At 45.3% G+C, this 144,179-nt stretch overlaps 2 protein-coding genes, 1 long non-coding RNA gene and 1 pseudogene across 3 annotated transcripts; all 4 read right to left on the bottom strand.

The window, feature by feature from the left end:
• Positions 1–8,746: 8,746 nt before the first annotated feature.
• Positions 8,747–9,337, bottom strand: LOC147639094 (chlorophyll a-b binding protein type 1 member F3, chloroplastic-like; annotated as a pseudogene).
• A 39,042-nt stretch (positions 9,338–48,379) lies between these two features.
• On the bottom strand, positions 48,380–137,480 carry ORG4 (OBP3-responsive protein 4 (ORG4)). The gene is given in 6 exon segments (XM_086787326.1): positions 48,380–48,762; positions 48,842–49,017; positions 111,187–111,221; positions 111,224–111,338; positions 111,423–111,693; positions 137,401–137,480. Coding segments are annotated over 6 exon segments (702 nt in total). The 5' UTR covers positions 137,409–137,480; the 3' UTR covers positions 48,380–48,665.
• Positions 56,419–68,959, bottom strand: LOC147639093 (uncharacterized). Its single transcript, XR_015264204.1, has 3 exons — positions 68,922–68,959; positions 64,974–68,125; positions 56,419–56,535 (listed from the first exon to the last, which is right to left on the bottom strand). It is a non-coding gene; the product is annotated as an uncharacterized LOC147639093 (long non-coding RNA).
• LOC147639092 (uncharacterized) lies at positions 78,240–79,178 on the bottom strand. The gene has a single exon (XM_086783653.1). It carries the CDS (start codon positions 79,176–79,178, stop codon positions 78,498–78,500), a length of 681 nt encoding a protein of 226 aa, XP_086639779.1. The 3' UTR covers positions 78,240–78,497.
• Positions 137,481–144,179: the final 6,699 nt, after the last annotated feature.

Here is a 144,179-nt window from a genome sequence, read left to right as displayed (position 1 = left end):
CCACCGTACCGGAAGCTCACCATTTTAATCGAACCGAGGCTGGTCAAGACCTCGGTCGACCTTGCTACGCGAGACGTCCTCCATTGACTCTCCGTCAGCAGTTGCAACTTTATCAGTTAGGTCTCCACGACCTTAATCACAAGATGGTCAAAATGCTTCCCCAGCATTCTTGACATAAAACAGCCATTTACAAACAGCATTTACAAACAGTTTACAAATACAGTTTCTATATTAACTCTCATTTTTCCACATTGTTCCTCATTAAACCACATTACTTATTCCACATTCCATTTATATGTGTACTCATCCAATCACCTCATTTTCCATCTCTTCACTTCAAATTCCTTCACATCACATATCATATATTCACATCCATATCCACATCCATACATCCACATCCATATCCACATTCACATCCATACATCCACATCTACATGCTTATCTCCATTTTCACATCTTCATTTATACATCCACATCCCATATCCACATTCATACATACACATCCATATCCACATCCATACATCCACATCCACATCCACATTCACATCCATACATCCACATCTACATGCTTACCTCCATTTTCACATCCTCATTTATACATCCTCATCCCATATCCACATTCATACATACACATCCATACATCCACATCTACATCCACATACATACATACATCCACATCCACATTCACATTCACATACATCCACATCCACATTCCCATACATCCACATCTATACATCCACATTCCACATTCACATCTATACATCCACATCTACATTCACATTCACATACATCCACATCCCCATTCCCATTCACATCTATACATCCACATCTACATCCACATACATACATACATCCACATCCACATTCCACATTCACATCTATACATCCACATCCATTCACATCTATACATCCACATCTACATCCACATTCACATCTATGCCTATATATCTTCATGCATATATCCATTTTCACGTTCATACATCCACACTCCATCTCCACATCCACACATCCACATACATACATCCATTTCCACATTCCCATTTATATAACCCCATATACCTTCACATCTAATCTTTTACATCACATCCATTCTCGCCCTATCACAACCCATATACATCTTATCCTATCACATACACTTCTTACCTCGTCCCCCCATACACATCTTAATTCATCTTATCACCTCCTAACTTATTTCATAAGCATCTTATCACCTCTTATCACACCTCTTATCACATCTCTTATCACCTCCTAACTTATTTCATAAGCATCTTATCACACCTCTTATCACATCTTATCACATCTCTTATCTATTTATAGAATACAAGAGAATTCTTACATTTGATATAAGATTTCTTTACACATTTATTTATGAATAAATTCTATTTAAGGAGATTAATACTTTCAAACTAAAAATCAATCTTTTATGCGTCTTCCTATGCATAAATTCATTTTTAATGAAAATGACACTTTTGAATTAAATTTTAATCTTTTATGCATTTTTCTATACATAAATTCAATTTAGATGAGAATGACACTTTTGAATTAAAAAAAATCAATCTTTTATGCATCTTCTTATGCATAAATTCAATTTGGTAGGAATTACACTTTTAGAATAAAAAAATTTCTCTTATGCATCTAAGTTAAGCATAAAATCCATTTATGAGGAAAATCACACTTTTAGTATAAAAAGAATATCTTTTATGCATACCTATATGCATGAAATTCAATTATGATAAAAGTCACACTTTTATAATAAAATAATCAACTTTTATGCATACCTCTATGCATGAAATCCAATATGATAAAAGTAACACTTTTGATATAAAAATTTTTCCATTATGCATACTTCTATGCATGAAATAAAAATGGTAAAAATAACACTTTTGATATAAAAATTTATCCATTATGCATACTTCTATGCATGAAATAAAAATGGTAAAAATAACACTTTTGATATAAAAATTTATCCATTATGCCTAATATTAAAATTCAATTTCTTCATGATTGTAATGAAATTCTTTCAATTCATCTAGGATGATAATTCCTAGAATATGGTAGGAAGTCCTCTTTTTATGCTTTGAATGAGATTATTTTATGCATAATTTTTATAAAAATTTTGCCATAGCTCCGCTGCTATGACTGATAAATCTCAATTTTTCTAAGGGATAATGCTTATCATTAAGAAAATAATTAAAATAATCTCTAATTGGATTATCAATCCATAATGGATTGAATCATTAATATACATAAACTAAAAGCATAAGAAAAAGCCATTAATTTGGCCTCAAGCATAGCTTAATCTTGGGTTAAGGAAAAGCTTTATGAAAAGCTTGATTTGGATTGAGAATGGGTCATGAGTATGACCATTTCTTGAGTTAGAGAGAGAATTTACATAAGAATCATTAGAATTTAAACATAAATGAAAATTAACTTCAATAGCATTTATTAAATCATGTAACTCTTCACTACTATTCAAACTTCAATAGCATTTAAAAAAAAAAACCATACCAATTAAACTTCTCAAGCTTGAGAGGGGTTGAGAAGAGAGAAACATTGAGAAATTATAGAAAGATCAATATTCACTAATTACCTTACAACTTGCTTGATTCTTTGTTCACGGTAGAGGCCCCCAACCAATCAATTGGTTAAGTATGTTGATGGAGCCACTAATGGGAATTGAAGAAAGAGGGAAGCTCCAAAAACTAGTGAATTATTAAATGAATTCACAGTTCTTGGCTTAGGTGGAGTAGAGTAACGATGCATAAACACTATATATTTTTCAACAAGGGGGAGGCTTCTATTTATAGGAAAAATTGAGCTCCTAACCAAACAAACTGATTCTAGAATTTTCTAAATCAGTTTGGTCAATATTTGACCATTTTTAGGTCAGTTAAGCTAACTTTTTGGAACTAGACTTAAATGAGGAGAGAGGAGAGATGAAATATCTCAATTTTTATGAGTTTAAAACTCATTCAAGCATGTGAAATATGCACCTCCTTTAAAGAACTCCCCTTCCTTACATATGTCATACTTTTAATATTGCTCATAATTTTTTTACTAATAAACCTTGTACATTTTCAACTCTTCATCTTATGTGAAATATGCGCTTCCTTTAAAGAACTCCCCTTCCTTACATATGTCATACTTTTAATATTGCTCATAATTTTTTTACTAATAAACCTTGTACATTTTCAACTCTTCATCTTATGTGAAATATGCACCTCCTTTAAAGAACTCCTCTTCCTTACATATGTCATACTTTTAATATTGCTCATAATTTTTTACTAATAAACCTTGTACATTTTCAACTCTTCATCTTATGTGAAATATGCACCTCCTTTAAAGAATTCCCCTTCCTTACATATGTCATATTTTTAATATTGCTCATAGTTTTTTACTAATAAACCTTGTACATTTTCAACTCTTCACCTCATGTGAGCATTTACTCATTTTTGGGTATTTTCTTTTTACAAGTTAGATTTATCTCCTCCCTACACATGGATTGATGCTATTGGTCCATAGGAACCTTAATTGGACCATAGTCTAAAGATTTCTGAAAATCTAGACCCTTAGGCTAAGGTTCTTTATAGCTATTTTCAATTAATTCCAATTGCACATTGGAAAATTCTTTTTGAATTTCTGTTTCAGGGGAACTCATCTGAATTAGAAGAGATATTTTTCTATCCAAAAATATTCAAAATCTGAATATTCTCTCTCTAGAATATTTTTCTCTCTCTAGGCTAAAACAGATAGAAACAAGGTCTTTATATTTCTGAAGAGGGATTGATTACAGGGAAAGATACTAGACATCAAAAAGGGGGTGGGGGAGGAATCTTACATTGTAGCTCTCCTTGCCTTCTACATGATTCACCCTTTGCATCCTAGTTGTTGCTCTATCATGATGCTTATACACATATTTATATAAATACTTAATTGCTATGATTGTGGAGCATACTTCAACGTTAATGTGTGCCTTGTATTTCATGGAAAGAAAAGGAGTAAATGGCACTATCCAAGGATTGTTACCATAGCCCCTTTTACTTTTGTGTGCTTGCCATCATCTTGATGCATGTAAATAAGATAGCCATCGTTATCCACTACAATAGATTGAGAGAAGGCGTGCAGATAATGACGACTGCATTTCCCATCAATCATGCAAGGAGAAATAGGATTTAGTGCACCACATGGGACATGAACATCACATTGTCTAATAATCTCATGCAATTCAAAAATCATTTCCCAATCAGGCATCTCTGCACATGCTAATAGATCGTAATATGACTAATCTTAGTTGCCTTAAATTCATATGCTGCTAAAATTAATAATATATGTGAGTGCAGTGAACCTCTCTTTTGAAACTCAATATCACACAAACATAACCAACCACTTTTCTAAACAAATTATCCTTCTTAATTGACCTCATGATTTCCTTATGTTTTTGATAAAACACATGGGTTGTCAGTTCCAGTTGATCATGCACACTCTACCCTGGAAGTAATTCTTCATATATTTTAGATCATTTTGGATTGCAAGTGAATGTAACGAATAGATCTTGATTACCCTTCTTCATTACAATTGTCATTGCATCCTGGTACAATTGATACATATATCATGGCCCCCTTGTAAAAGAAGATGGTAACACAACTCTATGTCTTATAGTGTTACTCGTCGGTGTGCGGTCCTTGCACCATCAGCTACATTAACCATGCTCTATAATCCTTGATACACTTCTGCACACAAAGTTGTTCAATTATTGCGTATCCATACCACCCTCGATTCCTCCATGCTACTATATGCATCAACAATGTACTGTTTTGCAATAATCTGGACCCATGTAGAAGGCAAGCATTGATATCGGGTCCGATTTGCAATAAATATGCATAATATTATCTTTGAGTAACACATTTTGTACTCTAAATCTCATGCCGTGATGCATGGATAGGAACACCAGCATACGGGATGCATATATGCCAACCATCCTCCCCTCATGGAAATAAAAGAACATATAAGAGTGACATGTATGATCGATGCAAATTAGATATTCTTCTCACAAACCAATCGCACAAAAAATTTGGATGTCTCGATAGCCAACATCGACATCATGTCCTTTCCCTGGCATAATAGCTGCTGCAACCTCGCTAACCATGGGTAGCACCAAGTATTGTCTAGAGGTAGAGAGGTTCGCAAATTATCATCTTCAAATCTACATGTGGATTGCTTCTCAATACTTCCCCAACATCTTGCAATGCATGGGCATATGGATTGCATGCATGCATCATCCTCTGCGACAATGCCAAAACACCAAGATCCAAACTAGGCATGCCATCCAAACGGTTTTGTAGTTCATGCTTTGTGTCATACACATATAGCTGTGCAAAACATGGCCTCTATTCTCGTCCTCCATTAGGCAATAAGGTTCCAAAACAATGATAAACATTGCCATGAGCTCGAAAGTCATATATACCTCTAGTGCCTAAAAACATTTCATCAATATAAACACCCAATGATACAAAAGCTGGGGCACTATTGTAAGCATGTATGTTATTTTTAAATAATTTACTTCCAAAATCATTGCCATGCAATAGAACTCTTAGAAACTCAGGTGGTTCCTCTAATGGTAACAATGACACATGCCCCACTTTATAGCAATGGCTTCCCACAATCTGACGTATAGTTTTGGTCTCATGTTTTCACAATTGAGCATGGCAAAAACTACAAAAGTGATTAAGAGATCCCATGGAGTGAAGAGTAGGAGTACAAAACACTAATGGGTACATAGCTAGATGCCCTATATCCTCTCTTAATGAAAATTGACAAAGAATAGAGAGGTATCCCCCTTTGCTTACACTAAACCCCTTCCACGTAACATCCATTCTCTTGTGACTAAATGGCAAGAAGCCCTGGTTACATCTAATTGAACCCTTCTACTTCTATTACATTCCTTTCTCTAGAAGTATCTTGGTGCACATTGCATTCTTGGTTAGCACATTCTTGTGTTCGATATTGCTCCCTTGAATGACCAATTGATGTGCTAATAAATTCCACCCTTGCTTCTATATTTTTAATTGGCTATTTTTTACGAAGTATTGTTATTTGTCTAGCAATATTATGACATGCTTTGTGTGTTATATTCAACTATCTTATCCGATCAACACGTGCTAAATGCAAAACATTGCTCATTTGCTTCGTTCAACTATCTTTTGTTTATAAGCACAACTAATTCTGAAAGTATTTGAGATCATCAAATCTCTCTATATTATGTTCTTGTCTCAAGTGACAATGTTATACAAAACTCTTATGTATCAAGCTAAGAAATTATATCATAATACTTTATGTAATCATGGGCCAAGTGCAAAAATCCAAAATACAGAAGTACAAAACACTAATGGGTACATAGCCGAGTGTCCTGTATCCTCTCGTAATGGAAAATGGCAAAGAATAGAGAGGTACAAAAAGCCAAAACAAATAAGTTTTTATATCATATCAGGTGTGAGGCATTGCAGCGAACATCATGAATTTGCAAGACCTCCAAGACTTGTAAATCCATATCCTGTAGCAGATTTTGAAATTCGAAATGGCGCAAAACTAGAAGCATTGATCCAAGAATAGATTTTGTTTGCAATCTTGTCAATATAAGAGAGACAAGGAAAACATTTTGATGCATCCAAAACAACAAGAGCTTCCCTGTGGGCAATGCAGTGAGCACTAATGAGGCATGGTACTTCTCTTTTGAGTTTGGCAACGAGTCCATCATGTCATCCAAGCATAGAGCTATCACCATCTGTAGTAGCTATTCCAATTAGTCGTTGCTTGTTAAGGCCAATTTGGGTCATCACTTCCATAATGGCATCAAATTTTGTTTGTGCAGTCCCATCAGAAACAACAATGAGCTTTCCAAACTCAATGTTGCGTACACCCATTCCTTTTGATGAAAGAAAAGAAATATAGATGATCAAGTGTTTCTCTAAAGCTCTATCAGTAGATTCATCTACCATTAAAGCATAAAAAGGACTCTCCAATAGTTCTTCAAGTTGTACTTTGTGAAGATATTGTGATATAGAGAATAAAAATTCCTTTCCAGCCATCATATTTGTGTAAGATGAGTAATCGTGTTGAAGAGGCATACCTTCCACCTTTAAAGTATAAGCTAGTTGGCACACCTTTTCAAACTTTCTGATTGCAAGATCTTCGTCACCTGTGAATTACATCAACTTCATGCAAGTGATCACCCTTTCTTTGTTTCTATCTTTAATTACCACAGCATGCTGTGGAAGTGTTGTCCCCTTTGTTTCATGATAGTTTCACATTGCAACCCATTTGTGCTCCCGTGATTGCATGTGCTTTCTTATTGCATCCCTCTTCATAGTCTTGCACCCTTGGCCAACACCCCATGGCCCCTTAACTCTAAACTTTTCACACCATTCACACTTCATAAATTCTCGTTCACCTTTAACAAGTCGAATGAGAAACGGATACTTTGATTTCCACTCTGTACAAAACTTTCTCCGCCTCACTTGTTTCTTCTTCTTACTTGTTGAGGGATCTTCATTATTGGTTGGCAAATCATCTTGGGGCATTCCCGAAAGGTCAAAGTCTTCAACGACTTCGTCTTCACTTGATTCACTCTCTGAGTCCTCATCAGACTCACTTTCGGAGCCAAATATATTGTGCAAGGTTTCTCCTCATTCTCTTTCTTTATCTTGCTTACTTTGAAGCACTTCAAGGAGACTACGTTGGCGGGCCATCTAATTAAAAACAATTTTCTATTATAGTACATTGTTTTGTATTTCATCTTAGCTTGAATTAATGTTAATCTCTTTCATTTTATAGACATTGATGTCATGCTACAACCATATAAATTATAGATTCAAAAGAAAGATAGGGACATGCATGAGAATCATGCATTTCTTTTAGCTATTCAGATGAGTGTAAATAAGCACCAAAGATGCATGAGAATCATGCATTTCTTTTAGCTATTCAGATGAGTGTAAATAAGCACCAAAGATGCATGAAAATAAGAATACAATGATTGTAAATAAAAGTTTTGGTACCTGGAATGTGAAGCTCGCAGTCGCTAACTTGAAATCCAAGATGGCACACAAGCAAGACGATGTAGGAAATTAGGGCTCTTGCGTTCTAAAACCATAGAAAGATTACGAAGTTAGACATGAACATGCATGAATTGATCTCAACAACTAGATACTCATAAACCTAAATATACACTTAACATGAAATAAACTTGATGTGATTATTACTATTAGATATTACCTAGTAAAAGACTAAGAACCAAGAAGCTTGAGGAGTTTAGATTACTTCAAATCATGTGAAAGCGTTGTGTTCAAAGTGGTAGAGATCTCTCATTATATAGCATGCTCATCAACCTTTGAAATACCCTTGGAAGTTCAAAGGTAGAGGTCTTTTGGTGGTCTAATTTCAGAGACTCTTGAGCCCTTTAATGCCCAATTTCAATTTATTTTAATGACAAAAAAAAACCATCACGCCTGAAGGGAGGAAGCAAACTTCTATGTCAAACAAAGAGAGAAAGAGGGAAAGGAAGGCATGCCTGACGATCGTGCATAGCTCCGGGGCTACTCGCAATCGTGTATAGCTCCTTGATGCTCCCGAGCTTGATGCAGGGGGCTGGCCGCCGCTGCTTGCAATCGTCCATAGCTGCTGGCAGTTGCTCTCGAGCCTCGCTTCTTGTCACGCATAGAGATACAAGCAATCGCGCGCGCTCTTTGCCTATTTAAACTTTGCAGGTGGGGTTGGCTAGATGGTCGGACAAGTTCTCAATGGGGCCTTTGCTAGTCACGATGGCCTGGACGAAGAAGCCAAACATGGAGAACATGGCCAGGCGCCCATTCTTCAGCTCCTTCACCTTCAACTCGGCGAAAGCGTCGGCAAGCCCCAGGGATCGAACTGGCCGCCCGGGTAGGTAGGGTCGCTCACATCGCCCAGGGGCCCCCTGGCTATGCGGTATCCCTCCACGGCGCCCATCAGCACCACTTGGCACGCCCAGATGGCCAAGATGCTCTGCGCGTGCACCAAGCTCGGGTTGCCCAAATAGTCAAGCCCGCCGTCGGCGAAGATCTGGGAGCCGGCCTTAAACCACACCGCCTCGCCGAACTTGACGACGTTCTTGGCCAGAAGCTCCGGAGTGACGCAACCCAGGGCGCCCAGCATTGCCCACCGCGCATGAATCACCTCCAGCTCCCGGTTCTTCGTGAACGTCTCCGGGTCCGCGGCGGTGTCCCACCCATAGTCTCCCAGGAACTCCCCCAGTGAGGTAGGACGGGGACGAACTGGGAGCAGGCGGCCCGCCCCGTACTTGAAACATACCTCAACACACAGCGTATTAGAGAGCCTCGATCGTAGCTAAATTCTTTTTGCCCTATGTATATTATGTTGGCCTTTTCATATTAGTCCTGCTCCAGCTTGTGTATAATATTTGGCCTTTCCATATTTATTATGTATTGTGTACTATATTATATATATTTACTATATTTTATATATTATATAGGATATATACCCCTGGTCACTTAGACCCCTAAGGCTAGGTGCCATTGGGCACTTCCCTTGTTTTTTCAAAGTGCCACGTTGGCACTTTTTACCAGAAAACGGAGGTGCCATTTGGCACTTGAAATTGTGAAAGGCTCTCGTATGGGTGCCAAATTTAAAGCCTGGATGTAGCCAATGTCTACCGAGGAGAGAGGAGAGGATGAGTACAAATATGAAATATGAAACGTCACCCATGCTGAATTTATGAGCCACCTTAGTTAGACCCACCCACTTCCTTTCATTAATTAAATTGGTTTTCTTTTTTCACTCATTGTAGCCCCTATTCGAGCACTTTGCCAATCTCATTTAATTAACTGGATTTTAAATAGACTGAGTGACGGAAACTATCTACATCAGTAAGTAAGTAAAGTGATTAGCCATCATTAAACGTCAGCATACAAATAGATTAAGTAAAGTCATTAGCCAAGGTCCAAATCTCTAGAGAGATTCACTAGGGTTTGAGAACGTACAAAGGTAGATGCTGTAGGGGCAGGTCTTGGAGGCGTCGCTGGGGCACTGGCTTGGAGCAGCGCAGTCGAGGCCGGATTTGAAGGAGTGACGGACATGCCCATGTTGAAGCCCGCAAGCGCGGAAAGGCCGTAGTTGTCCTGGGCGTCGGCGCCATCGACGGTGATGTCGAACTGGGTGACGCCGCTGGGCGGGCCGGTGTTGCAAACGTCGCAGCCTCCCGCAACGCGCCAAACGGTGGTGCCGTCCCAGGCGGGCGTGGCGGCTACATCCCAGCTGGCGCAGGGGCTCAGCGCACTCCGTTCATGGGGCTCCAGTATTTGGCACACACCGCCGTAGATCCACAGCTGTTGCTGATATGAAGGTTCACAGCGTCGACAGCAAAACCGCCTGCAAAACAGAAAACACCTCAAAAAATACTCGCCAAACAGTAAAACTCTTAAGAATACCCGAAAATGAAAAAGACGAAAAGGCAAAAGATCTTCGTCTGCCGGCGAGAGCACCTGGTTTATCTGATGGTGTTGTCGAGATCGTGTTGTGTAGGCTGCACTGCATGTTGCTTTATAGGCTGTAGCGGCATGTCGGCGAGAGCACCTAGCTGTAGCTTCGATGGTCCATTAGCTGATGCGTGCTTGAGCGTGAACCAACTAGTGGGTGTCTCGCGCTCCAGTCAAGATGTGACAGACCTTAGTGTAGTCAGTCTATCAAATTTTAAAGAATTATTCTTTATCCTTACTAATGTGAAAATGATAGGGAAGGGAAGTTCTCAATTAAGGTAGCCCTATTTGCAAGTTTCTTTATTTCTCTACTTGTGAGAACTTATTTAGTTCTATATAGTACTCCAAAGTGGGTGTTAGATAGCCTATCATCCACTAGCCGCATATCAACCATAATCTCACCAACCATACCAATGGCATAAGTGCGGAAGCTATCATCCAAGCGGGTCACATCAATGTCCGCCTCTGTAGCACTAGTTGAGCTTGAGATCTCAACACTCCTCCTTGAGCTCAACTCCACACATCAATGTCTGCCTCTGTAGCACTAGTTGAGCTTGAGATCTCAACACTCCTCCTTGAGCTCAACTCCACACACTACACTCCAAGTAAGCTCCTAAACCTATGGAGCTTCTCTATGCCCAATGTCTTCGTGAAGATTTCAACCACCTAAACCTCTATGCTGACATATACTAGATCTACATCACCTGCTAGAACCTTCTCTCCCACAAAGTGATATATCCACCACAGGCTCACCCATGTCACTAAGTAGCTTCTAAAACCAAGTACAAGCTGTCATAGTAGTATACCTGTACTCTTCCTCTGTAGTCAACAAGGCAACTATTGACTACTTCTTATTGTTCCAACTCACAGCAATACTTCCAAATGGGAACATAAACTATGGTAGATCTCTTGTTTGCAACACTACCATCCCAATCAAGATATGTGTACCCATGTAGTTGTATCTCTATATTAACCTCATAGAAAATTCCATAATCAACTGTGGAATTTATGTACCTGAGAATCCGTCTAGCCACATCCAAGTGTGGCTTCCTAGGAGCCGGCATAAATTGACTCACAAGTCCAACAACATAGCTCAAGTCTGGCATAGTAATGGTCATCTAGATCAAGCTACCTACTATACGCATGTACATAGTGGGGTCCTCCAAAAGCTCACCTTTATCTACAGAAAGCTTTGTAATCTACTCTAATGGCACTGAAATAGGCTTACAGCATGTCATACCATACTTGGACAACATGTCCAAGCCATACTGTCTACCATGAGGTGATCTCACCATCTTTATGTCCAAGAAGTATCGTAGCTCACCCAAATCCTTCATCTTAAAGCCTCCTAACATCATGTATGTCAGCATCACAATCACCACTAATAAATCAAGTCATCCACAAATGACTAATAGCATGATCCCTCTATCTATCTTTTTCACATAAAGTGAAAAATCTACATTGGTGGACATCTGAAATCCAATGGTAACAAGATACTCCTTGATCTTGTTTGACCTTGCTCTAGGTGCTTGCTTCAAGCCATACAAGGCTTTGCGTAACATACACACAAAATTTGGGTGTGCATCATTGCCATAACTTGGTGGCTACATCATGTACACTTCTTCTTTTGCAAATCATCACGTATACTTCTTCTTGAAAATCACCATGTAAGAAGGTATTATTTACGTCCATCTAATGTAAAGACCAACTCTCTACATCCATAGCAATGATAGCTCTCAAGGTTGCCATTCTTGCAACCGGGCTGAATGTCTCCTCATAGTCAATGCCATAAGTCTGCACATAGCCCTTGGCAACCAATCTTGCCTTATACCTGCTCATTGAACCATCAACATTATGCTTGACTTTATACAACCACTTACATCTAGCTGCCTTGTTTTACTTAAGTAAAGGCACTAACTCCCATGTTGCATTTACATCCAATGCTGCCATCTCCTCATTCATGGCATCTTCCCATTTCTTATTTCTAAGTGCCTACTCAAAACAAGTGGGCTCCAACTCTTATATTGCTTTAACCATGTAAGCATAATGATGGGTTATATATCTATCATATCTCAACCCGTTCAACGGGGTACCTAAACCTCTAAACCTATGTACATGTGGAACACTGCCAGGTGTCCTTAAAATATTCCTGATTCTCCTTACACCAGGAGTAACCCCACAAACGGAATGCCAAGCTCTTCATCAAGGATCTGCTTAGAGCCTCTAGAATCACCATCCACATATTAGTGACCTACTGACTAATCAAGAACAAAAGGTTGATCTACCTTTTCCTTCCCTTTGCATGATACATGAGTATCTACATCTATCCTTAACCTGGCTAACGATAAACTAACATTGGATCCACTACTAGAGGACTCTCCAAGTCCCCTAAGGACTTGTGGTTTTCACTCTACATGTGTGGCAGAATCAGCACTTCGTACATCTACATTGTATGTTGCCTTCACCTGCTGCTAGTGATACCAGCTACTCATCTCATCAAAGACAACAGCTCTGCTTACTTACATCTCACAAGTGGTAGGGTTATAACATCTGGTACCATGTTAAAAATCCTAATATGGGATTGATCATAGTGGTACACAAGATAGATTAAGCATGATCATGGTGGTAGGAAATAAAGATTAAGCATAAGCTATGGTGGGTTAAACCACACCAAAAACTCCATGAGAGAGAGAGAGCGAGAGAGAGAGAGAGAGAGAGAGAGAGAGTAGCACACTCAACACACAATATCTATTGCATATGTTGTTATGAACCATACAAATAAAAGTCTTCTAATATAGATAGCCATTGACCCAGTCTCCTTTACACATCATCATGCCATGTGGCAACTCCTTTTTCATATTCTTTTATGTGGCTCTCACCATTCACACAATATCTTATGTGGCATTCTTATCTTTTCGCAATATCTTGCACCTCCTAGTGGGTGTGTTCACACACAATATCTTGCACCTCTAGGATGTGTTCACCAAATAACCCAAGATTTAGTTTACAATGTACATTTCAACAACAAAGGAGAGGCAAGGAAAGGGTAGGCAAGAGAGGGAGGGCAGGGCGAGGCAGGGCAAGGTGGAAGGTTGGAGAGGGCAAGCATGGAGAAGGGCAGGAGAGGGAGGGCATGTAGTGTAAGGAAGGAGGTGAGGGTAGTCTAGAGAGGGAGGGAAGCATTGGAGAGGAGGGAAGGGCAGGAAGAGGGTAGGTAGGAGAGCTATGACTTATAGAGAAAAGAGAGGAGAGGAATGGGTTGGTAGGGTAAGGTAGGGTGGGAGAGAGGGCTAGCTGGGAGAGGGCGGGGTAGTCTCGAGAGAGATGGAATGGTGGGAGAGGAGGGAAGGGCAAGAAGAGGGTAGGTAGGAGAGTTATAATTTATAGAGAGTAGAAATGGCTTGGAAGGGTGGGGTGGGAGGTGAGGGTAGGGTAGGGTAGGGTAGGTGGGAGAAAGCAATCATAAGGGTGAGAGAGCAAGGGCAGGTAGAGTAGGGAAGGTGGTGAGGGTAGTCTAGAGAGGGAGGGAAGGGCAGGAGAGGAGGTGAGGGTAGTCTAAAGAGAGAGGGAAGGGTGGGAGAGGATGCAAGGGTAGTCTAGAGAGGGAGAGAAGGGCAAGTAGGAGAGCGATGGCTTATAAAGAGTGGAGAGAGGTGTGGCTTGCACAGTGGCTAGGGGAAGTGGACCACATGCTAGCAGTAGAGGTTGCACTTTCTGAGCACTATAAACGAAAAAGCTAGTGGGGTGATAGTGGTAGAAAAGGTGGTCAAGCAACACAACAAGAACTATGAGTGGATGTGAGGCATAACAAGAGCTACATGGGATGTTGCAAGGTAGTGGTAGTGGCCACAGACACGGGGGTGCAGGGAAAGAGAGAGGGAGAGAGATGGGTAGCTATGGCAGTGGGATCATGAGAGAGGAAGGGAAAGATAATGGAGAGGTGAGGGGATGGGTGTGGGTGTGGGAGGGGTGAGGGGATGGGTGTGGGTGTGGGAGGGGTGAGAGAGAGAGAGGGAGGGAGATAGAGATAGAGATAGAGGTGAGGGAGTAAGGTTGGGGTTAGGGAGTTAGTGGGGTGAGAGAGAGAGAGAGAGAGAGAGAGAGAGAGAAGTGAGGGGATAAGGTTAGGACTAGGGTGTTGGTGGATTGAGAGAGAGAGAGAGAGAGAGAGAGAGAGAGAAGTGAGGGGATAAGGTTAGGGCTAGGGTGTTGGTGGATTAAGAGGGGAGAGAGAGAGAGAGAGAGAGCAAGCGAGAGAAGGTGGTCTCGATAGGGTAGGAGAGAGAGGAGAGAGAGAGGGGGGTAAGCAAGAGAAGGTGGTTGGTAGGGTAGGAGAGAGAAGGAGAGCAAGAGAGAGAGAGAGAGGGGTGAGGAGGAGAAGATGGTGAGAAGTATATAGGGGGTGAGGGGGAGATATATATATAGAGAGAGAGAGAGGGGGGGAGGAAAAGAGAGAGAGAGAGAGAGAGAGAGAGAGAGAGAGAGAGAAAGATGGTGAGAGAGAGAGGGGTGAGGGGAGAGATAGAGAGAAAGAGGGGTGAGGGTAGAGATAAAGAGAGAGAGGGGTGAGGGGAGAAGAGAGAGGGGTGAGGGGAGAAGATGGTGAGAATATAGGGGAGAGGGTGAACTTGAGCCAAATCACCATACCAAATGTCAAAAATTGTACAAAAATCAATCCACAAGGTAGGGCTCATTAGTGAGCACCCTCAAATGCACCAAAGTGGCCAAAAACACGCATGTGAATGCCCAAAATACACCAAATGGCCAAAAGAATGCGCGTGAACGCCCAAAAAGAAACATAATCATGTGAACAAGCACTAAATAAAAGCACGAAATTGTTGACAGCTCCCCAATAAACCAAATGTTTTATGTGTGTGTGAAGCAGTTCAAAACCTCAAGAGAATGTAAAAGGGTAAAGAGGTTGGACAAAATAATATGAGGAAGTGTGGGCAAATGAGCTATGGTCCAAAGGAATGGGTTGGACAAAGTGGGAATGGTGTGAAAGATGGAAAGGTGTGAAAAGGGTTTCAAACCCTAATTTCGAGTTTAAAAGGGAAAAGAGAAAACCAATACATTCACTCTTCACTCTAGTGAACCAGATTTTTTTATCTTTTACTCTCTCCTTCTCCTTCCTTCAAACGCAAGCAGCCAATTTATGAGAGCTTAGAGAGCTCAATGATGGTGTTTGTTTTTTTTTTTCGTTGTTTTTCATTAAATGGTCTCTCTTGTGCAACTACATTGTTGCTCTCTCTCTGTGTTGGCACACTGTGTTGTAGCCCTCCTGCTGCCTGAAGTTACAACATAGCTGAGCTTCCCACTAGGCACTGAAAGAACAATGCGATGAGTTCTCAAAGGGTGAAACACCATATTGGGGAATATGGGAATTTTCCACAAGTTTGGGACACGTGGTCAAAAGTTTGGATTAACCATAACTTGAACACCACTAATCCAAAATGAGCGCTTTATAGCTCTTTAGATTCCATTTTTCAAGCGCTTTTCAACGATAGATCATATGATAGGGTTTTGAGAAACTTACAAACATGTTATCCATGTCCCCTTTTTTAAGTATTCAAAAATGGGAATTGGGAAATTCCCAAATTCACTAATATGGTGTTGTGATGAAGTGCTTGAGAATCTGCTTATGCTTCTGATGAAGTGCTTGATGACTTGCTTACGCTTCAGCTCTAAGAAAGGATACGCTGCCACCACTGAACACTTCGCTTCACCTAATTGCGTAAGAAATGATACGCTACCACCAAACGTCTGTTTTTTCTTAACCTACTTGCACAAGAAACAATACGATACCACCACTGAACGTTTCGCTTCAGCTGCTTGCGCAATAAACAATACGCTGCCACCAATGAATGTTTCGCTTCACCTGCTTGTGCTTCGGCTCAGGTCCACTTCTTTGAGACAGTCTCCAACCTATGAATCCTCCAATAGCTGAGGTCCGCTTTTTTGAGATAGTTCCCAACTTGTGAAACCTCCAGTAGGCCCAAAATGAGCTGATCCACAGCCAAATTGGTGTCCCCCATCTTCTTCTGCACAGTCTATGGCCTCCTTATTGAATGTTAACCTTGTGTTTAACGATACCATCAAACCAACATGCACCCACTCGCTTAATGACATTGGTCATGTCAGCTTGCCCCATTATAGAGCTGTGGGGATGGTAATTCTCAAGTTTTGGGAGGAGAGTCTGCCATGCATCAACAGTATCATTGGCCAATTGTGCTTTGTGCGAGCAAACTCTTAGCAAACTGCACTTAGATCACGTGTTCTTTGATCCTAAAAATGGATCATTCTCTTATGCGTAGAACGTTTGTTGTCAATGGCTCTTGAGAAAAATTGAGCATATGGCTGGCAATGTATGATCTTTTGAGCTATTAATTTGGCAAGAAACCCATGCTTAGACTGTTGATAGCTTGCGTGTAGCTATTTTTAGGTGTTTACTGGTACTATTTTTGAAATACAGTACTATTAGTTTTTTTTTTGGATTTGGTTGCGTTGACTGTGTGCTGATGCACTAACTAAAAGAAGATTAGTGCTGCTCAAACGTTGTTACTGTGCTTGGTGTGAGCTAAACCTTATTAAGGAATCCTAAAACCTTAAGAAAAATCTTAGATTCGGGTACTATTAAGCACTTAAATGACTGCCATATCCAAGCATTTCTACAAGGCTTTAATAAGCCTCATTGAGAGCCTGTAACACCATCTATCTGATGCATCTGCTTTTGGACAAAAGGAAGCCATTTAAGCTGAGCACGATAGATGTGTAGCCCTGATGTTGCCATCTGTTTGCTTGATTTTCTAGAGCTGCCCTTAACTACTATTCAGCACCTCTTTGCTTGCTTCCTGAGCCCCATAAGGCTACATGATGCTTTGTTCTTTTGCACTCCAATGGTGCTTGCTTCCTGAGCCCCATAAGGCTACATGATGCTTTGTTCTTTTGCACTCCAATGGTGCTCTTCAACCAGTCTAAGAGCCACAAATCTCAATGAAGAGACTATGGGTGAGCTTGTTGTTGGTATATTGTAAGCCAACTCATATGTGCTTTGTGTAGAGAGTAGGCTATCTCTTTTGTCTCACAAAGGAACTCTTCTTGTAGACTAGTACCTACTTGAGTTCAGTTTTGTATCACATCATTTGCATCTTACACTTGTTCTGTATTTATTGAAATTACTAGCACGAATCTTACATTGCCTTGTGCACAATGATGTTTTACAATTCTAGAAACTCAAGGCTCAATAATTCCAAGATCCAAGCTGTAAAATGTTTGTCTCCTCATCCAAACTGCACTATTTCTTACAGATCTTCACACTCAAGAAACCTTGTATGCAAGTTATAAGAACCATGTGGTGTATAGGGCACATTGGCTCACTCCAGTAGACTGGGTTCAATTTCCAGCAGGGCTATACTTGCAAACACAGCGTTATCCAACAAACTTTCTAAATTTCTAGACTCAAAATTGTAACACTTGTACACTTTTGCATCAACTAGTCATCAAAATGCTCTCTACATAATATTGATACCTAGATCTGTAATAGAACAGCATGGTATACTTTTCTTGATGTAAATGTACTAAAATGTTATAATCTAGAATATATTCTTGTAAACAATGTCTTCTCAACACTTTTCTTGCTGCCTTTACTTAATATATCAAGATTTATACTAATCTATGTAGATTTGTACTACTCCAATAGATTTGTAATATTTGACTAACTTTTCTTGCAAGAAAGTGACAAGACTAGAAAGATTTGACCAAGAATCACTTACTACTCTGTTTTTGCATCAAGATTTGATTTCAGCACAATAAACTTTGCATAATCTGTAAATTGCTTTATTGTGCACTGTAGATCTGCAAGAATTATACTCTACATTGTTCTTGAAAATATGCACCAATCCTTGAAAATCTGTATCCACTGCACATAAAATCTTAAAATCTGCACACTTTCTTGAAATTGTATCAAATTTTTGCACTCTTTCTTGAAAATGCACCAAATTTTTACACTGCAACCTAAAATCTGCACAGCAATCTGAAAACTCTGGAGGACAACAATCGTGATTTTCTGCACCACAATCTTCTTCTTATAATCTTTCTCCAAGAACTCAAAGATTTGGCAATCTAGGGTCTAATCTTGAAGAAATAAGGGTTTTAAGGATTGATATTTGAAATTGTAAGCTCTCTAATCAAGATAATGCAAGAAAATCATTCAAAATTGGTTGCTAAAATCTTTGCAAACCCTAATTTCAAAAATCAAGAAAATTACAAGAAGTTCAAGAAATCAAACAGTAAAGTGGATTAGGGTTCTGAGAAACGTGATTAATGCAAATTAAAAAATGATTAACACAAATTTCATTGCTAATCTTATCAAACCAAGAAATTAGCAAATCTGAAAACTATGTAAAAATCAATTCCGTGATGCCGGCGATCAAGACCAACTTCAAAACCTTGAAATCGGCCTTTATACATGGCTTTTCCAGACAAGGTGATCGATGGAGTACAATAATAAAACTCTATTCAATTGAGCGTCAACCAAATGAATCCATTAGAGACTTTATCCTTCGGATAAAACTCTTGGACTCACGTTGTAAGTCATGGAAAAAATTAAATGATATTCAATTGAGGAGATGTTTCATGATGGGCTTATAGAATAACAGCTTACACAACTTATCATTGTATCCAATCCGGAAACATTCGATCAATGTTGTAAAGAAGCAATACATTTAGATGACAACATGCTAGAAGATGATCATTCTATGAGGTGTTCCTCATCTAAACCAAGTAAAGCAATGGCAAAAGAAAGATCGATATCAGAATTGACATTTTCAAAATTTTATGCAGCCTTGCTTAAAACATTACAGCAGCAGACATCTATAAGACAGGATAAAAACCTTCAAAGCCACACATCCTCAATGCCTTTAAAAGTGAGGAGCGAAATGCCTTGTGTTAAATGCAATCAATACAACCATCCCAATCCTCATTGTGCATATACAAGGCACTTGTTCTTCTATATTGCATATATTGTAAAACCTTTGACCATGATAGTAAAAGTGTCCCACTTCATCCACAATGGACTCAAAATCTCCATCTTCCGTGCACCAAACAGAAATAGTCCAAAGGGTAGAAACTGCTCAGGAAGCAATTAATCAGACACTTCAATGTTTCTATTATCGTGGACCTCGCAAGGTGGTAGACTGCATAGTTTGGAATACTTCCATGCCCATAGTCACTGACACCTTGCAACCACCCAATGTGTGAATGATGGGGCATTGATCACATGTTCCAAGATTGCCCAAGAAGAGTTGCTTCAATGCAGCTTGCCTCACAAAATACAACTCTTAACATCTTAAGCGTACAAAACAGACAATTGTCCACGATGCCCTTGAATGTGCTTACCCTTGAATGTGCTTACACACTTACAAGCCAAGGCACAACAAAGAGTCAAAAAGAACGTAAAAGACAATACGTCAACATGGGTAGAAGAACATGTTTTAAAACAGAACCTAAAAGAGAAAACAAAACCTTTTAAAACCAAGAAAAACAAGGGACAATAAACTGTCAAAATCAAGGTCAAATTAAAAGACAAGGAAAAGAAGTCTGTAGAGGACATAAACACAAAAGAGCCAAAAGCTATATAGGATGCAGAAGCATCCACCTCAAAGACCACCACACAAACCTCAACACCCATATGTACGACACAGGATATAAAAACTCAAAAGAAAATTCGATCTCGTCGCATGGGTAAACATAATGAAAAACTGACAAACCAAGGAAAGTCAGAAAATGAAACAAGTTCTAGTACATCACTAAGTGAGGATGAAACAAGCTGTTACTCTTTGCTCAGTGCACTACATAGACCAATCAAGAAACTAGAACCCACCCAATGCCCCAAATGGATAATAATGATCACATGACATATGTAGAATGCAAAAAGCAAGCTCCAGAGAGCATGCTTAGCTTGGTTGAATGTCTTACAGGGTCACCGGTTGTGATTGATGAGCCTCATAATGCCAAACCTAAAACAAAAACCAAAATACAAAGCCTAGAGAAGTATCGCTTTCCCTTTTAAGAGGAAGACATACTCTCTTCAGAGAAGAGTCATTTGAAACAGACTGTACGAACTATAGGCTTGAGAAAGCACGCGAGGAATTCGATAATTCCCTTACAAGATTAAAACAGTCTCTCAAAACCTCATTTGGAGGAATGCTCTTCTCTCACGAGATAAAGCTAGCATCACATCAACACTTGCACCTTTAATGGCTCAACCTGAGTTATACATGGACATAATGAACTACATAAAATAGGAATGTCAGGATTCACAAGTTTCCAAATAGCCCTCATTAAGAATTGTCAGAGGACCAAGTGTGCCATTGTACGCATTGGGTACTCTTGAAAAAGCTGAGACGACCCAAATAGAGGATGAAAGTGAACGGGAATATAAAATAGACACATGATCTAAAGAAGCTGAAACAATAATCGAAACACCCATGGTTCCTTTGGAAGATTCTATCATGGTGTGGTTGGATTTTCCTACAAGCAATGATGACGCGCATTGATTAGCCCTCGAGCAAGTCATAACATCATGACAATAGACACTTAGGTGTCATTGGGACAACCTAAACTCACCCCGACAAGCAATAGTCTTGCAAAAGGATCCAATGAACAAAACATTGAAGTTCCAGGTTACTTTAGATACATTACTCAAACAATCGATGGCGATATGGAATTTACATTTCATGTTACCCTAGATTCCCTTGAGTATGATGTCATCATTGAGACAGACCTTGGATAAGTAAATCATTGTATTCACTAGATGAATCCATGCAAATAGTCACCTTGAACACTCTTGCGTGCAATGTACAATTGCTATTACGAGAGGAAGAAACCTTGCACAACAAGAGCCGGAACTTCCAACATATCTTACTGAAAAGATCTCGAGGATTCTGGTTGGATTGGAAATTGCGAATAAAATCACCACAGCTCAAGCACAACTTTATCCAACAAGAGAACACAATCTCATGACCCTCAATCTATGGGATTTATTAGGTCAACCAACACTCACAGCACATCCTGAAAGGATTAACTTTACATAAGACTTGAACATGCCATGTATGGGGTACTTTTAACATGCCATGTATGGGGTACTTTGAACATACAATGTATATTGAAGCTAACCCCCTCACTTGCAAGTTTTTTGTGGTTGAGTATGTGTTGGAAGTAGATTTAATCTTGGGGCATAAATGGAATGTTGTGCCCAAGCATCACTGTTCTTTGCCTAGCGATAGATTCATCCTGATGGTCAACGACAAGAAGTTGACAATACCATACTCCGAGGAAGAGGATCCAACTTTAATGGATATCTATGATGCTGAACACAAAAGGATACAAGCCTCTTTCACAAAATCCCCTCTACACAATGACCTACCATATGCGTCAACAACCAACTCCGATAAAGCCTCTACTCCTTCAACCCCATCCTCACCTATGAAGTTTCATGCCAAAACCTCACAATCAATAGCTATTCCTGAAGAAAGTCCCATAGCCTAACCATCTAACTCTAACAAGGAACTCAAAGAAAAGGCCTCATGACTGCTATGCATCTTCATCAAAAAACCTCACCTCATCATCGATAGCCATAGTGAGGTGTTTTTGTTTGAATCACCTAAAAAGTGCTCATAGTGACTTTATGACCATAAAAGTGTAGGTGGTTTAGGTAATTAAAAGCTATCTTCAATTCCTAAAAGAAAATTACCATAGGAAGTATACTCTCGTGTCACTGAAGATAAAAGACATAAAAACCAAGATGTAGGTACTTTTCAAAGTATGCTTAATGATGTTCTTCAACCAACCTCAATTATCTAGTTTGATTTTACTCAAACCCACAAACACTACCACAAAACTTCTCACTATCAAAGGTTATAGTGATGGTACACACTTCATTTTTACCATTTTTTGCTAAGTCTAATAATTTATGGTCTTTAATATAACCTTGTGTACAATACGTGCAAAGGGGACTTGATTATAATAAATTGCCAAGGGTACTAATATAATACTTATTTAATATCCTCAATATAAAATTGAGGGTATTATTCAAGGAAGAGGTCCAGGGATTTTATATTCACGTGATCACAAAATTTTTTTTGTTAATAACATGTGTGAACATGTTATTAACATGTTCACATGTTAACATGTTCACAAAAAAGCCGGTGGCAAGCGACCTGGTAACCGGGAAAAATCCCGCCGGGCTTTTGCTGTACCCCGGCGGGTCCCGGAGGGGTCGTCACATATCCCGGCGGGGTACATTTTTCTATATATATGGGCCCGGGGGGCCCTTTGGGATTTCATTGCTGACAGCATACACAGGTAATAAAAACTTGTGTGTGTGTGTGTGTGTGTGTGTATGTGGGTGTGTTCGTGCGGGCAGCCGCCCACTGTCGCAATGCGCGGCAGGATGTGGGTGGTCCCCCACACGAGGGATGTGTGTGTGGGTGAGTTCGTGCGGGCAGCCGCCCATTGTCGCAATGCGCAGCAGGATTTGGGTGGCCCACCACACGACTGGTGTGTGTGTGTAAGGCCATTCTTCAGAATGGTGCTTACCCTGGGGCACTTAGTCGGTAACGCGGCTAGTCTGTGTCCTATGGTAAGTATGGCACGCCGTAGCAGTACTAGTCGGTAACGCGGCAAGCATAGTATCGTTATGGCGATGTCACCTTCCCTTCCCTTCCCTTTGTCAAATGCGGACATATGGTCGGTAACGCGGCCAGTGTATGTTCGTATCTTATTGAAATTCCCATAGAATCGGGCGGCATTTTGTCGTTAACACGGCAAGTTGGTGTCGTCCGCTAGTGCATAAAATGTTTTTTGCATATTGCGGCATTTGATCGTTAACGCGGTCGAAAAAGTGTCGTAAATTTGCTTGCGTATTTCGGCATATGATCGTTAACGCGGTCGAATAAATGTCGTAAATTTGTTTGATTTGACTTGTATTGTTTTTATTGTGTTTGATCCATGCGATACTTGGTTGCTAACGCGGCATTAGTATTTCAAGGATCAAAGTTTACATCATATTGTCTAAACGTTTTATTTTATAATATCGTGATTCGTAACTCGAAAAATATGAATCTCTCTCTTCTTACCCCCCTCTCTCTCTCATGATACACTTCACAACTCTTTCTCTATCTCTCTCATGATTCACTTCACAACACGATAGATGTGTAGATAATGATTTTTTTTTATTTCTCTTAAAATATACATAATTTTTAATAATTTCTTTTTTCTCCCTCTATTTACTTAAAAATTAAAACAATACATTATTTTTCTCTTTAGGAACTCACAAAAACATTAAAAATGTCATTTAATGTTTCTTTTCTCTATCTGTCACAACTCTCTCTTCCTCTCCTCTCTCTCTCTCTCTCTCATGATACACTTCACAATTCTCTCTCTCTCTCTCTCGCAATGATACACTTCACAACTCTTTCTCTCTCTCTCTCTCATGATACGCTTCACATCTCTCTCTATCACGATAGGTATGTAGATGAGGAGTGCTTTAGGATTACAAAACATTATTTTTCTCTCTTTAGGAACTCACAAAACTATAAAAAATGTCATTTAATTTTTCCTCTCTCTATCTGTCACACCTCTCTCTCTTCCTTCCCCTCTCTCTCTCTCTCTCATTCGATAATGTATACACTTCGTAAGTAATAATGCGCTTGTTGCGGTTGTCTCACGTTCGATAATGTATTGCATGATGTTGAGTTCAGTAATATTGTTTGATATATTCTGTTTTTGATTGATCATTGATAAGTAATGATACACTTATTGCTGTTTTCTCACGTTTGATGATGTATTGGATGATGTTGAGTTCATTAAAATTATTTGATATTCCGTTTTTGTACGAACATTGACGATATTGATATACTTGTTGCTGTTCTCTCACGTTTGCTTGATGTTTATTTCAGTAATGTTTGATATTCTGTTTTTTTGTGTTTAGTGACATTTGCTAGATTTACGAAGACGATCAACATGCTTTCTCCCGAAGAGCGCAAAATTGTTCTGCGAGCAATTCGCGTTGAAGCGGTCATCACGGTATCACAATGTACTGATGATGTCGTCAAAAAGATCAACGAGTCTGAGATACTCATGCGAGATCTCATAGACCAAATATGGAAAAATGCACAGCGTCGGCTTCGAAGCGGAGGCAACGCTGAGCTGCTAGATAGACAGAAGATAGCAGATTTCAACCATCAGCACATAACACGAACCATTTTGGGGAGCATGCGAGTAGCGTGCAGTGATCTTAGAGATGCTGCCCCGCCTGAAGCCAACATGCAACGTCTACAGTTATGGGACGTTGTATGGAGCGAGCAAAGGGCCAAGAGCAAGCGCATGAAGGCGTTGGATGCAGAGTCCCTCCCCAAAAGAGTGCGAATTGCCCAGGACGTTGCTGCAACGTCCAGTCAGGCAGATGCAAGTGGTACAGGTGTCATTAATCGTACCATCTACAATTCTATGTGCACACATCTTATTGGCATCCCGCACGAAGCTCTTCACGAAGGACGAACAATTGGCTCCGGTGTGTTTGGAACAGTAAAAGAGTATGCAATTAAAGGTATATCATTTTTACCGGAGCACATCACTTTTTGCAGAAAGCACTACAAAGGAGAAGGCAGCGCGAAGTTCGAGAGCTTCCAAGCAGAGCAGGGTATGCAAGTGCTACATCCATCGATTGTCCGATGCATTGCCTTTACAAAAGAGGCTCCTTGGATCACAATTTTCCCGTACTATAATGGCGGCGCTCTTGGTGATACTCTTCTGAAGGTTCCCTTCAGATTCAGTGAGTTCACCAGAGCCATTTTTCGTTTGGATCGAGGATGGAGACAACCCCCGCCTGATAATATCCCTTTAGGTCATCTAGAACTTTCAAAAATAAAAGAGGTAGTAATAAATATGCCACATATTATGCATGCCCTGGTGGAAGGTGTAGCGGCAGCACATATGGCAGGTATTGTACATACCGACCTACATCCTTTTAATGTAGTGTTGATTACATAGGTATTATCGATTGGGGGTTGCTGCTGAGAGCGCCCAAAAAACGGGTGTCTCTCAATTTTGTTTTTGAAGCAGACAAGAACCCGGAGAAGGTGGCACAGGCAGTCTCCTACGCAGACAGAGAGCGAAATAAACGGCCGTGGATAGCCCCAGAGCTTTATGATCCATTTTTGGCAGATGCATACACTCCTGCATCTGACGTTTTTGCCTTGGGATATTTATTACAAACTTTATATGACTTCTGGAAGAAAGTGCAAGAGTTGTGGATGGATAATAGTTCCCATGACAAAGTTACCATGGATACTATTATTCATAGAGTCAAAAATTGGATGTTCCTGCCTAATCGCGATGAGCGAAAATCAATTTTGCAAGTAGTTGAATTTTTTAGATCACTAAATACTGACCCTACGAGGGCACAACGTCCTCTTGTAGAGCTATCGGTGGCATTCACCCCAACTTTGTAATAATACAGTACCAAGGGATTAAGTTTCAGGAATGGCATTTTGTTTCTCTCTTCAAAATTTGATGTGTCCAATGTTTCAAAATTTTGTTTCTCTCTTCATTGAGTCTTTGCAACATCTCTCTCCTCCTGTGGTGTTTAAGTTTATGTTTCCTCTTCAAAATTCGATGTGCGAGCATTGTTTGAAGTGTTTTTGGAGTCAAGTGGATACTTCTCATCGAGTCTTTGCAATACATATCTCCTCTCGTGGTGTTTGACTTTAAGATTTTGAGAGTAATGGTCAATTTATCTTACGTTGATCTTTACAGTTCATTAAAATCCTAAAGTCATTTACGTTCATGCAGATATGGAGCAGGCGCAAGCGAACGAGCATCACGAGTTAGCCAAGAAGGCATACGAGCGAATGAAGGCCCTATCACATGGCCTGACAGCCCGCGAAGCGACAAGAACAGCATGCAGGTTATCGAAATGGACAAATCCAACTTATGCCCAGTGGAAAGACATAAACAAACGCGTAACTACAGAGATGATAAAGGAAATATGGCCATGTCCAGATGGCGAAATTAAGAAGGGAAGATGGAAGATTTCTCGGTGCACCCACAACGATATCAAAACTAATGCCGAGCGCATTTTCTTGGAGGTGTACGGACGTCCTCTCCATAACGCCGACGCTCCACTGTATTTTGCTAAAATGTTATATGCTTAATTTATCTTACAAACTCCAGTGGACTTCGCCTCCAGAGAGGCCACTGTCAACACCCACGACATTCGTGAAGAGACAGTGACATTTACAAGAGAAGAACTTGCACTCATGGTGGAGGGCGCTGGACTGGAGTTAAACCAGGTTAAAGAAAGCTTAGGGGCCCAGTTAGCAGAGAAGGAGAAAGAAGCTGACCGATTAACTCAAGCGTCAACTCCTCCCCTGGCCAATAGAGGGATTCAAGAGCAGCTAACAAAGATCAGCCAGGATGTACAGAGCATCTCTTCACGTATTGCTCCTGTGCGCTAAGGAAACCACATCTCTCATTTTTTGATACATCCTGATCTTGTGGGAGTTTCTGCTGAGGCTACAAGTTCCTCCACCCCCCAATGTCCTGTATGTTACAAAGTATTCGATGGGTGGAGCGGCCAGTATATACTACCATGTGGACACTACTACCACTTAATATGTTTAGTGAGACAAATGCAAAATACTTCTACATGTGCATTGTGCAGTGTCCCAATAAATCAAGGTATTTATACAGTGTTTGGCATGGCTAGCGAATATAAACCACCAGGACCTTTAGATGCAACTCCAAGTGCAATTCGTAATTTATTTCAAGATGAGAGTTAAGAAAAACAAATCCTACTTTTGTATTGATAATTTCTTCAAATATGATCATTTGTACAAGTACTTTTTATTAAATTAATGAAGTGACTTCTTCCTCTATGTCAATATCTTGCTCCAAAATTCTTTCACCGTTTACTCTCTCGTCTGCTAAATTAAGCTCATCTAAGTCAATGTCTAAATTGTCTTCTATCTCAAGGGTGGTGCACAACGTACGTCCAACATCAAAGTTCTCGTCTACTACATCATCACAATTGTACATCCATCTGGGCATATCTTCTTCATACTCTTCGCTTTCAATGTCTCGCAAGATCTTTTCATTGCAGTACATGTACACAAGTTTATCTGCTCGATCTGCAAGAAGTCGATTGCGAATAGTACTATGAATATATTTATACATGCTCCAGTTCCTTTCTGAGCCTGAGTTTGAAGAGCACTGACTTAGAACCTTCATCGCAAGGTTGCGCAATAAAGCATAATGCTCACCACCATTCATCATCCACCACTTCCATGCAGGTTGCTCTTTAGCCATTTGTTGAACAAGGGAGTTGGAAAATAAACCTTCTTTCAACCGAAATGAGGTCATCTCCTTTATGCACTGTACACGATCATCATCATTATTATAGAAAGTGTTTACCACTTTATAAAAATCTTGCACCACCTCAACGTTGGACATCAAATCCATATTCCAATATTCAGGATCTAACATGTAAGCAGCACTGTGCAGTGGCGAGTGCGCTCCAATCCATCTAGCATGAAAGTACTTCAACAGAACTTTTCTTTGTCTACTGGAGAATGGTACACGCCATTGCTTTTCCACCACTGAATGCTCTAATTTCTTAGGACACTCCAAACTCCGCTGGACAGTCCACCATTGCATCCATGCTTTTCCGAGATTAGGCGCTCTTTGATCAAGACTTCGTACAGCATACATAACAGGCATCATTACATGGTATGCATCCATCACACTGTTCCACCAACTTCTTCTCGTAAGCGCTCCCTTCAAGACTTTGATTTTCTCTTTCACTTTTTCAAGTTGAGTGTTCTCCCAGTCATGAAATGCCATGCATGTAAATGTTTCACAAACTGCATCTTTATTTCTAAGAAGAGACTCAAAAGTGTAAAAGTGAGTGCAAAACCTAGTCTCCGCTGGAAGCTTTAACATAACTGACATGCGAGGTCGAAACATATCTAAAACTCTCTGTCTCTTGAGCATGAATTTCACAAGCTGGCGAGCAGTGTCAACGATCGAGGCAAACCATTTGGTATCATCAGATTTATACCAATCTTTTAATACAAGATTCAAACTATGAGTATTACATCCTACCGGAAAAATATGTGGATATTGTCGCTGTAGGATTCTCGATGCATTTTTGCAATTTTTTGCATTGTCCATGACGACTTGGACTACATTCTTGGCACCCACTTCCTCTATCACAGAGCTAATGACTTGAGCAATGTAAGCCCCAGTTTTGATTGAACCAGCTGAATCCACGGCACGGATGAAAGTCTCACCTCTAGGTGAAATAACCATTACATTAATTAATGGTTTTCTTTGCACATTAGACCATCCATCACTTACTATACTACATCCAGAAAGCTCTATATTGCTAAGAATTATTCTTTGTACACGTTCTTTTACTGACGCATAACATTTCTCTAATAGATCATTTCGCATAGCATGGTACATAGGCGGTGAAAACCCTGGTCCAAACTCACCAATTTTCTTCCATGCTCTCTTCCAATGGTCACTGTCCACCATCATCATAGCACTCCCAGAAAAGTAAATCGCTTCAGCGAGGACGAGTTGTGCATCATCGAGTCGACCTTGACGTAGGCTTTCTTGCAATGAAGTTTGACGCATGGGTATATTTCCTACGTCAAAGTTTCGCTTGCAAGAAGATGCACTGGGTAGATTACTTTCTGGTTGCACATTGCCGTTCGGGGTACAAGTAGGCGATGTAGCGGGAGTTTGATGATTAGAACAACAGTGTTCTTGCTGCCTTGATACATTAACGGTAGGAGTGTCATGTTTTCTTGAATCTTTCTTTTGAATTTCTTCTCTTATGCGTTTGGCCACTATAGGTGCAGAGGGGTGGGTACATGACTTTTTCTTCGGTCCGCCTAAAAAGTGTTCTCTTAGTCGAGGAGCCCCACCTGATTTTACTGCATGGCATAGCTTGCACTCCCAATCTATGAATCGATCACCAACGTTAATTGCATATTGCCACTCTATCCCAGGTGCCTTTTTTTTCCTGCTATTTGAAATTTGGACTCTATTGGAGGTATCACTGGATCCAACATTGTCCTCCATCTCAACAGATAACCTATTCAACCAAGCGTATAACAATGAATACACAAATGAAAAAACAACAAATCACTCACGTATAACAAAACATACATTAGCAAACAAATTACTTCGAAACTATCTTGACAAATACAAAAGATCATCACATAACACAAAACTACTTCAAACTATCTTGCAAGGTCTTACTACAAAACTACTTCGAAACTATCATGCACATTGCACTCCCAATGAAGGATGCCTTTTGTACCCAATTAAGGATACTTTACACAATCAAAGATCTATACTTGCCCAATACTCTAGTATAGGACAATAGACCTTCTTTAACATTCACAAAAAAAATCAAAGATCTATGCTTGCCCAATACTCTAGTATAGGACAATAGACCCTTGTCTACTCTAAACTATATCAAGTATCAAGAACCAATACAAGCCCCTAAGCAGGACTCTTGGCTCCATCAAACCATTCATAAAGCAGAATGAGGTAGATTACGTACGTGGCTCAAATGCAAAGCTGAATGACTCCAAATTTGTCCCTAAATCTCCGCAAGTATTAGCTACGAACCACACCCTGCCCCCAGTTCAAAGAACTAAGGACGAGTGGCTCAATAGCCTTAGGAGTGCCTACAAGGAAAGACGACAGCCCCTAAAATAAGGACGTTCTTCCCAAGAGGACACTTCTAGCAACTCGAGAGCTCTACAAGTACTTTGAGGAGAGATATCACGCCCCCAAAACAAGGACTATCTTCCCAAAAGTTGTACGATGGGTGTCGGGCAGTGTTTATATACAGAATAGTACCCCGCCGGCATTTCTTCTTTTTCCCGGCGGGCCCGCCGGTCTTTTATTTTTCCCGGCGGGCCCGCCGGGCTTTTAGCTTTCCCGGCGGGCCCGTCGGGAAACCTACATATCCCGGCGGGCCCGCCGGGAAAGGTAAAAGCCCGGAGGTGTTACTGGAGTAGTGGGTTCCGGCAGGTCATTTCTCAGGTCATGTGAATATACATTGTGATCACAAGTTTTAATATGTTAACACTAGGTTTTGTTAACGTGATCACGAAATTGTGAAGACGTTAATGAAATCCCTGAAGAGGTCACCTAGGGATATGCAAGATAACACCACATAAGGGGTTTTGATTTTCATGGACTTACAAAAACATTTACATCCGTAAGAAGGTTTTAATTCAAAATAAAAAAATACTCCAACTTTGTTCAAAAAGAGGTGCTTTTCTTACTTACCATTTTAAATAAGTGGTGTATCTAATTTGTGAATACTCCATCTTTGTTTTTAAAGAGATACTTTTCTTACTTACCATTTCGTATAAGTGGTTTACATAGTGGTGTATTTAAATTGTAAAATTTCATCGATAAGGGGTTTTAAAAATGTCTTTTTTACACATCCAATATACATGGTTTTCATGTATATTGCATGTAATATACATGAAAAGCATGTATATTACATGCAATATACATGGATTTACTTTCTAAGTTTGTAATATGCATGGTTTTCATGTAGTGACTCCTTGACGGAGTATTGATGGTTATATTAAGTTGATTTTTTCTTGAGGGCCTCGATATGAAAGTTCATTTGCAAGGGTAATACGAATGACAATAATGAGACTAGCATATACATTGCAAGCAAAAATGGGATAAACTAAGCTTCTTGTAGCTTATAGCATTTTATACAAACTATTTCAATTATAGAGTTAATAGTTAGAGTTGTTAATCATAAGAAGTAGACAAATATACTCTCATACATAAATCAATTGAGTTTTGGGGGGTTACCTAGGAATACGTAGGACATCATGTAAATTCAATATTAAAGGTTAATGTTTTCTTTTAAAAATAGAAAATGTTTTCTTTTAAAGTTGGATAGAAAATGAAAACAAAAATTGCTCCAAAAGGGGGTAATTTTAGTATCTTTAAATTCAAGAAAGATGTGTAAATAAAATTAATAGATAAGGATATTTAGTACCCCTTTAAGTTTAGAAAAGATGTGTAATTACAGAATTAATAAATAAGGATCTTTAGTAACCCTTTAAATTTAGAGAAGATGTGTAAATAAAATTACAAAATAAACACTAGTTTGGTAGCTCAACGGGACATAAAACACCTTTTTTAAGGATTGGGAAAATGTTCCTATTGAATGAGAACATAACCACTTCTAATTTCTTTGTATTGGTGAACTCTATAGATGTGTATAGGAAAATTATAGTTTCTTGTAAGAAACATTTTTTTACTATCCTTAGACTACCACCAACCAAGTATAGCATTTTGACTTAGGAAAGGCCTTGATATCCGACATGATACTTAAAAAAAATATACAGAAACCCTTTTTTTAATTGACTCGCTACTAATGTATAAATCAAAATATGGTTTGGTTTTAGACAAGAAAATTTATATGAACTCACTAAAAAACATTCATGACACATGTTCTCAACTTTTACACCCAAATAGGTCGACTACATTACCTTATTGATTGCAAACCAATAATAGCATAATATAAGGTAAATGAAAATAACAACTTTATAAGAAACACGAGAATTGAATTGCTTGTTAAGAACCTTGAAATCACAAAACTTTTTAGATTCAAATTTTAATCTTTTGATGAAATTACAATGATGTTTGGCTACTTAGCAAAATTGCAAATATCCATATCCATATATATTTCTCATAGCTTAAAACTACCATAAGAAATTATCAAAAAACACTATAATAAATCCTAAAATAATTCAACTAAAATGTTTATCATACACACTGTCACAACTATATACCATTGAATGGTTGAATGCCATTTAAATAGACCCCAATAAACATAGCTAGACATTTTGCATTAATAGATCTAATTTCATAAGAAATTAGCCCCAATCGTTTTTGATGAGATCATCCTCCTCATCATCACAAATGTTTCGTAAGAAATCATCCCCAACAATGTTTGATGAGATCATCCTCCTCATCACACAAAAGTTTCATAAAAAAACTAGCCCCAATCATGTTCGATGAGATTATCCTCCTCATCACAAAAGTTTTAGAAATCAATCACGGTAGCATCAAAACCATAAATATAGACTAAATTGTAAAGCATGTCATATGTCTAAAGCATGCCATGTGTCATGCTAAAATAACTAGATAAAGCCCATGAAAATATATGTCAATTAAATCAAACCCAATCAAATATTTTAGAGGTCTCCACTTCATATGAGAATAAATCCCAAAACATGATAGTTGAGAACCTACAACGCATAACAAAACAATGTACATTTAATCCATCATTGAAAGAAACTCAACCCATTAATGATCCTTCACTTGCTTGATAAGTTTATCCCATCAAATCTCCTACCGATGTAGATAGAGAAACCTAAATTTTTCATAATTCTAACTATTAATTATAGATTTTATACTTGCCTAAAAATTTAGCCCAACAAAGCTAAATAGAAATGATAACTTACATGCAAAAAGATATTATCATTGGTGGTGCATAACAGAACAAGCCAAAAAAACAATCCATCAAAGCTACACAGTCTTGCACGTAAGAGTCCATCCTATCAAAGGTTCATATGCTAGGAAACAAAAAGAAAAGTGCCATGAATTTACAGTAATGGTCTTGAGAGTTGAAAAAAAGCTCGCATGTAGAAGCTCACCAAAAATCACACCCATAATTGATTAGTAAAAATGTTTATAGTCATAATTGGATAATTATGACTATAATTATAATCAAGCCTATAATTGATTAGTAAAAATATTTAGTCATATTGGGTAATTATAATCAAGCCTATAATTAACCTTGGCCTCCACACTCAACCATGCCCATGGCCCCCTTGTTGGCCTATTAGCCTTCTAATTTTAGCTAATATGTACGTGACATAATTACATGACCAAGTATTCAGACCCACTTCATTACAATCCATCCCCACTCAAGAATGGTTTTGTCCTAAAAACCAAGATAATTGCCAATATCATTATCACGGAGTGAAGAGGTTCAAATCTCTAATTTTGGTTTAAGAGCGCATTCTTGAGCATAAAAGTCCCCAAATACACATGTACTACCCTCAAAAAAACCTCCAAACCAGAGCACTAGGTCTCAAATGAGTGTATATACCAATTGTATGCAAGATCGGCTCTCCCAAAGCCTTATAACAAAAAATAACATATATTTCTAGCAAAAATATTTACTATTATTCACTTCGTGTAGCCCCCACAGAAGAGCTTCAAAGCCTTTCAACATGGGAGAGGGTTATGAAGTTGCTTCATCTTGAGGTAACTTTTTCCATTTGATAAGATATTCTTGCAAAGATCGATTGCAAAACCTTCTCTCTCATGCCTAGCACTTTGTTTGGCACATATTTAACCATTTCATTCTCTTTCATAGGAGGTAACTCATCCAAGACTTGTACTTCTGGACCAACATAGGCTTTCAAGTGAGATGTGAAAGACATTATGTATCCTTGTGGTATTAGGTACTAGCAATTGATATGCCACCTCTCTAACTCTTATCAAAACCTTGTAAGGGCCATAACAATGATGGGCAAGCTTAGTGTTGGGGTTTCCCTTGAGAGAAATATGCCTTGTCTTAGGTATCCTCATCACCCTATTGGAACTCCAATGTTCTTCTATGTACATCTTTATAATGCTTTATCCTTTCTTGAGACTCCTTGATATTATCTTTGCATGTTTGCATGATGGCTTGCCAATGAATATTCCCACATCCTTGAAAGTGAATCGACACCACGTTGTCCTTCCCCTTTGTATAAGTGATCTCAAAATCATAATTTAAAAGGGTTACTAACCGCCTTGTTTACTTGGGAGAGAGATTGGATTAAGACAAGAAATACTTAAGACCCCAATGGTCACTTCATAAAGAACTTGCTTCCATAGAGATAGTGATGCCACTTCTTGAGTACATGCAAGATAGGTGCTACAAGTGGATTGCCTTTTCTGTTACTTGAGATTATTAGGGCTTCTCTCTCTCTCTCTCTCTCTCTCTCTCTCTCTCTCTCTCTCTCTCTCTCTCTCTCTCTCTCTCTCTCTCTCTCTCTCTCTCTCTCTATGTTAATACTCTTCCTAGCTAGAGGTGCCACTTCATTATGGCTACTACGTATTCTTGCAAGGAACTTCTTTTGCCATGCCAATGTTTAGCTATATCAAGCTTAATATGAACTCAATCTACAGTTTACCATGCAAATCCATAGGATACACTTAACTTTGTTTCCTAAGAGACAATGCGAAAGTAAAAATCTCTCTTTAATAAAGATTCAAGCTCCAAGTCAAGTGCATCGAAATAGGCTCCAAGTCAAGTGCATCAAAATAGTGCATCCTAAGAGACAATGCAAAAGTAAAAATCTCTCTTTAATAAAGATTCAGGCTCCAAGTCAAGTGCATCGAAATAGGTCAAACCCTGGTAGCCAACTCCTACTGAGACATAACACTAGACCATAGAAGACCAAGAGGGTGGCGAGATTCCTCTGTAAGAATGTTGTCATTATAGTTGATGAGGCCAATGAAGAGATGGCTGTTGGGACATGGCCAGGAGTAGTTTCTTCCACTGAGGCTGGTGGTGCCATAGAGGTAATGGGTGCTGGCATGGCTATGAGGGAACCGGTCACATCACCAACAACTAGACATATGAGTTAGTAGATGATGGAAGAAGTTGGGGGAGGACGAGAGATGAGAGAAACCCCTAAGGAATATGTCATGGTAGTCCTTGGAGCACAAGCGCAACAAAGTACCTCTCAATGCCTGTGCAATCAATGGTTGCTTGGGTGGTAGGGAGAGCATAATCCTCTATGTCAAGCGGTGAGATAAGCAGTGAGATCAAGTGAGGTTCCCAATAAGAAAGAAAAACAATGGGGGAGGACCGAGAAGACAAGCGCATAAAGTGTTTTTTCTTTTCAAAAAAAAAGACAAAAAGGGGGGGTGTGACGTTAGAGAAAATAGGGGAAAAAAAGGTAAGGCTTTTTTATTTATTGATGGGGGGGAAGAGGAGGGACTTTTTGAGATTTTTAACAAAAAATAAAATTAAGGATTTTTTTAAATAGGGAAAACAAAAAGGGGAGGTGTAGAAAAATGAACGGGAGAAGGGAGATTTTGTTTTTCCACAAAAAAAAAGGTGGAAGGTTTTGTTTTCTTCAAAAAATAGGGGGGTTGGTATTTTTCTTTAAAAATAGGGAGTATGGTTTTTTTTTTGTTTTTTACTTTGAAAATAGAGAAGAGGGGATTTTGGTCATATTTATCGCGCAAGGGATAGGAGAGGGCGATGAAGGAAGGGAGGCCATCGAGATATAGCTAGTGGTGTGAGGGGTTGGGTGGGGAGAGGAAGGGTGGATAGGGGGAAGGGCGGGTAGGGAGAAGTAAGGATGGGTAGGTGGAGGGTGGGTTAAACCACACCAAAAACTCCATGATAAGAGAGAGAGAGAGAGTAGCACACTTAACACACACACTCTCTATTGCATATGTTGTTATGAACCATACAAATGAAAGGCTTTTAATATAGATAGCAATTGACCCAAACTCCTTTACACATCATCGAGTGAAAGCAAGGTAAGGTGGACCACTTACACAACTTTTTTGCATTTTAAAAAGCACCATAAAAAATGGTCCACCTTACCTTGATTTAAGAGTTAGTAGAGTGTTTCTAGAGCTTTGATGGTATAAGAGATTATAAAATCACATTATCTTATGTGGATTTATGGTCTAAGTACCTTAAATCACCCAAAAAAGAAGTGTCAAAGGACATAGCTTTTGGGTCTACCTTACCTTGCTTTCACCCCATCATGCCATGTGGCAACTTCCTTTCCACATTCTTTTATGTGTCTCTCACCATTCACACTATCTTTTATGGCATTCTTATCTTTCCACAATATCTTGTACCTCTAGGGTGCGTTCACACACTCACCCAAGCTTTAGTTTACATTGTACATTTCAACACCCCTCCTCAATGTAAACTTAGGTGTGTGATCTAGTCATCTCTCAATTTGACCAACTCATCTCTCACCCCCAATTTAGCATTGCCAATCTCAACACTCCCCCTCAATGCAAATTGGAGTGTTCAACAAGTGTGTGTGCATATGTCTAGCCAACCTAAACACTTTAAGTCCATTTTGAGCACCACTTTGCTCAGGTGAAGCCACCCAAGTTCTTTTAGGACACCCATGTGTCCAGGAAAAGAAACCAACCTAGTACGATGCCCATGCGTGCACAACTCACGCACACCACAATTACATCTGTTTTAAGCTCCTAAGCTCGGGTAAGGTACCCTCATAATTTTGGGTGAGAAAAAAATACAAACCATTTTATGCTAATGCAAGGGTAGGGAGCCCATTCAATGTGATCAGAAAAATAACACGTTGTTTGTAAAGCCAATGTGTGCATGATTGTTTTTACAACTAAGGAGGGATCTTCAAAAAAAAGTTTCAAAACCTTCCCACAAAAAACTACATGTGAGTTACAAATGCTTTAAAGCATGTGATTGGAGGCTTATCCTTGAATTTCTTTATACCACACAAATTTCAAATATCAAGGATTTTGAAAACCTTATCTCTTAGGTTAATGTTTTCACTCACACCACAGAAAAATTGAGATTACTTTGAGTTTGTTATCTTGTTATAGGCCATCGCAACAGTGTTAATAACAAGCTATCCTCAACCTTCCACTATTGCTTCCTCTCTTTGCTCTCTGTTTGTTGCACAAAATGGCCACCATAGCTCTTATGCGGAGCTGGTTTACTCTTCTAAAGCTTCTTCTTTAGCTGCATTTACTACTTTTCATATCTTCTTTTCTTCTCTCACCATCTGATATCTGTGGTGGTTGATGCCCACTTTCTCTGGAGCTTCCACCGTCCTCAGTGCCCTGCTGCCTTCAAAGCTCTTGTAACCTTTCTTAGCCGACGTTCTTTGCTTGCCTAGTTCTCGTCTTCTGCAATGATTTCTTTCCTTCATTTGATTTGTGGGTAGCACTGATGATTATGCACTCCTCACTCTCTCTTTGCACCATAATGAGGCTGCCCTTATGTGCCCTTCTCTGCAAATCTAAAATTTTCTTTGATGCGCTACAACAACACTTTCTTATTCAAGATTTTATTTAGAACCTTCATGATGACTTGCCGAATCATCTTTTTACTTCTTGCAATTTTCTCTCATTCTAGGCTGTGACCATTTACACAGCTGCTTTGCGACGACCATTCACCCAGCTGCGCCTACTGTTTCCTCACTCTTTATGCTTCATAGTCTCTTGATGCACTATACTCTTCAATACATTGCTCTACTGTTGTGTTGTTGCTACTCTCTCATCTACAAGCATGAATTCACAAGATGGCAAAGTCATGTCTCTATAGATTGCCTTCAACATGCCACTACTTGGCTACCATTCTCTTGCCTTCCAATCATGGTACCCTTATTCTATATTAAGGTAGCCCTATTTGCAAGTTTCTTTATTTCTCTGCTTGTGAGAACTTGTTTAGTTCTATACGGTACTCCAAAGTGACTGTCACAAAGCCTGTCATCCACCACTAGCCGCATATCAACCATAATCTCACCAACCATGCTAATGGCATAAGTGCGGAAGCTATCACCAAGACGGGTCATCAATGTCCGCCCGTAGCACTAGTGGAGCTCGATATCTCAACACTCCCCCTAGAGATCAACTTTACACACTGCACTCCAAGTAAGCTCCTAAACCTATGGAGCTTCTTTGTACCCAATGCCTTCATGAAAATTTCAGCCATCTAAACCTCTATGTTGACATATACCAGATCTACATCACCTGCTAGAACCTTCTCGATCACAAAGTGATAGTGTACCTCAATGTACTTCGTTCTAGCATGGTATACTAGGTTGCTAGCCAAATCTATGCTACTCATGTTATCACAATAAATGGCAACTACCATATCCATAGGCTCACCCATGTCGCCATGTAGCTTCTAAAACCAAGCTACCTCACAAGCTGTCATAGCAGCACCCATGTACTCTGCCTCTAGTCGACAAGGCAACTGTTGGCTACTTCTTACTGTTCCAACTCGCAACAGTACTCCCAAATGAGAACATAAAACCACTGGTAGATCTCCTGTTTGCAACACTACTAGCCTAATTAGCATATGTGTACCCATGTAGTTGTATCTCTAAACGAACCTCATAGAAAATTCCATAATCAATTGTGGAATTTATGTACCTGAGAATCCGTCTAGCTGCATGCAAGTGTGGCTTTCTAGGGGCCTGCATAAACTAACTCACAAGTCCAACAGCATATCTCAAGTCTGGCAAGTAATGGTCATGTAGATCAAGCTACCTACTATGCACCTGTATGTAGTGGGGTCCTCCAAAAGCTCACCTATATCTACGGAAAGCTTTGTGTTCTGCTATAATAGCACTAAAATAGGCTTACAACATGTTATACCATACTTGGACAACATGTCCAAGCCATATTGTCTCTGCAATAAAAAAATGCCATGAGGTGATCTCACCATCTCTATGCCCAAGAAATACTGCAGCTCACCCAAATCCTTCATCTGAGAGCCTCCTAACATCATGTATGTCAGCATCACTATCACCACACACTGATAAATCAAGTCATCCACAGATGACTAATAGCATAATCCCTCTATATGTCTTTTTCACATAAAGTGAAAAATCTACATTGGATATCTGAAATCCAATGGTAACAAGTTACTCCTTGATCTTGTTTGACCATGATCTAGGTACTTGCTCTACAAGGCTTTGCACATAACATACACACAAAATTTGGGTGTGCATCACTGCCAGAACTTGGTAGCTGCATCATGTTTACTTCTTCTTTGCAAATCACCATGCAAATCATCACGTATACTTCTTCTTGCAAATCACCATGCAAGAAGGCATTATTTACATCCATCTGATGTAAATATCAACTCTCTGTGCATCCGAAGCAATGACAGGTCTCAAGGTTACCATTCATGCAACCAGGCTGAATGTCTCCTCATAGTCGATGCCATAAGTCTGTGCATAGCCCTTGGCAACCAATCTTGCCTTATACGTGCTCATTGAGCCATCAGCGTTATGCTTGACTTTATACAACCACTTACATCCAGTTGTCTTCTTTTCCTTAAGTAAAGGCACCAACTCCCATGTTGCATTTACATCCAATGTTGCCATCTCCTCATTCATGGCATCTTCCCATTTCTTATTTCTAAGTACCTGCAAACAAGTGGGCTGCTTTACCCATGTAATCATAATGATGGATTATATATCCATCATATCTCAACCTGTTCAGAGGGTGCCTAAACCTCTAGACCTGTGTACACGTGGAACACTGCCAGGTGTCCTCAAAATATCCCTGGTTCTCCTTACACCAAGAGTAACCAACCACAGATCGAATGCCAAGCTCCTCATCAAGGTTCTACTCAGAGCCGCTAGAATCACCATCCACATATTAGTGACATATTAACAGATCAGGCACAAAAGGTTGATCTACCTTTTCCTTCCCTTTATGTGATACATGTGTATCTACATCTATTCTTAACCTGGCTGACAATAGACTAACATTGGATCCACTACTAGAGGACTCTCTAAGTCCCCTAAAAGAACCTATGGTTTCTTCTCTACATGTTCTGCAGCATTAGCACTTCTTACATGTGCATCGTATGTTGCTAGTGATACTACCTACTCATCTCGTCAAAGACAACATCTCTGCTTACTCGCATCTCATGAGTGGTAGGGTTATAACATCTTAGCATATCTTCTCTGGTGCCATGTTAAAAATCCTAATATGGGATTGATCATGGTGGTAGGTAATATGGATCAAGCATGATCATGGTGGTATAGTCAATATAGATTAAGCATGATCATGGTGGTATAGTCAATATAGATTAAGCATAGGCTATCGTGGGTTAAACCACACCGAAAACTCCATGAGAGAGAGAGACAGAGACAGAGAGAGAGTAGCACACTCAACACACAATCTCTATTGCATATGTTGTTATGAATCATACAAATAAAAGTCTTCTAATATAGATAGCCATTGACCCAATCTCCTTTACACATCATCATGCCATGTGGCAACTCCTTTTTCACATTCTTTTATGTGGCTCTAACCATTCACACAATATCTTATGTGGCATTCTTATCTTTCCGTAATATCTTGCACCTTTAGGGTGTGTTCACACACAATATCTTGCACCTCTAGGGTGTGTTCAACCAAATAACCTAAGATTTAGTTTACATTGTACATTTCAACAAAAAAGGTGGGGCAAGAGAGGCGAGGAAAGGGTCGGCAAGAGAGGGAGGGCAGGTAGGGCGGGGCAGGGCAGGGGGGAGAGGTGGTAGGTGAGGGTAGGGGGGAGAGGTGGTAGGTGAGGGTAGGTGAGGGTAGGGGGGAGAGGGAGGGCAGGGAGGGCAAGCAGGGCAAGGCAGGGTGGTAGGTGAGGGTAGGGGGGGAAAGGGCAAGCATGGAGGAGGGAAGGGCGGGAGAGGGAGGACATGTAGTGTAGGGAAGGAGGGCAAAAAAGGTGGTCAAACAACACAACAAGAACTATGAGTGGATGTGAGGCTAGCACAAACACGGCGGGGGTGCAGGGGGGAGAGAGAGAGAGAGAGAGAGAGAGAGAGATGGGTAGCTATGGCAGTGGGATCATGAGAGAGGGAGAGAAAGATAATGGAGAGGTGAGGGGCTGGGTGTGGGAGGGGTGAGAGAGAGGGAGGGAGGGAGATAGAGATAGAGGTGAGGGAATAAGGTTGGGGTTAGGGAGTTAGTGGGGGGGGGAGAGAGAGAGAGAGAGAGAGAGAGAGAGAAGTGAGGGGATAAGGTTAGGGCTGGGGTGTTGGTGGACTAAGAGGGGGGAGAGAGAGAGAGAGAGAGAGAGAGAGAGAAGCAAGAGAAGGTGGTCGATAGGGTAGGAGAGAGAGGAGAGATAGAGAGAGAGGGGGGTAAGCAGGAAAAGGTGGTCGGTAGGGTAGGAGAGAGAGAAGGAGAGCTAGAGAGAGAGGGGGGGTGAAGAGGAGAAGATGGTGAGAAGTACATAGGGGTGAGGGGGAGAGATAAAGAGAGAGAGAGAGAGAGAGAGAGAGAGAGAGAGGGGAGGTGAGGTGAGGGGAGAAGATGGTGAGAATATAGGGGAGAGGGTGAGCTTAAGCTCCTAGCAAGCTTTCTTCTTCATGCACGCACACACGCGTAGACAAGCACACAAGAGAGAGATGGATGGCTGAAATCTCTTCTATTTCTTACTTCTCTATATCTATAACATAAAGATAAGAGTACATACTATAATTGAAAGTACTCTCCCGCTAAAACATAAAGGTCGATTCCATATTATGAACTTGACTATATAAGTTGGCGCTATTACTATGTCATAAATGTAGTAAACCAAAGTGGTTATCACACATCCAAAAACCAACGGTGATATATCAACTATAATCTCTCCAGATCATAGCCAATACATGGCTTGCTTAGTAATGACATTTAGCATGTTCAATCTAATGAAGCGGTGTAATTAGCTCAAATTTATTTAGATGCTGCACAATGATCTCAGGGACAGGTTGCACTAACTTGTAGTTGATTGGCCAACTCGTTTTGTGTTGTTGCAGAGAGTACCCATATCATAGTCCCATGTAAACCTTCATAATCAAGCTTAATGCTATGCCTTGATGGTAATGCTTTACAACCCAAAGAAAACTTTTCTCAGACTGGGCTCTTCATAGAGGTTAGCGCTACGTAGTTGGGAATACGTAGTTGGGAAGTGAATTTACTGTAGCACTCTATTTCTAGCTGATGTACATAAAATTCAATCATTGAATCTTTCAATCCAAGCTACATGCTCAATTTACTACCCATTCAACTCAAGATGCTCATCCATTTCAAGGCTTACAAGATGATAGTCCACACTAGGGTTTCAAATGAGGCAACCCAACAACTCTGCTTGTTTACAACTTGTGTGCTATACCAATGCTTGTACCAAGCCCACAACAGTGTCATAAATCACCAATGGAGCACTTCAAGCTTGAATGGTAAGCTTCACAAAACTGATTTTTCCTTTGCTTAGGGTAGCCCACACTTGGCTTCAATCACACTGAGAGTACCTGCAATCCACAATAGACTGTCTAGGATTACTCACTGTTTAGGCCAAGCTTTAGATCTACTTCATTTGACTGTGCTTCATAGCTTCTCTTTGCTCCACAGATCCAATGGAAAGCTCAAAAAACCAAATTTTTTCCTCTTTCTTACTCACTCAAGAAACATTAATGAGAGCTACCCAAACTCTAATATCATGGAAACAGATGACTAATAGCATAATCCCTCTATATGTCTTTTTCACATAAAGTGAAAAATCTACATTGGATATCTGAAATCCAATGGTAACAAGTTACTCCTTGATCTTGTTTGACCATGATCTAGGTACTTGCTCTACAAGGCTTTGCACATAACATACACACAAAATTTGGGTGTGCATCACTGCCAGAACTTGGTAGCTGCATCATGTTTACTTCTTCTTTGCAAATCACCATGCAAATCATCACGTATACTTCTTCTTGCAAATCACCATGCAAGAAGGCATTATTTACATCCATTTGATGTAAATACCAACTCCTCTAGAGCTACACATCCGAAGCAATGACAGGTCTTGCCATTCTTGCGACCAGGCTGAATGTCTCCTCATAGTCGATGCCATAAGTCTGTGCATAGCCCTTGGCAACCAATCTTACCTTATACGTGCTCATTGAGCCATCAGCGTTATGCTTGACTTTATACAACCACTTACATCCAGTTGTCTTCTTTTCCTTAGGTAAAGGCACCAACTCCCATGTTGCATTTACATCCAATGTTGCCATCTCCTCATTCATGGCATCTTCCCATTTCTTATTTCTAAGTACCTACAAACAAGTGGGCTGCTTTACCCATGTAATCATAATGATGGGTTGTATATCCATCATATCTCAACCCGTTCAACAGGGTGCCTAAACCTCTAGACCTGTGTACATGTGGAGCATTGCCAGGTGTCCTCAAAATATCTCTGGTTCTCCTTACACCAAGAGTAACCACCACACATGGAATGCCAAGCTCCTCATCAAGGCTCTGCTCAGAGCCGCTAGAATCACCATCCACATATTAGTGACATGTTAATAGATCAGGCACAAAAGGTTGATCTACCTTTTCCTTCCTTTTACGTAGGTGAGGGTAGGGGGGAGAGGGAGGGCAGGGAGGGCAAGGCAGGGCAAGGCAGGGTGGTAGGTGAGGGTAGGGGGGAGAGGGCAAGCATGGAGGAGGGAAGGGCGGGAGAGGGAGGACATGTAGTGTAGGGAAGGAGGGCAAAAAAGGTGGTCAAGCAACACAACAAGAACTGTGAGTGGATGTGAGGCTAGCACAAACACAAGGGTGCAGGGGGAGAGAGAGAGAGAGAGAGAGAGAGAGAGATGGGTAGCTATGGCAGTGGGATCATGAGAGAGGGAGAGAAAGATAATGGAGAGGTGAGGGGCTGGGTGTGGGAGGGGTGAGAGAGAGGGAGGGAGGGAGATAGAGATAGAGGTGAGGGAATAAGGTTGGGGTTAGGGAGTTAGTGGGGGGAGAGAGAGAGAGAGAGAGAGAGAGAAGTGAGGGGATAAGGTTAGGGCTGGGGTGTTGGTAGATTAAGAGGGGAGAGAGAGAGAGAGAGAGAGGGGTAAGCAAGAGAAGGTGGTCGATAGGGTAGGAGAGAGAGGAGAGATAGAGAGAGAGGGGGGGTAAGCGGGAAAAGGTGGTCGGTAGGGTAGGAGAGAGAGAAGGAGAGCTAGAGAGAGAGAGGGGGGGTGAAGATGAGAAGATGGTGAGAAGTATATAGGGGTGAGGGGGGGAGAGAGAGAGAGAGAGAGAGAGAGAGGGGTGAGAAGATGGTGAGAGAGAGAAAGAGAGAGAGAGAGAGAGAGAGGGGAGGTGAGGGGAGGGGAGAATATGGTGAGAATATAGGGGAGAGGGTGAGCTTAAGCTCCTAGCAAGCTTTCTTCTTCATGCACACACACACGCGTAGACAAGCACACAAGAGAGAGATGGATGGCTGAAATTTCTTCTATTTCTTACTTCTCTATATCTATAACATAAAGATAAGAGTACATACTATAATTGAAAGTACTCTCCTGCTAAAACATAAAGGTCGGTTCCATATTGTGAACTTGACTATATAAGTTGGCGCTATTACTATGTCATAAATGTAGTAAACCAAAGTGGTTATCACACATCCAAAAACCAACGATGATATATCAACTATAATCTCTCCAGATCATAGCCAATAAATGGCTTGCTTACTAATGACATTTAGCGTGTTCAATCTAATGAAGCCGTGTAATTAGCTCAAAATTATTTAGATGCTGCACAATGATCTCAGGGTCAGGCTGCACTAACTTGTAGCTGATTGGCCAGCTCGTTTTGTGTTGTTGCAGAGAGTACCCATATCATAGTCCCATGTAATCCTTCATAATCAAGCTTAATGCTATGCCTTCATGGTAATTAACACTTGCTTACAACCCAAAGAAAACTTTTCTCAGACTAGGCTCTTTATAGAGATTAGCGCTACGTAGTTGGGAATACGTAGTTGGGAAGTGAATTCACTGTAGCACTCTATTTCTAGCTGATGTACATATAATTCAATCATTGAAGCTTTCAATCCAAGCTACATGCTCAATTTACTACCCATTTAACTCAAGATAATCATCCATTTCAGGGCTTACAAGATGATAGTCCACACTAGGGTTTCAAATGAGGCAACCCAACAACTCTGCTTGTTTACAACTTGTGTGCTACACCAATGCTTGTACCAAGCCCACAACAGTGTCATACATCACCAATGGAGCACTTTAAGCTTGAATGGTAAGCTTCACAAAACTGATTTTTCCTTTGCTTAGGGTAGCCCACACTTGGCTTCAATCACACTGAGAGTACCTGCAATCCACAATAGACTGTCTAGGATTGCTCACCGATTAGGCCAAGCTTTAGATCTACTTCATTTGAGTGTGCTTCATGGCTTCTCTTTGCTCCACAGATCCAATGGAAAGCTCAAAAAACCAAATTTTTTCCTCTTTCTTACTCACTCAGGAAACCCTAATGAGAGCTACCCAAACTCTAATATCATGGAAAGAGAGTAGAGGGGGACATAGGAGACACACCTAAACCATCATTTCTCTCATTTCATCAACATACACCAAGTGGAGAAGCTCCATAACTTTTCGTCATTACACTCCACATAACACAACACATTTCCTAATGATAAGTTCACACTGAAATCTTAGGAGTAAGTTTGATCAATCCTAGGCTTACCTCTTTGGATAAGCCTTCAAACTTCTAGGAAAAGTTTATCATGCTACAAAGTGGAAAAGTGCTAGAATTCTACTAGAAACCCATTTGGGCTTGGAGACTTCTTCCTCTTCATTTTACTTGTAGCAAGTTTCAAATCATCCTCTAGAAAAAGTTTGCCCAACAGGTTAATCATGCCTCTAGGCACTTGTCTTTCAACACAACTGAAAAAAGTCTTCACTCTTCTTTCCTCTATGAAAGGGAGCCACTTATGAAGGAAAGATGTTTTGTGACAACTTTCTGATCTCATCATGTCACAAACCATAGAGCCCTCTTTGTTCTCATTCTTTTCCTCTCTTCTGGTTAACAAATCCTAGATTATAGTGAGGCTCATTCCATATTTTACATCTCTCTTCCTCTTGCATGAATTGCTTAGTACTGACCAAGAGTTTTTTAGTATATAAGTTGTCCATGTTGGTGGTCACGGCTAGCAATAGAGCCTTTCTAGCATAGTCCACACAGCTAACCCATTCTCTTCTCTTTTGCTTTTTCCCTTCCAAACTTCTTGTTGTAGTTGGTGGTGAATGAGATACATATTTCCTTACACTTGATAGTCTACTAGCAAGCTTCAAGGCCTAGTAGGCTTCTATCTCTTCTATACCTTTGCATGTATGTAGTGTGATATGTCTTATGTTTTCTCTACCATATTAAAGTCCCCCCAACATAATAGCATCCTTGTTTGCAATTACATTTTTTCCCAATTAACAAAGAACGTGGCCATGCATTAAAATGGGTCACCTTCCTTAAATCTCATCATACATCCCTCCCTCAAATCAAGTTGACCTACCTTAAATCTCATCATATATCCCTCCCTTAAATCAAGCTCACATCTTTTTGCACCATAGTCTGTAAGCACTTTGAATTTGTCTAAAATAGAATTATTCTTGAATGAAATTTTCAAGCTATAAATACAAAAATTGTGAGTTGTTAATTACATGTTAAAAAAACTACTATTTTAGACCAAAAAGCATAACTTTTGCCTTTGAAAAGATTGAGAAAAGAAATTACACATTGACCTATTGGGGTAGGACTCCCCAAAAAGCCAAAACGAGTCAGGACTCTTTAGTCCTATTGCACAACATGACCAAAAAGATTTCGGATCAATATCCTTGAAAAAAAACTCATCCTTTTCTATGTGAAAATTTTAGTCAATATATACCCACAAAACGGTCAATTGCATGCATTCACCCATATCCTTTCTATTTAAGGTCTCACAATTCTATATAAAGGGCCTCAAAGGGCTCATTGAAAGGAGAAGGATCCGGTGGGTCGTGTACTAAGGTGGTATTAATTATATATATATAATACACCTACAAAAACTTGTATTAGTTCTCGATTAGAAGCAGAAATGGATCTGCTCCTCAGCACACTTATATCAGCGGTGGCGCAGACGCGAGCACCACCCGCGAACACTAAGGTTTGCTCCTCGAACCTCCCATTGATGATTTTGTCGTTGAAGAGAGCGCGGATCAGCTCAAGATGCAGGAAGGCAAAGGTTCGGCCTTGTCCTCGGCAGAACCGACCAAGGCCCCCTGGCCTCGGCATTGCAGGTTGCGCACAGACGTCCTCTTACCCCGGTTGTTGCCTACTGCCTCGGCATGAAGCCTGACTCCAAGCTCAAAACAGTTTTTGAGTCCGTGAAGCTGGAAGAGTCCCATTGAGTGATTTTAGACCTGACCAGAAGCAAACAAGGAAATCATTGAGGCAAGGGGGGATGCCTCAATGCACCAACTGTCATCTCCCACGGTCTCCCTCTTTATGAGCAAAGTAGAGAAGCATAGTGGTGTTTACACACAGGTTATAGCAAGCACAAGCAAGGCTTGGTAATCAAGAAACTAAAGTGACACACTAATCTTCCCGTATGTCATACATTGTCTAAGAGTTTGTGCCATAAAGATACTAAGGCCTACTGAAGTAACCTATGATATAAACAAGAAATCAAGAAAGTGAGATGTGGCCCTCATCTACCTTCACCTTTGTTTTGGTCAATGCCTTACAAATGATGGCAAAAAACTCAGATAAAACAAAGCAAGGAAATGTCCAAAGATGTTATCATCTATGTATGGGAAGACGTGGTCATTAACAGTAGAAACTAAGCAGCAGCAGCAGCACCAAGTGCACGACAATGACACTGTCAGTAATGACTTCATCAACAAGGATGTTTTTATCAGTGACACCATCGCATTTGTGATCATGTGGCAGGCTGACCACAAGGCATGCCCTATGGTTGATTAAGGGTAAGGCAGAATATATATGGTGATGTGTAAATAAACCATGACCTTGGGTGCTTAGGTGACAAGGCAGGAAGTGCACACCAAGGAGTTCTTGCACCATGATACTGTGTTTGATGCAACCATTTCATATACTTGCCTCAATATATAGTACATGAAATAAGATGCCAATTCCCATGACAAAGATCATCTTAAAGGATATACAGCAGATAATGCAGCAATGAAACATTTTTATATTCAACCCGTTACAGTATCTTCTTTTTTAATCATTTACATCTGAATGGGCTCTTGAATATCAAAGAGCCAAGAAAACCAAATAATAAGTCATTAGAAATGAGCACTCCAAGGGACTCCTTATATTTTCTTAAGTTTCACCCGCTGGCCGTTTTCAAGGCAATCAACTTTGTGATGCCATTCAATTTTGAGAGAGAGAGAGAGAGGTACAGCCATTTCCTTTACACTGTATAAAATGAAAAAGGTGAGAGAAAAGCTCTCATCACCCTGTATGAGTAAGAATTGCCTCCACTCTTTCTATGGACCCATAAAGATGGCCATAGTTCATCCCAATAATTGGTTCACCTGTCCCCAAACCTCTGTCCAGCCAAAGAACTAATCAGATTTTACAAAATTTTACTTATCATTGACAATGTGACATATTGGATCAAAACTTACCCATGTATATCTGGAAGAACATACTCAGCATTCCAACCAACCCGAACATCAAACCCTGGACACACAGGAAGTAGTGTCTTGTGTCGGATCTGCGATACTCCGTTTCCTCCATATGCCGAGGTTAGCTTCCAGTTCCAACCTGTTGTGTGATTGCGAAACTCATGCCCAATCCCAACCTGGATTTCAAAATGCAAGAACTTTGATAGATAAAACTCATTTCTAGCCAAGAAAGCCTAAAGCCAGATTTCTGTAATGAGATGCCAGCACATAGACAGTGAAAAAATTAGCAAGAGGACACACCTCTTGTAGTGATGATGTGAACATGTACGGGAATCATGTGGCTGATCAATCCCCAAATGGCAGTAAGTCCAAAGCTTCGCGCAAAGCTTCAAACTTTTCTTGTGAGAGAACCTTCGTGAACATATCTCCCACATTGTTCTTTGTAGCCTCTCCTTGACATAATGATAATGCCCCTCAAGCATGAAACATTGGGTTCCTCACAACGGCTAATACACTCTGGCTATCAATGAAGATGGAGGTGGGGGATTGTTGTCCAACACCAAGATCCACCAAAAGCCATCTGAGCCATACACACTCCGCAGTCAATGTAAACGCTGCCCTCTACTCAGCTTCACAACTCGAAGTGGCCACTGTCGGCTGCTTCTTGTTGAGCCATGATATACATGAATCCCCAAGGTGAAAGCAAAAGCCACTAGTAGACACTCGTGTTCATAACATCCAACCCAATCTGAATCACTGAAAGCATGCAGCTGAGCATCACACTCCTTAGCATAGAATAGGCCAAGTGACTGAGTGCCCTGTAAGTATCTAAATACTCGCTTGGCAACCTGCCAATGCTTACTTCCGAGACCATAGTTGTTTCTTGTACCGGTACGAACCGGTTTGTACAGTACGGTTCATACGATACGGTACCGTATGATATCGCACCGTATGATAATGCTCAGTTGCCGTTTTTTTCCCCGTTTCTTGCGCCATTTTGCTGCCCATTTTGTGACCGTTTTGTTTGCCTTGTCTTGGGCCAAGTCTTTGGCTATAGCCTATGCCATGGCCCATACCTATAAAATGCCCACCCCCCAAGCTTTCCTCACATCATACATGAGCCTTGAGCTTTGATTCTTGAAGCTCTAGCCTCTCTCTCTCTCTCTCTCTCTCAAGTCTCAACTATCAACCCCCCCCCCCCCCCCCTCTCTCTCTCTCAACTCTTAAGCCACTCTCTCCACCCTCTCTCTCTCAAGCCTCTAGGCTCTCTCTCTCTCAAGAGACAAGCCTCTCACTCTCTCATTTTCTCAAGCCTCTCTCTCTCTCGCTCTCTCTCTCTCTCTCTCTCTCTCTCTCAAGCCTATCCATCTCTTCTAACTTCTAAGTTGTCCTTGTCTCTCTATTACAATGACGAGGGAGAAGAATGAAGCCTTCAATGTACATGCTATCCATGTAGAGAAAGCCGATGGAAAGTCCAAGTTATATAGGTGGACTTGTAAGTATTGTGGCAAACAATACACAGCTGGCGTTATTAGGCTTCTCCAACATCTCGAAAAGGTGGGGGGGCAAGTTGTGCCATGCAAGGAAGTCTCCCTAGCTATATCCGATGAGATCTTCAACAAGATCAAGGGTGGATTGGGTGCTCACCGTGATCGTGGTAGAAGCTCGGGGGCGGATGATGAGGTCATTTCCCCGCCTTGTGATACATCCTCCCCCGCCGCCTCCGTTGGTACCGCCTCCGCCTCCTCAAAGAGGCAAAGGTTTGAGTCTCCTATGAGACAAGCCACTCTAGCCCAAGCCACCGGGGTTGTCTCTTCTTCTCTATCACATCTCCGCAAATGTGGGCCCATGTGAAGGATGGACCGGTGTCTCCTATCATGACATGCGCACAAAAAGGCTTGTGGATGAGAAGGAGAGAATCGATAGATCTCTGAATAAGCTGCGGACGGCATGGTCCAAGTATGGGTGTAGCATCCTCTCCGACAGATGGAGTGACCAAAAGAAGAGAGGCATCATCAACATACTCGTCTCTTGCCCTCTTGGCACATGCTTTGTGCGGGACGTGGATTCCAAAAAGGCGGGGAGGAAAACATCGGGCGCGGCGCATTCATATATCACCATATTAAGCAAGCCATCATGGAGGTAAGTTTCACACTGCGCTCAAGTCTTTAAAGTTTAAAGTTTAGGCTTTAACATATGTCATATGTGGCTACGTCATGACTCAAGTCTCATACCGTATACGCTCATTGCATCCATTCATGTGCATTGTGACATGTAAGTCGGACCGGAGAAGGTGGTGCAAGTCATCACCGACAATGCTTCAAATTGCCGTCGGATGGGAAAATTGCTCGAGGAGCACTATCCCTCCATAGTATGGACACCTTGTGCCTCCCATTGCATTGACTTGCTCATGGAGGATATGGGCAAGTTGGTGTGGATGAAGAAAGTAATGACCGAAGCTATCTCTATTGTCACCTTCTTCACCACAAAGGTTTAGGTGCTTACCGTGTTCCGTGAACATAGCGAGTTGGAATTGAAGAAGCCTTCGTCCACACGCTTCGCCTGCATGTGGCTCCTCTTGGAGCGCCTCTCCAATGTAAAATCCTCCCTTCGCCAAACAGTGGTCTCCACAATGTGGAATGAGTGGGATGAGCAAGAATCGACGAAGGCAAAAGCCATGCAACGGCTTTGCCTAAAGGAGGAGTTTTGGCAATCGGTCCGCACTATTGTCATTGCGGTCACGCCCTTCTATAGGGTATTGCGGATGACCGACATGGAGGGGGCCACCATGGGCCTTCTCCTTCACTTCATGAGAGAGGCCATAGCGGAGTTACATACTTCTCCTTTCATCGACGAGGAGAAGCGCGATGGTATGTTGGCCATTGTGGAGAAGAGATGGAAGTGGATGCAAAGACCTATCCATGGTCTTGTCGCATTATTGCATCCGCCTTACAAATCACCCGCCCTCTTCACCAACGTGGAGCTACTTGAAGCCCGAGACGCTTTCTTGCCCAAAGCCTTGCCGGAGAATCGCCATGGAAAATTCCTTGAGGAGCTCATTAGCTACAATGACCAAAGGAGGGGAGCCACATTTGCATCTACTACTTGTTGGAAGAGGAAATCCCTTGTGAAGCCCCTCTTTTGGTAGGAGACATTTAGGTATGCGCTCTCAAGCCTCCAAAAGGTGGCTTTGCGAATCCTAGCTGAGGATTGCTCTTCAGGTGCTCTTCAGGATTGCTCTTCAGGTGCATGTGAGAGGAACTCGAGTTCCTACTCACTTGTACACATGAAGTTACGCAATCGCTTGAGCACGCAACAGTTAGAGCGGCTAGTGTATTGCCACGCTAACTTGCGCATGGTGTGCGCGATGCAAAAGATGGAATCGGCGAGATAGGTATAAGTTATAAGCATTCAAATTTCAAACTTCAATGTTTATTGAAACTAAATTCTAATACAATGCTTGTCACTCGATCATTGTACGATATAGGTGAATGTGGATGCATTCAAGCTCACAAGGGACACCTCTTGAGAGTGTTAACAAAGAGCAAGATGAGGAGGAGAGGATCTATGCAGAGATCTATCGAGAGCTCGAGTCTTTTGATTCACGACCTACTCGCACTCGTCGCGGGCGTGGAGGTAGTGGCAGAGGAGTGCAAGTAGGAAGCCATGGATGCACAATTCGTGGCGCTTTCAGGGACATAGTGCATACCTATGTGCGGTTCGGGTAGCTCCACCTTTTGCATTCTCAAGCCTCCAAAAGGTCACTTTGAGAATCCAAGCTCAGGATGGCTCTTCGGGTGCATGTGAGAGGAACTGGAGTTCCTACTCACTTGTACACACGAAGTTACACAATCGCTTGAGCACGCAACAGTTAGAGCGGCTAGTGTATTGCCGCACTGACTTGCGTATGGTGCGTGCGATGCAAAAGATGGAATCGGCGAGACAAGTATAAGTTATAAGCATTCAAATTTCAAACTTCAATGTTTATTGAAACTAAATTCTAATACAATGCTTGTCACTTGATCATTGTACGATATAGGTGAATGTGGATGCATTCAAGCTCACAGGGGGCACCTCTTGAGAGTGTTAACAAAGAGCAAGATGAGGAGGAGGAGAGGATCTATGCAGAGATCTATCGAGAGCTCGAGTCTTTTGATTGACGACCTACTCGCACTCGTCATGGGCATGGAGGTAGTGGTAGAGGAGTGCAAGTAGGAAGCCATGGATGCACAATTCGTGGCGCTTTCAGGGACATAGTGCATACCTATGTGCGGCGCGGTTCGGGTAGCTCCACCTTTTGCGCTCTCAAGCCTCCAAAAGGTGGCTTTGAGAATCCAAGCTCAGGATTGCTCTTCGGGTGCATGTGAGAGGAACTAGAGTTCCTACTCACTTGTACACACAAAGTTACACAATCGCTTGAGCATGCAACAGTTAGAGCGGCTAGTCTATTGCCGCACTAACTTGCGCATGGTGCGCGCGATGCAAAAGATGGAATCAGCGAGACACGTATAAGTTATAAGCATTCAAATTTCAAACTTCAATGTTTATTGAAACTAAATTCTAATACATTGCTTGTCACTTGATCATTGTACGATATAGGTGAATGTGGATGCATTCAAGCTCACAGGGGACACTCTTGAGAGTGTTAACAAAGAGCAAGAAGAGGAGGAGGAGAGGATCTATGCAGAGATCTATCGAGAGCTCGAGTCGTTTGATCAATGACCTACTCGCACTTGTCGTGGGCGTGGAGGTAGTGGCAGATGAGTGCAAGTAGGAAGCCGTGGATGCATGATTCATGGCGCTTCCAGGGACAGTGCATACCTATGTGCAGCGTGGTTCGAGTAGCTCCACACTTGCTCTTGCAGATGAGGATGCTCCCTTTGGCTTCTCACATGAGCTTAGAGAGCACAGGTTCAATGATGAGGACAGCCTCCTTAGCGATGGCGACTCCGGCGAGGCCACTGATGTATCCTCCTCTCATGAGGATAACTTCAGCGAGAGCTCTGCTAGTGATGCCTTTGTCTAGTCTCTCCTTGGGCCTTGGCCCTCTTTTTGTACTCACTTTTCTGTACTCACGCCTAGAGCGCATGATTGCATCGCACCTCTATGCTTTATGTACTTTTGTTTGTCACTTCAAACTTGTTTTTAATGAAATTTTGGTTTGAAACAACTTCTCTAGACTCTACCCTTCCAAATTGAAAATGTCTATGTTTGTAGGTGTTCTTTAATTAAGAAAAATCGTATTTTAACGTACGGTATCCCAAAATTTCATATCGTACCAAAAATTCCCATACGGTATCATATTTTCGTACCGTGACAACTATGTCCGGGACTGTGCATAAACTTACTCAACTCGAAAACCCCAAACTGAATGTCTGCCCTCATATTACATAGATAGATGAGGCACCCAATAGCCTACTGGTAAAGAGATGTACCAAATCGTTCATCTGCATCTTGGAGACTCAGCCTAGCACCTGTCTCTACTGGTGTAGCAGTAGGCTTATAGTCTTCAAGACCAAACCGTATAAGCAGCCTCTATATGTACTTTGACTACAACATCATAATACCATCATCACATTGCATAAACTGTAAATAATAATACAATGAGCCCAAATCTGTCATCTCAAATGACACATGTAATTAGGCTTTGAAGGCTGAAATCTTATCCTCATTAGGACCTGTGTGCAGCACGTCATCAACGTATAAAATGATAACCAAAAAACAATCTTTACTCCTCTTTACATAGAGGACACTCTCAGGTGGATTGTTGCAAAAACCACTTGCAACCAAGTACGTGTTTATCTTCTCATACTATGCTCTAGGAGCCTGCGTAAGGCCATATTAAGCTTTTCTTAACCTGCATACTTTAGACTCATGTCCCTTCTCAACAAAACCACGAGGCTCAAATACATATGCCTCTTCATGTAAATCACCATTCAAGAAGGTAGTCTTGATATCCAACTAATGTGCATTCTAACCATGATGCTACAGCCAATGCAATTATACACCTCATCATAGTCATACGAGACGTGGGTGTAAATGTCTCATCATAATCTATGCCCTTCTCTTAGCATCATACCCCTTTGCAACAAGCCTTGCCTTGTAGCGATCAACACTATCATCCGCTTTACACTTACGCTTAAAAACCCACCTCGTACCAAGGGCCTTTTTACCATAAGGCAAATCTTCTAAATACTCATCTTGCATGACCTACATCCAAATGATCATTTTAGATTCTCTTGCAAGGGTCACTCTTGCCATGCACATGCATAGATGAGCCCAAGGGCCATTCTACCATGAAATCTTGAGAGAATGACTCTAGGGAACACAGGATAATCTAGCTACGACACCCAAGAGAATCTAGCTTGGCCCTAGGACCAAAGCTAACATGAAAAAATCTACATCAGCTTGGCCCTATGACCTCTCTACCAAAAAAGATGGGGTTTCTTTGTTGATGGAAGCTTGGCCCTAGGGCCAAGCTGCCACCTAACGAGGATGTAGATTTGTTTATGGAAACTTGGCACTAGGTCTTCAAAGAAAATAGGTTCCTCTTCATTTTGCATACACTAGCAATGAAAGCATGATCCAAAAAAGAATAAGATGCATGGTAAGAACCTACACGCATCCTACAAGGTAAAGGAGTAGTTAATTTGTTGTCCCACAATGTTTTAGCATACTCTTGGATACTTGTATGGCTGCCCTTTCCTCATCCACTACATCATCCATAATTGCCTCCTGATTTGTGGACTGAAATTCAAGCTGATTTTCAACCTATATAGGTTGATTTATAGCACCTTGTTGAGCATTCATTTGCTCCACATATGGCTGCCAGGCATTGTACAAAGGTTGGAGTGTATCAAAGATGTCTTGCGAGCATACATTTTTCTGTTTTTTGCATAAAAACATAGACTAAATTGAGTTCTCAACAATGACAACATCTGTACTCATCAAGATCCGCTTTGTAGCCGGATGGTAAAGTCTATATTCTTTCCTTTCTGAGGTGTATCCCACAAAAATGCATTTTACCGCCTTATCATCCAACTTATTGTGTTGTTGCTGAGACACGAGAGTATAAGCAAGGCAACAAAAACACACAAATGAGCTTCCTACCATTCCAAGCTTCACAAGGAGTAATTGTCTGCAAGGTCTTGGTAGGGTATCTGTTTAGCACATAAGTGGCACACATAACTGTCTCCCACCAAAAAACATGAGGCAAATCCTGGCCTTTAACCATGCAACGTGCATCTCCATGAGATCTTTTCTTCCTCTCAACCACACCTTTATGTTGAGGTGTGTAAGGCACTGTGCATTGATGTTTTATGCCTCTTTCACCCTTATATGCATAAAACTCCTTTGACATATACTCCTCTCCTCGATCTGTACGAAGGGTGCGAACTTTACATGTAGACACATTTTCAACCATAAAAACAAAGTGTCTAAAGCATGTAAAAACCTTTGACTTTGCCTTCAACGAATACATCCGGGTGTGTCTGGAGTAGTCATCAATAAAGGTCACAAAGTAGAGATCTCTAACATACTCATATTATGCAAAGATCTCATCCTTAGTGCATAGGATGGGTGGCAATATCACTTTGCCATATAATATACAATCTCAAACAAGGCCTTTCCATGCACTATGTTGTTGTATGCAAACTCTAATAGCAGTAGATACTTATCCCAAGCTGTTTTCTAATCTGCAATGTCACCATTCGGCCACCCGAATGGTTCACTCTTGCTTTCACACTATGTATATATTGGATTGGTGTCCATGGCTTATGGAATGTGCCTATGCATGTGATTGACACGTGTCATGCTGTATAGTTGACTATGATATTCCACTGGGACTTGATGTTATCAAGCCCGGAATATCTAGAGGACTTGGCTTTCCGCTGGGACTTGTGCCTTTGTGATGCCCGGAAACGCCTGGAGGACTTAGCTTTCCGCTGGGACTTGTGCCTTTGTGTACATGCCCGGAAACGCCTGGAGAATTGGCTTTCCACTGGGTCTGGTATCGCATATACTTGCCTGGAAACGCCTGGTCTTATATGGTTTCATGAACGGAAATTGCTCATGCCAATGCTGCATTGCATAGCATCGTTATGTGCTCGCCTGCAAATGAAATTGCATGCTGTTTTCATGCCTGCATGACCTATGTGTAGTTCCGGGCTAGGGGACGCCCGCCCGTGAACCGTGCGTGTGAAACTGTCTGCTGACATGGTTGTGTGGCATGTGAACAGGTGGTAAGTATTACCCAATCTAGGCTCAAATAGCCCTTAGGACTTAGCCAATATTTATAAGTGAGTGCGTTCCCACTTCATTAAAGTTTGGGCGTCCAAAAGTCACTTATAAATTATGACCACTTCCAAGTTCACACTCACTGAAGTCCCGAGGCGGACAAGACTCAATGTCCAGGACCTGATCTTCCTTTTTACTCATAAATGGACATCTCCCCATGTTCTCTCACCTGATTGGACCCCAATTCACTTACTTATTGAGAGAAAATTCGTGTTTTCTCTTCATGAGGATTTTTGGCGGCTGAAAACTCTGTTTTTCCACCATTTCTCTCCATTTCCAAGCTCTCCATAGCCATACCCAACTTACTAGGGTGTTTTCCAAGCTTCCAAGAGTGTTTCCAAGTGCTAATCACTCTCCTACTCACTCCCAATGACTGAAATTCAGCAAAATAGCTCTCATTTTTGCTGTAATTTCTGGTCTTTTTGCTGAAAACCCTAATTTCAGCCTTCCTTTCTCAAGTTGAACCATAGCGAAGGCTTCCGCTTGCAACAACTTCTATGAAGACTGGTAAGCTAATTGGACAATGTATTGTCATTACTTACTCAATAGAAGGGCAGGACTCCTTGTTTAGCCGCCCTGTGTAGTATCTCTCTTGTCCTATGTGCTCTTGAAGATGTTGCTACCTTGCTTGGTAGAACATAGAGCCAATGGTAGAGAATATGGGCACTGAAGTCGGGCCGGGCATCAAGGCAGCTCCTTGGTGATCTACATCGACATACCATTGTTTTCTAAATGCTGAATTTCATATGCATTGGCATGGAGGATTTGGCAATGGATGCCCGTGAAGCTATGTATTGAATTTCTCCAATAGTAATACAATTTACTCAAGGGAGGGGTCGGCCGTTCGGACTCATTGTGAATTTGTGTGTCTCTTGTCAATTCAGCAATTTACTTCTTGTATATGAGCAAGTGTCCTTCAAATCTTAGTGTATTTAAGTATATTGATTAGCATTGTGTTCAACCAAGTTACATTGGTATCAGAGCATACGGTTCTCTTTCACTCCTATCCTGAGAGACGATCACCGTGAACACTAGCTATCTCTACACTTAGAACATTATGGACAGCCATACAATGAATGTTGGAGATGCTAATACAAGAGGCAGGGACAATGAAATGCATGCCTCCAATGCTTTACAAGATGAGCAAACTCATGTGTTGCACAATAGGGAACATGAATATGTGGGACAGCCGTCCCGTGGCAAAGAGAAGATGCAAGAAGAAGAGTCCATAGTCTTGAGGGCTGAACTTACTCGTATGCAGGCTCTTCTCCATGCACAACAAGAAGAATTGAATCTCTATCGCCGCGAGGATCCATTGGTACATGATCGTTTGAATGCCAAGAAAGCTGAATCTTATATGGATCATGCAATGGCAATGATTGCTCAAGAGTTGCACATGCAACCGAGGGATGCAGCACGTGCATACTTGGCTCGTACCGAGGATGCCTATGCAGAAAAGGTAACCATCCCACATGTCTTGGAATCCCGACAAGTGCCTGAACAAGAACTTATGTCTAAGAGGATGAATCTCCATGCGATGGGAGAGGAACAATCAGTGACTTCACACCATGCAGGAATACCTCATGTAGCCCGTGAAGGATACAATGTTTATGGCAGTGGTCAAAATGTATGTCAAACGCCATTGCCGGCTGAAAATGTACATGCACAACACATGCAACATGGGCTGCAATTTTCTGTTGGTGCAGGTATTCCACGTATCTCTCATGCCACTCATGCCTTCGAGTGTGCTCGTGAGGGAGAAGTTATGGCTGAAAATGTATCAATGCATGTTGAGGGACCAGCCATGCCTCATGCTTACAGGGCACATGTATCTATGCCTTATGCATCACCTTTTGGTCCAAAAATGATGCCAGTCACCACAGGGGTTGTCCCAATGGACAAACATGGGAGAAAACATGTTGAGATGCACACACATGCATCAAAATCTCGTGACTTCAAAGCCGGAGACAAATCTGTGACATATCATGGGGAATATGATGCATCAAAGGCACTTGCTTTTATTGCCCAGTTTGATATTGCTTTCAGTGATGAGGATTTCACTCAGAAATCCATGATCCAGCATGTAAGCATGTTCATGAAAGGCACTACTGCCCATTGGTGGCTCACGGAGAAGCTCTCACCGAATCCTGTTAGATCATGGGAAGAGTTCAAGGAGAGGTTCTATGCTCAATTCTTGCCTCCCAATGCATTGAATGAGATAACAATGAAGTGGGATTGGGTAAAGCAAAATGAGGGGGAATCGGTAAATGCATATGTACAAAAGTTTTGGAAAGTGCTCTTGGAGATGTCTCCATTTATGCATGTCACCGAGGCGGAAAGGAAGAGACGGTTTCAATCGGGATTGCAACCCGTGTACAAAGCGGGATTACAAATGTATCCTGGTCATACCTTACACCAATTAATCGCAGCCGCCACCGCCACCGAGCAATTGGAACTCAAATTGAGTCGATCCAATAAGGCTAAACCCTCATTTCAAGGCAAAGAGAGGGCTGTCCAAAACCTGCAAAATGATGGACAGCCACCTAAAAGGGACCAAAACCAAGCCAAATCAGGTCCAAAAGCTGAAAATAAGTTTGCTAAAAAGCGCCCTTATAAGCCGGCAAACTTTGGTCTTAGTGCTGAGAAGAAGGAGTAATATATGCGTGAAGGCAAATGCTTTACTTGTGGCAGCACTGAGCACATGGCAAGAGCATGCCCAAATAAGAAGAACAAAGCTGAAAATGCTAATGTACCGAAGCCTAATGTGCATATGGTTCCGGATGTGCAGGGCAACACTTCACATGATAGCAAAGATAGGGTTGTATATAAAGCTTGGGGACAGCTCAAAGATCAGCCCGCTTTGTTCATGTTTGATGATTGTGCATCGGAGAATTTCATATCCACTCAGATGGCAGCTGCTTTGGGTATTGAAGTGGAGGACATGGGTCCTCAAATTGAAGCAGGGGCTGTCTTTGTTGGTAGAGAAGTGCAGGTCATGCCTATTTTTGGCAAGTTGCGCATACACATTCAAGGCTATGTGGATCATGAGGATTTTCTTGTGGCGCCTTTGAATGGCTGTGATGTATTGCTTGGAAAACCTTGGCATACACGTATTGATCCGTGCAAGGCTTACAAGACTAACAAGATCACCTTCATGCATAAAGGCCGAGAACATGTAATTGATGCTGGTGAAGAGGGTGATACCATTCCCCTTGTATCTCATGTACAAATTAAGAAAGTAATGAAAAAGAGTATTTTTGTGTACTTGATTTTTGTACGAGATCCTGTTGAGAAAAATAATGTACATGTAAACACTCTTTGTAATGATAGGCTGAAATTTTTGCAAGAGCACAGTGATTGTTTTGCTGATGAGTTACCAAATGAGTTACCACCTGTACGACCAAAAGATCATCGCATTGATCTTGTGCCGGGTAGCTCACCACCTAATAGGCCAGCCTATCATGTAAGTGCATCCCAAAAAGAGGAGATCATGAAGCAAGTGAATGAGCTTCTTGAGAAGGGTTTGGTTCAGTCAAGCTCTTCCCCATATTGTCCACCCGTCCTCTTGGTTCAAAAGAAGGATGGATCCTTTCGTATGTGTGTGGATTATAGAGCTTTGAATAAGCTTACCATCAAGAATCGGTTTCCGATCCCACGCATAGATGACATCCTTGACAAGTTGGATGGATCGGCATGCTTTAGCCGAATTGATCTCAAGAGTGGATATCATCAAGTGCGTGTAGTGCCTGAGGATGTACACAAAACTGCTTTCAGGACAGCATTTGGGCTTTATGAGTATCTTGTTATGCCTTTTGGTCTTTACAAATGCCCCGGCTACATTCAATAGAATGATGGATCGCATATTCCGTGGGTACAGGAAATTTACAGGTGTCTTCTTTGATGACATCCTAGTCTTCTCGAAGACCGAAGAAGAGCATAAAGCTCATTTGGCTATTGTTTTTGAAGAGCTCCATAAGCATAAACTCTTCATAAATGCAAAGAAGAGTGAGTTCTTCTTGTCAGAGATACATTATCTTGGGCATATTGTGTCCAAAGATGGAGTGCGGATGGATCCTGTGAAGATTGATGCAATTCGGAATTGGCCCGAATTGAGTTCGGTGCATAAGATCCGTAGTTTTCTTGGATTATGCTCTTACTACCGCAGGTTCATTCGGCACTTTGCATGGATTGCTTCTCCTTTGCATGATTTGACAAAGAAGAAGGCCGTGTTCAAATGGACTAATGTAGAGAGAGATGCATTCCTTAAATTGAAAGATGCAACTACTCATGGTCCAGTGTTGATCGTTCCGGATTTGCAAAAGCCTTTTTGTGTGGAATGTGATGCATCTGGAAATTGCATAGGGGCTGTCCTTAATCAAGAGCGACATGCCGTGGCTTATGAAAGTCGTAGATTGCATGATGCAGAGCTATCTCTTGGCATTTATGAGAAAGAGCTCTTGGCTGTAATTCATGCACTTACTATATGGAAACATTACCTTCTTGGGGCTGATTTCACTGTGAAGACAGATCACCAGAGTTTGAGGTATTTTCTTACTCAAACTAAGTTATCAGAGAAACATATGAGGATGGCCAATTTTCTCTCTATGTTTCATTTTCAGATCTTGCACACCCCACGAAAGAAGAATGTAGTGGCCGATGCATTGTCACGAAAGCCGTATGTAGCAGCTATCTCAGTTGCCTCTCATGGGGACTTGTCTACCATGCGTGATTTGTATCATACGGATGCTGATTTTGCTACTATTTGGACTGATTTAATGGCTGGACATGCACATGCCTCATATGTGATCAAAGAGGGTTATCTCATGAAAGATAATTGCCTATGTGTGGTGTCTGACATGAGGCAAAAGGTTTTGGATGAGTGCCATGCTCCTCCATATGCTGGTCATAGAGGCATAATGCCTACTACGCACATGATTGAGCGGTATTTCTTTTGGCCAGGTATCCGCAAGGACATAGAGGCACATGTACGTGCATGTATCACCTGTCAAAAGGTCAAATTTGATAGGCAAAAGGTACCAGGTTTGCTTCAACCATTGCCTATTCCCACGCAGCCATGGGAAAGTATTACAATGGATTTCATTATGGACTTGCCACGTACCCAACAGGGTAATGATGCAATTTGGACAATTGTGGACAGGTTTAGCAAGCAAGCTCATTTCTTGCCGGTCAAAAAGACCATCAAAGCTGAGCATATGGTTAAAATATATCTTGCAGAAGTGTTCAAACATCATGGAATGCCGAAGTCCATTGTGGGGGATAGAGATCCCAGGACTACAAGTCTCTTTTGGCGGGCCTTATTTGATAATATGGGCACCAAATTGGACTTCTCATCAGCTTATCACCCTCAAACGGATGGGCAAAGTGAGGCTGCAAATTCAGCTGTGTTGGATCTCTTGAAATGTTATGTGGCGGATCAGAAGTCTTCTTGGGAGAAGTACTTACCGCTTGTGGAATTTGCATACAACAACACAATACATGCATCTACGGGAAAGGCCCCGTTTGAGATTGTTTATGGTAAGGTGGTTTTGCCACCCATCCTTCGCACAAAGGATGAGATATTTGCAGCTGATGAGTATGTAAGAGACTTGGATATTGCTTTTGCTCAGGTGCGGACAGCCATTGCAAGGTCACAAGACAAGCATAAAAAGGCTGCCGACAAGCATAGAAGGCAATTGGATGTTAAAGAGAATGATTGGGTATTGCTAAAATTTGAGAAAGCAAGACTTGCAAAGAGGCCTGGCAAAGAGGGTGCATATCCTAAGCTTGCAACCAGGTACTATGGGCCTTTTCGAGTGATCGAGAAGATCAATGAAGTGGCTTTGAGATTGGCATTACCTAGTCATTGGCACATACACAATGCTTTTCATGTGAGTCTCCTTCGCAAGTATGTGGGGCCGGAGCCCAGTGAAATGGTCATTGAGGATCCACCAAAAGTGGATGACCTTGAGGAGATCTTGTAGCCAGAGCAGATTGTGTATCACAAGGAACGCAAGCTTGCTACAGGCAAGGTTGTGAGGCGCTACCTTGTGAAGTTTAAGAACTATCTTCCCATTGATGCTAAATGGGTAGATGAAGAGTTCTTTGGAGATTGCCCGCAATTACTACAGGCATATTTGGATGCATTTCAGTTGCGGACAACTGTTTAGAAGCGAGGGGGAATGTCACCATTTGGCCACCCGAATGGTTCACTCTTGCTTTCACACTATGTACATATTGGATTGGTGTCCATGGCTTATGGAATGTGCCTATGCATGTGATTGACACGTGTCATGCTGTATAGTTGACTATGATATTCCGCTGGGACTTGATGTTATCATGCCCGGAATATCTGGAGGACTTGGCTTTCCGCTGGGACTTGTGCCTTTGTGTACATGCCCGGAAACGCCTGGAGGACTTAGCTTTCCGCTGGGACTTGTGCCTTTGTGTACATGCCCGGAAACGCCTGGAGGATTGGCTTTCCATTGGGTCTGGTATCGCATATACTTGCCTGGAAACGCCTGGTCTTATATGGTTTCATGAACGGAAATTGCTCATGCCAATGCTGCATTGCATAGCATCGTTATGTGCTCGCCTGCAAATGAAATTGCATGCTGTTTTCATGCCTGCATGACCTATGTGTAGTTCCGGGCTAGGGGACGCCCGCCCGTGAACCGTGCGTGTGAAACTGTCTGCTGACATGGTTGTGTGGCATGTGAACAGGTGGTAAGTATTACCCAATCTAGGCTCAAATAGCCCTTAGGACTTAGCCAATATTTATAAGTGAGTGCGTTCCCACTTCATTAAAGTTTGGGCGTCCAAAAGTCACTTATAAATTATGACCACTTCCAAGTTCACACTCACTGAAGTCCCGAGGCGGACAAGACTCAATGTCCAGGACCTGATCTTCCTTTTTACTCATAAATGGGCATCTCCCCATGTCCTCTCACCTGATTGGACCCCAATTCACTTACTTATTAAGAGAAAATTCGTGTTTTCTCTTCATGAGGATTTTTGGAGGCTGAAAACTCTGTTTTTCCACCATTTCTCTCCATTTCCAAGCTCTCCATAGCCATACCCAACTTACTAGGGTGTTTTCCAAGCTTCCAAGAGTGTTTCCAAGTGCTAATCACTCTCCTACTCACTCCCAATGACTGAAATTCAGCAAAACAGCTCTCATTTTTGCTGTAATTTTTGGTCTTTTTACTGAAAACCCTAATTTCAGCCTTCCTTTCTCAAGTTGAACCATAGGGAAAGCTTTCCCAGGGTTCCCTTCATCCTCTTGAAGACTTTTGTCGCGAAGGATTGCAGCAAATTGAAGATATCAACACTTCTAAAGCTTCCAACGCGAAGGCTTCCGCTTGCAACAACTCCTATGAAGACTGGTAAGCTAATTGGACAATGTATTGTCATTACTTACTCAGTAGAAGGGCAGGACTCCTTGTTTAGCCGCCCTGTGTAGTATCTCTCTTATCCTATGTGCTCTTGAAGATATTGCTACCTTGCTTGGTAGAACATAGAGCCAATGGTAGAGAATATGGGCACTGAAGTCGGGCCGGGCATCAAGGCAGCTCCTTGGTGATCTACATCGACATACCATTGTTTTCTAAATGCTGAATTTCATATGCATTGGCATGGAGGATTTAGCAATGGATGCCCGTGAAGCTATGTATTGAATTTCTCCAATAGTAATACAATTTACTCAAGGGAGGGGTCGGCCGTTCCGACTCATTGTGTGTCTCTTGTCAATTCAGCAATTTATTTCTTGAATATGAGCAAGTGTCCTTCAAATATTAGTGTATTTAAGTATATTGATTAGCATTGTGTTCAACCAAGTCACATGCAACATAGCATTTGAGGAGATCCAACACAACTCGATTTGCAGCCTCACTTTGCCCATCCATTTAGGGGTGATAAGCCGACAAAAAATCCAACTTAGTGTCCATATTATCAAATAGAGCTCTCCAAAAGAGTCTTGTGATCTTGGGGTCTCTATGGACTTCGCATACCAAGGTGTTTAAACACTTGTGTCACAAATATCTTGACCATATGCTCAGGCTTAATGGTATTTCTGACCGGCAAGAAGTATGCCTGCTTGCTAAACCTGTTAACAATGGTCCAAATAGCATCATTGTCTTCCTGAGTACGAGGCAAATCCATGATAAAGTCCATTGCAATACTTCCCCATGTCTACGAGGGAATTGGCAACCGGCTGGGGAGAACCTGGAGCCTTTTGCTTGTCAAACTTGACCTGTTGACATGTGATACATGCACAAACATATGCCTCCATATCCTTGCGCATACTTGGCCAAAAGAAATAGCACTCAATCATGCGCGTAGTAGGTATGGTACCTCTATGTCCTGCATATGGAGAAGCATCAGACCTTTTGCCTCATATTCGACAAATACATAAGCAATTATCTTTCATGAGATAGCCATCCTTGATCACATACGAGGCATGTATACGACCAACCATCAAATCAGTCCATAAATATCCAAAATCAGCATCTGAATGGTACAATTCACACATGGCAGATATGTCCCCATGTGAGGCAACTGACACTCCAGCCACATATGACTTTCTAGATAATGCATCTGCCACCACATGTTTCTTTCCTAGAGTGTGCATGATCTGAAAATGAAACATAGACAAGAAGTTCACCATCCTCATATGCTTCTTTGAAAGCTTTGTTTGCATTAGGAAGTACCTTAAGCTTTAATGGTCTATCTTAACAATAAAATCAGCCCTAAGAAGTAAGTACTTCCATATGGTCAAGGTGTGAATTACAACCAACAACTCCTCCTCATAGATGCCTAGAGAAAGCTCGACATCATGCAAATGACGGCTTTCATTAGATACAATATGTCCCTCCTAATTTAGAATAGCTCCAATGCAACTTCCGGATGCATCACACTCAACACAGAAAGGTTTCCATAAGTTTCGAACGACTAACACTGGTCCACTCATAATGCCATCTTTGAGACGGAAGAAAGCCTCTTTCTCATCAACGGTCCATTTGAAGATTGCGTCCTTAGTGAGCTCATGCAATGGCGAAGCAATCCATGCAAACTGCCTAATAAAAAGCCTGTAGTATGAACAAAAACCCAAAAAGCTTTGTACTTCATGTACGGAAGATAGCTCAAGCCAATTTCAAATGGCTTCTATCTTTGCAGGATTCATCCTGACGCCATCCTTAGATACAAAGTGCCCCAAATAGTAAATCGCTGAGAGGAAAAATTCACTCTTCTTCACATTGATAAAGAACTTGTACTTATGACGCTCTTCAAACACCATAGCCAAGTGTTGGCGGTGTTTCTTCTCATTCTTGGAGAATACCAAGATGTCATCAAAAAACATACCTGTGAATTTTTTATGCTCACGAAAAATTCAATCCATCATTCTGTTTGTCCTGATCAGGGCATTCGTGAGTCCAAACGGCATAACCAAAAACTCATAGAAACCAAATGATGTCCTGAATGCGGTTTTGTGCACATCCCGTGGGGCCACATGCACCTGGTGATATCCACTCTTAAGATCAATGCGACTGAAGCATGCAGATCCATCAAGTTTATCGAGAATGTTATCTATGCGTGGGATTGGAAACCGATTCTTAATGGTAAGCTTGTTTAAAGCCAGGTAGTCCACACACATGCGAAAGGAACCATCCTTCTTCTGTACTAGCAAAACAAGTGAACAGTATGGCGAAGAGCTTAGCTAAACCAAACCTCGGTCCAACAATTTGGTCACCTATTTCATGATCTCTTCTTGTCGTGCTCCACTTACGCTATATGCAGGTGTATTTGGCAAGGAACTACCCGGCACCTAATCAATGCGGTGATCCTCACATCTTTCAAAAGATAATTCTCCTAGCAAAGCATCTACAAAACAATCCTTGAATGCATCCAAGAGTTTGAGACTCGCTCATAAGAGTGTCTACGTATACATCATCACATTTAACAGTGTCACGAACAAAAACCAAGTACGCTACACACTCTTTTTCATTGCTTTATTAATCTGAACATGAAATACAACTAGGATGGAGCTTTCCTCTTGGCTAGCATCAATAAGATACATGTCTCTATGCATAAAAGTTATCATACTCCTTGCGTGGCTCAATCCGGTGATGCCACGACTTTCCCAGCAATACATCACATCCATGCAATGGTGTAACCAAGAAATTTTTATGATCAAGATACCCATGTATATGAATGCACAACTTTCCAATGATAGGGGTCACTTGCACTTGCTTTTCCACAAAGTCGGCCTCCACTTCAATCTGGGGTTCCATGTCCCCTACATCAATGTTCAATGCGGCTACCATCTCCACAAAGATAAAATTATATGTGGCACAATCATCAAACATAAAGATTGTGGGCTGATCCTTATTCTATCCCCAAGCTTTGCAAACCACCCTCTCTTTATCATCCCCTTGTGTCACAAACAGATGCATGGTTATACAGAATTTAATACTGAAATCACAAGATTTATCATCCTTTGATCACTGCCATACCCCACATACATAGCCATAACAATTGATTTTACAATGTGAAAGTATTGAAAAGAAATGATACTGCACTAGGGACCAGAAGATGGACTGGTTGCCTTAAGGGAGTAATAATTTTACAAGTACATAAAACGGGTGGATTGGCCCAGCCATACACCACCGTTTCTTCCAAAATGATTGAATATAAAAACAACTTACAAACACTATACTTGCCTACAAGTTAGCAATATAGTGCCCAGCACCCTTCACCAAGATTTCCCAGCAATCCCGGTTTCTTCAAATGTAGCTTAACTTCAATAAAATCAACCACCTAATGGCTGAAAATTAGCCTTGGGAGAATGCCCAGCACTTCCCAAGGATTCTCCCGCATAGAACTTGTAGCAACCGGATCCAAGATGATTCTTCCACAGCTTCAGTCTTGGGAATAGTCTTCTTCTTCTTCTTCTTCTTCTTCTTCTTCTTCTAGCTTGAATGGAGACTTTCAATTCTGAAAATCAAAATTCAGCCAGCTTCTAAGTGTTTTGGGGAAATGAAAACACTATGGTATGGCTGGTGCATTAGATAGAGCAATAAACAAAGGCCAAGAAGTACTCTTGAATGAGGCTGGAAATCTGAATTTAGAGTTCTATTCAGCCTAGCAGGAGGCACCTACAAGAAGAGGAGGAGTGGAGGTTATTGCTCATGAAAAGATGTGGTAGGGAGAGGTTTGTGCAAGACTTTTGGATCAAAGAATGGCTATTAGCAAAGTAGCAACTCGTGTAGCTAAAAGAGGAGAAAAAGTTTACTTTTTATCTTTTTATTTTGAGTTAACTAGCTTGCACGACTTTTTGGGAGAAAAGTGAGCTTGCATGATTTACTTTTAAGTAAAGTAAGCTTGCATGGCACACTTTTAGGTGCATGAAAAGATAAAGCATTGCATGATGCATACATGTAGCTAAAAAAGCTTGCATGTTGCATGCATGGGGGTTTCTGGCCATGCATGTCACATGCATGAGGATTTCTGGCCATGCATGTCGCATGTTTGGGGGTTTCTAACAATGCATGACTATGCATGTCACATGCATGAGGGTTTCTGACTATGCATGTCGCATGCATGGAGAGGTTTCTTATCATGGAGAAGAAGTTTATCAACAATACTAGCTAGACTGTCATGCATGCATGCATGTATGCATGCATAGAGATAGAAAACCCGCATAAGAGTGGGCTGCCTTCAAACTATCAATTATTCCTATACAAATCCATCAATACAAGTTATTTGAAGACAGGTTATGCAGCATACTAACCCATGGGTGCAATCCAAGCGTCCCCAGATCCGTGAGCTTCTCATGCAATAAAATACAAGCATTGTTCAGGCAAACAAAACAATACACGTAAATAAAAATAAGCCATGCACACAAATGTCTACATTTCAACACATATTTTGGAAGAAACCCCATCTAGTTATATGTACTTGATATTTACAAGGGCTATGGTATTTGTCTCTCCAAGATCCATCAAATATCCATGGCATTATGTATTGCATTTGGTTCTCCAAGATCCATCAAATGCTTAACATGCTTCTATGCAGCCACGATCTCATAGATACAACTAGCATACACATACATGGGAAGCTTAACCATAAACATTCCATGGCTACATGTAGTGTCCAACACCCATGTCCATGGATAATAGAGAATTTACAATATGAATACCGAGAAATTAGGGAATAGTTACACCTTGCATATCGGGAATGGCATGCACATTAACCTTTTGCTGCTTCTCATTGTCCTTATTCTTGCGTGTAGAACACCCACAAAACATGTGATCTTGGCTGCCACATGAGAAGCATTTTCTCTCTTTAGCATATTGCTCTCTTTGCTCCGAGGTTAAGCAAAACTTGTGCTTTTTCTGAGAGGCATCTTTAGGTTGAGAGTTTACAACCTTCCCTCCACTTGTCACATCTTTCACATATGGTTTAGCATGCTGTCCACCCTTTTGCAGGTTATGACCAGCAATGATCGGTCTCGCAAGATCAAGTCTCATCTACACAAGGATGAGGTTTCAATGACTTCAAAGCAAGCCTCTACCCTGCAAGTCAGGAACAGAAAGAGATGTACACACAAGAGAGACTGGCAAACATGATGGAAATGTATATGTGATGCATGCTTCCCATGGGGAAAGTGAAGGGCGTGTTAGCCGCCGTAGTTTGCCTATGGAATTAGCCAAGAAAGAACCCGTCATGGATTGAAAGTTATGCATAATTTTGAATCCTTTTGTGAATGCAAGTGATAAGAGGCCATCTTTTTTTTCTTTTCTTTTTTTTTTCGGGAAAAAGATCCTTCTATTAGTTAATGAGAAAACGCCATAAGGCTACAAAGCTCACCTCGCAAGGAGGGATAAAACACAGTGAACTCCTGAGCTCCACCCCCGTGGCTGGCCGCTCTCTGGGGGGGGCTACCTAGTAGTACATGTGGGAGGTGAGAAAAGCCAGACTGGAGGCCTGTAGTGCCAAGTGACATCCTCGCCCCTCGCGGTGAGGAAAGGGCCAGGGTGCCAAGTGCGGAGGAAAGCCTTGCGGCGCCCTCTCATGCGATCCGAGTCGCCCTGGAGTTTCCCCCAGTGTCCTCTCAAGGTGTGAATGATGTCCACCCAGAGGGCCTGTATGACCTCCGCCGGTGGAGTCGCCTGGCGGTCAATGGCCTCCCTGCATCGGGCTCTCCATATGTGCCAAGCCGTCATGCTACTGATCATCTCCCATCTGTGCCCGACCCCCTCCTGAGGGGCTGCCGATGAGAAGTCTGGCGTCGGAACCACCGCCATCGCCCTGTCAGAGACCTGGATGGTCGCGCTGCCAGGGACGTCCTCATATCCAAGGGCCGGGCCGCTGTCCGTGGCCCAAGCCACCGCACCCCACGTCACCAGCATCTCACCTGGTGAGCCTGCAAAAACCATCCTGAGAGCGCGCTGCCAGACCTGCTGAGCCTGTGGGCAATCCCATAAGCAGTGCCGCTGCGACTCCTGTGCATGGCCGCACCGAGGGCAGGACGCTGGGTGTCTGCCAAAAGCTAGCCATGCCCCCACAGCCAGTCCTCTATGCGCTGTGAGCCAGAGAAAAAGCGTCACCTTCCGGGGCCGGAAGCTGGCCCACAGGCGCTGCCAGAAGTCCCTAAGAAAGGCAGGGGAGAGCCCCTGTCGCCGCCAATGCTCGGCCGCCGCCGGGGTGCTCGCTATCCTGTGCCTCTGAATCCGCCGCCCCAGCCTCGCTGTGTACTGAAAAAAGGGGATGCCTGGGCTGGTAGGGGCCAAGTAGGGATCTCGCCAAAACCACTCACCTGGATCCCACTGAAGGCGAATAAGAGGCCTGCTGTCCCAAGCCCATAATCTCCAAGAACAGTCCTCTCCTATCGAGGCCGGTGAGGGGTCTACATGCCACTGTCTCTGATGAAAGCCGACCACCCGCACCCTCTGAAGAATACAACCCTGGAGCCCATCCAAATCTAGTCGTGTCCTCTGAAGCTGGCCACCCTCTCCCACCTCGAAAGTGAGTGGGGCGACTCTCTCCGCTGTGCCGCAGACCGCTAGAAGGATCTCATGCCGAGTAAAGACACCCATCCACTGTGGAGGTGGAGGGTCCTGTACTGGGGTCCGCCACTCCCGGGGGATGGCCGCCTCAATGTCCTGTCTCATCAACTCTCTGCCCCTCATCCCACTGAGTCTCCTCTCCTGGGCCTCAAGAGGCAGCTGCTGAAAACATATCCAGTCGTCCAGGGACTGGGCTGGGCCGGAGCTCAAAGGGCCCCACGACACGTGAGACCGCGATCCAACCATATGGCCACTGGGAAGTCGAATCAAGGGGTTCCAGATCAATGGCTGCCTCAGGCGCTCCTCATCGGTGCCCGGAGGAGTCTGGAAGAGTGACGGCCTCAGATGCGACCAGGCCCTCAGAAGGCTAGCTGCAAAACGCTCCTCGAAGCCAAGGCCCACTCCTCTGGATCGCTGCTCTGTAAAGATCCACCTAATGCTGGGGGTCCAGGGGCCGCTAAGAGAGGGGGTGCGGCTGAGCATCCTGGAAACAAGAAACTCCTTCCACGGCTCAGCGCCTGGCAGGAGGCCACGAACTACCAACTTGCCAAGCAATGCTCGGCTTTGGCAAATAGGATCAACAATGCCCAGGCCGCCTCTCTCCCTCGGCTGAGTGATCACCGCCCATGCCACCTTGGCCCTGGCGGGCCGCCCGTCGCCACCGGACCAAAGAAAGTTCCTGATGAGCCGCTGCACCTGGCCAATGCATGCCCGAGAGAAGGCCCAGCAGGAAGTGATGTACCACATAGTAGCAAGCAGAACCTGGTTGGCCACAACTACTCGGCCAGCCAGAGATAAACGAGCGGTACTCCAATACAGAAGCTTCTTCCGAATGCTCAGAAGAAGGGGGGCTATCTGCTGCTCCGGAGATATGTCAATGCCCACATAACATCCCAAATAACGCACTGTAGTGCCAGGGGGCAGCCACTGAAAACCGTCAACTGGCCTCCAAGTCGGGGGGGGGCATAGAGCTGACCCACAGCCCACACGACTTGTGCCAGTTGATCAAAGCGCCCGAAGCTCTGCAAAACCTGTCCATGGCTAAGGCGAAGCGGCGGAGGTTCTCCTCACCTCCCTGAAGATAGACAGCACTGTCATCCGCAAACTCCGAGTCTAGGAGCTCCTCCGAGGTACGGATGGGAAGCTGGAGGCCCCGCAAACCTGTATCCTGTGCCGTCAAAAAAGTGCTCATGGCCTCCGCCACAAAAAGAAAAAGAAAGGGCGCTAAGGGGCACCCCTGCCGCACCGAGCGCGAGAGCTGGAACCTCTCTCCGCGCACGCCCTGTATCAGCACCTGGCTATGAGCCGATGAGTAGAGTGCAGAGACCCCACGGATCCACTGAGGGGGGAAGCCCATCCTCTCCATAGTGCCTTCCAAGAAGGCCCAGTCCACCCAATCATATGCCTTCTCGAAGTCGAGAAGGAGCACTGCCAGATCCTCCTGTCGAAATCTAGCCAGAGCCGTAGCCTCCCAGAAGGAGAAAATGTTATCCAGAATGCTCCTATCCTGGATGAAGCCAGTCTGCGTGGAGTGGATGATGTCCGGAAGGTGAGGCTGAAGCCGCCTGCTGATCGCCTTAGCTAGGACCTTGTAGGCCGTGCCTAGCAAGGTGATCGGTCTCCACTGTCTAATCTCCAGTCTGTCTCCTCCCTCTTTGGGGATCAAGTGGATCAAACCCTCAGCCATGCTGTCCGGCATGACTCCTGACTCCATAATCTCCTGGAATGCCAATCTGAAGCCCCTGTGTAAGAGGCCCCAGTACCTCTGGAAGAAAGCCACCGAAAGACCGTCCTCTCCTGGGCATTTGCCCCGAGGTAATGCCTGAAGAGCCTCCTCCAGTTCCGTATCCGAGAAGGGGGAGAGAAGGGAGTGCTGTAAATGGGCCGGCACAACCGGTCTCGTGAAGCTCCAGACTGCCTCCCGAGCCTCTCTCACCCTGTCATCTGCTGGCTCAGCAGAGAGAAGGTCCCTGTAAAAATCTGTGGCTATTGCCCGAACCCTGGGGGGATCCACCACAACCTGGCCATCAGCCTGCCGGAGACGCCTGAGACCCTCTCGTCTGAAGCGAGGCCCTGTCGCCTCAAAGAAATCTCGAGTCACTCTGTCCCCAGCCTGTGTCCAAAAGGAAGCCCGAGCATGGAATCGGAACTCCACCCTCCTCTCCTCGATGGATCTGATCTCCGTGCGAGCTGACTCCATCTGCTCTGAGATCCAAGGGCTCGTAGGATCCCTCTCCTGGAGTCTCTGGAGGGAAGCTAGACTCCTCCGTAGGCTCCTCTCCTGCTCTCTGAAAGCCTCCAGCCGGTCCAAGGCAGCCTGTCTGAGCATCTGGCTAATCTCCTGCAAGCCACTGGCAAGATCGCTGGCTGCCGATCCTCTCCTGAACTGCAGCTCCTGCCAGACCTGCTCAACTCCGATCGCAATCTCGGGCTCCTTTATGAGACAATCTGGAATCCGGACGCTCTGGCTCTGCTCTCCTCTCGAGGGGTCCTCAATCTGGAGAAGCACTGGATAGTGATCTGAAAACGAGGAGCCTGCAAGTATGCCCACTGTGCCACCTCTATCACAGGCCCACTCATCAATGTAAAACCTGTCGATGCGGGATAGGTTAACCCCTGTGGCCCGTCTATCCGAGCGCGAGAAAGATAGGCTCCCCTGCAACCTGCCAAACTCCGGGAGAGTCCACGGATCCTGGCCTCTCACCTGAAGCACTAGTTCCTCCCAGGCAGCTAACTCCGGCCCATGAATGGTCTCCTGGCTGCCCCCCATCCTGTCCTCTGCATCCTCCAGCATGTTGCAATCCCCTCCGAGGCACCAGTGGTCTGCCAAGGGGAGGGACTGCCTAATGGTGCTCCAGAACTCGGCTCTCCCGGTCGCCCCATTAGGGGCGTAGAAGTTGAGGAAGCCAATGCGGTCTTCCCCAACCCGAAGGATGATCCACTGCGCACGACCCTGGACCAGAATGCCAGAGTCCACAACTTCAGATAGAAGCTGCTCGCTGACTGAGATGCATACTCCACCCTGGTTCCCCTGGGAGCCATATGCCGGTGACCAAAAAGTGTGACTCCTGCCAGGCAAGATCTTCCCGCAGGTGCGGGTACGCCCAGCAGAAAGGTGGTGCTCCTGGATAAAAGGATATCGATGGGTCCTCCAACGAGAGCCCTCTGGATCTCCTGGCGAAGTCTGCCCCGGCCAATGTAGCAGCGATGTCCACCGAGACCCTGGATGTTCCATGAGAGGATCCTCATGGATGAGCTATGGCAAGTGAAGCAGCCTCCACTGGCTCACCCCTCTCAGCCGGCCCGGATGATCTGCCCTCCACTCTTTGAGTCTTGGGCGCCGGCTTGGAGGGAGAGTAATCACTGTCTGTCCGGGTGCGGAGTCTCTCCAAAAAAAGGGTGACCTGTCTCTGTGTCCAGCCCCACTCCGCCTTCGCCCTGTCCAGGGCATAGGCGTGAGACCAATCCTCTGCATATATGTATCTAAAGGTAGGCTGCACCCTCGGGGCGGCATGGAGGAGAATCAGAAGCACCGCCTCAACTGAGGTGTGGACCGGATCCGCCCGCCAGTCTCCTATACCAAACAGGCTCATGCGGGCTGAGTGTAATCGGGTCTGCAATAGGTCCGTGAGCCCCAAGTCACTGAAGTGATGAGAAAACTCCAGTATCTGATCACGCAAAACTTCCTCTACAGAGTTGCAATCCCATGCTGTGTCTGGGGCAACACTGAGAGGAAAGGAGAAAGCCACCATGCTGCTCACCACAGAGGGAGAACGAGAGGGATGGCACACCACGCAAACTCGCAAGGGCGCGACCAGTGTCTCGAACGGGCCAGCATCCAGCTGGAGGCACCTGAAAAAACCGTAATCCACTGGTAGCCCCATCACTCGCGGGGGCCCCCCAGGGGAGGCTGGAGAGAACTCTGTGGCGGGCGAGGCGAGGATCGCCATCTCCACCGGCCCGGAGTGGCGGTGGAACAGCCGCTGGACTGAGCTCTGGCCTACCCAGCTGCGCTGCCCCGGGGCAGTGGGTGGTCTGGCGAAGTATCCTGGAGAGGCCGAGGGAGGGATGGGGGCTCGTGGCGAGGAGGGGGGAGAGGGTCTCCTGCTGCAGGGGGTCCGGAGGCGGCATAACGTGAAGGATGAGCCCCCTTGCGGGGACAGGCGCGTGCGAGATGGCCCATCTCCCGACATATGTAACACTGGCCGGGGAGGCCCGAATACTCCACGCGCTGTATCATATGTCCTCCAGAAAGACAAGGGAGAAGGATCGTCTTCGGGAGGGACTCCGGTGACGGAACCACAACCCGAATGGCCGGGAGTCCTGCTGCCCGAGCAATCACTGAAGCCGCTGTCTGAGGCGTCTCCACCACCTGCCCGAACGCCTTGCCAATGGATGACAAGAGGGGCAAGTACTCCCTACGGAGTCCAGGAAAACAGATAGTGACGGGGAAACCTGTCGCGCCTGCTAGCGGGTCAGAAGCGGGGTCGAAACCATGAGTCCATCGCGCCAGGAACGCCCGGGAAGAGCGGAGGGCAATGGGGCTCCACCTAATAGTAGCCACGTCCCAAAAAATCCACGCTGACGATCTTAGCGGGCACGCCAAAAAGGCTGCCTTGCAGAAGGTCGCGAAGCTCTCTCCGCATCGGACGGCTACCCACTATCTTGCAGACCAAGGAGGAGGCCTCAAGAGCGGAAACTGTGGAAACAAACAACTGAAGATCTTCAGCTGTGAACTCCAGACGGAGACCGGAATCGGCAGGGTTAGTCGGAGCGGCTTCCATGGAGTCCTCCAGAGGGAAAAAGCCAGAAACCGGGGTCACCAACGGGAGGGACACAGCCCTGCGAGGAAAAAAGAGAAGCGGCGGGTTACAGGATAGCGGGGGCGGGGCGCGGGGGGGGAGCTGAGGCGGGGAGGAGTTAACGGTGGGCGGAGGGGCGGGACGGACGGGAGGAGAAAGAGGGCGGAGGGGGGAGAGGTGGCGAGGGAGAGAAGAGAGGGGGAGGCGAAGGATGATAGAGAGGCGGAGGAAGAAGGAATGGGGAAGGAAGTAAACGGCGGGGGGAGAGGCGGGGAATGCAGCGAGGAGGGAGGCGAAGGAAGAGAAGGCGGGGGGGGAAGAAAGCGAAGAAGAGGAGGGAGGCGGGGGAGTGGAGGCGGGGGGGTGAAGGCGGGGGAGAAACGCGAGGCAGAAGGCGGAGGGGAGGCGGCGTAGAGGGGTGCGATGAAGAAGGCGGGGGAGAGGGCGGAGGAGACCGCGGAGGGCTGGCGGGGGGGGGGGAAGGTGAGGCGCGATGGCGAGAAGCAGCGGGGGGGGGGAGAGCGGAGCTCGCAGGCGAGTCAAATCCTGTTTGATCCCAGTCTTGGTGAAGGCTCCTATGAAATCTATCTCCGATAAGAGGCCATCTTTGCACAAGTCATTGTTGCATAGGACACATGCCTCATGCTGCATTTTTCTCGCCTGGTCATATCATGCACCTACTGCTGCCCTGGAAGAGAAAGATAGATAAGGTGGATCACCATGCCAAGAGGCTAATGGAATTTAAGGCGAGTGATAAGTCTGTCAAGTTTGAAGCTTATCATGGTGAATATGATGCGAGCACGGCAATGGCTTTCATAGCCCAGTTTGATATTGCCTTCAACGATGAGGTCTGAGAAGTCAAAGATTCGCCATGTGAGCATGTTTCTAAAGGGCTCGGCTATCCATTGGTGGATCACTGAAAAGCTTTCAGTAGCCCTGTTCAAACATGGAAGGACTTCACATGCCACAAACCATGTCAGAACACAGGGCATTCACACGGCTCACAGGTGGGTGTCTCCTGCCCGTGAACTGGACATGTCATAGCAGGCATTCACATGAAAACAAGTCACGCAAAAACAGTTTCAAGCAGGCAGAGATGGAGCTGCATTATGCAATGGATATATCTCCCATTCCTGTAGAAGAGCAGGTACTCAAGCAGGTACACGGGAGTCGATCCAGGTACTCAAACACGTATTAGGTGTTGCAGGTAGGAGTAGGTTCAGCCAGTACGACATGTACTGCAGGAACAACAGGAACCGTCAGGTACAGCAGGTACAATCAAGTATAGCAGGTACACAATAGGCACAGCCGGTTACAGTGGGTACTCAGCAGGTGCAATCGAGTACAGTGGGTATTCAGCAAGTACTCAGTAGGTATGGTCGGGTACAATAGATACAATCGAGTACAGCAGGTACACAGCAGATTCAATTCGGGTCAAGCAATACGTGCATCCAAGTACAATCGAGTACAGCAGTAGGTGCAGCCTGGTACAATCGGATACATCAGTAAGTGCAGCTTGGTAAAGTCGAGTACAAGGTGCAAGTCAGTACAACAGGTGCTGTGTACGGCGGTAAGGAGCAATCGGCGGCTTTTTCTTTTCAACCTGTGTGGAAGTCATCTGGCATAGGGAGAAGAAACCCAAGAGATAGATGCACCTGGATACGTGAGGAGGAGTAGGAGTAAGTCGTGGGAAAGGTGGGTGGAGAGGAGGTGGAGTGGGGTCCAATCCCTTTATGCCATGTGGCATGGCCCACCAAGATTAATGGTGGGCACCTCCATTAAGTGGGCACCGAAAGGGTTTAAATGACCAAAAAGGGTGCCCAAAGTTTGGCCCACACATGGCCCTTGGGCCCCGGGCACAACCCAATGGCCAGTCCAGACTTTAATAAGTATGAACGCCCAAAGGTTACAAAACCTACACCCAATATTTAAAGGATTTGAACGCCCAAAGGTTATAAAACCTATACCCAATATTGAAAGGGTTAAACAAGATGCTTACCACCTCTTCACATGCCACAAACCATGTTAGAATACAAAGCATTCGCATGGTTCAAGGGTGGGTGCCTCTTGCCCGTGAACTGGACATCTCATGGCAGGCAATCACACAAAAACAAGCCACGCGAAATCAGTTTCAAGCAAGCAGAGATTATTGGTATTGTCTAGGGTTAGCATAGTGCAGAGCTAGACGGCTATGGGGGGGGTGAAGCTCCATCCTAGAGAGAGAGAGAGAGAGAGAGAGAGAGAGAGAGAGAGAAAGAAAGAAAGAAAGAAAGATATATTAACGTCCTGTCGAGGCCAAAGCTGACCTATAGGACAGATCAGAATACATCTTTGGTTACAATCCACTTCGGGGTATCGGTTAAAGAAAAGTGCATGTGGGATCAAAAAGAAACTAACTTCAAAGCTCTCATGACTCATGAGAGTTACATGTTACAATGGTAAAATCACCATGTGCTTAATGTGATTAGATATGTATAAGTATCAAGTTCATGTCCTTCAAAAGGAGGGTGGACCTTTAAAATCTTTGATGATAGCTTTTCCTCCTCTATAGACCGCCCACTTCCCTTGTTTCCTTGCTTCTCTGACTTTGGCCAGTTCCCCCGCTCTATTCTTTAGTTGTAGTGGGGTCAACTCATCAGAAATCCACACCGAGGTACCTTGCAATGATTTAGTCTGCTTCATTACCTTGATCTTATCAATCATATCATAGTATCGAACCCTAGCCTGTTTCCCTTTAATTTGAATGTCAGTTGGGTCACCAAGGTCTATAAAAGGTACCACTTTAGTGAGTCGTTCCTTTATGATATCTACATCCAAGATGTATCCCTCTAGCTGTTCATCTGTGTTGGTACCTACTGACCAATCTTCTGGCAAGCCCCCAATTCGAACAAAAGTTTCCAGGCTTTTGACCCTTTCATTTTCTTTCAGGACTGACAGTACTTCACTGACAAAGTTCTCTGATTTTACCTGAGGTTTTGTGCTTTCTTGTTGTGTTTCCTGTATTTTTTGGGTTGCTTCTTGGGCTGCTTCCTGAATCTCCTGCTTGTTCTTGATGTCCTGCAATTGAGCTTCGAGGCCAGCAATCCTTGTTTCTTGACTGGCAATCTTTGTTTCCTTGTGTGTTAGCTCAGTTTTGAGGGTGGAGACCTCCTGCTGCAATTTCTTCAGTTCTCCCATGATGAAGATCTCCCATGGGGATTGAGGTTTGATAAGGGGTGGAAGGGGGGGTATGAAATGTTATATTAACGTCTTCAAAAGGCGATAATGACCTATGAGACCAAAAAGTTACATCATGGTGGATCTGATACAATGTCTGGATAAAAAACCAGAAAATGAAAATAAAGATGATACTACTGGCACCTAGAAAATGAAACTGGAACTGGAAGGTAAACAGAAACCCTTATAGGGTGTGGGGGAGGTACGCTATGGAGAGAGAGAGAGCCGAACTCGACCTATGAGACAAATCAATGTACAACTGTCAATGTCTTCCGGATGTCCAGAAAAAAAAAAGGACAAAATGAACATGAAATAAACTATGAAAGTACTGAGCTAGTGGGGGGGTGTGATGGATGGAGCACTACTGCTAGAGGCTCAGTATGCAACCTATATGCGCAGGGTATACAAGAATGCAATGCAAATCTGTCTAGCTCCAGCAAGTACCATAATGGGGGTGTAATATGTGATACATAGGCGATGGCGAGGCAAGAATACCTCAAAGCATGATCTCCGGGTGTGAGTGTAAGTGGACTAGCCGCTCTTGGATATGGTACTGATGTCGAGCCCGTATCTCTGTGATCTCCCTCTGGGAGTCTGGTAGCTTGGTGCTCTCAGTCTCCGTCTGGCTCGGAGGTCCGCAGCGCGCTGAAGTGTAACCCCCTCCTGTGTCAGGATAGGCACTGGGATAGATCTCTGGAAGAAATCAGTGAGCTGGAGCTGTCGCCCACCTCTCCCTGTGGTATGAGTCCCTAGCAGTGTCTCTCTGTGGCGCTGTGTCTCTAGCAAGAACTGGCCAAATCTGCGAGCTGTAGAGACAAAAACAAGGCTTTTAATGAGAGATAATGTAACACTACTCAATGATGGATTTGATTGATGTAATTAAAATGAAGTACAAGCCCTTGTTATATAGGCCTTTCTCACATCAAACCATTTGACCCTTATTTAATGCATGCTTATCCACCCTCCTAAGAGGTGGTTCACACACAAGTGCACACACACACTACCAACATTTTAACGGGTTGTTCACACACTGTTACACACATATAAGCTTTGACTTATCCTAACAACCCCCCTTAGGAGCAAAGGTGCTGAGACCCCAACACAAAGAAGATACTACCGCCGGCGGAAACGCCCGGCCCGCAGGGTCCGTCGCAGACGCCAGCAGGCAGCACAGGCTGGCGGACAGGCGACTCCGGTTGGCGTACAGGCACCTACCCGCACTTATGCTCCTGTCAGGGATAGGCGGCCAGCAGGTCCCACCCCGATGGACGAGGATTCAGACTCAGTGCCCGTTGAGGTCGCTGGTGGAGCCTCCCACGTGGAGACCCCGCTCCTGCCTCCCCCCGCGGGGGACCCCGCCCCCTCCTTGTAGCAGATTCCTGAGGATCCTGGGCCGCACTCTTCGACCCCCGGCTCCCCTTCCCCTCACCCGGAGAGCACTCCTTCCACCCTCCCCTCTCCCCCCCCCAGCCCCCCCCCCCTCCCGCCTCCCCCGGCGGCCCCCCCTGACACCTATCCTCTGGCAGATGCCTCTCCATCCTCTCCTCGCTCTCCCCCCTCCTCGCCGCGAGCCCCCATCCCTCCCTCGGCCTCTCCAGGATACTTCACCAGACCACCCACTGCCCCGGGGCAGCGCAGCTGGGTAGGCCAGAGCTCAGTCCAGCGGCTGTTCCACCGCCACTCCGGGCCGGTGGAGATGGCGATCCTTGCTTCGCCCGCCACAGAGTTCTCTCCAGCCTCCCCTGGGGGGCCCCCGCGCGAGTGATGGGGCTACCAGTGGATTACGGTTTTTTCAGGTGCCTCCAGCTGGACGCTAGCCCATTCGAGACACTGGTCGCGCCCTTGCGAGTTTGCGTGGTGTGCCATCCCTCTCGTTCTCCCTCAGTGGTGAGCAGCATGGTGGCTTTCTCCTTTCCTCTCAGTGTTGCCCCAGACACAGCATGGGATAGCAACTCTGTAGAGGAAGTTTTGCGTGATCAGATACTGGAGTTTTCTCACCACTTCAGTGACTTGGGGCTCACGGACCTATTGCAGACCCGATTACACTCAGCCCGCATGAGCTTGTTTGGTATAGGAGACTGGCGGGCGGATCCGGTCCACACCTCAGTTGAGGCGGTGCTTCTGATTCTCCTCCATGCCGCCCCGAGGGTGCAGCCTACCTTTAGATACATATATGCAGAGGATTGGTCTCACGCCTATGCCCTGGACAGGGCGAAGGCGGAGTGGGGCTGGACACAGAGACAGGTCACCCTCTTTTTGGAGAGACTCCGCACCCGGACAGACAGTGATTATTCTCCCTCCAAGCCGGCGCCCAAGACTCACAGAGTGGAGGGCAGATCATCCGGGCCGGCTGAGAGGGGTGAGCCAGTGGAGGCTGCTTCACTTGCCATAGCTCATCCATGAGGATCCTCTCATGGAAAATCCAGGGTCTCGGTGGACATCGCTGCTACATTGGTCGGGGCAGACTTCGCCAGGAGATCCAGAGGGCTCTCGTTGGAGGACCCATAGATATCCTTTTCATCCAGGAGCACCACCTTTCTGCCGGGCGTACCCGCACCTGCGGGAAGATCTTGCCAGGCAGGAGTCACACTTTTTGGTCACCGGCATATGGCTCCCAGGGGAACCAGGGTGGAGTATGCATCTCAGTCAGCGAGCAGCTTCTATCCGAGGTTGTGGACTCTGGCATTCTGGTCCAGGGTCGTGCGCAGTGGATCATCCTTCGGGTTGGGGAAGACCGCATTGGCTTCCTCAACTTCTACGCCCCTAATGGGGCGACCGGGAGAGCCGAGTTCTGGAGCACCATTAGGCAGTCCCTCCCCTTGGCAGACCACTGGTGCCTCGGAGGGGATTGCAACATGCTGGAGGATGCAGAGGACAGGATGGGGGGCAGCCAGGAGACCATTCATGGGCCGGAGCTCGCTGCCTGGGAGGAACTAGTGCTACAGGTGAGAGGCCAGGATCCGTGGACTCTCCCGGAGTTTGGCAGGTTGCAGGGGAGTCTATCTTTCTCGCGCTCGGATAGACGGGCCACAGGAGTTAACCTTTCCCGCATCGACAGGTTTTACATTGATGAGTGGGCCTGTGATAGAGGTGGCGCAGTGGGCATACTTGCAGGCTCCTCGTTTTCAGACCACTTTCCAGTGCTTCTCCATATCGAGGACCCCACGAGAGGAGAGCAGGGCCAGAGCGTCCGGATTCCAGACTGTCTCATACAGGAGCCCGAGATTGCGATCAAAGTTGAGCAGGTCTGGCAGGAGCTACAGTTCAGGAGAGGATCGGCAGCCAGCGATCTTGCCAGTGGCTTGCAGGAGATCAGCCAGATGCTCAGACAGGCTGCCTTGGACCGGCTGGAGGCCTTCAGAGAGCAGGAGAGGAGCCTACGGAGGAGTCTAGCGTCCCTCCAGAGACTCCAGGAGAGGGATCCTACGAGCCCTTGGATCTCAGAGCAGATGGAGTCAGCTCGCACTGAGATCAGATCCATCGAGGAGAGGAGGGTGGAGTTCCGATTCCATGCTCGGGCTTCTTTTTGGACACAGGCTGGAGACAGAGTGACTCGAGATTTCTTTGAGGCGACAGGGCCTCGCTTCAGACGAGACGGTCTCAGGCGTCTTCGGCAGGCTAATGGCCAAGTTGTGGTGGATCCCCCCAGGGTTCGGGCTATAGCCACAGATTTTTACAGGGATCTTCTCTCTGCTGAGCCAGCAGATGACAGGGTGAGAGAGGCTCGGGAGGCAGTCTGGAGCTTCACGAGACCGGTTGTGCCGGCCCATTTGCAGCACTCCCTTCTCTCCCCCTTCTCGGATACGGAACTGGAGGAGGCTCTTCAGGCATTACCTCGGGGCAAATGCCCAAGAGAGGACGGTCTTTCGGTGGCTTTCTTCCAGAGGTACTGGGGCCTCTTACATAGGGGCTTCAGATTGGCATTCCAGGAGATTATGGAGTCAGGAGTCATGCCGGACAGCATGGCAGAGGGGTTGATCCACTTGATCCCCAAAGAGGGAGGAGACAGACTGGAGATTAGACAGTGGAGACCGATCACCTTGCTAGGCACGGCCTACAAGGTCCTAGCTAAGGCAATCAGCAAGCGGCTTCAGCCTCACCTTCCGGACATCATCCACTCCACGCAGACAGGCTTCATCCAGGATAGGAGCATTCTGGATAACATTTTCTCTTTCTGGGAGGCTACGGCTCTGGCTAGATTTCGACAGGAGGATCTGGCAGTGCTCCTTCTCGACTTCGAGAAGGCATATGATCGGGTGGACTGGGCCTTCTTGGAAGGCACTATGGAGAGGATGGGCTTCCCCCTTCAGTGGATCCGTGGGGTCTCTGCACTCTACACATTGGCTCATAGCCAGGTGCTGATACAGGGCGTGCGCGGAGAGAGGTTCCAGCTCTCGCGCTCGGTGCGGCAGGGGTGCCCCTTGGCGCCCTTTCTTTTTCTTTTTGTGGCGGAGGCCATGAGCACTTTTTTGACGGCACAGGATACAGGTTTGCGGGGCCTCCAGCTTCCCATCTGCACCTCGGAGGAGCTCCTAGACTCGGAGTTTGCGGATGACACTGCTGTCTATCTTCAGGGAGGTGAGGAGAACCTCCGCCGCTTCGCCTTAGCCATGGACAGGTTTTGCAGAGCTTCGGGCGCTTTGATCAACTCGCACAAGTCGTGTGGGTTGTGGGTCAGCTCTATGCCCCCCCCGACTTGGAGGCCAGTTGACGGTTTTCAGTGGTTGCCCCCCGGCACTACAGTGCGTTATTTGGGATGCTATGTGGGCATTGACATATCTCCGGAGCAGCAGATAGCCCCCCTTCTTCTGAGCATTCGGAAGAAGCTTCTGTATTGGAGTACCGCTCGTTTATCTCTGGCTGGCCGAGTAGTTGTGGCCAACCAGGTTCTGCTTGCTACTATGTGGTACATCACTTCTTGCTGGGCCTTCTCTCGGGCGTGCATTGGCCAGGTGCAGAGGCTCATCAGGAACTTTCTTTGGTCCAGTGGCGACGGGCGGCCCGCCAGGGCCAAGGTGGCATGGGCGGTGATCACTCAGCCGAGGGAGAGAGGCGGCCTGGGCATTGTTGATCCTATTTGCCAAAGCCGAGCATTGCTTGGCAAGTTGGTAGTTCGTGGCCTCCTACCAGGCGCTGAGCCGTGGAAGGAGTTTCTTGTTTCCAGGATGCTCAGCCGCACCCCTTCTCTTAGCGGCCCCTGGACCCCCAGCATCAGGTGGATCTTTACAGAGCAGCGATCCAGAGGAGTGGGCCTTGGCTTCGAGGAGCGTTTTGCAGCTAGCCTTCTGAGGGCCTGGGCGCATCTGAGGCCGTCACTCTTCCAGACTCCCCCGGGCACTGATGAGGAGCGCCTGAGGCAGCCTTTGATCTGGAACCCCTTGATTCGTCTCCCCAGTGGCCATATGGTTGGATCGCGGTCTCACGTGTCGTGGGGCCCGCTGAGCTCTGGCCCAGCCCAGTCCCTAGACGACTGGATAGGTTTTCAGCAGCTGCCTCTAGAGGCTCAGGAGAGGAGACTCAGTGGGATGAGGGGCAGAGAGTTGATGAGACAGGACATTGAGGCGGCCATCCCCCGGGAGTGGCGGACCCCAGTACAGGACCCTCCACCTCCACAGTGGATGGGTGTCTTCACTCGGCATGAGATCCTTCTAGCGGTCTGCGGCACAGCGGAGAGAGTCGCCCCACTCACTTTCGAGGTGGGAGAGGGTGGCCAGCTTCAGAGGACACGACTAGATTTGGATGGGCTCCAGGGATGTATTCTTCAGAGGGTGCGGGTGGTCGGCTTTCATCAGAGACAGTGGCATGTAGACCCCTCACCGGCCTCGATAGGGGAGGACTGTTCTTGGAGATTATGGGCTTGGGACAGCAGGCCTCTTATTCGCCTTCAGTGGGATCCAGGTGAGTGGTTTTGGCGAGATCCCTACTTGGCCCCTACCAGCCCAGGCATCCCCTTTTTTCAGTACACAGCGAGGCTGGGGCGGAGGATTCAGAGACACAGGATAGCGAGCACCCCGGCGGCGGCCGAGCATTGGCGGCGACAGGGGCTCTCCCCTGCCTTTCTTAGGGACTTCTGGCAGCGCCTTTGGGCCAGCTTCCGGCCCCGGAAGGTGACGCTGTTTCTCTGGCTCACAGCGCATAGAGGACTGGCTGTGGGGGCTTGGCTAGCTTTCGGCAGTCACCCAGCGTCCTGCCCTCGGTGCGGCCATGCACAGGAGTCGCAGCGGCACTGCTTATGGGATTGCCCACAGGCACAGCAGGTCTGGCAGCGCGCTCTCAGGATGGTTTTTGCAGGCTCACCAGGTGAGATGCTGGTGACGTGGGGTGCGGTGGCTTGGGCCACGGACAGCGGCCCGGCCCTTGGATATGAGGACGTCCCTGGCAGTGCGACCATCCAGGTCTCTGACAGGGCGATGGCGGTGGTTCCGACGCCAGACTTCTCTTCGGCAGCCCCTCAGGAGGGAGTCGGGCACAGATGGGAGTTGATCAGCAGCATGACGGCTTGGCACATTTGGAGAGCCCGATGCAGGGAGGCCATTGACCGCCAGGCGACTCCACCGGCGGAGGCCATACAGGCCCTCTGGGTGGACATCATTCACACCTTGAGAGGACACTGGGGAAAACTCCAGGGCGACTCGGATCGCATGAGAGGGCGCCGCAAGGCTTTCCTCCGCACTTGGCAGCCTGGCCCTTCCCTCACCGCGAGGGGCGAGGATGTCACTTGGCACTACAGGCCTCCAGTTTGGCTTTTCTCACCTCCCACATGTACTACTAGGTAGCCCCCCCCAGAGAGCGGCCAGCCACGGGGGTGGAGCTCAGGAGTTCACTGTGTTTTTTATCCCTCCTTGCGAGGTGAGCTTTGTAGCTTTATGGCGTTTTCTCATTCACTTTTTTTTTATCCCTCCTTGCGAGGTGAGCTTTGTAGCTTTATGGCGTTTTCTCATTAACTAATAGAAGGATCTTTTTTTCCCCAAAAAAAAAAAAAAAAAAAAAGATACTACCACCTACGCCATCCACCCTGCTTAAGAGCTAGACTCACCATTTGCACCTTCCGTGCCATGGTAGTCTCTCATGTCACGGTAAGACCGAGGAAGCTAGGGCCAGCACTTAGTCACCCCTTGGCTCCGAACTGGGATAAGGGAAACATGAAGCCTCTTATAAATCAAGGCACACAAAAGAACATAGATACAATAAAGTTTCCAGGACAGAGAACCCTTGTTGACTCAAACACATAGGGTAAAGAACTAAAATGCCCACTCTTGGTCTATCTTATCGAGGGAGATCTGGGTTGTTTGCTGCGCAAAATTCTTCTACTTCCACCTCTTCAGCCGACTCCTCCCGGTCCTCTGCAACAAGGTTAGTATGGTGCTTGGCTTGCTCTTTCTCCATCTTTTTGAAGCAATTGGCCTCTTTGTGACCCATGTGTTTGCAGTACCTACACTGTATTTTCTTGTTGTTCTTCCAGTTCTGAGCTCCGACAAATGCCTTGTTGTAGCTAAGACTAATCTCGTTGGCTTCCTCCTCCTTTAATCTTCGGTCCTTGTCAATTAGTAAAGCCACCATGTCATCGAAAGATGTTGAAGCTATATGCATGACTTCAAGGAATTGCTGAAAGGACTGCCACTTTGTCTTCATCATCGCGCTCTCACAGTAGAGAGCTGTTGGACTAGTGAGTAGACAAGGTGGTCACTTAACGCTTCATTGTCAAGCATTTTCAAATCATAAAACTTCAGCAGAACACTGTAGATTTACTGATTTTGTTACCAAAGAGAGTCTCCAATTTGTCCCAAATTTACTTGGCAGTTTGCTTGAAGTCTATGTGATGAATGAGAGTGTCTGCGAGGCTGAGGCCGATCAATGCAATAGCTCTTTCATTTCAGTGCGTCCACTGTATTTGTTTGTCAAGCTCCGTTGCTCTAGGATCCTGATCATCTCCAGAAATCACACCCCACCCTCCTCCTCACATGAGAAGTTGTTGCATTCTTGTCTGCCAGGTTGGGAACCCGCTATTTAAGAACCCCTTGACAAACGAAGAGATGGCAGATGTTGGCAGTGCCATAGAGAAGTGATGTAGGTTTTTTTATAAAACCCCCAAATTAATGGTGTTGCAAAACCTTCAGTTTTGGTGCAAGAAGATGATCTTGCAAAAACCCCTAAATTTCAGTAAATATAGAAGCATTGATCTGATGATTTTACGATGCATGTAAGAAAGCCCCACTTTGTTGAAGTCATGGAGCTGACATGGCAGTCTATCGGGCATCAATTGTAGTGGGCATATATGGGTGATGGGCACACAGGCACGTGTTGATCCATAGCTTGCAAGCCGTAGGAACAAGCACCACAAGCAGTGGGAGTGGGAGCCTCGGGCAGTGGACTGTTTAATAAGGCTTATTAAAGCCTTATTATATTAAGGCTTAGCAAGCCTTATAATAAAGGCTTAACACGCTGTACACAGCAGTTCAACGGGCGCCAGCCAATGAAAAAAAAAAAAAAGGAACCAACGGCAACAAGATATCAACGATAGCTAGTGAAGAGAAAAAAAGGAGTGATTGCAAAGGATGGGAAGGAGAGGAAGAATCGATGGCCAGCTCTCATACCAATTATTGGTATTGTCTAGGGTTAGCACATTGCAAAGCTAAACGGCTATGGAGGGTGAAGTTCCATGGTGGGGGGGCGCGCGGGGGAGAGAGAGAGAGAGAGAGAGAGAGAGAGAGAGAGAAAGAAAGATATATTAAGCATCTACTAAAGACCCAATGGGCCTACCAGACCAAAGTGATAAAATAATGTCCATGGCATATCTCATCATGGAATGGAAAATAAAACAGAAAGAAAACATAAACATAGCTATCTCACTAGGGTGATACAAAACTATCCATGGAACCTCATCATGGAATACTAAGAACATAGAAACATGAGAGCAACATCAGATCCAAGTAGATGGTATACCACTCTCCAAAATATCAAGCATGGGGCTAATGAGTATGGCCGGGAGGTCTCCCTCAGCTATGTCACGTGGAAAGGTAGCTCGATGGCGGTGGAGCATGTCCTGGATTTGGAGCTGATGAGGTGATCGTGGCCGATGGGGAGGCCGAGGGTGTCGCGCACGCTGGAGTGCAAAGGCTCGGTCCGAGGTAACTGTTGAGATGTCAAGCTCAACATGAGCTGACACTCACAAGGCGCCTGCATGACTATTCTTCAACTTTAAACTTAGGCAGCCCTGTCACAATTTCTTTAGTCTGCATAGACTTCATTCTTTGCACATTAACATGCCCAATTCTCTTATGCCAAATGTCTATATCTGCAACAACTCTTGAACTATTTGCAAACATTGCAGCACTCACTTCAGGCATATTCACATTCAATGTAAACATTCTGCCCACTCTGTTGCCTTTTGTAACCAACCTGTACTTATCTTTGAAGTCTTCTACATAATAGCCATCAGGGTTAAACCGAACCTATAAACCCTGCTCAATCATCTGGCCAACAGAAACCGGATTCTTTGTAATGTTTGGAACATAAAGTACATCTGGAAGGTACTTCACTTTACCATCCTGCATAGACAATGGCACATCTCCAACTGGGCAATCGGATAAGTAGTGTCATCCCCTGTTTCAACAAAACCTGGTCTTTCAAGACTCTTCATTTCCTTGAACCACTCACCATGACTTGTCATGTGGTTCAAAGCACCTGAATCAACATACCATATATCATCCTTACATGCTGCTACATTTCCAGACATAGCATTAACCACATGTTGCAGAACAAACAACCTCTCATTATCCTCATTATTTCTGCTAGAGGATGCATAGTTGTTTTGCTGCACTTTTCCATTTCGCATGTCACTCTGTTTCTTATAGCAATCTGTCTACACATGCCCAAGCTTACCACAGTAAAAACAGCCTCGTGTATCATTATGCTGCCTTTGCCAATTACCATGACCTCGTTGACTCCCCCTGCCTCTAAACTGGTCTCTTTCACTTGTATGTTGTTGTTGTGAATCCTGGGAGTGTTGTTACTGCTGACCATAATTCTGATTACCTGTTCGGCCACCACCTTGGCCATGTCCACGACCTCTACCTCGTCCTCTACCTGCACTTGTGTAGAAGGCCTGCTGCTCTGAACTGTTTCTGTTTTGTGAAGACTGCTGATCTTCATCCAAGTTCTTCTCTTCAATGATCCCCGAAACCACGCAGACACACTTCCATCTTATCATTATCATCAACAGAAACACCAATTGATGCAAGGGATTTCACAATGCCCTTGATCTTCAAAGCATAATCATGCACAGACATTCTTCTTTTTCATAGTATGAAGCTCATTCTTCAGCTGAATTTTTCGTGCCTTGGTGTCAGTTTCATACAGCTTCACCAAGGTGTCCCATGCCTCCTTAGGTGACTTGGCATCCTGAATATGTCCAATCATAGTGTCCTGTATGCTGATAGAAAGTCAATACATGACTTTCCTTGCTCCTTGATTCCAATCCTTGAACTCTTTTATATCTGCAGCAGTTGGATTAATCTCCAGTATCTCCGGTGCCTCCTTATGTTCACCTTCAATGTAGTCCTAGTAACCTTTTCCTATCAAGAAATTGGTCAATCTAAACCTCCAAGCATGGAAGTTGTTCTTGTTAAGCTTCTCTGCAACAATCTGGTTTATTTCATCATTTGACATCTTTTTTGCAAGACAAATTTACTAGCAACAACACTCTTGCTTGACCTGCACAAACTGCTGTATTCTCTGCAACGGTACTATACTGCACCCAAATTGTCACAGCCAATGACCTTACTTTGCATACATACACCCAATGGCAACTTTGAGACCTCTTTGCAGAACACAGTGTCTGCACAACAAATCGCCCTTCCTGTAGTTCCAAAAACAGAGCTCTGTAGAGAATCGAAACTTACCTGCAGTGCGTGTGAAAGCCTGCAAACTGAGAAACGGAGGTCCAAATGTACCCGAAACGCGTTTTCAGCGTGGAAAATTTCGTCCAACAAACAATATAGTTGTCATGTAGCTCTCCTCCCCCGAAGAAAGCTCCTCAATCGGAGTTTGTTTGCCGGTGCCTCCTGAAGAGCTCTCGACAAGGGTGTAGTAGACAACGCAAAGGGGGAAGAGTAGATGAAGCTCTTACCCTTGTACCGCTTCCTGTGCTTCTCTTGCTTGCCGCTCAGTCCTTAGCATGAACCAGACTCTGATACCATGAAAAGATGCAGGGGAGAAGAGAGCTTGAGCTCTTGCAAGCACACACACACTCACACAAACCCTAGAAGAGAACACACAAGGTGAGAGGCTGAAAATTCTTCTTCTTCTTCACACAACAAAAGAGATCTACAAAGAAGATAAAGTAACTAACACACATAATAGAGTATATACAAGTGGTCGATAATGTGAACACGCTAAGAGGAGTGGGTAGATGTGGACTAGTCGGTGTAGTCCAACTGTAGAATCTCTGGCGAAGATATGTCGGTGCCACCTACCAAACCTGCCAGTGATAGCGAAAGAATGGCATTCAGAGACAATTTACATGTAGATACACTCCACAGCAAAATGGAGTTGCTGAGCGAAAAAACAAGCACATTGCAGAGATAGCACGAGGATTGATGGCTAAGAAGAATATGCCACATAGCTATTGGGCTGAGGCTGTGTCTACAGCAATTTATATCATGAACAGGACTCCTATTGCAGCCATACATGATGTAACGCCAGAGGAGAAGTTTACTGGCAACTTGGCAAGAAACCTGATTTGTCTCACTTAAAAGTTTTTAGATGTATTGCATATGTGCATGTGCTAGATGAGTTACGTACCAAGCTGGATCCAAAAGCAAAAAAATGTGTGTTTATTGGGTATTCCCTTGAGCAAAAGGAATATAGATGTTATAATCCTGCTACACGTGAATTGAGGGTAAGCAAGGATGTTGTATTTGATGAGATGAGTAGCTGGTATGCTGCTGAAAAGGATGTTGTTGGGGCTGATGTAAGTGGAAATGTGGTTGCACAGAATGCAGGTCAGCAATCACAGTCATTGAGTGGACCAGGAGAGTCCTCATCCAGTGGTTCTGTTGATAGACCATGCAGTGGCACGCTGTGTCATAATACTAGTCCTGAAAATGTAAATGGTACATCACATAAAGGCAAAGAGAAAGTGGTTGAGCCCCTACGTATGCCTCACATTTCTGCAGGGCATTCTCTTGTTGATGGAGATTCTAGTGGCTCGGAGATGAGCCTTGATGAGGAGCTTGGGATTCCAGCAATGAGGACACCTAGTGTGAAGAAGGCTATGGAAGCCATGAATGCAAAGTTACGAAGATCTGGAAGAGTCAAAAATCCTATGCAGAGGTTGACTTATGGCACATCACTATGCGTATATGGTAAAAGTTGTGCAGGTTATAGAATCCACATGATTTGATGAAGCTATTGGAAATGTGTGTTGGGAGAAAGCTATGGATGAGAAGATGGATGCATTGTATGGAAATGAGACTTGGAATTTGGTGCCATTGCCTGAAGGCAAGAAATCTATTGGCTGTAAGTGGGTGTATAAGGTGAAACATAATAGTGATGGTAGCATAAGCAGGTACAAGGCTAGATTAGTAGCCAAAGGATATGTGCAGACACATGGGATTGATTATGAGGAGATATTTGCCCCAGTTGCAAAGATGGAAACTGTGAGAGTTGTGATTGCGGTGGCTGCAACTAAAGGCTGGTTTTTACATTAGATGGATGTCAAAAATGTATTCTTGCATGGTGACTTGCAAGAAGAGATGTATATGTATTCTTGCATGGTGACTTGCAAGAAGAGATGTATATGGATCAGGTCACCCAGAGTATGTAGTATGTCAGCTTCGTAAGGCCTTGTATGGACTGAAGCAAGCTCCACAAGCATGGCATGACAAGATTGTTGAGTATCTTGTCCCTATTGGTTTTCATATGGCAGATGCAGATCACTCTTTGTATGTGCGCAAGAGTGATAAGGGTATTGTGATCATCACCATATATGTAGATGATCTTATTGTTGGGGGTGACAACTTGGAAGAGATTGAGCATGTGAAAAGTCTTCTCAAAAGGAAGTTTGAGATGAAGGATTTGGGAGATCTGCGCTATTTTTTGGAAATTAAGGTCATTCGCACACCTGAGGGTATTTGGCTGTCACAGAGACAGTATGCATTGGACATGTTGTCCAAGTATGGGATGGCTGATTGTAAGCCAATCTCGGTGCCATTAGATCAAAATGGCAAGCTTAGTGCGGATGCAGGTTATGTGTTGGAGGATCCCACTATGTACAGGAAGATTGTGGGGAGTCTAATCTATGTCACAATCAGCAGGCCAAATTTGAGCTACACTATTGGCTTAGAGAGCCAGTTTATGCAGGTTCCACGCAAACCACATCTTGACATTGTGCGACACACTTTTCGATACTTGAGGGCCACTGTTGATTATGCATTGTTTTATGCAGCACGTGTACCATTGGAGCTATATGGGTACACATATACAGATTGGGCAGGTAGCATTTCAGACAGGAGATCTACCAGTGGATTTATGTTTTCATTGGGGAGTGCTACTGTGACATGGAGCAGCAAGAAGCAGCCCACAGTTACCTTGTCAAGTACAGAGGCAGAGTACAGAGGAGCTGCAGTGGCAGCATGTGAGGTAGCTTGGTTACACAAGCTACTTGCTGATTTCGGATTGCATGTGGAGAGAAAGGTTGTCATATATTGTGACAATCTTAGCAGTGTATACAGTTGGCCACCCAAGAACCCAGTTTTCCATGCGCGGACGAAACACATTGAGAGGTGCATTACCACTTCATCACGGAGAGAGTCTTGGCAAGCGACATCAACTTGGCCTACGTCAGCACATAGGATCAGGTTGCTGACATCTTCACGAAGGCCTTGGCAGCTGAAAAGCTCCCAAGATTTCGAGATATGTTTGGAGTTCATGAGCTAGAGTTGAGCTTGAGGGGGAGTGTTGAGATGTCAAGCTCAACATGAGGTGACACTCACGAGGCGCCTGCATGACTGTTGGACATTTATATCACTGACGGGTTTGGTAGCTGGCACCGACATATCTTCGCCAGAGATTCTACAGTTGGACTATACACCAACTAGTCCACATCTACCCAGTCCTCTTAGCATGTTCACATTATGGACCACTTGTATATACTCTATTATGAGTATTAGTCACTTTATCTTCATTGCAGACCTCTTTTGTTATGTGAAGAAGAAGAAGAATTTTCAGCCTCTCACCTTGTGTGTTCTCTTCTAGGGTTTGTGTGAGTGTCAGTGTGCTTGCAAGAGGTCAAGCTCTATTGTCCCCTGCATCTTTTCGTCGATAACTCCTCTCGGACAAGATAGGTCCATAGTAGGTTGTGGAGGGTCCACAAGATCCACTATGTCGGTGTCCTCCACCTCCTGGGTCCGGAAGAAACTGGTGATGGTTGACTTGCGAGGGAGAGAGGGGGTGGCTGGGGCCGAAGCTCTCGCCAGAAGGTGTCCCTGTGTTTGCCGAGCTCAAGCAGGGAGAGGCCTAGGAAACGTTGGTCCTGGTACTCAATGATCCTGGAGAGTGGACCAAATCCCTCACGAAATAGACAGTGAAACCTCCCGCAGATCTCATAGTATACTGGGCAACGGCATATGTAATGCTCCTCCATCTCAACCTCTGTGTGTCATAATTGACAGATCCTCTCCTCTCTGGGTCTCCGTATGAGCCACCCGGCTCTGAAGATGCGCTCAGCTCTACCTGTCTCCACTCTGAGGCGGTGGGATGAAACCCGTATCTGGCCAATTGCAATCCGCATGGCATGGGACATGTGAACACTCAAGTAGCCCGGCTGTTGGATGAATCCATCCTCAGCGACTGTGAGAAAGTTCTCTATGTAGAAGTGCATCTTCGTGGGGAGCTCCGGAGGTGTGATCCATGTGCAAAGGGGGGAAAAGGGTGAAGATCTAACCGGATAACCCGGTTGGTATCCTCATGAGACAATAAGAGAAAAGGGGAGTCCAAACTGTACTGAAGGGGGGGTAGGCGGTCCATGAGGAGCCCATATACTGAGAACCAAGTGGAAACTAGTGCATACCATTCTCCAGAGTGGCCCTCAAGTGCTAGCTCTCTTGAGGACTCCATGGCAAGCCTGGAGTACCTGTGGGGATCCATGTGACTGATGCGATGGAGGTATGTGACTGTCTGGAAGAGTGCATCCACTACCATCGAGGCTACAGCAAACTCTGCCTAGATAATCTTGTTGCGGATCATATGGGAGAACATCATGACCTGGGGCCTCTCAACTCGCTGCCAATCCCAGAAGGCTGCTCCATACATCAAGGCTAGAGTGACAAGGGTGTCAAAAAGCCAGCCCTTCGTCCTGGGATCCTGGAAATGTGCCTGGAAGCACTGTCGCTCAAGTAAGCTCAAGGTTGCATATCCCCGTGTCACTCTGCCATGTGCTGCAGGAACCATGGTCAAGCATGGGCCACTGAAAGTGACACCAAGGTAGACATAGGTTGAGACAATCTCCACAAGATCCCCTCTATATGTGAAGCTCAATCTGGATGTGAAGGGGCGACAATCCCATCATCATTATCATCATCACCATCATAATCAGTAATATCATAAGCATTGGAGGGCATGGGACTCTGTCGGCAGCCCTAAGAAAGCCTTCAGGCTACAGTCGGCAGCCAGCAGGAGACCAACCAGCAGGCGGCCTAGCATCAGGTGAAGGTCAGCAGGTTTGAACCAGCCAGGGAATAAGCGCAGCATTAATATCTGAATTTTGTGAATTTTTCTTGTCCAAGACCTTGCCAACAGCAGTATCTGCTGGCCAACCAACACCTCAGCACATATATGTAAGCATAAAGTCCTCATTCATCAGGACATCAGTTCACTCATCATTGTAGCAAGTCTAGCATTCAATAGAAGCAAATGTAGGAGCCAGAGGTCAACCCCTTTGGGGCTAACCAAGGGCCTAACCATGTACAAGCATTCAACGACCTTTTTGTACCATATGAAATACAAGAAAACCTGACACCAACTATATCTCTCTTCTTCTCTCTCCTCTGTCTATCATGTTTAAATCAGCATCTTGTTCTTAATCATGCTTAGGGCTATAGATCAATACAGCAAACTTGCAAAGGCTCCCACACATGCAACATTATTGCTATCAAAGCATTCAGGCTCAGCCAACAAAAGAATGCAACAAGGTAGCAGATGGAGTGGTCTGCAACAGGCGAAGCTAGAGGAAGCATTCCCTGAGAGTATGTACTTTGAACCAGTACATCATTAAGCTCTCATATCAATTCCAAAGGCCTAACACCAGGGGTGATCACTTCCGTCAGGTGACCCGCCGTTGTGTTAAGGGAAAGGGATAGCAAGCATGGGGACAATAGTGGAATAGATGCTCAGTTCTTTGGCAAGGCTTGGAAGTGGAGATCAGAAGTGGAAGGTGTTCAAAAAAAAAAATCAACATCAAAGTCAGAGTCATAGCAAGTCAAAGTTAGAAGTCCAGGGAGGAAGGATGACAGAGTGCTGGCATGAGCTTGGACGCCCAAACACCTACAAGTGGGGCTGTGACTAGTACTGCTGCAATACAATGGTGGGAGACCTGAAGGGCATGGCCTCCCCCATCCTCCTCGTAAGTCCTGACCACTCTAGCCTTGGTGGCCCAAACGACAGTACCCCAAGTGATAATCCAGGTCGATGCCCTATCCATAGCAAAGATGCGGAGAATCCGCTCCCAAATCTATTGAGCCTTCGGGCAATCCCAAAGGCAATGTCGCTGAGACTCCGGGGGGTGGCCGCACCTCGAGCAAGTTGTTGGCCGCCCTCCGACTGCCAACCAAGTACCCACTGCCAGACTCCTGTGTGCCGTCAACCAAAGGAAGAGAGTGCTCTTCCTCGGCCGAAAGCTGTCCCAAAGCCTCTTCCAGAAATCTGAAAGGAAGCGCTATGATAGGCCCTGAGACTGCCAGTGTGCCATCTATCTCTAACATCTAGATCCTACGGTCGAGCCTTGTTGTATATGAAAGGAAGCGCTATGATAGGCCCTGAGACTGCCAGTGTGCCATCTATCTCTAACATCTAGATCCTACGGTCGAGCCTTGTTGTATATGCAAAGAAAGGGGCATCCAGAGTCTCCACCCAATCTGTGGGATCATGCCACGTCCACTCTCCAGGGTCCCACTGCAACCGCGTGTGAGAGGTCGGCACTCCCAAATCCATGACCACCAAAATCTCTCCCTAGCCACCTTGGCCGGTCCTAGATCTATGTGCCATGCACGTGCCCAAAAACCAATCACCCTCACCCTCTGCAAGGTGCAGCCTCTAAAATCCTCCAAGGGGTGCTCTGATCTCTCTAATCTGCCATGTAATCCAATAGAAAGAGTGAGCAGGGAAATGTCCTCATCTGCTCCATAGACCGCCACGAGAATATCGTGTCTGGTGAACACGCCTAGCCATATCGGGGGAGTCGGCGGGTCTGGAATAGGAGTCAGCCAAGGTCTGGAATAGGAGTCAGCCACTCCGGAGGAATAGCTGAGTCAATGTCGATGCTGAGCCTATCTCTACCTTGGATCCCTGTCAGGCCTCTCTCTTGCTCCTCCTGAGGTAACTACATGTGTGCAAGCCAATCTCCAAGAGACCTAGCTGGTCCCATGCTCAAGGTGCCCCAGGATATGTGCGGTCGGGCCCCTAGCATGTGCTCACTGGGTAAACAGATCAGGGGATTCCAGGTCAAAGGCTGCCGAAGCTGCTCCTCTAAGGCCACTGGAACAATCTATCTGAGGGCTAGCCTGAGATAATCCCAAGCACGCAGTAGACTGCCTGCGAATTTGTCCTCAAAGGCAGGACTAAAACCACGGGCTCGCATCTCTGTGAAGATCCATCTAGTACTCTGCGGCCACGGGCCTCCAAGGCTTGGAGTGCGGGCTGAAATTCTCGCCAAGAGAAAATCCTTCCAAGGCTCACCACCGGGTTGGAGTCCTCTAACAATCAACTTGCCCAACAGGGCACGGCTCTGTATAGCTGGATCAATGAGACCTAGCCCCCCTCTGCTAGGTGGCTAAATGATCACTCTCCATGCCACCTTGACCCTGGCTGGCCTCCCATCACTTCCGGCCCACAAGAAGTTCCGGATCAAACGTTGTACTTGGCCAATACAATCCCGAGAAAAGGCCCAACATGAGGTGATGTACCACATGGTGGCAAGCAGTACCTGGTTCGCCACCACCACTCTGCCTAGGGATAGCCTCGTCGAGCTCCAGTATAGAAGCTTCTTCCGAATACTCAGAAGAAGCGGAGCGAGCTGCTGCTCGGGAAAGATATCAATGCCAACCTGGCAACCGAGGTATCAGACTGGAGTGCCCCTCGAGATCCACTGGAAAGCCTCAACTAGTCGCCAAGTCAGGTTGGGTGCTGAGCCTACCAAAAACCCCATAACTTGTGCCAGTTAATCTGTGCTCCTAATGCACGGCAGAAAATCTCTATCGCCTCCGCGAATCTCTAGAGATTCCCAACATCTCCGGCAAGGTAGGATGTTGTGTCGTCTACAAACTCCAAGTCCAGCAACTCCTCCTGCGTGTGGAGGGGAAGGCGCAATCCCTGTAACCCGGTCTCTTGGGCGGAGAGAAAACTACTCATGGCCTCGGCGACAAATAGAAAGAGGTACGGTGCTAGAGGACAGCCCTGTCAACCGAGCGGGAAAGGGGAAATATGTCGCCTCGGGCTACCTGAATGAGAACTTGGCTGTGAGATGCTGAATAAAGTCCTGAGACTCCGCGAATCCACTCCATGGGGAATCCCATCCCGCTCATAGTGCCCTCTAGAAAGCTCCAATCCACCCTATCATAAGCTTTCTCAAAGTCAAGGAGTAGCAGAATGAGGTCCTGCTGTCACATCCTGGCCGAAGCTTTCGCCTCCCAAGAGGTAAAGATGTTGTCCAGAATACTCCGATCCTAAACAAAACCAGTCTGAGTGTCATGGATCAAGTCTGGGAGGGAAGGCTGAAATCGCCTGGTGATGGCCTTGGCCAAAATCTTGTAAGCCGTCCCTAGAAGGGTGATGGGTCTCCACTGCCAGATCTCCAATCTATCACCACCCTCCTTGGGAGTCAAATGTATCAAGCCCTCTGTGAGCCTCTCTAGCATGGCACCTATGAGCATAATCTCATTGAAGGCAACGCGAAGGCCACCTTCTATGAGGTCCCAATGGTGAAGAAAAAAAGAAGCAGGAAGCCCATCTGCCCCCGGGCATTTTCCCCTGGGTAATGCCTTCACCACCTCCTCCAACTGCTGTGCTGTGAAAGGGGTCAATAAGAAAGACCGAAGGGAGGGGGGAACCACCTCTCTCGTGTGTCTCCAAACTCTCTCGCATGCATCCATCACCTGGGCGGATAATGGGACACCAGTGAGAAGAGACTAGAAGAAATCCGTGGCGATGGCTCTCACCTGCGGGGGATCGGAAACAATAACTCCATCCTGGCCACGATATCTAGTTTACATTATCAATGTCTAAAAAGATGTCCACATATCCAAGGATTCCTGTGTGAACCTCAAGAAATCCATAGAGCATGGAAGATGTCCACATATCATAGGTCTCCTATAAACACATGGAACCATAAATCATGGAAGCATGTCTTCAATGTCCACAACTCTCACTACAAAAGTGTTGGGTGTTCTCAGTTAACAGAGGAGAGTTATACAGGATGATGAACCTCCATGGTGTATGTGCAGAAGTGAGAGGGAGTGTGAAGTAACAAGCTGAAATCAGATGATTACACAGTACAATGTGATGCTGGTATTGATTGATGAGAAGTTTAGAAGGTACAATGCTTTTATAGGCAAAATGCCATATCTTTCTCAACACTCTATTCACCGGGACAATGACACTTGGCTATACCTAGCCCTCACACACATACACTCCTATTCTCCAATACTAGCAAAAAGATGACATGTTCTCCGCATCTAGCTCAGAGACTCATGAACGTGGCTTAGAAGCTAATAAGCATGACTCAGTGTGAAAGACTCATATCTTGCTTAGAGAGACAAAAGACAACATACATCAACATAACAAAGCAACACCCCCCCCCCCCCCCCCCCCCCCCCCCCCCGCGAGGGTCGTTTCTAAGTAGGGATAAGAGAATGTGGAGCCTTTTATAAAAATAAGGCTTACAAAAACCACACACAAGATTATTAACATATTTTAGGGGACATCCCGGGCAAAAAACCCTTTGACTCATACAAAGTAGAGAAACTAAGAAACCCAATCATAACCTTGCTCTTTAAAAGAAAGATTGTTTATCATGGTGCGTGCATGTTCCACTATTGTGGATGCCTCTGCTGCTTCTTCTTCTTCTTCTTCTTCTTCTTCTACCACTAAGTTTGCATGCACCTTTTCTTGTTTCTTAAACATCTTCTTGAAGCATCAGTCTTCAATGTACCCGAGCATCTTGTAGAAATTACATTCGACAACCCTTTTGCCTTTCCCTTTTTTGAACATGGCTTTGTCAAGGTCAAATCCTCTGTTGTTCTTTGAGATGACAATCTTCATCCATTAAAGCTGCAATCATGTCATCAAAAGAAGTTTGTCTATTCACCCTAAGTAAGTTAGGATGTCAACATATTTTGTCAAATCTTCAATGTTGGACAAGAGGACAGCTTTCTTGTCATCTTCATCTCGCTCGGCATTTAGGCTAGCTAATTGTTGAATGAGAGAGCCCAAATTGTTTAAATGTTTTCCCAGATTAATACTTTCACTCATTTTTGAGCCAAACAACCTTTGCTTGAGAAAAAGCTTGGAATTGTTAATTTTATTGCCAAACATGTTTTCAAGTTTGTCACATACCTCTTTAACAATTTCATTGAAGTCTACATGATGAATCAATCTTTCTGCAAGACCAAGGCCAATTTGTGCCACTGCCTTGTCGTTTTTGTTTTGCCAAACTGCACCTTGAATGCCTTCAGGTTTTTCTTCAGTGCCGTTGACCACGTTCCAAACACCATCACGCATGAGAAGTAGACCAATCTTTTTCTGCCAAGTAGGGAAGTTAAGTCCAGAGAACTTTTCGAAAACGCATTGCTTATGTTAAAATCCAGAGCGTTGGTGGTGGCAGCATCAGCATCAGCATCGGCATCAGCCGAAGACCAGTAGACAGAGGAGAAGAGCTAGTGTCTCAGCTTGGAGCAGCAGCAACGGTGGCGGCAACAGCACAAGCCAAAGGCGACGGCCAGCCAGGCAGCAGCGATGAGCGAATAGCAAGCGGAGGCGGCGAGCGAGTGGTGGAGGATGACGACAAAAATGCTAGCAGCGGTGGTCCTCTGGACACTCGCACCACCAGGAAAAGCTGGCCAAGATGGCGCCGCCACCGGGGGGTTGGGCTGAGGTGATGCACCTAGCAATAGCATCGCCCGAAAAGGCTAGCAACTGCTCTAGGGCAGCGGCAGCGGCGCTTTCAGGCGACAGACACTCCACTCTGACACCATTTGTAGTGTTTTAGGGTTAAAGGAGAGCTATGGAGGATGATGAACCTCCATCGTGTATGTGCAGAAGAGAGAGGGAGTATGTGAAGTAACAACCTGAAATCAAATGATTGCATAGTACAATGTGATTCTTGTATTGATTGATGTGAAGTTTACAAGATACAATGCTTTTATAGGCAAAATGCCATATCTTTCTCCATCGTGTATGTGCAGAAGAGAGAGGGAGTATGTGAAGTAACAACCTGAAATCAAATGATTGCATGGTACAATGTGATTCTTGTATTGATTGATGTGAAGTTTACAAGATACAATGCTTTTATAGGCAAAATGCCATATCTTTCTCAACACTTTTTTCACTGGGGGAGAGACACTTGGCTATGCCTAGTGACATCACTGCTTACACACACAAACACTTAAGTGGCTATAAGCCCTTGTTCACACACACTTGTGCACATTCACCTTTAAGACATGTTCACACACATACACTCATAGGGAGTGCACACACTCAAGCTCCGAATATCCAACAAGTGTACGGTAGCAAGTATAAATATGGCTAGCAAGTATAAGCATGGTACAAGCAACAATCGCTCGTCTCATCCTCCTCCTCAATGGATTTGGAGAAAAATTTCTGAAACTCACTTGATGACTCCTTTGTGTCCTTCGAAACTAGAATGGAATCTGGGATGGATTGTCCTCCATCTGTTTGGATCACCTCCAAGCCTAGATGTCTGCTCCCTGTGCTCATTCTCCAGTCTGTCACCGATACCACTTCCTCTCTTGAAAGCTTTCTGCCATGCTCAGACACCCCCTCCCATTGAGCTTCATCTATGGATGGACTTACCATTGTATGTGCAATTGTTCTTGCTTGGATCTCTTGTTAGCAAGCTGCCAAGTCGTTCTCCAACTACCTACATGGTGCCAATATGCTTGGTGGACCATGTTTTCTCCCAAGAAACCAAAGATCTCTTTGACATCTACTGAAAATCCATGTTCTACACACAAGTACTTGCCGCATATGTACTTGAAGAAAACAAACACACCTTTGTGGTCAGGTACTGGGCGAAGGTTTCATCCTTGCGCAATGGAGAAAGGGTGGTTGTAGCCAATTGGCTCAGAGAGGGAGCCATTGTCACCATGAAACCCGTTTCGGTGGCTTTGAAACTCGTTTCACGTTTCAGTGTTGAAACGTTTCATGTGCACATTGAAACCATATCGTTTCATGTGGGGAAAAAGGTTGTGAGTTTGTGTGCTATTTAGCTTTCATAATTCTTTCTCTTTCCTTCTTTCATCCTCCCCCCCCCCCCCCCCCCCCCCCCCCCCCCCCCGAGAAAAGATCCTTTCATTAGTTATATAAAAACGCCCGTAGGGCTACAAAAGATCTCTCCTGCTCATAAGAGAACCAGAGCAGAGAATACAGCAAGGCAGCCCGGGAGACTCTCCCTAGGAGCTGCAAAATACAAGCATCAGTACTAAGGACTGAGGGGCTAAATCATACAACAGGGGGGGGGGGAATAGCCAAACAGGTGGCTTGTAATGCCAACGCGGGGATCCCGTGTGTAAGGTGTAGAAAGGGCCGCTGCGCCAGGTGGTATGAAAGGCATGGCGCCGCAAGATCGCCTCGTCCGAGTCGCCCCGGATGCGGTCATACTGTCCTCGCAGGGTGTGGATCAACTCCTGCCCGATCCCCCAAAGGCCGTGAAACACCGGGCCCTCCAGGTGAACCAGATGGTCAGGCTGCTGAGGAGCTCCCATCGTAAATCCCTCTCCTGTGTCCAGCTGGCGGACGAGAAATCCGGTGCCGGAACCAGGTGAGGCTGGCCCCTAATGAATCTAATGGCCTGACTGTCCTGCTCCATCTCATAGCCCATAGCAGGCCCTGTCGAAGTCGACCAAGCAGCGGCACCCCACGTAAACATACCCTCTGGAGAGAGGGGGGGCCAGAATACGCAGTATCCGCAGCCAAATCTGCTGCGCCTGAGGGCAATCCCAAAGGCAATATCTCTGTGTCTCCATAGGGTGGCCGCATCGGACGCAGGCCTCCGGAAGACCGCTGTAAACAAGCCAGGTGCCAACTGCTGAGCCCCTGTGGGCGACCAACCACTGGAAAGTCGAGATCCTGCGGGCCTGTCGACTAGCCCAGAGCTGAGCCCAGAAATCCTCCAGGAACTCCTGTGAGAGTCCCTGTAACCGCCAATGCCCCGCTGCAGCTAGAGAGACCATCCTCCTCGCCGTCAAAATATGCCTCCCCAGCCGAACAGTATACTGGAAAAAGGTGATCTCTGTGGCCTCAAGGGATGCATAAGGATCATGCCACTCATACTCCCCTGGGTCCCACTATAACCGGGCCAAGGGGCGCGCTGCATATGCCCATATACGCCAATCTGGGAGCACATCAGCAGGGTCGGGGTCAATATGCCACTTCCGAGAAGCGGCGGCCACTACCCGTATCCTCTGAAAGGTGCACTCTGCAACCAAAGGCGACTCCACCTCCACTCTCTGAAGTCTGCCCTCATCCTGTATCTCATAGTAGAGGCATCTGCCATCCTCAGTGCAAGCTCTGACAGCAATTAGGATCTCCAACTGAGTAAAGGCTCCCATCCACCGTGGGGCCACTGGCTCGAATGGCGTGAACCACTCCTCTGTGAGTGCCTCCTGAATATCATCCCTCATAATCATCCCCCCTCTGAAGTGACTCAGCCTCTCCACCTGGATCTCCTCTCGGAGACTGCAGAAGGTCTGCCAGTCTCCAAAACTGCGTGCTGGGCCTGCCGCTAAAGGTCCCCAGGCTAGACGAGGCCGAGAACCCAGCATATGACCCTGCTCTGTGCGAACCGCTGGGCTCCAGATGAGCGGCTGTCTGGCCCGCTCCTCAACACAAGAAGGAGGTCGCTGAGAGAGCCCCGGTCTCAGCAGCTCCCAAGCTCTTAGGATACTCAAAGCAAATCTGTCCTCCCATCCTCTACTGAGGCCTGTCCTCCTCATCTCTATGAAGATCCAGCGAATCTCTGGTACCCAAGTGCCCCCTGCTGGGGGAGCCCGAGCCTGCAGCCGCTGCAAGAGAAGCTCTTTCCAAGGCTCAACGCCTGGAAGCAGTCCCCGAACAATAAGCTTCCCCAATGAGGCTCTACTCTGATCGACTGGATCTATAATGCCCAAGCCTCCCTGAGCCAGCGGAAGTGTAATAACTGCCCATGCAACCTTTGCCCAGGCTGACTGACCGTCCCGCCCAGACCACAAAAAGTTCCTGATCAGCCTCTGTACCTGGCTGATGCAAGAGCTCGAGAAGATCCAGCAAGACGTAATGTACCACATGGTCGCTAGCAGCACCTGATTTGCCACCACCACCCTCCCAGCCAAGGATAGTCGAGCTGTACTCCAGTACAAAAGCTTCTTCCGAATGCTCAGAAGAAGCGGGGCAATCTGCTGCTCAGGTGACAAATCCAGTCCAATCTGGCATCCCAAATACCGCACTGCTGTGCCAGGAGGAATCCATCTAAAACCGGGTCCGGGCTCCATGCCGGAGTGGGAGCACTGCTGATCCAAAAGGCCACTGTCTTGCGCCAATTGATCAATGCTCCCGAAGCTGCACTAAAAACCTCGAGCGACTGCTCTGCCCGAAGAAGATTGGCCTCTTGGCCATGCAAAAATAAGCCCGTGTCGTCTGCAAACTCAGCATCAAGCAGGTCCTCCCCCCGGACTGGGAGCTGGAGTCCTCTCAAACCAACCTCCTCTACCATCAAATACATGCTCATAGCCTCCACAAAGAAGAGAAAAAGAAAAGGGGCGAGGAGACACCCCTGTCGGACTGATCTGGTCAGCTCAAAACTCGGCCCCCGTCCTCCTGCAATCAACACCTGGCTACGAGCTGTGGAGTCCAGAGCCGCCACCCCTCTGATCCATCCTGGCTCAAAGCCCAGGCGAAGCATAGTGCCCTCTAAGAAACCCCAATCAACTCTATCGTATGCCTTCTCAAAATCGAGAAGCATCACGACCAAGTCCTCGCCAAGAAATCTAGCTCGGGCCGTCGCCTCCCAGAAAGTAAAGATGTTGTCAAGGATACTGCGCTCCTTGACGAATCCTGTCTGGGTAGCACGAATCAACTCCCCCAAAAAGGGCTGGATCCTCAAACTCAAGGCCTTTGCCAAGACCTTGTAGACAGTGTTGAGAATCGTAATAGGCCTCCAATGCCGAATATCATCTGATACTCCCTCCCCCTTGGGGATAAGAAAGATCAAGCCCTCTGAAAAGCTCTGTGGCATCACCCCAGTGTCCAAAACATACTAAAAGCCCCTGAGGAGGCCTGGCCCCAAAAGGTCCCAATAGCGCATAAAAAAGGCCGGCGTCAGTCCGTCCTCCCCTGGGTAACTATGTCGCGGCAGGACCCTCAAGGCCTCGGCAAGCTCAATCTCTGAAAGAGGCGCACCAAGAACTGTACGCATACGATCTGTGACCCTCCTCTGCACATGGCTGCAAGCATCTCTATTCTCAGTGGCTGGCTCCACTGAAAGCAGGTCTCTATAAAATGCAGTGGCAATGGCTCTGATCTCCCCGGGCTCAGTAGCTACCGAGCCATCCGGTCTACCAAGCTGACGAACTCCTGCCCGAGCATGGCGGGGTCCAGTGATCTCAAAAAACTCCCCAGTCACTCTATCACCAAGCTACGTCCACTGAGAGGCCTGACGACGATAGTAAAACTCATGTCTCTGCTCCTCTGCCTCTCTAACCTCCTGGCGTGCCTGGCACAGCTGTGACGCCAACCACTCACATGCAGGCTGCTGCTCCTGGAGGCGTTGTAGCGAGGCAAGGCTGCGTCTCAACCGATGCTCCCGCTCGCGAATCTCTCCCAGTCGTGTCAAAGCTGCAACGTGCAGAAAAGAGCTAAGCTCGATGAGTCCCTGGGCACACTGGCCTGCTGCATCCTGGTCAGAGCACTGACTATCATGCCAGATCCTCTCAATGTCCTCAGCGAGACTGGGATCTGTAAGTACCCTCTCTGGGATCCTCAACTGCAAGCTGGGCTCCCGTGTCCTCTCCTCCAATGTCAGGATAACTGGCACATGATCTGAAAATGAGGTGCCAGTGAGAATGCCGACGGAGCCCCCTCGCTCCCCTAACCAGTCGCCCACATAAAAGCGATCAATCCGTGATAGATTAGTCCCTCCCTGTCGGCGATCCGACCGAGAGAAACTAAGACTGTCCTGAGAGCGGGAGAAGGCCCCATGCTGCCATGCATCAGTGATCCTCAGTGACATGCAAAACCGGTCCCAAGCTGCAAGCTCCGTGCCGTGCACTGTAACATGACTGCCTCCCACCCTATCGGCCGGGTCCTCAAGCATGTTGAAGTCTCCCCCGACACACCAATGTGCAGCCTCTGGCAATGCATCCGTAACCTGGGTCCAGAACTTTGCTCTGGCACTAGCATGATTAGGCGCATAGACATTGAGCACGCCCAATAGCTCATCATGCATCCTCAGAATGACATATTGTGCTCTACCAGGCACAATGATCCCTCGATCCACAATGGCCTGCCGCCATACATCTGCAATGACCATGCATACTCCTCCCTGTCCACCCAAAGGACCAAACCCTGCAGACCAAAAGGTATCCCATCTACCAGGCATCACCGAACCATATCTCCGGATCCTGCTCTCACCCAAGTGGTGCTCCTGCATCATCAAAATATCAATGCTGCCACCAACCAGGCATCTCTGAAGCTCCTGCCTCAAGCAACCTCGATAGCGTATAAAATGTGCTCCGCCCAGGTCCTGTACATTCCATGAGATGATCCTCATGGATGACCCGCTGAGGTGGATGCTGTCTCAGCCGTGCGGCGGGCCTTCGCAAGCGGCTTGGATGGAGAGTAGTCCCCATCCGAGCGGCTGCGAATCTGCCCACCCGGTGTACTGCAAGAATCGCGGATCAGGCGCCAGTGGCAGTGGCCCATGGCGACTGCCTCCCGCTCTGACAGAGCAACCTCGTGTATACATACATATCCAGGGTCGCGTGCTAAGTCTGCCACTATACGCACGACCAAATGACGAATCCCTGAGGCATCCACACTCCCGGGATCCAAGAAAAAATGAGCTAACTCCCAGAGCCGGCCTATCACATCTGTCACCTCCAGATCGCTCACATGATGAGAAAACTCAACTGCCTGAGTCTTCAAAGTGCTAGGAGCGAGCTCTAGAGTCCACTCCCGGTCGCAAGGGCCACATAGAGAGAACGAGAAGGCCACCGCTGAATCAAGTGCCTCCTCCCCGCGGGCCGGAGGTATCACTACATGAACTCGGATGGGTGCTGGCTCATGGGAGCCCTCTGCTCCAAAAAGCCGAGTGAAGGCGTAATCGAAAGCCTCCGATCGCTGTCTAACACCGAGGCGACTCAGCCGACTGCGGATAGATGATATCCGTGAAGCCCGAATCGGCATGTTAGGTCTCCTCTGTGTTGCTCGAGCGAGGTCGGTGCTCAGCGCCCTCCGGACTGCGGGCGAACGCCAGGGGACTGCCATGGTCTCCCGGGAAGGCGAGGCGGGTGGGGGGGGAGGAGGGGGGGGCGAGGGGGGTGGAGAGGGAGCCACTGCCGAAACCGGAGCGGGGACGGGAGGAGGAGGCGAAGGTGGAAGCGAGGCGGTGGGAGGGGATGGGGGTGGGGGGGGTGAAGGAGGGGGTGCTGGCATCTCCTGGTCCTCAGTCGTCGCTGCAGGTGTCTCCTCCTGGAGGGGAGCAAAGCTGTTCCTCACGGGAACCCAGTGAGGCTGAGACTGTGGCTGCTGCTGCAGCGGTCTCTGGGCGTGCTGCTGTGGCTATCTCCCTCGGCAGCGCCCTTGTCCAGGCTGCCACTCCGAGGTCTCTGTGGCCTGAGCAGGTGTCCCGGAGGCAGCCTGCCGTGCCGCATATGTGGGCAGGCCATCAGGGGCTTGATGCCGTGGTGAGGGTCGAGGTCTCCTGCAAGGGCAGGCCTTGGCCAGATGACCGACCTGCCTGCATATGAAGCATTGGTTCGAGAGCCCCGAGAACTCCACTCTCTGATCAATCCATCCCCCCCCCTATCCTAGGTAGCTGAATGACCTTAGGAAGGGAGGAGATGTCAGACACCAAAACTCTGACGGAGGGTAGCCCAGCTGCTCTGGCCACCACTGAAGCTGCTGTGGAGCCAGTCTCGAGTACCGAGCCCACCAATGCTCCTAGCCGAGAGAGGAGCAGAAGATACTCCTGGCGGAGTCCAGGGAAGCAAACTGTGACATGAAAAAGGCGCTCTCCCTGCTCAGCCGCTGCTGGGTCAAAGCCATGCTGCCAAGGTCTGAAGAAAGCCCGAGCACCCCTGATGTCAAGGGGACTCATGGCAAGGACCTTGGCCACACTCTGGGCGGTCTCGAACTCGATCTGATAATGTCCACGGCCCAGTAGCTGTACGTCCAGGATCTTGCCCACATCTGCAAGGCGGGCCTGGAGAAGATCCCGGATCTCCCCTCTGCTGGGGCGAGTGCCGACTATACGGCAGATGGTGGAATGAGCCTGAAGGCGTTCCACCTCTGCGGTGAGGCTCGCTTCCTCTTCCGGCGAAAAAGAGAAAGCCTGATGGGGGTGTCCTCAGGGGCGGGCGAGGGGGCTGCGGATGAGTCCCTCTAAGGCGAGGCGAGAGGAGTCTCCATCAGAGTCTGAAGCTCAGGCGTAGGCGAGGCGAAAGCAGAAATCCTGCAAGAAACGGGCTGCACACAGAGAGGCGGAAGACGAAGGCCAGAAAAAAAAAAAACCAAGTCAGCACGAAGGGGGGGGGGGCGGGGGGTGAAATGGCGAAGGAGAAGCCCTAGGGGGGGGCGGCAGCTACGCGAAAGAGAGGGGCGGGGAGGAGAAAAGCTGGCGGAGGGGGGGGGGTCAGGGCGTTGCAGAGGTGAGGCGGGTGCGAAGGGGGGGGGGGGGGGCGAGGAGGCGAGGAGGCGAGGAGGGGGGAAGCGAGAAGGCGAGGAGGGGGGTGCAGCAGCGAGGGAGGGGGGCACAGCAACGAAGCAAGCGGAGGGGGCAAAAAGGAGGGGCGGCGGGCAGAGCAGCGTGGGAGGGGGGCGCTGAAACTACAGCAGGCGGGGGGGGGCAAGAGCAAGCGCGAGGGGACAAGGCGGGGGGCACAGGTGTGCAGGACGCGCAAGCAGGGACGGGGCGGAGCTTCAGCGAGCAGACCCACTAGTTTTATTATTAAGCTTTTTTGCCATGATCAAGAATTCCTTCTTTCATCCTATTTGTTCTTTTCTCTTCTCTTTTGTATGTCTTCTTTGTTTACTGATGATAAATATGCTAATATCATCTTATAACTATTGGCCAGCACCTTCACATTTTATGTATTAATTGTTTTGGTCCAACGTCTCATTGTCCACATACATGGTGTTGAAACGTTTTGTTCCAAAATAAATCATTTCAGCATCGTTTCGTTTCGATAGTGAAACATTTCGCGGTGACCTTGGAGGGAGCCCGCATATACTTTGTGTAAAAGGCTGCCCTGTCTACCCCCTCCATTCACAAATTAGCCAGCCTGTAGCACCCCTTGGAGGCACTTCTGTGGCACTTTGCTGCTGTGGATGGCCACTTACTATGTGCTGACCTCTGCGTTTTTTTGCTGAATATGGCTGCCATTCTACTCTCCCAGATCTGGCCTTTGAGTGCCCACCACTAGACTCGCCTAATGCGTCTTCTTCCACCCCCATCTAGCTGCGTTTGAAGCACCAACATGCCACCTTTCTTGCTTGCTATGTCTACCCTCTACTTAAGTGTGTTTGGCCCTCTTTCTTGCCCTTTGGCTGAGTGCCCCTTGCACACACAAGAGCTATCTATCGGTACAGAATATGCAAAACGTAGCTTTGATGAAAAAAACCCAAACTTGAGTGAAAACGCTCATGATGATGGGATTCTTCGTGATGGATCTCCATGCCCTTCTAAGAGAAAAAAAATTGCAGCCTTTCTACCGTCAAAACCTGATGCCCTCCTACCAATGTAACATGGATGCTTGCAACTTTGGATACTTTTTCCACACCTTGATTCTTGAGACCGACTCTCATTAAGCTATGGTTTTACATGGTTATCTTGTATGATTAATTTGGCATAGCTCATACCTCATAGGAGCATTGTTTTACTATCATGTGGGTTCCGATGGATTGACATCTCTCTCCTCTTTCTTGCTTTCTTTCTCTCCCTTCTTCTCTCTCCTCTCTCTTGCTTACATTCTCTCTTCTTTACTCTTTCTCTCTCCTTGATGTTTTCTCTTTCTTTGATGTTTTTTCTCCTTTCACTATCGGCCAACCCTTTGCATCGCTAGCACCCCCTCTGATAGCCACGCGCATATGCGCGGACACACTATTTCCTCTCCCGCCTACCTTGTGTTAAATGCGTTGTAGACCTACCCGCACTGCCAACAAGCCCCACATCTACTGTTTGCCTTTGCCTATCGTGCAACCCTTTTTCACCAGCCTTGCTTATTTCCACCCAGCCATTAACACCCCTGCCACCTTGGAGGAGTGCCCTAGAGGAGTCGGAGCTGCCTAACTTCTCTAAAGGTCTCCCAGCCACTCTCCACCCCATCTTCACTACACAGCTCACACCATGGCATGCCATCGTCACATGGCCAGAAACATGAAAACGCAGGGCTCAAACAATGTGAAGGCTCAGAGAAGGCCCAAGGGAGGAGGGAAACCATGAAAATTGATAAAAGAAGCAATGTGAAAACCTAAGGTGGAGGGTAGCATGAAAATGCAGAGACGGGCTGCCGTGAAAATATTTTGGGCAAGGGAGATCAGAGTCTGGACAGTTTACTCTTGCTGCAAGTTGAAAGTGGAAACAATAACCCATTTGTTTTGGAAGTATAGGACCTTAAAAAGGTAGTGGAATTGGAATCTGGATTAGCAAACTGTTGGATGGTGTAATAGAGGTGCAATTCCTGTAGCAAAACTGCATCTTGGGAGAAGGGGAAAGATTCAACAGTGGAACTTGGGAAATCGTTGCAGTATTGGTGTTTTGTTGTGTTCTATTTGTTTGATGCACAAGTCTTCTAAACCTTACGTATAGATTCAAATCCTATTGAATATCATTCCATATTTGAGCTAGCTATGTGTCGACACAGGGATGGTAGAGGGCCGCTACTTCTAGGAACTTGGCATACAGTGATACCAGCAGCTGCATCCATGCATCTCCCTGTGCATGCTGTACCAAATCTTCTACCTTCTAGCCTTACCCTTCCCACTTTACTTCACCCACTCCTTGTATCGCTCTTTCCACCTCATGTACAAAGCTCAATGCATTTTTTGTACTCAAACTGATACGGCAATCTGGTAACAATTCTCAAACAATTTATGAGCATAGATACATTGGAGCAGTTCGTTTTATGCGAGCACTCATCTGTGTTTCTGTGTGTATGTATAATAAGTTTTTGTAGCAAAATTATAACATATTGGGACTAAAAATGAATTATATACCATCACAACAACCACGACAGTACAACGTCGTTATATTCCATAGATTTTCTACCTGTAAGCTCAAGAATGGACCTATGGAAATCTTTTGGTAAGCAGTCGCACATCGGCCTGCTTGGGTTCAAACACAACTTTCCATTTTCGATCCTCTGATACTGGCTTGATCACCAGCTTCGGATTGCACGCATTCACCCCCGACACATCAAACTGCAAAATCCATCAATTTGAGAAAAACCACCAGGTGGACATGATATAGTATGTGTGTCACAGTGTGTGTGTGCACGCACGCACCTCAAGATTAGCACCGATTTGGTAGCCCTCGACATGTTGCCTTAACTTCAGAAAAAATTCTTTTGGTGTCCATTCGATGCTGTACAAGTCGTCCCACGAAGGGGCATCTTCGTTAGTACTACCAGTGTCGAACCCTGCTGCCTCCATGTTGGTCGGTATGGGCTGCATCTGAAGGACATTTGGTCTATGCTTTTGATCAAACCCGGCGGATGGTCTTGGCACATTTGAACTAGATTCTTCCCTGTGATATGTATTTTGATGCTGCATCACACTTCAAAAAGACAAGTAGGTCAGATAAATTATACATAAAGTATCACAAATGTGAACTGCCGAGGTAGAATGAAATTCAAAAAAAAAATTCTTTCCTTCTACTAAACCTACCTAATCCCCCCAACACACACACACACACACACACAAAAAACATGAATACATACATAGATGTGCCTGTGTCTAACTTAATGTGCACATCTCTCTCATTCTAAATAAATGCATACAAAAAAACATACATGTGTGTGTGTAACTAAATAGACGTAGATACGCACCCTCTCTCATTCTACATAAATGCATACAAAGATACATACGTGTGTGTGTGTGTGTGTGTGTGTGTGTGTGTGTGTGTGTGTGTGTGTGTGTGTGACAAATAGATGTCGATGCGCACCTCTCTCTCTCTCTCTCTCTCTCTCTCTCTCTCTCTCTCTCTCTCTCTCTCTCTCTAGCCTGCACGTAGCGTGCACGCCTCTGTCTACGCTGCCTGCTCTGTGCGCCTCTGGCTGCTCTGTCTGCGCTGCCCACCTGGCTTCAGCATGTAGTTTGCACGCCTGTCTTCGCTGCCCACCTGCGCTGCCTGCTCTGTGCGCCTCTGGCTGCTCTGTCTGCGCTGCCCACCTGCGCTCAGCATGTAGCCTGTGCGCCTCTGTCTACGCTGCCCACCTGCGCTGCCTGCTCTGTGCGCCTCTGGCTGCTCTGTCTGCGATGCCCACCTGTGCTTCAGCATGTAGCCTGCACATCTCTGCCTGCTCTGTGTGTAGGGTAAACATGTCTCAATCCCAGGAGGGAGAACACGATGGTGAAACAATCTTTCACACCCCCACGAAGGCACCAAATGCCTACCGCAGAAGACTGAGGGAAGGGACAGGTCCCCTGGCTCACGAAGGCTTGCGAAGATGGCCCGACAAGACAAGGCACTCTATGAGGAGATACAACTGCACATAAGGACAAAGATGAGCACCATGCGACAGGAGCTTGAAAAGGAATGGACTGAGAAGATGCATGCCCAAAGGAAAGTGATATACGAAACCCTGAAGGAAGAGATATATGCCCAATTGAAGGGAGAAATGCAAGCCCAAGTACGGGTTGAGATGGAATTAGCCCAAGCCTTGATGCACACGGAAATGAAAAAAGAGATGCAGAAATGGAAGGATGACATGCTCCGGGAGATTGGCACAACAGTTGCATCGTACGAAGGCACTTTGAAGACATGTATGGCTGACCGCGAAAAAGACATCATAGAAATGCAAAACACTTTGGAATCATGTAAGGCAAAAGTGGCTGCATGTGAGAAGGAAATGCATTCATGGGCTGAAATTGCCAGTGCCACAAAGAACCAAATTGAGGAAGTCAGCCCATGGATTGAAGTAGTAAAAAAGCAGAAGGATACACCAGTCAATAAAGTAGAGGTGATGAATGCTACATTGGAAGAGGAAGCCAAGAGACAGGACACATGTACGCGTAGTTGGGTAGGAAGATAAGGGAAATCCCCAAGAGGATGCAAAAGCTCTTGCAACAAAAATTGGAGCCACTGATGTACCCATTACTAGAGCATGGCAAGTAGGCAGAGATGAAACCAGGGCGAAGATATTGATCATCAGGTTTGGTGACTTGGAGAAGAAGAAGGCCTTCCTCTCCAAAAGGATGGCCCTTATGGGGAAAAAAATTCATTTGGATGAGGACCTTACACCGGCACAGATAGCACACCGGAAGGAACACATGCCGCGTGTGCTTGAGGCAAGGAGAGAGGGGAAATGGGCGGTATGTAGAGATGGCCAAGTCATCATTACGGAGAGGAGGCCCGCCTGACGGTGCGCGGCCTATAAGACCTTGCAATTCACGATGTGGAATTGCAGTGGAGCCCTTAGAACAGATGCAGGATACTTTCAGACACAGTGATATTGCTATGTATACGGAGACCCATCAGTGCACAAACAAGAGGCTTCCTAACGTGCGGGGTTATAGATGGGAATCAGTGTTCGCCCTCAGCCACGCACAGTGGGAGGTACGAGAGGAACTGGAGGAGTGGCAATACTTTTCAGGGAGGAGCTTCGGGACAAAATACATGTGGTACATAGAGATGCAAATGCGAGGTACATGTGGGTTCGAATATGCAGAGAGGGGCTCCGCGAGCTATATGTGGCAGTATGCTACTTTCCCCCCAACCCACTCCAAGCTTGCACCATCAGGAGAGTTGCCCTATACGCCACTATATGATGATATCATGAGGTTTGCCAGCATGGGAGACATATTACTATTGGGAGACTTTAATGCACGTACAGGCACAGAGCAGACAGAGCTGTATGATACTCAAGAGGCTATGTACCGGGAGATCACGGCAGAGGATGTAGGGTTGCAGAGATCAGCACAAGATGAGGGGGAGATTACAGATTATGGCACGCATTTTATCACACTCAGGAGTGCACATGGGTTGGTCATATACAATGGCCTATCAAGATGGCAAGGATCAGATGCTCTCACACACTGGAACTTTAAAGGGGGAGCGAGCACAGTGGACTACTTGATGGGATCTCCTTCATTGATACCTGATGTGCGGGGTTTCACGATTTCTAGTCGGCCCATTGGTATAGCAACCGATCATGCATACCTGAGTTTCACACTAGTAGGTAGATCCCCGAGAGATGGGCCAGCCACTCATCTACCTAGGTACCCGAGATATCAGTTTACACATGAGACAGTTGGGGTTTACCGAGATGCAATATCTCATGGCTTGTTTGCTTTAGACCCGCATAGCCCTCTGGATGAGATTACGAGAGGATTGCCAAGTGTACTACATGCATCCGCCTCATGCGTTTCCTTGCACTATGATCCCCCCCCCCCCCCCCCCCCCCCCCCCCGGCAACACTGCCCCACAGAACAGTCGGTATGATGATGTGTGGAGGAAGAAACGAGCCTACTTGGCTAAAGTAGAGCAAGAGATCTACCAACTCTTCCCGGGGAAGGACAACAAGAGGGCATGGAAGATGTTTCAAGAGAGACAGCCTGGTACTCCGATTACTTCACCTGAGGCATGGCATGCTTATGCTAGAGAGCTATATAATGCACCAGGACAGCCCCCCACCCCCCCTCCACTGGGAGCTAGACCGGCTAGCAATACCTTTTTTACTATGCGGATGGTGCTAGATGCGATAGACAGGTTATAGAATGGAAAGGCACAGGATCATGATGGGCTAGTTGGAGAGCACTTCTCATATGCACGCGACACTTTGGCTCTGCTCATCGTACATGTGTTTAATCGTGCCATTTGTGAGGGTTTCCCGGCAAGCTGGAAAGAGCATATCATTGTACCACTCTTTAAGAGTGGGAACCCCATGGTACCAGGCAACTACAGGACGATCATGATTGGTCATTACTTGGCCAAACTATATGGCTCTATATTGGAGTCGGTCGGAGCTAAGCCACTGGGCAGCGAGGCATGGTCATCAAGCACATGGATAGGCCGGCTTCAGGAGAGGATTTACTACCTTGGATCACATACTGACACTTCAGGCACTTATTGAAGAGGCCAGGGCAAGTGCCAGGCTTATGCACAGATTGCATGACATTGAGGTACATGAGGATATGCAGTGGGGGATATATGCTTTGTATGAGTCTGGGACAGGTAGAGTCCGAGCTCCAGGCGGGACTATCCGATATGGTGACCACCACGATAGGGGTGAAGCAAGGATGCCCGCTATCGCCCACCCTCTTTGGACTGTACATTGATGTGGTCTCAGATTATGTAGAAGATTGGGAGGCCCAGGGGCATGCCTGGCAAGGGTGTTGATACCCATCTTGTTATATGCTGAAGATATTGTTCTAATCTCACACTCTCCAGAGGGATTATAGAGACATCTGGATGCATTACAGGCATTCTGTGCGGATAGAGATCTGACAATGAACCTTGGGAAAACCAAGGTTATGGTGTTTAACACCACACAAGCATGGGTGACGAGATCATAGCCTCAATTCACTTTTCGAGGGGAGCCAGTTGAGTACGTCAGGTCATATGTCTACTTGGGAGTTACTTTCATAGGACCGTGTTTCTCCCTTAAGGAGGCAGAAGCTGCTAGATTAGCTCGAGGGCATGCAACCTTAGGGGCACTTGAGAGGCAGTGTGCACACATACAGTTTCAGGAGCCGCCCACCAAATTGTGGCTATTTGATACACTTGTCACACCGACCCTCCTGTACGGAGCTCCAATTTGGGGGCCCAACATACATCACAGATCTCAGAGAGGGACGGATGAGGGATGGAGGCAAATGGAGAGACCACTGATTATGATGATTGCCCGCATGATTCGGAGCAAATCATCGGTACCACATGAGATTGTTCGGGCTAAGCTGGGTGCCGCACCAGTAGTGACCATGGCCCTATTCCAAGCAGTTACCTTTTTACAATAGCTATGGGAGCTCCCTCAGCAAAGGTACTCCCGATTGGCATTGACCTCATCCATACAATTGGCAGAGGATGGAGATACTCATTGCTGGTATGCTCAGATGATATCATGGTTTGACCTACATGGTTTGCGGATAGAGGCACTACCACCCTTTCAATACAGTCTGGATTGTCCATTTTTGGATCTCACCCGCTCAGAGCAAAATAGCGTAATCAGGATGGATATCATCAGAGTGGACACAAAGAGGACATGGACTAGTCCCCTTGAGCCCTTAGGCACGAAAATGGCTCTTCAAACCCCGGTGCTTCAGTTGGAGCAATTATTACCCGGGAGCTCGAAGATAAGCAGAAGGGCGCCCATGACCAGGAGTATGAGCGCAACGAATTCCTCAAGTCCTTTGGCTACATAGGTGGCCAGAGAGTCGTTGTCTTGTTCGACAGCGGCAGCACGGAGGATGTGGTCACGGAACAAGCCGCTAGGCGTACCCGTTTCGAGTTGACTCCGGTCGACAAACAGGTTGAGGGTTTTAGCACAGGTATGACAACGAGCGTCAAGTATGAAGCTCTAGGTGCTAAGTTAGTGATTCAGGGCATAGAGTTTTTGCGTGACTTTATGGTTACCCCTCTGGTAGGAGCAGACATAATTTTGGGTATCCAGTGGTTTCACAAGTTTCTTCCTGATGTCAAGTGGGACAAGCACACGTTCCAGATCAATCGGAATGTGTCAAACACCCCGGTGACCATTAAGTGTGAGCCAGGTATTCCGAACTTTCCGCTCATAAGCCACTTGCAGGCTAAGCGAGCAGTCTCAGGAAAGGCGCACAGTGTGCGATGATTTACATCCAAACAGCCCAAACGATGGCCAGTGCTTCTGAGAAGTACTCGGTTCTCCATGAAAAGTTCCAGAAGATTTTTCTTCGGGAGAGCCTCCCTCCCCAGCTCCCCCCGTCCAGACCAGAGGATCATAGGATTGACCTTCTCCCAGGCTCGGAACCCCCGAGCAAGTTTCCGTATCGCCTTTCTAAGGCAATGGAATCGGAGTTGGACCACCAACTCCAAGAATTGTTGTAAGCTAGCTTCATCCGCCCCAGTGTGTCGCCATTTGCAGCACCGATCTTGTTTGTCAAGAAGAAAGATGGGTCTTCCCGGTTGTGTGTCGATTATCGTGCACTCAACAAGCTGACTATCAAGAGCAGATTCCCGATGCCTCGAATTGACTATATTCTCGAGAGGCTGAATGGAGCAAAGGTGTTCTCATAACTGGATTTAAAGAGTGGGTACCACCAGTACGGATTGTAGAGGGGGACATCCCCAAGACAGCCTTCCGTACAGAACGGGCCCACTATGAATTTGTGGTCATGCCATTTGGTTTGACGAACGCCCCAGTTACATTTAACCGCATGAAGTGTTCATATTTTTGGACGACATACTCATATTTTCAGCTAATTGAGCAGCATGACATTGATGTGGAGAAAGTCCTTAAGTTGCTGGAAAGCAACGAGCTCTACGTCAATGAAAAGAAGTCGAAATTTTATCTGTTCCAGGTGCATTACTTGGGATATATAATTAGTGCTGAAGACATTCGACTTGATCCGGCTAAAGTGGCCGAGATTGTTATTGGGAAGTACCTCAGACAGCTTATGAGTCATGACATTAGATCATTTGTGGGTATATGCCAGGCATATTCCACCCACATGGACAAGTTTTCTAATCTCTCGGCAGCTCTCACCGATCTGCTAAAGAGAGTGAAAACAAGAAGGCAAAAGATTCGAATGACTCCACGAGCGTTGGAGGCATTCCAAAACCTCAAGGTGGCTTTGTCAGAAGCACCTTGTTTAGCCCTTGCCTCATGGGACGAACCATTTCAAGTGATCACTGATGCGAGTAACATCGCAATTGGAGGTGTATTGCAACAGAATGGTCATCCAGTAGCTTACATGTCTCGTAAGTTACTGCCTGTCAAGAAGAACTACTCAGTCTATGATCGTGAGCTCCTAGCAGTTATACAGGCCTCGAAACATTGGAAACATTTCCTGTATGGCCGTGACCTCGAGGTTCGCACTGACCATCAAGCATTGCGCTGGAATCAGATGATGCCAAGTGCACAGTGGAGTGATCGACACCATCGCTGGAGTCAGATATTCCAGCAGTTTGGTGGTATGATTGAGTACCTTCCAGGAAAGGCCAATCCAGTGGCCGACGCTTTGAGCAGGAAGGGACAAGTGTCTACGATTCAGACCACTAGACTTGACCTTGTTGGTACAAGACTAGAGGACATGAAGCACACGTACGCGGATTCCGAGGAATTCGGTACTCAGTGGGAACAGGCATTGGATGCCACATGAAAATGCCATTTTCTGATACGCGATGGTTGGCTTTTCTACAAAGGCCGACTATGTGTCATGAAGTCATTCCGGGCAGCTCTTCTCCATGATGCCCATGACGCCATTACAGGTGGTCACAGGGACATGAATTCGACTCTGGAGAAATTAGAACGGCAATACTATTGGCCAAAGATGAGGCGTGATGTGTTTACATATGTACAACGCTGTGACATTTGTCAAAAGGTGAAAGCTCCTCGTGGAAAGAAGATAGGGTTGTTACAACCCTTGCCAATTCCTGAGGGTCCTTTCCAGGACATTTCGATGGACTTTGTCACAAATCTGCCTCCCAGGCCGAGTAAGCGTAATACGCAGTGCTTAACTATTGTTGATAGGTTTAGCAAATTTGTTATGTTGATTCCTTGCAGGACCAATGTGACCGCCGAGGATGTTGCCCAGCTATTCATTCGGCATTGGTACCCGATTGGCGGGATTCCTAGAACCAGTGTCAAACCGAGATGCCAAGTTTACCAGTCATTTTTAGAGGGCATTGTTTGATAATTTTGGTACTAAGCTGAATTTTTCCAGTGCATTCCACCCACAGACAGACGGCCAGACAGAGATATACAACCAGTTGGCCTTTGATGTGCTGAAGTGTTATGTCCACGATCAGCAAGGTAAGTGGGAATCGTATTTGCCTTTAGTTCAAGCTGTTTTGAATGACTCTTTTTCTTCAGCTATTGTTTGGCAGGACTCCATATGAGGCAGCGTTTGGAAGACCTTTCCAATCATTGTTAACCAGGACTTCGTCTTCAGTACCGGAGGCGAACAGAGTGACGGAGTCTTACCAGGAAATCTTAGAGTCAGTAAAAGACAGATTGGCTAAAGTACAAGAGGCCTACACTCGACAGGCCAATAAAGACCGAAGGGATATGAAGTTTTCAGAAGGAGATTGGATTTATCTTCGGATAATGAAGCAAAGATTGAAGCAGGTGGGCAAGCAAAGTGCTCAAGTAAACCAAGGGGCCAAGACAGCCTTTATATGGTTGTATGGTTTATATGGCACTCGAATATGAGCTTCCTGCACCTTCTGTACAGATATGTCCACGTGCATCCCGCACTTGGATGCCACGTAGACATTTCTGTACAGAAGGTGTAGGACCTGGAATGGTGAACTAGTCCCATGTGAGCCCAATCTGGGACGAGTCAGCCAGGGATCCATCTCAGTCGTCCGAGGTCAGGTGTGCATTGTCCTGCACATGAGTCCAAGGTCAGGTGTGCACTGTCCTGCACATGAAACAGTGCCAGTCCGCGCTGTGAGTCTCCCTCTAGAATGATGTCAGTGATTCTGTGTATCTGGTATGGTACCGAATGCCAGATCACTGAGTAGATAGTGGTTAGGACAAGAGGCCAGCCCATAGGGCTACCCCGGATCTGAGTGTGGGCATGGGAATGGTGTAGAACCACCCCCATGAGGGCCAGGAAGGCCCAGGCTGAACCCACCAGCCATGGAGGGGCTATAGGACAGCCCTAGGGCAAAGATAAGGCTATTTCCAGGAGCTTACAGCCTTTATATGGCTGTAGGGCAAGTATGGGGCAGCCCATCCAGGCTGCCCAGCCCTCGGATTGTGGACAAAAGATGTGCCCAGCCCTTCAGAAGCAGGCGCCTGATGACCAGCCAGCCAGGAAGAGAAGCGTAGAAGTTATGGGGATTTTTCCAGCATCTCTCTCTCTCTCTCTACTCTCTCTCTCTATCTGCGTTTTTGCATCAGATGGTTTCCAAGAGTGTTTAGGGCTGAAAGAAGACTCTCAGAGCTTCCGCATGTTACATTGGTATCAGAGCATCAGGCTCAGCAAAGCTAAACGCTGACTCAGTCCCATATGATGGTGTACAGGTCCAAGGTACAGGAAAGTACACGGATACGAAGCCCAAGGCAAGGAACACAGAATCGGGAAGAGCTCCCAGGAGGTTTGTTGGTGGTGTTCCACAATGCCAGAGGGGATGGCAGTCCTGTGAGCTAGATAGGTTCTCGAGCAACGGTCCCAAGGGAGGTTTATCCTCCAAAGGGTGTGATGTGAGAGTGCCAGACTCATTTCTCAGGAATAAAGACCAAGACGGTGTTCAGAGTCAAGGCAGGTGTCACATGCACTCTGCACTCAGTGCATGGTGACAAGATGGCTCATCATCAGAAGTGCAACAGTTGTACAGTTTTAGAACCCAATAGGATGATATTTGTCGTACGCCGTGACCCCATTGTACATCCTCAATCCAGGATAAGTCAGGCACGAGCTACGTAGATCATTCCTCAGCCTTAGCGGGTCAGTCAGTCAGTCAAGTCCCTTAACCCACTTGGGGAGAATCATTCATGCATGTAGAGTCAGTAGAAGCCTTAGGGTTTGCATCAGAAAGCACTCTGCATCCTGCATAATATGCATGCATATGCCTGTGCATCATTTAGAACATCCCAGAAGTCTTAGGGAATTTACTAGGATTTATCTGGTATTTTTTCCATATTTAATAGTATTTATTTAGCATTATTTGCATTATTGGGCATTTATAAATATAAACTTTATTAAATGACCAACCTCCGGTTAGTATAAATAGGCTTGCATAGAGCTTAGTTTATCATTCAGTCTTCATTGTGCTAAGAGCTCTCCTCCTCAGCCCTAGGAGCATCATTGCTTTCAGCCCTAGACTAATCCAGCCCTTGGAGCTCATAAGCTTGCTTCTCCAGCCCCTTGAGAACCCCTTGCTTCAGTCAGCCCCAAGCGCCTGCTATCAGCCTCAAATCAGCCTTGATTCAGTCCACTACAGTCTCTAATTCAGCATACAAGTCTGCGTTTTCCTGCATAGTACCTGGCCGCCTGCAGATTCTGTCCAGCCGTACAGAAGTACTCTGCGTTTCTGTCCAGCAGCATTAGTACCCCTGCAGATTCTGTCCAGCAGCAGCAGTACCCTCTGCGTTTCTATCCAGCAGCCTCAGAACCTCTGCATTTCAGTTCAGCAGCTTCCCTACAGGCCTGCGTTTCTGTCCACAGCAGTTTCCAGCCTTGAATCCACAGTTTGCAGCAGTGTCCAGCCTTCTGTGCATCATCCATACTTGCAGCATTCATAAGTGTTTTCAGCATTCTAACATAGTGTAGAACAGTCCACCTTCTTCTTCTCTCAGCCTCAGGTGTGCAGCCCTTCCTCATGCATTTGGGAAGAGTGCATAGGCTCGAGATCAGGTCATCGAGGTGTTTCTACAGCAGTGTACAGATCAGCCACTCTCCGATCCTCCAAGATCTTGCGTTTGGCTTATCTACAGTCCACAGTCATTCTCTCTAAAGAAATAAAGCAAATACTATCTCGTTATCGGGATAGGGGGCCCTTCAGTGGGTAATTCGGGACCCAATCTGGTGTACAGTTATCATATCTCTCTCTCTCATCTCTTTAAAGTTTGAAGTATTGAAATGGATTGCTAAACTCACGAAACTCAGGATACAGAAGACGGTGTGAGCATGTGTGACAGGATCATCCAATATAAAGACTTCCGCTGCATATCACATTGGTATTAGATTCAGATTGTCCACACACACCGTATCCTAGCGTGGGGGCATCCTTGGATGGTTAGATTGCGTTCCGGCACCACCACCGACTTCAGCATCATGTCTACAGGAGAGAGTACTCATCAGCCGGAAGACGTCTCCCCCGAAGGACACCTCGTTCTTCCGCCTACAACAAACACCATAGCTCTTCTTCGAGCTCAGAACCAGCTTCTCATGGAGCGTCTCCAACTCTTGGAGGCAGCAGCAGCACGTCCTTCTACACCTCCAGCAGCACCCGACTACATCTCCCTCTTCTTTCAGATGGAACAACAAAGGAGAGAGGACGAGGCCCGAAGGAAAAGAGAAAAAGAAGAAAGACGGGACTATGAGGAAGCCCAACGCAGGATCGACGAAGACCGGCGTCAAACTGAACTCGCCCCTCGGGAACACCAACGTGAGCTTGATCGAGAACGTATGTTACTCGAACACCAACGGGAAAAGGAGGCCATACACTTGAGGTATCAGCAGCTCTCCTCAGTCTCCCCAGTCATAGGTGTCACCAGCCAGCAGTCCGCGGCAGGATCAACCACCATCATTCGCAGTCAACCAAACTTCAGTAAGTATGATGTAAGTGTGATCATTCATCAGTTAATCAATTTGTTCATCAGTTTAATGCTCATTTTCCATTAGCTAGGATCACAGACCCACAAGACAAAGTCCACTTAGCGGCTCCCCATCTCACTGGTGAGGTAGTCACTTGGTGGCAGCATTGGTCTAGTATTCATACAGACCAGGCCACAGGTGTCACAGCCTTTGACTGGGACATCTTTGTCCATGACCTGAAGACCAGATTTATCCCGCCCCAGTACATGACCGGTCTGAAAGACGAGTTCTATGGACTCAGACAGAACAGATCCCCAGTGCTTCAGTTTTCCGGTAAGGTTATTACTTTAGCACATCAGTTAGGGTTATCTGAGCAAGCTAAGATGGAGCAATTCATTCATGGATTGGACTCTAACATTCGGTTCACAGTTCGTAACTTTGAACCAAGTACATATGACCGGGCTCTGACTCTCGCTCAGAATGAAGAAATGAAGATGAACGGAGACAAGCCCAAGCAGTCATCTCAGTCCAGTACCAAACCCCAACAAGGGAAGGGTAATTCGTCTTCTAAAGACACTAAGACAAACAACAGTCCTAGCTCTAGTTCAGGTTGTAAGGAATCCAAGCCTAAGAAGACCCCTGAGGAAAAGGCTAAAGCAGGCATTACTGGAGGTTATCTTCCTCCAGAGGAGCAAAGACAGTATCAGTCAGAAAACAGATGTTTTTTCTGTCATACCATTGGGCATGGTAAGAAGGATTGTCCAAAAATACAGGCGGAGCAAGCCTCCAAAGAGCCTTCTGCCACAGTTCCCGCAGTACCCCCGCTCCTCCAGACCTGCCTACTACCACCAATGCGGTTCAGATCTTACCTTCTATGCATTCCATGCCATCCGTGGTACTTGATGCTAAGCAGGAGGGTGAGGCAACAACCACACAAAAAAGCCTGATCCGAGCTTATGGCTTTGCAAGGGCCGACAGTTCATAATCCTTTTTGACATGGGCAGTTCTGAGGACGCCATCTCTCCCCAGTTGGCTGCCAACATGAGTTGTACCTTAGTGCCCTATCATTTGGAGGTAGACGAGTTTACACCTGGTCTCCGCACACCCACATCTCTCAGAAGGCACAACAGTTTTCTTTTCAAGTTCAAAAGGCCTCATTCCAGCGAGATTTCATTGTCTCTCCTCTTTTGGGATGTGACATGATCTTAGGAATCCAGTGGTTTCGTCAGTATGAACCTATTCCCAATTGGGGGCAGGACACCTTTATTATCTCTAAAGGTTTTCCTGAGCCTGTCATGATTCGGGGGGATAGGAACATTCTTGGCGTTCCTATGATTTCTCATCTCCAGGCCCGACGAGCTATATGCAAGGGAGCAGAAGGAGCATTAATTTATGCTCAGACAGCTTCTATCTCATCAATAACCGCGGTCTCATCATCTTCAGTCCCTCAGTTAGCAGATCTCCTTTCTCATTCAGACATTTTTAAGAATGATCTACTACCCAGTATCCCATAGTTAGCAGAACCTCCTAGCAAGTTTCCCTCTTGTCTTTCCAAGACTTTCAAGGGAAGCTAGAACAGCAGTCAGTTCTCAAACATTTGAAACATGTTCCTTATGGACACATTTTCACAGTCACCACAGACCACCAAGCACTTAAGTGGCTCCCGACGATGCCAAGTGCCCAGTGGAGTGCTCAGCACACTAGACAGGGTCAGCTCTTCCACCAGGTTGGAGGAATGATCAAGTACATCCCTGGTCAACATAACCAAGTAGCAGATGTTCTTAGTAGAAAGACCAACATCCCGACCAGTCAGGAGTCTACCATTCTCAACATCTCTGAAAAGACTTAGAAGATCAGTATGTCGATTCCGTAGAGTTTGGTACTCAACCCAGTTTGGCCCTCAATTTTGAGCCTGGCCATCATTCAGTTCACAGACAGGCATGTAAGTTTAGACGAGATATCCACTTCAAGGAAGGGGATTGGGTCTCTCAGTGCATCATGAAACAAAGATTGAAACAAGTGGGCAAACATTGTCCCAAGCTTTCATTCCGTAGTTTTGGCCCTTTTCCAATAGTCAAAAAGTTAAGTGATGTCTCCATGAAGTTAAAGTTGCCTGCCAGTTGGACAATGCATGATGTTTTTCATGTTTCTTGGCTAAAACCATATGTTGGTCCAGAAGTGTTTGATGTTTCAGATGAACAGCAGCCAAACGTGGTAGACGAGGCAAAAGTTATTGAGCCTGAGCAGATCCTTCTTCATCGATGGAAGCATGGTTCCGGTCGACGGATTCGTCATTTCTATACGAAATTCCGAGATCGAGGCACCCACGAAGCCGTATGGCTCGACGAGGAGTTCTTCCAGGAGTACCCCCAGTTATTGGCGGACTACTTGGAAGCCATGAACCTGCCGCCAAGCTAATCAGGAGGGAATGTCACATGCACTCTACACTCAGTGCATGGTGACAATATGGCTCATCATCAGAAGTGCAACAGTTGTACAGTTTTAGAACCCAATAGGATGATATTTGTCGTACACCGTGACCCCATTGTACATCCTCAATCCAGGATAAGTCAGGCACGAGCTACGTAGATCATTCCTCAGCCTTAGCGGGTCAGTCAGTCAGTCAAGTCCCTTAACCCACTTGGGGAGAATCATTCATGCATGTAGAGTCAGTAGAAGCCTTAGGGTTTGCATCAGAAAGCACTCTGCATCCTGCATAATATGCATGCATATGCCTGTGCATCATTTAGAACATCCCAGAAGTCTTAGGGAATTTACTAGGATTTATCTAGTATTTTTTTCATATTTAATAGTATTTATTTAGCATTATTTGCATTATTGGGCATTTATAAATATAAACTTTATTAAATGACCAACCTCCGGTTAGTATAAATAGGCTTGCATAGAGCTTAGTTTATCATTCAGTCTTCATTGTGCTAAGAGCTCTCCTCCTCAGCCCTAGGAGCATCATTGCTTTCAGCCCTAGACTAATCCAGCCCTTGGAGCTCATAAGCTTGCTTCTCCAGCCCCTTGAGAACCCCTTGCTTCAGTCAGCCCCAGGCGCCTGCTATCAGCCTCAAATCAGCCTTGATTCAGTCCACTATAGTCTCTAATTCAGCATACAAGTCTGCGTTTTCCTGCATAGTACCTGGCCGCCTGCAGATTCTGTCCAGCCGTACAGAAGTACTCTGCGTTTCTGTCCAGCAGCATCAGTACCCCTGCAGATTCTGTCCAACAGCAGCAGTACCCTCTGCGTTTCTGTCCAGCAGCCTCAGGCCCATGCCCCCCACCACTTTCTCATTCAGTTATTTGCGGGATCTTGTGTATAGAGAAGAGTTTACACACCTATTTCTCTGTGTTTCTTGTGCTGTCTATTTTCTGCGTTCTACTTGCTCTTGTCAACCCAAGTTTGGTTATCATTTCCGCTACATATTCTGACATGGTATCAGAGCCCTAGGCTCGTGATAGATCTTGGGAGTTTTCTGAGCAAGAGGGGGAGCATTAGGTTGCTGCTTGGTGGACTGTTTTGGACTGTTCGGGAAGAGAAGTTGCAAGAGGAAGGCGGGCTAAGGTGCTGGACAGCCACTTGCAGGTTTTAGAGATTCTTTTTCTCACCCACCCACCCTTTCAGTTTACTCCCCACGATGGCAGATTTACTAGAGATGGCTGAGAAGCACGTGAAGATTCCAACTCTCCCCACATTCCCAGTGGACCGTCAGTTGGACGGGTCCAATTACGGCATCTGGAAGGTCATGATGGAGTCTGTGCTCGAGTCATATGACCTTGCTGATTTCATCATCATCGGGGTTCCACGGCCGGAAACAGAGGAAGGGGAGTTACTGTCGATGAGGAAGGACCGAGAGGCACAGGCACACATGTGGGATCGTGTCAACACCAGGGTCCGGTCATTTATTTTCCTCAACTGCACACCACAAGTGATCAATCATGTAAAGCACATGACGCTGGCGAGAGGCATATGGGAGCACTTGGCTTCTCTTTATAACAGGGTATCACCCATGAAACGGATCTCCTTGGAAGTGCAAATGCGGGTTATGAACCCTGCAAAGTCCTCGACGATGCAGGAACACATTAACAAGCTGCAGGCCCTTCAGCAGGAAGTCCTACAAGCTGGGAAGGAGATATCATCTAAAGACATGGCCATCACTTTGCTGTCCCACTTGCCTGCTCAGTATTCTGCTTTCTACTCTTCGTTGATTACAAGTGGCAGGCTCAACACCATTACCTGGGAGGAGCTTGTGCCAATGGTCTTGGACCAGGAGGAACGTTTCACGAACCCTCCTCACAGCGGCGGTTCGGAGGCCTTAACTGGCCAACGGTCGAAAGGCCGAAATAACAACAAGGGCAATGGGAAGGCTTCACCGGAGAAGTCTTCTGAGAAGAAGCCTGACTCAGAACGAGAGAAGCTGAAGGCCGAAAGATTCTGCAATGATTGTGGCGAGAAAGGCCACTACTGGAGGAAGTGTCCTAAGCGGACAGGGAAGAGTGCTGATTCCTCAGCCTCAGCTGCAAAGACTCCGACATTTGTGCACTTAGAGATGATGGACTCCGACGCTTCATCATCTTCGAGCGAGGAGGCAGTTGGCTTCACCGCGAAGGATACCCGGGAATGGATTCTTGACAGTGGTGCTTCCAGGCACATGACTCCATCCCGTGACGTCTTTCTGGATCTAAAACGGTAGTCAGATCGCATCTTTATTGGCGACAACTCCACTATTCCTATTCCGATACATAGTGAGGGCCGGATGGAGATTATTCCCGACGGCAAGGGGGGCAAGCATGCTTCCCGTGTTCTTTATGTCCCTGCTCTGGGTTTTCATCTTCTGTCAGTGCATGAAGTATGCAAGACTGGCTTTCGGGTGGAATTTGAGGAGCATTCAATTGCTCTACGGGACCATGAGACTGGCCAGGTTGTTTGGGAAGGCGGTGTGGAGAATGGTATCTACAAGCTCTCTGCACTCTCCTCGTTGACAGGTTCTCAGGTCAGAGATTTGTGGCACTTTCGTTTTGGCCACTTAAATGTGGATACATTGAGGCGAGCTTTCCGAGACTAGATGGTGGTTGGCTTGCCAGATGTTAGCAGTAGGCAAGGGCGTTGCAGTTCTTGCATACGTGGTAAGCAGCACAGGGAATCCTTTCCGAAGCAGGCTTCCAGGCGGGCTTCAAAACCATTGGAGTTGATTCACACTGACTTGTGTGGACCTCAGCAGACACCATCTTTGGGAGGATCTCTCTACTTTATGCTGCTTGTTGATGATTGTACCAGATTCACGTGGGTCTACTTTCTTTCTCAGAAGGACCAAGCTTTTGCACGGTTCAAGGATTGGCACGTGATGGTGGAGAAAGAGTCTAGATTTCAGGTCAAGACTCTCAGGGCTGATAAAGGAGGTGAATTCTCCTCGACTGTATTTCTCAGATTTTGTGCAGATCATGGCATCAAAAGGGAACTGGCCAATACAGGATCGCCTTCGGAGAATGGAGTTGTCGAACGCAAGAACATGACTGTGGTGGAGATGGCGAGGACCATGCTGGAGCATCGTGATCTTCCTCGTCCACTTTGGGGAGAGGCTGTGGCAACGGCTGTCCATACCCTCAACCGATCTCCGACGACTTCAGTACCCCATATGACTCCATTTGAGGCATACTTTGGCAGGAAACCTGATGTCTCGCACTACCGTGTCTTTGGGAGTGACGCGTATGTACATATTCCGAAGAAGCAGAGGGGGAAGCTTGACTCTAAGTCCCGCAAGCTTGTATTTGTGGGGTATAATTCTCTTTCCAAGGGATACAGATTGTATGATCCAGACAGGAACGAGATTGTTGTCAGCCGGGATGTGGTCTTTGACGAGCATGTTCCAGTATCCACTGTCGAGGAGCCGCCACTTCTTGGAGATCCGAGGAGTCTGATGATGATTCCCAGACCATCATTCCAGTTGATCAACCTCAGTCAGTACAGGAGGTTGAGCCCGCAGCTGGAGTAGAGCCCCCGCGACCACAGGAGGCTCCACGATCTGTTCGAGTACCTAGGTGGTTGTTAGACACCCTTTGGGAGTCAGGTGTCACGGAGTTACCCTCCGAGTGGACCACAGAGGACGGCTCTCGAAGATCACACAGAGTCCGAGATAAAAGCAATACAGCGGAGCTTCTTCAAGTGAACTCTGCTTTGATGTCTCGTATTATGCAGGACAAGGAGCCCACTTCTGTCAAAGAAGCCCTTTCACAGGATACTTGGAGGAAAGCCATGCAGGTGGAACTTGATGCCATCGAGAAGAACAACACTTGGGAGTTGGTTCCAAGGCCGTCGAAGCGGTCAATCATTGGTGTCTTAGGACCAAATATGCGTCTGATGGGTCGGTGGCATAGTTGTTTCTCGTACCGGTACGAATGGGTTCGTGTGGTACGGTTCGTACGGTACGATATTGTATGGTATCCTACGGTACGTTTTTTTTTTTTTTCCTTCCAAAAAATCATTTTTCCTTGAAAAAAAAAATCCAAATGCTTTAAAAAAATATAGAAACCCTGCTTTACGAAGATCCCAAATGCTCGCAATACTTCGCAGCTTTTGTGTCCACTCAGTATTCCATATGGGGTTGTTGACAGACCTAAAAAATCTGGCGAGGTAGACTGGTAGTGTACACTTGATTGGTAGGATGAGAGAATCTTGCTACTCACTTGGGGATCCCTGGTATAGGTAGGCTAGACAATTAGATTCTCAAGTTATGTACGAGGGAGAAGATTTGGACATGGCCATTTTGATCTAGAGAGGAGTCCCTAAACTTATCACCCTAGATGCACTCCTCGTATTTGTGCAAGGACGGTCCCTTAGTCATAAACGCTACATTGGGAGACCTTTGGTATTTTTTGGAGACAATCGAGAGATCCAACCGGGAGACACATATCCATGTTCTGGTTCCTCAAGCAGTGTAGACTCCTCCCCTCCCAACCTTCCCTCACATTCAAGCTTGAAGCTCCATAGGTTGTAAGTGTAAAAAATAAAAACCGTATTTTATCGTACGGTATCCAAAAATTTCATATCGTACCAAAAATTCCCGTACAGTATCGTATCGTACGATATCGTATTTTCGCACCGTGACAACCATGGTCAGTGGACAAACACAAAGCCAGACTTGTGGCTAAAGGTTATGCTCAGCGGCCAGGCATCGACTACGAGGATACCTTTGCACCGAAGGTGGCCCGTGTATCAAATGGATGTAAAATTTGCGTTCCTTAATGGTGACCTGCAGGAGGAGGTGTATGTTGAGCAGCCTCCATGCTTTATTGTTCCACGATCTGAAGGGATGGTTTACAAGTTACGTAAGGCCTTGTATGGTCTTAAGCAGGCTCCCAGGGCTTGGAATCAGAAGATTGATTCCTTCTTTGTTCGGACTGGAATTCAGAGATCGGTTGCAAATCCGAACCTGTATCTCTTTCGGGAACGCAGCATGGTCACGATTATCATCCTTTATGTGGATGATCTCATTCTCACTGGTGGTCATGTGGAGCACATTGGAGTGACAAAGGCTGCCTTGTCAAAGGAGTTTGAGATGACCGACATAGGCTTACTCCACTTCTTTTTGGGATTGGAGATCTGGCAGACCTAGAGGGGGTTTTTCGTCTCTCAGCAGGTATGTTCATGAGTTGCTTGAGGCCTTTGGGATGGAGAACTCCAAGCCTATTACTTCGCCGATGGACCCGAACACAAAGTTGACCGTTACTGATCCTTATGAGCCAGTTGATGCCTCGCAGTACAACCGGAAGTTTGGTTCATTGATCTGGTTGCTGAACACCAGATTGGACTTGAGCTTCTCCGTGGGGCTGTTGAGCTCTTTTATGCAGACGCCATTGAAGTCTCATTGGGACGCAGGATTGCGGATCTTGCGGTATTTGCAGAGTACGAAGGATCTAGGACTCTTTTACACAGGAGGGGATGGAGTCAGGCTCCAAGGTTGCAGTGACTCAGATTGGGGAGGAGATCCAGACACGAGGAGATCTACTTCAGGATACAGTTTTACCCTCGACTCAGGAGCAGTTTCTTGGAGCAGCAAGAGGCAGCCAACTATTGCCCTCTCTTCGAAAGAGGCAGAGTACCAAGCTGCTTGTGGTGCTGCTTGTGAGGTTGTGTGGCGCTAGGCGAGATTGGGTTTCCACAGAAGGAGTGTTACGACCCTATGTTTTTCTCTGGACAAGATGCAGGTGTGCACGGGGACATGGTGGACAGCGTGAATGGCATCAGGATGGAGTCAAAAAGTAAACCCATGTGTGGGACAACCCCAAGTGTGAAGGGGGCCAAGTGATAAAAGTCTTTTCTCATAACCCATGGGGACAAAGGATTTTGGAGGGGACAAAGGTTTAAAATCCTTTAAAAATAAAAGAACCCCTTTTTGGGGATAATCGTGGCCCTTAGGCTATTTTGGGGCCACGTGTGCTTTTTGGGGAAAAGAGGGGCTGGCAGGCAAAAGGGGCGCCTATCTCTTGAGGAAGCATGTGCTTTTTGGGAGAAGTGGACTGCATGTTGGCTGCGCACAGGAGATTTCATGCAGACCTGTACGACTGTACGGACAGCTATACGGTCAGGACAGAAACAGGCGCTGACAGTTCTGCTGCTGGCGGGTCTGCGCTGCTGGTCATCTTTTGCTTTTTGGAAGGGATTACAAGCGGGCTGTGCTGCAGAGTGCAGAGGCGCAGCTGAATACCTCCTTATGCATGCTTTTTGGGAGAGTGAAGGCTGGCTGCTGTGCTGCGCTACAGGACAGAGTCATAGGCCTCCTCTCTCTCTCTCTCTCTCTCTCTCTCTCTCTCTCTCTCTCTCTCTCTTGGCTAACAGGTGACTGCAGGCAGCGCTGGACAGAGCAGCGCATGTTTTTCTCCACGCACAAGGGGCTGGACTGTAGGCGCAAAGGGCTGAAACTCATGCTCTTTTGCACAAGAGTCGCTTACAGGTTGGTTTTCTCTAGACACACAGGCAGCCAGGTGTGTGCTTTTTGGAGGACGCCGTGTTTTTGCAGAAACAAGGGGCTGGTTTTTCATGAACATAGACATCATGTCGATGGCGTTCAACTGACGGAACTTTCAGCTTCTCTTTGCTTTGGGTTCGGGACTGTTTTGGGACAGTTTATGGACTGTTTTTGTTTGGTAGCAAATTCAACTATGTGCTTGGGTTTCTGGCTACAAGTACAGGTCATTTGGTTATGTTTCTTGGCATGGGAGTGATGCAAGCTCGCATGGCTGCGTGCTCATGGAGCAGATTGTTTTCTTCCTGCTAGAAAGGAACAGTGGGACCTACAGTTATGGGCATCTCTATGTTACCAGATGTTTCATGAGGGAACAGGTAACTAGATGTATGGAAACAGGACAGAAGTTTCAAAGGGAAACAGGCCTAAGGGTTTCATGTGGAAACAGGTCGTAGGTTTCTCGAGGAAACATGTTTTTGGGTTTCTCCAGGAGATAGGTCACATGCAGGCAGAAGGTACAGGAATGGACACATGTATGGTACAGCCTTGCTACTGATTGGACAGGGGACAGGGAATCCATGACAGAGATGGATAGTACCCTTGGAAGGTAGAGAGGGTTTGTACAGGTGTGTCGACTGTATGGTATGCTGTGCTGTGATACTCTTTTGAGAGACAGTTTGGGAGTCTGTGTTGTGATGCAGAAGCACTGGATGTGTCAGGGTGTGATGCTGTTCATAGTGTGAGAGGCTATGGATGGTTGTGGCAGCCTTGATCATGGGAGAAAGCTTCTGTATGCAGACTCAATGTGAGAAGAGTCTTTCGATGCGAACAATGGCTGGACTTGTTTGTGGATGCCGAGTGGACAAGAAGCCAGATGCAGGTTCTTTGCAGGCTTCAAGGATTCTACTGCGACGACTGAGTTCCCAACCTTATATTGTAATCAAAGCTCTTATAATCAATTAAAGAAATACCGCAAGGGGCGCCACTGCGATTTGGGGCCAATCGGTGTCCGTGTACTATTTGCAGGAGCACTCTAGCTCCCCCTGTTTGTTTTCCTTTTCTAGGTCCTCAATGGTGTTGAAGTGTTTTATGTGCGAGTGTTTGTTTCACCGCCCTTTGCTTTCTGACGGCCGGTTTACAAGGAGCCCATAGTCATCCAGTGCAATAACCAGAGTTGTATAGCTATTGCTCGGAACCCGATCTTCCATGCTCGGACCAAGCACATAGAGATACAGTATCACTTTGTACATGAGAAGATCTTGGTTGGTGACATCTTGCTACTTTATTGCTCGACGGAGGACAATGCGGCGGACCTCTTCACGAAGTCTCTACCTCAGGCTATGCTCAGGCGGCACTCCAACTCCCTTGGGTTGATTTCACAGCCAGGAGCTGAGAGGGGGTGTTAGAAGTCATCTCCTGTCTATATTTATACACCAGGGCCTCTGTTGTGGGTGTGCCTGCCCTGTATAGGTGTTTTATCATTTTTCCTCACTCCCCGTATTTTTTCCCTATTTTTCCCCATTTTTCGGTGGTGTGGATGGATGCCAGATGTTGGCAGGAGCTTCTGGTGGCTGGCCGACTGTCCATTCAGTAGTCGTGTGGCTGGCCGACTGCCCAATCAGCAAGCGTGGAGTATTTTACTGCTGGCCGACTTGCTTTATGCAGTCGTGGAGTTTTCTACTGCTGGCCGATTGCTTCATGCAGTCGTGGAGAGCCACCAGCGCTGGCCGACTGCATGCATGGGGCATATAAATAGGCCCCATGCCCCCCACCACTTTCTCATTCAATTATTTGCAGGATCTTGTGTATAGAGAAGAGTTTACACACCTATTTCTCTGTGTTTCTTGTGCTGTCTATTTTCTGCATTCTACTTGCTCTTGTCAACCCAAGTTTGGTTATCATTTCCGCTGCATATTCTGACAGTTCCTATAAAAACAATCCTTCTCAAAATACTTAGTTTTGCCACAAAAGTCACATGCCTTCTTTGGAAAATCTCTAATGGGTCCCTTCTGTGAACTTTTGAAGGGTCCCTTCTTCTTGAATCCACCTTGTTGAAGAACGCCTCGTCTTTGAAGTAGTGTCTCTGCCTTTGCTTCATCTTCTTCTCTTCCTCAAGTAAGAAAGCTTCAACATCCACCATTTTTGGAGAAGGGAGGTCCCTCTTGAGGTAGACTCTTCAATAGTACTACAATGACAACATCTTCCTCAATGGTCTTTTGAATACCTGCAAGTTGTGTTAATATGCTCTTCATGTAATTCAGGTGAGTTGGGAGTGAACCTCCCGGATTCATTTTTAACTCAAAGAATTTTATGAGAAGGCATATTTTAGAGTTTTTAGCCTTGGCTCCAAATAGAACATCTAGCTCTTCCCAAGCTTCATTAGATGTTTCCTTCCTATCAATATGGTGGATATAGTTATCACTTAAGCCCAAAGTAATTATGGCAAGTGCTTTCTCATCCCTTGCAACCCATGTGGCCTCACTATCTCTTGTGCTAAGTTTCTTTACTCTCACATTTGCAATATTCCACAAACCTTTTTTCATTAGTGTGAACTTAACCTTGGTTTGCCATGTGTGGAAGCTATGACCTTCAAACTTATCTCTGTTGAAGTAGCCATGAGTGAGACAAGGTTCTTTGAGAAATGTTCTCAAGACAGTGTCTAACCCCTTTACAAGATGATTGGATTAGTGCTAATTGAAAGGATTAATCATTGAGATTAACATAAACACCCCCAAAGATATTTGCAAAAATATAGTGTGACTTGGAGTTTATGATTTGAGCAAAAAACAACAAGGCAAATGCAATGTGATGGCATACAAGGCTTTAGCAACTCTTCAATGTAAGTTTTGAGCCTTCAATACTCCAGAAGATCAAAAGTAATTAGAACTAATTACTCTGGAAGCTCCGCTTAACAGAAACTAAGATTTTAGTTAGATCTCACCATACAGTGGATGATATGTCATAAGATTTGATTTGCAAAGTCTTCATGAACCCAATTAGAGATCCCTAAGTGGGTTTAGCTTCATTTCTCATGTAGGCGGCGAATTCATCGATTATGTCCAAAGAAATACTGCACCGTTTTAGCGATGATTAGGCCCCATTTGTGCTTGAATCCGACATTGCCTCTTGGTGTGCTGAAGGAGCTAGGTCTCGGCTAGCTGCCTACGACCTATGTTTTCAGTAGAACCCTGCAGAGCTCCACATTAGAGCTGATTTGTGCAAATAGGTGAAAAACAAGGGAGAAAAAAGCATAGTATTAGGGAGGGTAATTAGCAATATCTAATAACTCATTAACTATTGGTTTAATTCAACTATGTTGCCTAGCCTAGGATGCTAAGAGTGGATAAGTCTATTGGGACCTTCCCCTTATTGAGAGTTGGTTTGAGTAGGAAATCTTCTGAATGTGTCTCACCAACAGAGGCAGACTCACGCGCAACATTTCTCCACACGTGGAGCCGGGGCCCGTCCCTCCGAGAGCGGCCAGCCATGGAGGGATCCCCCCCTCCCATTTTCTGTTTCCCCTCATTCAAGGTTAGTACATATCGATCAACTTGAGAGCTGCTTTGTAGTCCGCTTTTGCGGATGTTCTTTCTTTCATGACTTCAGACTAATGCATGATCTTTTTCTCAGAAAAAAAAATGCAATATCTCCATCAAAGCTTCAAATCATCAACTCCATCATGCATAGCATGACTACATGCTATGACATTGCCACTCACATAATCAGCACCCAAGAGCAGCTGCAAGTTCATGCATAAAAATATGCCACCTTAGTAAACAAATATTCATAGATAAACCATCCAACTGAGTTTCTATCACTTCTCTAGAGGTGAAGGATAGACTTAGCCATGATGAAGTCTAGCACTAAAGAGAAACACACACACATGATAGATGGGTGAGCAGACTGCACCACTTTGGATAGAAAGAATTGATATAAACCAGATCACAGCAACTTGGATGACTTCAAAAGAAATATAGATCTCCACTAATACCGCAAAAAGATATACCAATGGAAAGTTTGGGCTATTTCCCACACTTGTTTAGACTACATGCTACGACACTCCCGCTCATGTCATCATCTCAAAAGTAATAGAGTTACACGGTAGTTCAGGTATTTCATGCACTTATGAAATTCTTCATGTCTTATCTTGCTCATCTCTCTGTCTGTTATTCATAAGTATTCAGATAAATATAACAAATACCATCTGAATACATGGTAATTTGCTCCAATAACTTCTGAAGTACAATTTGTCTCCTCTGAATGGAAGACACTATGTTGTATTAATTCATAAATCTGATGCCCAAAATAAAGTCTCAGGCCTACAAAGTCGCCAGCATAAATGTGCGTCTATCTGTTCGACCATGCATCTTGATCCCTACATTCTGTCTCTAAGTCTATGTATTAATGCATCTACCTGATGCCCAAAATAATGTCTTGAGCCTACAAAGTTGCCATCATTAATGCGCATCTATCTGCTTGACCATGCATCTTGATCCCTACATTCTATCTCTAAGTCTATGTGACAAATACCTACTGAAAAAGCACCCATGAAATTGTATAATGTTACAAGCAGCTCAGCTTTTGTTACTGTATACTACTGTGAGGTATGTTACCAATAACTCAGCTTTCTAGACTACTGTAGATGGTATCAAATCCTCCATAACACTTAAATCAAGAAGCACGAACACTTTGGCTGATTCACCAAGACAAAACATTTGGTGGTTTCCGTTATACCGAATCCTCCGGTTACCTCCTGCTGAGGTGAAACACACCAGAAAACAATGGTGCTAGCATTCCCATTTAAGCATGATACTCTCACTGCATTCAAGTGTCACCCCTTACCCATTCCAAAGGAGTTCATTTGCTCATTCTGGCCCTAAGGGGCACACTGTAAAAGTGGGTGGGCCAAAGGCAGTGCATGTACCAAAGAGGGAGGGCGCATACTGCAAACCATGAGGAAGGGGTTCGTGCAAGTTTGTCAATGTGAAAAATCATCGTGGCTCTCACCTGAAGCTTGGCATGCCCTGCACGCAAGCAAGAGTTAGTGCCTTGTTTCCTCATAATAAGCTTACCACAGAAACTTCTTTGAGTGTTATGTGCTGATCACATTGCTCCAAGCTACCTTTTGCTCAAGAAAGTCATATTACCATTCTCCCATGACCAGATTATTGTACATGCATAGCTAGGTTGTTAAGCAACCGTAGATTAAGAATTTATCAATGGGTGAACAACGCGAGCTCACTGCACTGTGGCAATAGCTGCTGGGAAACAGTTAAATCTCACAAGAGGCGATTCCCAAATAAAAAATCCTTACAGCAAACATCTTTAATTGATGTGGCGAGGTCTTCATTGAATGGAGGAAATACTGTTATGTTCCCAAAAGACATAACTACGTTGGCTTTGATGATGGGTCTAGGCTAATGCAATTAGTGGCAGTAATGAAGGGTTTTTAGCACCCACTAAAGATTAGTAAAGTAAAGATTATAAGCCTCTGAAAGGTGGGCTTAAGTCAAGGAAACCTCACTTAATAAGATATATAAGCCAGCAGAATGCTCATCAATGGGTACTTCCTTCAGTGGGGGAGAACCCATGGGAAGCCAGGACTTGAAACAGGCCTTTGCCAGGTTCAAAAGCCTGACATTTGAGAGGTGGGTCCTGACACCACAACTAGGGTAAAGTAAGAACCCTTGACAACTTTTCCAAATCAGTAGACTAATTTCCTGCCTCTGTTGATTAAGTATTTTAGCAAAGATGCTCACCATTAGAGCATACTCCTTCCAGTTCAGAAAAAATAAAATAAAATCGTATTTTTTTTTCGTTTGAAGAAAAGACTATATTGAGAAATTCAAATCAGATGTTGTGTTTTGACCATTCTGTGTTATGCTACTTACTTATTCATTGATTTATTTAGCGAAGGAAACAAGGCAAGGCATAAGGCTTACAGTTGCACTGCACTTCTGCGAAGGTGTTACAGTTGCACTGCACTTCTGCGAAGGTGTTAGTGCAAGCAGCCTGTGAAAGCAAAAGGGCCACGAGATTGTTAGCGAGAGTGTGTGATATTTTTGCAGAGGCGGAAGGTAGAAGGAACAAAAGATCACCTGTCGATGGGCGCTTTGCGATTGGGATCCCTGACAAGAGAATGAGCAGAACGAGACCCCTCGTGGAGAAGATGATGCCCATAGTTATTACCCTCCGCCAATGGAAGAGTGAATTGTGAATTTGTGTCCCAAAGGTTACAGTTTATCGGCCTATGGCAAAGTGAGTGAAAACTTTAATTGGCTTTGTGAACCTTAATGAACTCTATTGCTTTGTAATCCAAAAAGGCGCCTCTCCATCCCTCTCATCTCTTGTTGCCTAAATAGGAGCACAATATATCTCTTTGAATAAGGGTCTCTTGTCGCAGAAGCATTGCTTGTGTTGCCGAAGAGGAGCACAGCATATCTCTTCGAATAAGTGTCACTTGTCATAGAAGCGATGAATATGGCCCCTCGATAATTTTTTTTACCAATATTAATTAATGAACAAAGCGAAGGGGACGACCAACCTTAGAAGAGCTAAAGGTAGAAACCTTAAGGTCGAAGGAAAGTAGCCAGAAGTTTCTCGAAGAGAGGAGAAACCTGAGATTTCTAGAGCCATCCTTCGTGCACCAACTTTCTCCAACTCTATAAAAGCACGAAGGCTACATGCTAATGCGTTGGTGGGGGGGAGCAGGGGGTGGAAGATGGAGAGATGGGAGGGGAACGAAGGCGGATGGCTAGGGGGAGGGAGGAGGAGAGGTTGGAGGGGGGAGAGAGAGCGAGAGAGAGAGCACTTGAGAGAGTTGAAGGTCTGAAAGAGTGCGTCTGTGGAGCAAGCACGAGTGAGCGAGCAGATTGGGTTATTGATAACTTACCAATGTGTGAGCGAGTAAGATGGCACTAATGAGATTCACATATTCACTAAATTGCCCATCTTTTCAGACAACCAATTTCATAGATCATGTAACATTCAAAATATGCTAAGGATGATATTAAGACAAGAACAAGTAAAATATAGTTAGGAGAATCTTAAACAAAAAAGTTTAAGTTCCTACCACATGGAGATGCCTATACTCATATTTCTACCATCATCAAGAACCAGTGATATACCACGTATTCTTGGTCAACCAAAAGGGAGTACAACATCAAAAGAGGCAATGGAATTCTAGCCTAATATGAAGTTATAACGTAAGATTATAGTGCTAGTTATGAGAATCCTAAACAGAAAAGTTGAAATGTTTACCACATGGAGATGCCTATACTCGTATTTATACCATCAAGAAACAGTGATATACCATGTATTCTTAGTCAACCAAAAAGGAGCACCACATCAAAAGAGGCAATGGAAGTCCACGGCCTAATATAAAGTTGTAGTTGTAGCTCCTTATAGATTTTGTGAGCATGTCCTTCAAAACATGATGAGCTCTTTTTGCTTGATAGATGTGCATAGGTTATTCACATCTTGCCCAAGCACCATCAAAAACACAAAATATATATGCTTACAAGCAAGATATGCCTTCGTGTTGTTTGCCCTTTCCATAAATGCACCACATGAACATGAGGGTTGCTTCTATATTACTACTTCAAATGATGGCAACTCCATCAGTATCTTTTTTTTTAAACATAATATTTCTTTAACACCAACTTTGTATACAACTCCACCAATAATCTTTGCTTTCATGTGAATCTGTTCAAATGCTACTTTAGATATATCTCTTCTATAAGGAAACTCATGGCTTTTTATCTTAAGAAGGACACCATCACCATGTGAAGTTGTGGATGCTGAGAGATCCTCCAATGAAATACCAATATTAAAACCTGCATGAATAATCTTTTGTGCTTCCTCAATTTTCAAGGATATGTCCTTTACAATCGGCCATACATCAGGAATAGTAGAGGGTGGATGTAAAACCATTGTTTGAATCTTCCATGTATATCTAACATCAGTATTGTAGGAATAGCACATCTTACCTTTTATCCATTGTGACAATTGACAATCGCTTAAAAAACATGGAGTTGCATCCCCACCTCAAAGTTGCACATCCCATTTATGTCCCTTTGCCCAATGATGACACTTTACCCTTCTTGTCTTTGGGATTCTCTTGATAGCCCACTTAGTGTCATGAATTTCTTTCTCCATTTCTACTAGTTGTTTATATGTGTCATGCTCCTCCAAGTTTATTGCGCATTTTTTCCCTTATAGAGTCTACCCGATTTACTATCACATAGATAAATTCAAGTCTATGACTACAATTAGCAACATTTTGCTCTTCTCTTGGTGAAGAGGTCTCTTTGCTCAAATAGTCTTCTTCTCCCCCTTAAATTTGATCCTATCTATAAACATTGGAGTTCCCATGGTTGCATCACCAACTATTCGTAAAGTGGCTGTTGTTGGTGCCGAGCTAGTCTTCTACCTTGACAAAGTTCTATCTATTAGCATTTGAAGATTAGGTCCACTACCAATGTATTTTCCCTTCATGAAAGCTAGTTGTTGAGTGCATTGCAAGATTGCACTAATCATATTTGTGACACAACCATCATAGAGGCTAATTTTGTGCTTATAACCCTCTCCTGCTAGCAAACTCCTATGCTTTAATTCAAATAGATTAGTCCTAGGCACCAATGCTTTAATTGTGGGATGCCCACCTTGTACACACACATGAGTCTTAGGTATTGACACGATCCTATTTTGAGAAGAAAACAAAAGACAAAGAACCTTTATGTAGATGTACAAGGAATTGTCCCCAATTTGCCTACTTTAAAATGCCACCAACTAAGCCAACTATCAAGTTTTGCAACACTCTTATCTACAGCCTTACCAGTTGTCCACCAAGCACGTATTTTTCTGAATTGTATGAGAGCATCATCTTTTGTCTTACATGTTCACTTTTCACACATTGCAATGTGTGCCTCTCTGTATTGTGAGATCTCTCCAATGAAAAAGGCATGAGCATTCTTTTTCAACAATCATTTCACCACTGTTGTAAACCCTACGAATAGCATTCCAAATAGCTTCAGCTTGATCAACCATAAATCCAATAAAATTTGTAGGCTTCCCTCAATGCTCAACCATATAACCAATTTTATTTTCTCCCAGAATAAGATCCATACATGTTCATCTTCTTCCTTGAACTCACATGTGGCTATTGTTAACAATTCTTGAACACTGAAAAAAGAAATACATTGATAAATGAAACTATTGACCAATCCAAGTAAACTATTCATCAGTGAAGATTGCTAATAAAAGGAAACTACTCACTAGGGGGTCATATACATGTGTAGCCATTGTGTGCCATCCCACTCGTTGAACAGGTCTTTGGTTTCATGTGGAAAGCATGTCTCTGGATTCATGTGAACAGGTTGTAGTTTTCTCAAGGTTACATGCAAGCTGTGACTATAGGGAAGGACATATGGTTTGGTATAGCCCTACTGCTGTTTAGGAAAGGGTTTGAGAGATCCATCGTAAAGATGGAGAAGACCTTTTCAAGCAAGGAGGTGTTGTAGAGGTGTGCCTTCTCTATGGAATGTTGTGCTGTAATAAAACAAGAGTTCTTACTTGGAAGTCTTGGGTGAAACTATAAGGGATCCTATTGATAAAGGATTCTACGAGTTGTACTTTGTACTCAAATTTTGATCAAGTAAAGAAATACCACAAGGGGCACCATTGCGTTTTGGGGCCAATCGGTGTCCTTGTACTTGCAGGAGCACTCTAGCTTCCCCTATTTGTTTCCTTTTCCAGCTCCCCATGGGTGATGAAGTGTTTTGTGTGCAAGTGTTTGTTTCACTGCCCGTCAAATTTTTGAAGGCCGGTTTCATGGTTCCATTGCCGGGATATCGTCGACTTTCTCAAGGAGGCAAGCCCCTGGTTGTCACATCAAAAGCTTCAACATGGAAAAGTGGAAAGTAAGTGCAGGAGACAGTGTAGGATTATGAGTCTTTGCCTATATGAGGTGAAGAGGAAAAGCTAAAGATGAAGCTCAAGAGAAAAGACACCAAAGACAGGAAGTAGTCAGCCAGGAACAAGAAGCAGGGAAGTGTTATGGTGCAATAGATGGGTTGAAGGCTATGGCTTTTGACACTTTGTCATCGATGGTATCTTCACAAAGTATTCATGGGTTCAGAAGGTAGCTTCTTTCTATGTTTAGCAGTGGTGATCTACTATGCTTCATTGGGGACTTGTGCTTACCACTTGGGTGGAGTGCAAGCAGGTTTTGGTGCCTGTGGATGTATCAGATGAGGCTCAGACGGAAGCGGAGGAACTTGATGAGGTTCTTATTCCTCCCGAGCAGATACTGGCACATAAGGAAAGAAAGGTACAAGGTAAAGTTTCTCGTCGCTATCTTGTGAAGTTCAAGAACTATTCACCGATGGATGCGAAGTGGATGGAGGAGGGTGACTTAGCAGATTCACCTCTGGTATTGCAGCTTTATCTTGATGCCTTTGAGTTGCAGCCAACTCTTACGAACCGCTTATTCAGGTTCAACAAAGCTTGGGTCTAGAGCATTGCCTGATGCTCAAGAGGGGGGTAGCACCTCCACTCCCTACAAACAGGCTTAGTTTTCATCTAGAAGTTGCTTGGTGACATCTTTGTATTCACCCGAAGGTACTGAGGGCTGCTTATGGAACTTCTATGATATTGTGTACTAATCACATGAGATGGTAAAGTTGGGTTTGGTTGAGCTCAAAGTCTGTAGCAACCTGAGCTAACACGTCGAAACTCTATGGAGGGCATAAAACTTGTGAACAGTCCTAGAGTTGGTTTGATTCATAGATATATGGATCGAACTCTATCTGTGCATGGATTTATACACTTTTCGATGAATTATTGTATTATGTTGCCATTGGATCCTGGTACCCTTGGGAATACATGGGTAATACTCTAGATGTGTCAAGATGAGATGCATGTATATTGGTATGATACATCAAGTATTTTATTATGTTCATGGATGCATCCCTGAGTGTGACTCCTGCGGGATGGCCATGAGACATATGTGGGAAGTACTTAGTGGATGTATTGTTTGGATGCATTGATTGCTTTCATATGCTCATGTTGTACCTTCAGTCGCGGGTCCTGCGGGGATGCCCATGGGTGTAAGGCTTGCGAGCAACCCTGAGATTGTTATTTTTGGAGTAGGTAGAGCATCTTGAGGAGCATATTGTTTGCGAATGCATATATGTGTCATGCATATGTGTGTCATGTAAAATGATGCATGGTTTTGTTTTTGGCTAACATAGGTTACGTGTTTCCACTTGGTTTTAGACTTTTGCTACAGGTTCTGAAGGAACAAGCAAGAGTTGTTTGTCACTTTGATGTGACAGGGTGGCCTTATTGTCTAGGATGATTGTTTCATCACCCAAATGCACTGGAGGGGCATTGCTTTTGTCATACGGGGAATCTTGGCTCATACAATGCCTTACTGTGTTATTGAGTGCAATCGAGGACGCTTGCTATTTTTCAAGAGGGGAGTATGTTACGACCTTGTGTTTTTCTTTGGACAACAAGCAGGTGGGCACGGGCACGGGATGGACAGTGTGAACGGCATCAGCTTGGATATGAAAAGGAAACCCATATGTGGCCAGCCCAAGTGTGAAAGGGGACAAAAGGGATTTTGAGTTTATATGGTTTTTAAACCTTTGAAGGCTTAAAATAATATTATTATAATTGAAGGCATGCGTTTTGCTATATTGCGGTCTTTGGTTTATTGGATACAGGTCTTTGGTTTCATGTGGAAAGCAAGTCTCTGGATTCATGTGAACAGGTTTAGTTTTCTCAAGGTTACATGCAAGCTGTGACTATAGGGAAGGACATATGGTTTGGTATAGCCCTACTGCTCTTTGGGAAAGGGTTTGAGAGATCCATGGTAAAGATGGAGAAGACCTTTTCAAGCAAGGAGGTGTTGTACAGGTGTGCCTTCTCCATGGAATGATGTGCTGTAATAACGAGAGTTCTTATTTGGAAGTCCTGGGTGAAACGATAAGGGATCCTATTGATAGAGGATTCTATGAGTTGTACTTTGTACTTAAATTTTGATCAAGTAAAGAAATACCGCAAGGGGTGCCACTGCGTTTTGGGGCCAATCGGTGTCCTTGTACTATTTGCAGGAGCACTCTAGCTCCCCCTGTTTGTTTCCTTTTTTCCAGGTCTCCATGGGTGATGAAGTGTTTTGTGTGCGAGTGTTTGTTTCACCACCCGTCAGATTTTTGAAGGCCGGTTTCAATCGAGCTACCTTTCCATGTGACATAGTTGAGGGAGACCTCTCGGCCATACTCATTAGCCCCATGCTTGATATTTTGGAGAGTGGTATACCATCTCCTCAGAGAGCTGATAATGCTCTCATGTTTCTATATTCTTAGTATTCCATGATGAGTTTCCATGGACAGTTTTGTATCACCCCAGTGAGATAGCTATGTTTATGTTTTCTTTCTGTTTTATTTTCCATTCCATGATGAGATATGCCATGGACATTATTGTATCACTTTGGTCTCATAGGCCCATTAGGTCTTTATTAGTAGACGCTTAATATATCTTTCTTTTTTTCTCACCATGGCTCTGTCACCCCAAGAAATTTTCTTCGAGAGAAATCCTGCTCTGATACCACTGTAAGCCCAGCGAGGCATGATAGACTCAACCATGTGTCCAAGAGATAAAGATA

Source organism: Cibotium barometz, chromosome 4 (assembly GCF_041138505.1).
Source record: "Cibotium barometz isolate CiBa-2024 chromosome 4, ASM4113850v1, whole genome shotgun sequence".
NCBI lineage: Eukaryota > Viridiplantae > Streptophyta > Polypodiopsida > Cyatheales > Cibotiaceae > Cibotium > Cibotium barometz.
This window is presented reverse-complemented; position numbering and strand designations above follow the sequence as displayed.

Excerpts from the sequence above, each read along its gene's own strand:
- LOC147639092 (XM_086783653.1), bottom strand. The coding sequence starts at position 79,178 with ATGGGAGAACTGAAGAAATTGCAGCAGGAGGTCTCCACCCTCAAAACT.